The sequence below is a fragment of the Magallana gigas genome, chromosome 8 (genome assembly GCF_963853765.1).
Source record: "Magallana gigas chromosome 8, xbMagGiga1.1, whole genome shotgun sequence".
Taxonomy (NCBI): domain Eukaryota; kingdom Metazoa; phylum Mollusca; class Bivalvia; order Ostreida; family Ostreidae; genus Magallana; species Magallana gigas.
Genome location: NC_088860.1, coordinates 30,772,008 through 30,916,186, shown reverse-complemented (window position 1 = coordinate 30,916,186; position 144,179 = coordinate 30,772,008). Strand labels below are relative to the sequence as shown.

The following is a 144,179-nucleotide window of genomic DNA, read 5'->3' as shown; positions in this document are numbered from 1 at the left end:
CTACAGGTACTGATCTCTCCCACACAAGCTGCCTTAACTTTCTGATTTTAATTTCGCCATATTTTTTGAAAGATGAATAAAAAGTTTGCACAGCTTCATCGATGTGAACCTCCAAAGCAGATGTTTGATTGCTTTGTTGTAGCTTTTCTACGACAGAATGGAGTTCGGGAACAATTTTCTCCATTCGCTTTAATTCTAAAAACAGCGATCCTTTGTGTATTTGAGTTGATTTCTGTAGAATTTGAATAAATTGTTCTACTTTCTGTTTGATGTCCAAATATGTATCTAAAGTCTTTCCCAGACGACCTGCTTGTTCTTTCTCCGTTTTTCTTAGGTTATCAAGAAAGTTTTGCTCTTCATCCTTTAACAATTTGATGATTTTCTCAGTCGTACTTTTAACAACGTGTTCTCCATCTTTTGATTCCCTTTTTAGACGCTCAATGTCACTTGTGACTCGGGCTATCTCCGTTTCGCATGTTCTCTTGAACGTTACCATTTCAACGCATCTAATACCAGTATCTGCAGTGCATGTTTGAGCACATTCATCCAAACTTCTGACGTTTTCACATTTTCTATGGGAAACTGTGGCGCACATTAGACAACAAGACTCTTCGTGATCAAAACAATAAATTTCTAGTCTTCTGCTGGAATGTTTCTGGCAAAACATGTCAATTTTGAGGCTACACATTTCGTCTTTCTCTGCGATATCACACACTTTGTGATCCATAGTTAGTCTGTTCACATGGTGAAAATTGACACAGTTTGCGCATAGTCTGTCACAACATTCCGGACACCAAGATATTGCCGGTTGTGATTTATTCTGCCTTTTGCAATAATCACATGTTTGTACCTTGTTTTCCATTTTCTCTCCATAGGTTGAACTGAAGACTGGTAAGTTGTTTATCCAGTCGTCAGGATTTGTTACATGATAACAATTTCGACACACAGGACAATTGAAATCAGTTTTGTTCCGTGATTTACCTTTTACGGAAGACAATAGATAAGATTTGATACAAGACTTACAGAATGTATGCATACATTGCGGCAATGACTTAGGATCCTGAAATATCTCAAAACAAATAGGACATACTATCAACTCATTTTCAAGTGTTTTCGCCGTCGCCATTCTGATCAGTTTTGATGGTGCCCTGTAGGGTACAAAATTGAATAATTTTTATTCGAAATTGCAAGGAGGATAATAGATAGATTTTACATCTTGCTAATGTTATTTAATTAAAATACGCCATCTTTATCTTTAAATTTTGGTCAGTTTAAATTACATGTATATTACTCAAAAGAAATACTCAGTAATTAAATCAATGGCTAACTTCTGGCTGAAGTTATCCATTCTACAGAGATGGGTTAAGCCATTTATCTATCTAGTGATTAAACATGGGTTCTGGCTTGTTGTTTGATATAAATCTTGGCAAACGATACACGAAACACCGATATTATAGGTATAAGTCAATTGTTTCTAGAAACATACGAGAAGTTTTATAAGCACACCCTTAAAGGTACTTTTACCTACAAAAGGCCCTCCACTACTGAGGACCCGTAAATGCTGCCAATTTTGAAAGATTTTTCAAGCGACTGTTGGTTTTCTCGCCGTCAGCATGCTTTCGTTGTCATATGTGTTCATAAAGTAGCCCTAGTCGAGCTCGAAATGGTATGTATCAATCGAAAATACTTCCATTCGGTCTCTTCAAAGACAGTACACAGTCTTAGATATAAAGACAAATGAGTAATGTTTTAAAGTAGCCCTAGTCGAGCTCGAAATGGTATGTATCAATCGAAAATACTTCCATTCGGTCTCTTCAAAGACAGTACACAGTCTTAGATAAAAAGACAAATGAGTAATGTTTTAAAGTTTTGTCATGTTTACTGCCGCCCTGTAAATCCAAAGTTTACAATATGAAAGTATATTCTAGTCATTTACATTTTAGTAATGAATAACAATGTCAAATTATTGCCTTTTTTCTTTAGTTGTCATTAATATCACAGACAAACTACCTTAAAATTGCCATTTTTTTAACTGAAGAAAGTTTTGGATATTAATACTATTTTTTTTCAGAAGGAATTTTCAGTATTGATAGTTATTTTTGTTCAAATTCATATGAAAGAAAAACTCTGATAATGATTATACACTAAAGCAATTTTAGAATGCTTATATAAATCAAGATCTCAGCAAAAGTACAACACAGCTCATACACGCACAAGAACAACATTTGAGCACTCGTACAGATGGTGGAAAAGACACTTGCATGTAGAAATCAAGGTCACTTCTTTTCATTGCGGCCATATTTGATGGACTAACAAAGTAATCTCTAGGCTCTTCATTGTCGGATACTAACTCTGGTAGTCATCGACGTAATTCACGTATATAATTTAAACAAAACCTTGACCACTGTTTATAAAGCTAGTGGATTTTAACCTGTGGTTAAAATATGTTAGCAAGAGTTTTGAGCAAATCGGTTTAGCAGAATATAAACTGTAAACACACGTTTTTTCTGCGCTCATTAGATAGCTGAAGCATTTTTGATGAATTTATAGGATTAAGATAAAACCAACAATCATATCTGTTTTAAATAGTATTTTTCGAATATGTTAGGAAATTATTTTTAATAAAAATTGCATGGAAAATTCTACAAACTTCTTAACAGACGTTTCATGAATACATTATTATTTTAATGTCCATCATTTTGCCTGCAAACTAAAAATAATCAAATAATCTAAGGCATCAATTATTATCACAGACCATAAACCAGGAATTCTCCTTTTTAAAGGAGGTGTGATGCTTATGGTATATATATATATATATATATATATATATATATATATATATATATATATATATATATATATATATATATATATATACACACACACACACACACACACACACACACACACACACACACCCCGGTATACACCAGACCCATCACACCTCCTTTAAAAAGGGGAATTCCTGGTCTAAAGCCTACCAAAGCAAAAGAAGGAACAACACATAAACTAAAACATGATTTAATTATATGAAAGAAATTTGGGACATAGAAGCTTACCGAAGATAATTTTTTCATCAATAGGAAATAATCTTAACTATAAACCATATAGTCTATTAAGGCTATATATTTTAAAACTCAAATTAATCTAACATATTAATTCCTTTAAGACCTTTCGTGATTTTCAGTCACTGATTGAATCGATAAATCAACAATTTGTCCATCGTTGTAACAATCAGTTTTATATTGTCACCTAATCCTTTAACACGTATTCCATATGGGTTTTGAAGTGATAAATCTTTGTGAAGAATCTCTCTGAGAAATTTCCCATTTCCATTAAACTGGAGAATACTATTGGAACCGAAACAGGCGACATAGATATTTTCTTCTGGATCGCAAGTCAAGCCTATTGGATATTTCATATTATTTCCACTATACAGTTTGGTAGCTCCTTCGGAATTGTCAGGGTCAACTGAAAAGATAGAATTTCCGCTTGGATGAGTAAATAATATACACTTGCTTGTCGTAGCATGCAAGGTACCGCATTGGGATTCCCCTTGTGCTATTTTGTGTTCATCAGAGTAATTACCCTCGTGGTCATAAAATCTGAACACTTGACCGTGGCCTTGAGTTTCGATAGAAGCAACAATTTTGTCTTCAACAGCACAAATACCCCATACATTTTGAGGCATTTTCAACTCTTTGAGAGTCGTAATGGAAAGATTTTTTTGCATTTCTAATATACATATGCAGCCAGGATCTCTCAGAGATACACAGAAACATTGATTTTGCAAAACTGCAATTGACCAAGGACATCCACGCAGTTTTAATGACGACAACTGTCTCCCATTTACATCCAGAATATATAACATCTTACTTTCTTCACATGTAGTAACGATATAGCGACCATCAATAACATCGGCGTCAGAAAGGTAGGAACTCCCTTCTACAGTCACTGACCTTTCCAACTCAAGCTGCCCCGACCGATAATCTATTTTGTGCTTAGTCTTTAATTTGATTTCTCCGAATGGATTGGAAGACGAGTGCACTGATGTAAAGGCATCATCAAAATGCACATCTACAACAAATGTTTGATAGTTTTTTTGTAGTTCCTCGATGTATATATGAATCTCGGGAACAGTTTTGCCAATTCGCATTAACTCCAATAAGAATGCAATGTTAGGCAGTCGGTCATTTTTCTTCAAAATTCGAATACTGTCTTCTACCGTTTTTCTAATATCCAAATATTCATCAAGGGTTTTTACCAAAATAAATTCCCGTTCTAATTTCGTTTTTTCAAGGTTTTCAAGAAGTACTCGTTCTTTTTCCTTTAAAGCAATGATCGTCTTTGCGGTCATAGTTTTAATTCTGTGCTCTACATCTTTAGATTCGTTCTTGAAACATTCCATGTCGCATCTTACTCGGGCTATCTCTGCAACGCTTGCTTTTCGAAGTTTCTCCATTTCGGCACAAATACTTGGGATATTTTTTGCATATTTTTGAGAGCAGTCATTTAAGGTGCCTACTTTTTCACAGTTTCTATGAATAATTGTTGCACACATAAGACAGCATGGTTCTTCATGGTCAAAACAATAAACCTCTAGTTTATTGCTGGAATGCTGCTTGCAAAATAAGTCAATTTTGACGCTGCTTATCTGGTTTTCCTCAGCAGTATTGTACACACTGTGTTCCATAGTAAGTCTGTTGACTTGGTGAAACTTGACACAGTTTTTACACAATCGATCGTCGCATTCTGGACACCAGGAAGTTGCCATCTTTACATTTCCCTGTCTATTGCAATAATCGCAAAATTTGCCGTTATTTTCCATGTTCTCTTCGTTAGAAACTGATTGTTTGGTATTTATCCACTGATCTTCATGATACGTCACGTGGTAGCTGTTTGACAAAAGCAATGCAAAATATATTCATTGGTTCAATAGTCAGTTTTGTTTTATTTATATAGGTCGATGTATATTATAAAAAAGACACTTACTGCCTAATGAATCTCAAACCACTGATTCTGGGTTCTTAATGAAGGATCATGTATATTCAGTTAAATGGAGGACACATTTGTTTACTTCAAGATCCATTGGAGTATCGACGGCGTCCTGTTAGGTACATTAAATCAAGATTTGGATATTCGTTCAGTAATAAATATTTTAGTTATTTAATGTGAAATGATGTGCAACTTTAAAATTGTGAGCCTCGCTCTACACTGGCACTGATAGTTGCTCTAAAGATGGTTCATCGGAAAGTGGATATATATAGATGAAAAAGCGATAAATATAAGGTTATATTTACATTCCAAATATTTTTTGCATGTAAAGTGTGTGAAAAGACACTGCAGTTATTTAAAAGACCATATTTACATTCCACATATATTTTGCCTGTAAAGCTACTGCAGATATTTAAGAAATAAAGTACGAGTTTTCGTGAATGTTGCAGAATAACCTCCGAGGTTGAGAAATGTTGTTTTGAAATATAAAAGCCGAGGCGTTAGCCGAGGCTTTTATATTTTAAACAACATTTCGAGACCGAGGAGGTTATCCTACAACATTCACGATAACAAGAACTTTATTTCTATTCTACTAACAGCCCAGTATTTCTTCAGATCGTTTCTCTTATAGAGAGTCGATCTAGGTCATTTTGACGGCTGTTCCGGGTAACCCCAACGGTTATGTTAGTAATGTTTACATGTGTATCGATCAAAGGAATCGGATGCAGACGACAGAATTTTTCTTTCGATTTTTAATACTCTTCACTTATTTATAAAATATCTTTGAATCATATTCCTTATATTTTAAGGGCAATTTAATACGATTATTACTACTATATGTTATAAATTTTAAGTAAAAACACGCAGGGAAAATGTGCTAGGGAGGTCCTAGGAACAGCCGCATTGATCTCTTAAAAATAAACATTTGAGGCAATACACATTGTTTTGACTGGAACTTACACGTGAAATTGACATGGTTATAAAACATTTTACGGTTTGAAGTTGTACTTTCATGATCAGTACGAAACAAATAGGTATTTCTGATCTGATAATTTACTGATGACGTTCGTGGTATATTGGAGAATAATGTCCGCGTCATCTCTTTGATCTCGGCAATAACTGTAGTAGAAATCACCATAACACAGACAGGGTACTAAAAATTTAAATCACAAGTTTTAATTATGACGTCACAAACGTTGAACGCTGTTAAGTGCAACGTCACAGATGAAAATCAAAGATCACGCTTGTGGCTGTTACTGTGGCTCTTCCATTAAATTGAACTTGCCCATAGGCTAATACAGTAATTTTTAGGTATAATTCGCATTTGCGTACAAGGCAAGAAGGTAAAAAATGTAAATATAAGCATTAAATCATTATTTTTTGAAAGATATAGTCTCAAAACTGCAACGGTGTGTGCAAACACATTTTCATAACGCGCTAATGCGCGTTATTCAATTTATATGCACACACCGCTGCAGTTATGAGGCATCAGAGAGGTTAAGCATTTGAACGTCTACGTCTACGTGTACGTGTGTTTACACGTACACGTTCCAAAATTTGGTGTACGTTTGATAAACTGTACGTGTAAGCGAACGTGTAAAATAATTAGATTTAACATTTCCAACATGTTCAGTTTACTCTTATTGTTTATGAAATAATACTATGAATGCACAGTCGACGTTTGAGATCAACAACGTCTGTATTTCAAAAATGCTACAAGTATTCATCTCCGTGTACTTTTGATTCTACACGTTTTGCACAACTTGTAGAATTACGCAGTATAAAAAACTTAGGGAATTCCTCTAGTCACACGTACTCGAACACATACACGTTCAAATGCTTAACCTCTCTTATATCTTTCAAAAAATGATTCAATGCTTAACTACATGTTGTTTATATGTAATTTACGCATACAAGAACAGAACAATGCAATTGTAATTTTTTCCCCAGTTTTAGAAGTAGAATATAAATTTGATATTCTTTTTAGAAGAAGGGTAGGAGTTCAAAAATTAATTGTCTTAGATAAAAAAATGTACAAATATTTTTTGGAATAAATAAATCTTTATTGTTCTCCCATAGACTTGTGCGAATTTGTGTTTTTTTTAACCTATTCTAAGAATAGGGTACCCTCTTTTGAGACAAAAATACAACTTAAATATGCAAATTTAGACCGTTTTTCATCAAATGGTCGTAGAGTGGATACTTATGACCTCCTTTCATATCTATACTTATTAATTAGGCATTTTGCAAATAAATTATGCAAAGTGCCTGCACCAGAGTACTTGCTTACACCTTTGGTATTGCAACACACGTGAGATGATGTCCGTAAGCTATTACTGAATTTAATCTGAGAAGTTATTATTGTAAAATTAATCAAACACCTACTTGCATTCTCGATAAACAAGCCCGAATTAGCAAAAATGAGAGTAAGGCATACATTTTGCAAATAAACTACAAAGTGCATGCACCAGAGTACTTGCTTACACCTTTGGTATTGCAACACATGTGAGATGATGTCCGTAAGCTACAATTAAATTTTATCTGACAAGTTATTATTGTGAAATTAATCAAAAACCTACTTTCATTCTAGATAAACAAGCCCGAATTAGCAATAATGAGAGTAAGGTGGTGGACACGCTTTGGCAGATCCAAGTCGGGGATAGTCTCGATCAAAATATATACTTTCAATGAAATAATATTGAATGATTACGTATAGAGTGAATATATTTACTGTGAGCCTATTTAGAGAATATTTAAAAGTTAAGATGAATGCTGGAGAAAACATACCCAAGAGAAAACATACCCAAGAGAAAACGTACCCAGGAGAAAACGTACCCATTTACTAGAGTACGTTTTCTCCAAGAGAGAACGTAACCAGGTACGTTTTCTCTTGGAGAAAACGTACCCTGTGAAAATTATAAATAACAGCTTTAATAAATATTCTGGGATGCAATAAAATAAATTATATACAATAAACATTTGTATCATTTGTTGCTTTTGTTCTTGACAAAACTAAGTTGTTGTTGCTTTTGTTTTTATATACTGAACATATCCAAGTACATTAATTAATTAGACAATAATTGTGTATAATATACAAATGCACAGACTTCGCCTAAGCAGTTTAATTAGTCGGCAATTAAGCCATCAATATAAATGAAAACGATAAAAAATAATTGATCGACATAATAGTTTTGATTGCAATATAATTTGGAGAACTTAATTATCAGTATCTCTAAAGTCGATAGCGCGTGTTTTTTTTTTATAATCATAAGTTTACTGTTATCTATATGAATAGTTTTTCTTTTCATTGCTAAAATGTCCCTAGAATATGACCAAACTTTGAAAGTCTCAAAGGTTTAATAACATTGAAATTACTAAAACATGTACCTGAAGCAGAATACTTATAACAAACATGGTAAATTTATCAACTATTTAAAAATCAATTATGAAAATAAAGTCGAAAATTTTGAATTTAAATCATGTCCAAGTCTTTTCAATATTCAAACGATACAAATAAAAGTAAGGGATATATATATATATATATATATATATATATATATATATATATATATATATATATATATATATATATTCATTAAATTAGTATTTAAAATAATTGTAGATTTCATAAGCACACGTAGTGTGTGCAATGGAATCCTAATTTCATGAATAACCTGAGATAAGATATGAAAGTGTTCTCTCCGCTTGACTCGCCGCTAGGTGACGTAACCAATAGCCATATAAAAAGTTTCCTATTGAAAAATCAATCATTCTTCGAATTGGTGAGGGAGTAGACCTTATCCTTACAATTGTAAGGAAAACTAAAACAAAGTAAATTCTATATGAAATCTACCATTTATTTATCTAATATTTAACAGAAATTTCTTTTTCTTCTTTCAGTAAGACTCTTCCATTCATGATCTGAAAAGATATATCAGATGAAGATGTAAATACATCAACTGCAATAATCAATGCAATGTAATACAAAATGTAATGGGAAGGGAGGGTGGGAACACTTTCATATCTTATCTCAGGTTATTCATGAAATTAGGATTCCATTGCACACACTACGTGTGCTTATGAAATCTACAATTTCATTTCATAACCCTCGATAAGATACTCAGTGTTCTTTCAAAGCCCAAGTACCTTTTTAATACTGATTGTTGGAAAGCTGACTTGTGTATAGGTTTACAATAAAACCTAGCAAAAGTACTCTCTTTAGCCCAGTGGGCTTGTTGCATAATATCTGATACTGACACCCCTGCAAAGTATGCTTTTGAAACTGAAGCCGACCTTGTAGAATGAGCTTTAAATTGATTTGTATTAATGCCAGCTTCAGCCATTATAGTTTTCAACCATCTTGAAACAGAGCTAGTTGTTATTGGGTGATGTGGTTTAACAAAACTCAGTAACAACCAAGATCTGTCGATGTTGTCTGAAATTTCTCTAAAGCTACTTGTTCTTTCTAAGTATGATCTAATGCATTTAACAACACACAAAGAATCTGTGTCAAATGCATTAAACACAATTGATTGTAAAGGATTCCCTGGTTTGCAAGTCTCTGTAGGTTTAGACATCTTAAATGAAAAGCAAGTTTCAGAGTTTGACATAAACTTCACATTCAATTGATTAAGTTCTGAGGCTCTACCAGCAGAAGTCAAAGCTAGCAAAGCAACTAATTTACAGGATAACATTTTTAAACTAATATTGTTGTTATCACCCATCTTTTCAATGAACTTTAGCAAAATGTCTACATCCCATGACTCCTGATATCTAGGTTTAGGAGTCCTCATATTGAAAATTGCTCTCATGTGGGTCACAATCATAGGATGTTGTCCAACTCTCTGACCGTCAATCAGTGCATGATTCTTTGATATTGCAGATCGGTAAGTATTAATAGTTCTGTACTGCTTGTTACAAAACTGTCAAGAACTCTACTATAGGTTCCAGAGGGGAATGAACTGGATCAACCGACTGTGTACCACACCAGCTAACCCACTTTCCCCAGGCACTCTAGTAAGCTGCTCTAGTTCCTGGTCTCCATGCTTGGGAGTGTAAAGAGGAAGCCTCTTTTGAAAGAGAATTTGTTTTTGCGGATTCCCCGAAATTTTCCATGCAGCTAAATATAGGGAGTTGTTTGCTGTTAGGGGATGAATTAAACCTATTGGTGATGTTAACAGATTGGGATATGGTGGAAGAAGAACTGGGTCGTGAATCAACATCTCTAACAGAAGAGGATACCAAGTCTGAGCTTGCCAAACTGGTGCGATCAGTACTACACATTCTATTTGTTCTTCTCTTATTTTTGATAGACATTTGCCTATCTGAGTGAATGGAGGAAACATGTAAGCTTTCATTCCTTTCCAGGAGTGATGAAATGCATTTATCTCCATTGCCCCTGGGTCTGCTCTCCAACTGAAATACTGAGGAAGCTGATGGTTTAGACGAGAGGCAAACAGGTCTACCTTGAACCCCCCCCCAGAAGGTTCATGATCTGACTGAAAACTGATTTGTCTAACATCCAATCCCCTGAATCTTGTTGATTCCTTGATTCCCAGTCTGCTCTTGTGTTTAGAGCCCCTGGTATAAAACTCTGCTACCAATGAAATTTGATGTATTCGACACCAATCCCAAATTTGTTTTACTAGATGATTTAGCAATTTCGATTTTGTTCCCCCCATTCTGTTTATGTGAGCTACTGCTGTTACATTGTCTAATTTTATCAAAATTTGAATATTTCTTTTTGATTTTGCGAATGACTGAAGTGCTAGAAAAGCTGCCAAAAGCTCTTTGGCATTTATGTGATATGACTGCTCTACTGGGGACCAGCACCCTCCTGTGCTTTGTGTATCCCATGTGGCCCCCCATACTACGTCCGAAGCATCTGACGTTAGAATCATTGATGGGTTTGAACTTATGATTGATTTCCCATTTGAAACTTCTAATTGATTTATCCACCATCTTAATTCTGTCTTTACCTCCACTGATATAGGAATCATTGCTTCGTTTGTTTTCGAGTAAACCTTTGATCTGGGTCATCTGCATAAAGCGACATTGTAATTTTGCTGGAATCACAGCCTGCATTGTTGAAATTAATTTTCCTATCAGTTGAGACATTTCTCTGACAGATAAACTTTCTTCTTTCAGAATTTGCTTGCATTCGTCTTTTATTTTTTGCACTTTGCCTTCTGGCAATTTGAAGAGCATGTTTACGGAGTCTATTTCGAATCCTAGAAACGAAATGACTTGAACAGCATCTAACATGGATTTTTTCCAGTTTATCATGAAACCAAGCATCTGTAAGAGAAATAGGGTCGTGTTTCGACATTGAACCAATTTCTCTTTGCTCCTTGATAGGATAAGAATGTCGTCTAAGTAGATTATGAGTTTTACTCCTAACCTTCTTAGAAGACCTACTTCTGGTTTCATAAGTTTTGTAAAGATTCTTGGAGCAGAGGCCAGACCGAATGGAAGTGTCTGAAATTGATACAGCTCCTGTCTCCATAGAAACCTTAAAAACTTTTGATCCTTTATGATGATTGGGACTGTTAGATATGCATCTTTTAGATCTATTTTGCACATGTAACAGTTCCTTTCTATTAGATCTTGGACCATGAACAGTCCTTCCATCTTGAAATGTTGATATAGAAGGAATCTGTTTAACGGTTTCAGGTTTATAATGGGCCGATACCCCCCGTCCTTTTTTGGAACTGTAAACATATGGCTGATAAATTGATTTTGATTGGGAGCAACTCTTACAACTGCCTCTTTTTGTACCAAACTTGTTATTTCCTCTTGCAAAATTTTTTCTTGCTCTGAATTCAACTTTGGAGGATGAGGAATTTTCTCTTGAACTGGATAACTTGTCCAATCCAAGGAAACCCCTTGAACTGTGCTTAAAATTATCGCATCTTTTGTTATTCTTTGCCAATTCTTTATGAAATACTTTATTCTCCCCCCTATAGGGATCACATTTTTTGGATCTATTACTTGCAGATTCAAATTTAGAATCTCTGCGCTTATTTCTGATTTTTGTAACTCTGTTACAGAAAATGAATTTAACTTTTCTTCTGCAGATGTAAGAGTTCCTCCCCTCTCTATGATTTGAGGTATTGTGCTTGTACCTGTCAGATTTCTTCTTGAAGTATTGGTTGTTTCTATTGAACTTGTACCCAGGTCTTCGGCCCTCTGTAAATCTACCAGAGGGCCCCTCCTGAAAGGGCTGTCTGAATCTAGACTTGGTACCATATGGGCGATTGTAGTAGGACTTTCTCCTCTTCTTCTTGTTTGGCTGAAAAGCATCAGCAATTTCACTCGCCTCCTTACGCCTTTTCCCTGTCTTCTTCAAAATCTTGATAAACTTTTCCCCAAAAAGTTTGCTGCCACTCTTTTCCAACACATCAGCATTTTCGTCTAGAATTGCTTTCGCTTTTTTGTAGTCTCCAGTAATTTTAACTGTAGTATTTACTCTTCTATGGTGATCAACTGCCACACTGGCTTGACCAAGCAAACAAACCGTCTGCTCGATAAGGGAACACATGTGCACAACATCTACATTATCCACTTCATGTGAATCTCTTGAAGCAGCACGCAATCCCCCTAAAATACTCCATAATTTTGAAAGTGGTCCCATGACCTTCATAACTCGAGACTGTATATTTTGTGCGCCTTTGTCAGCTCCTTTGTCGAATTGCTTGTTTCTCTTCTCCAATAAAGGACTAATGAAGCTGTCTAGTGACTTGACAGCGAAAAGGTCCCCTGCATCTGGCACAGGATACTTATCCAGTATTTTAGTTTTCAGCGTCTCATCACTAAAAAACTTTGTGAAAAAGGGACGACAAAATGCCCTTAGATCTTCTTCTAATTTCTCACCCTTTGTGTCATTTTCGATATCAAATCTTTCATAAACAGTTTCTGAAGATACACTGCGTACAGGTTTGTTACTGCTACTACTTTCGTTTTCGATACTTCCTGTTTTTGAATTTATGGACCCCGAACCCGACTTCTGGGAAATTCGGGAAGATGACTTGGAATTACTACTAGAACTTGAATAATCCGAACTGGGGCTAGAACTCGAACTAGAGTGCCTCCTTTTTCCTGCTCTACTCTTACTATGAGCTTGAGCTTTGGTGTGCCCACTACTAGGGGTTTCACCGAAATCAATATGGCGACCATCACGTCTAGAAACACGTCCTCTGGAACTTGGTGGCGAATTGGACCTCGAACGTCTAGTTTGGTCCCTCGACCAGTTGGAAAATGACATAGAGCTGTCTGGGATGCTCAAAATATCCGAAGAACTCAACATAAATTTAAAATTGTACAATAACCAAGAAATGTACTCAAACACGAGGCACTCACGACGTGCAGTGGACCGTGCCAATTTAAAGGTAAAGTGTTACTCGCGAGCCAAATCGAAGAATGATTGATTTTTCAATAGGAAACTTTTTATATGGCTATTGGTTACGTCACCTAGCGGCGAGTCAAGCGGAGAGAACACTGAGTATCTTATCGAGGGTTATGAAAGGAAATTGACATGTTCAAATTCTTTACATATTCAACCGATACATGTAAAAAATTACAATTCTATAATTCATATATCTAACGTGTTATCTACTGAGTTCTTTTCAAGGGAATAGGGTATTATATATATATATATATATATATATATATATATATATATATATATATATATATATATATATATATATATATATATATATGTATGTATTAATAATTTTCCTTTACTCTGCCTGAGCATGAATAATTGAATTTAAAACAAAACAATCAATGTAAGGCGAGGTGTGTGTACGTGTCCTAGAGCCGGGCACCCTGCACCGTGTTACTTGTCAGAGTTCTTATTGTGTTCGTGGAGTACCAGGTTTTTTCACCCTTATTCAGGATTACTTCTGAAGCGGGCAGCTTCTTAATGTATTTTATAGCAAGAGTTATTCCCCTTTGATTTGTTGATTGATTTTTGATGATTTAATTAATATTCCTAATAATGACCAATGAGTTTGCTAATTATTTGTGGTACAATAATAAATATTCTTTATAAATAAGTTGTTTGGCATAAGTAGTTTTGGGTTAGGTTGGATTAGTTTGTTTATTTTTAATTTCTAATTTTTAGATACTATGAATTATTTTAGGCCGGCACATATATAGGGACAGTGTCAATTACGTTACGAAAACGACTGTTTGGGGTTAAACTTGAACAGGTACGGCTAGATTGAGTGTGCGGACATCCCTGCTCTATCTAATCTTCGTGTTATCTAATCTACGATACAGAGTGTGCGGTCATCCATGTCTGTGTCGCATCAATACAAGTGTGCGGTCATCCCTGCTTGTATTGGTGGTGGTTGCGGCGGAGCACTAGTGTGTGGTCATCCCTGCTGGTGTTCTGGCCTTTCTAGCGCAAGTGTGCGGCACTCCCTGCTTGCGTTAGGTTGCGTTGTTGGCGCAAGTGTGCGGTCATCCCTGCTTGCGTTAACGTTGGTACCTGTTCAGTTGCGTAGGTGTATGGTCATCCCTGCCTGCGTAACGTTGAGTCCCTATATATGTGCAGGAGCGTGATTAAAGTCTGCACTTGTAAATATTGGCAGCAATCAGGGCTATCCGATTCTATTTCGGGTACGGGCCCGCGGGGATCACAGGCAGTGACCCCCTTGCACGTTACATAAAATTTGGTGGCAGCGGTGGGATACCCTGCAATTTCTGCGGAAAGAATGGAAGACGTCGACAAAGAAATATCGTTCTTGGAGGAGAAGATCGCAGAGATGCGTGAGCGCAGCGACATCCTGAAGACCTCAACGCCAAGACCCGCTGCAAGCAGAGATTCTGGGGTAGACACTATGCGCAGAGCTTCGGATACTTCTCAGAAGAAAGGAGAGCTGTCTTTGCGCACTGGTCACACGACAGTTTTACATCTTGAAGATGCTGCTGCTGCGTATGAGACGGGGGCTTATTCCGGACTTCGCTCTAACAAGAGAACAGAAGCGCACCCGCGCAGCAACGACCAGTTCTCTGATTCCTATGAGCTCTACGAAGAGTCAGAGAGGAAAGTAGAAAGCAGCATCGGACATAGGCCATTTGCTAGCGGCTCTGGTGCCGCGCACAAGCCAGATCTGAATTGGCAGGCCGAATCGCTCCTACCCAGCGTGACGCGCAGACGATCTCGCGTGAGATTTGAAAGCCCTGCAAGAGTGAATGAGACAGACAATGCCATTGCCAAGCAATCTATCAAGCCAGCTACATATGATGGAAGCGGCCCTTGGCTTGATTACCATGCGCATTTTGAAGCCTGCGCCGACATCAACGGCTGGAGTTATGCCACTAAAGGTTTATACCTGGCAGTTTCCTTACGTGGCAATGCGCAGGGAGTCTTGGGAAATATGCAAAGAGGTACAAAACCTGATTTTGATTCCCTCGTTCAAGCTTTGGAGGATCGGTTTGCGCCGCCAAGCCAAACCGAGCTCTATAGAGTCCAGATGCGAGAAAGACGTCAAAGAGCCAGTGAGACTCTTCCCGAGCTAGGCCAAGCCATTCAGCGGCTCGCCTATTTGGCATACCCTACTGCCTCTGCGGAGATTAGGGAAACGTTGGCCAAAGACCAATTCGTAGACGCACTGGTAGACTCGGAGATGCGCATTCGCATAAAACAGTCCCGCCCCAGACATCTGAATGATGCAATTCAACTGGCCGTGGGGCTAGAGGCATACAATAAAGCTGAGAGAAAAGGCTATGCTCGTCCCACTGCCCCAGATCCAGAAAATGATACATTGGCCAAGACGATAGATGCTCTCAACGCAAAGATAGACTCGCTACAGTTAGAGGTGAAGTCTTTAAAGAGACAAGGTGGGGGCGATGCGCAGTTAAGGCCCAGAGCGCAGGAGCAGCAGAAATTGTGCTATTATTGCAGAAAGCCAGGTCATATTCGGAAAGACTGTAAGGGCTACAGAGATAACAGACTGAGAGAGAATTCTACCATTAGTAGTGAAAGCGGGAATCGAAGATATGGAAGGAGAGCTGAGGCAAATTCTAATCAGATGCAGAACAAGACTAATGGGACAGCCTCCATTGGCGCAAACACCGTGGGTTCAGACGCTGGCCTGTTTTTAAAGATGGAGATATGCGGTGTAGTGGCCAAACTTTTGGTAGATACTGGAGCTACCCTGACCCTTATATCTACGGACTTGCTGTCTAAGGTTTCAGATAATGACAAACCAGTGTTAAAGGACATGAAGCGACAGATTCTTGATGCAGGTGGTAACTGCCTTCGCATTCGTGGTAGAGGCAACTTCCCAGCCAAATGCAGTGCACTCAACACAAGTATTGAAGCTGTCGTAGCTGATTTAGGTCTAGATGGGATCTTAGGCCTCGACTTTTTTGAGCGACACAGCTGTTGCATAGATATACAGCGAAGCATCTTGACCATTGATGGTTTTCCCCACACTCTCTTGAAGGAGGGAATATTTGGATGTTATCACGTTGTTGCAGTGAACACAGTAACCATTCCGGCAAACCAAGAGGTGCTCATTGGTGGAAAGGTATGCATTGAGGAAGGCCAAAACATTGGGAGTCAAGACTACTTGGTTGAGCCTAACGAGAAATTTGTTGCCTCAGGTACCCTAGTTGGAAGAACCTTAGTGAAAGGAAACAGCATTGTGCCAATCCGCGTATTAAACATTGGACCAGAGCAGCGCACCATATACAGTGGAACGCATGTGGCTGAATTGTCCTTCTGTCGTCCTGTGCAGAGTGTAAGGGAACAGGCGCATAATACCAAACTCGACGAAAAATTGGAGGAACTCCTGAGAAGGTGTAGTGTTGATCTGACGGATGACCAGCGGTTACTAGTGCGTAAATTTCTCTGTCAATACACGCACGCATTTGCTTTAACAGACTCGGATCTTGGGACAACCAGCATCGTTGAGCATGAAATTGATGTTGGCGGCGCTCACCCTATCAAAGAACCATTACGACGGGTTCCCTTCCATGCAGCTGAAGAAATGAACAAACATGTAGAGGGAATGCTTCAGGACGGAGTGATAGAACCCTCTTCTAGTCCATGGGCAGCGGGAGTAGTGCTCGTGAAGAAAAAGGACGGGAGCACTCGCTTTTGTGTCGACTACAGGAAACTTAACGGCGTGACAATCAAAGATGCATACCCTCTGCCACGCATCGACGAGTCCCTCGACAATCTCTCTGGGAATGCTTGGTTTTCAACCTTAGACCTGTGCTCCGGGTACTGGCAAGTATCCGTTAAAGAAGAGGACCGTCCAAAGACTGCCTTCGTTACCCGCAAAGGTCTTTTTCAATTCCGGAAGATGCCATTTGGGCTCAGCTGCGCGCCAGCAACTTTCCAACGATTAATGGAGACCGTTATGGCAGGACTACAATGGGAGATATGTTTGATATACTTGGACGATGTCATAGTAGTTGGGAAAACGTTTGAACACATGATAGAAAACCTTACAAGGGTATTCGACCGCATCGTAGCTGCAGGCCTGAAGCTCAAGCCGAAAAAATGTGTTCTGTTTTCGCGCAGGGTCCTATACCTTGGGCATGTTATAACGGAGCATGGCATCTCCACTGATCCAGAGAAGGTGCAAGCAGTCAAAGACTGGCCAGAACCCTGTAACGTGACGGAGGTCCGTTCGTTTCTCGGCATCTGCGGATATTACCGGAGATTTATAGACAAGTTCGCAGAAAAGGCAAAGCCATTGACGAAATTAACGGAAAAGGGCAACGCGTTCGTGTGGACTAAAGAATGCCAGGAAGCTTTCGCCGAGTTGAAGGGTCGATTATGCAACGCACCAAATCTAGCTATGCCAGACTTTACCAAACCATTTAGCCTGGATACAGATGCCAGCAACTTTGCCATTGGTGCCGTGCTTTCACAGGTTATTGATGGCAAAGAACGTCCAATTGCCTATGCCAGCCGGACTCTTTCGAAGGCCGAAAAGCAATATTGTGTAACAAGGAAGGAACTTCTGGCAGTGGTGCATTTTTGTAAATACTTTAAGCACTATCTGTATGGCAAGAGATTTACAGTGCGCACAGACCATGGATCCCTACGCTGGCTGATGCGATTCAAAAATCCGGAGGGGCAACTCGCGCGCTGGCTAGAAGTGTTGAGTGTGTTTGACATGAAGATTGAGCATCGACCTGGAAGCCAGCATCGAAACGCAGATGCGCTTAGCCGTATTCCGTGCAAGCAGTGTGGTTTTACCAGCGATTGGGAGCGCTCCACTGACATCGCCCATGTAAAGGCCGAATCGGGAGGTGACACTCTGCGTAGCTTACAAGACCAAGACCCGCAAATCAAACAAGTCAAAGACTGGGTGACCAATCTCGCCAAGCCTGACTTTGACGTAGTCAGCGGAGAGGGCAGGTTTTTGAAGTCTCTGTGGTCACAGTTCTTGTCCTTAGAAGTGCAAGACGGCATTTTGTACCGAAGGTGGAGGAATTCTGACAAAACGTCCACAATGCAAGCAATACTTCCCTACTCGGAGAGGAGAAATGCCCTGTTCCTGAGTCATGATAACCGGTCTTCGGGACATTTAGGAGTGCGTAAAACACTAGCAAAACTTCGACAGAGGTACTACTGGCCTGGGTTGCAGGAGGATGTGAGAACGTACATAGCCGGATGCGACCAATGCACCCGAACTAAGGGACCATTGAAGCATAAAAGAGCGCCAATGCAGATTGCCAAAGCTGGAGCTCCTATGGAACGCATTGCTACTGATATCCTTGGAGAGTTGCCAATGACAGCCAAGGGTAACAAGTATATACTTGTCATCTCTGATTATTTCTCCAAGTGGACGGAATGTTTTCCTATGCGTAACATGGAGGCAGAGACAGTGGCGCGCATCATCGTGGAACAAGTCATCACTCACTTTGGGGTTCCATATGTAATTCACTCAGACCAGGGTGCCCAGTATGAGAGTCAGCTTTTCAGCGAGATGTGCAAACTCTTGGGTATCAAGAAGACGCGCACGACGCCATACCACCCCCAGTCGGATGGCATGGTGGAAAGATTCAATAAGACACTGGCCAGCATGCTGCGCGCATATGTTGACGATCATCAGCGGGATTGGGATACTCACCTCCCGTACCTGATGATGGCATATCGATCTGCCGAACATGAGACAACTGGATGTACGCCGAACCTACTAATGCTAGGACGTGAAGTTGCGACTCCGTTAGACATTATGTACGAAACGCCAAGCACTATCACAGACATTCCTCAGCATAAATGGGCATGGGAATTAAAGGAAAGGATGCAGGAGGCACATGCTGCAGTACGAGATCATGTAGACGGGGAAATGCGGCGTCAGAAACGCTACCATGATACCAAGCTACATTGGCAGAAATTTGCAAACGGCGACGCTGTGTATGTCTATTTTCCCCAGCGCAAAGTGGGTCACTCCTCGAAGCTGACTACGTACTGGAGAGGGCCTTATTCAATCTTAAAACCAATATCCGATCTCCTGTATGAAGTAAATTGTGGAAGGCGGGGAAGAACACAAGTGATACATACAGATAGAATTCGCCTAAAGCTTCCCCAGAATTTATATGATGAAGCCGATGACACACATTCATTGTCAGAGAATATGTACATGCCGTTAGATGCAGAAAGTCTTGAGACAAAGCTTGAATCGGCAGATGATCTGAATGATCAGGATGAGAAGTATCCCGTTACCGACAAAGAAGAAAGTCTTGTCACAACACGGAAACGCCGCGCGCCGCGCTGGCATGACGATTATGTACTATAAGCTTGCAAGAACTTGCGCATACTGCTGCGCCACAAACAATGCAGTGTCAGTGATGATGGACCTTTTACGTGTCGATGTGTATATACGTAGTTGGGCTGTGTGAACCTGGTCCGGTAGAAAAAGACTGGAGATTTTTTTTTATGATTTTATTTCAGGGTAATTTTTATTTTGGATGCAACTTCACCTTTTTGTGAAGAAGGGGTCATAGTTTTAGTTTTTAGTTTTGCGAGGACGCAAAATTCTGAGGTGGGGGTAGTGAAGCGGGCAGCTTCTTAATGTATTTTATAGCAAGAGTTATTCCCCTTTGATTTGTTGATTGATTTTTGATGATTTAATTAATATTCCTAATAATGACCAATGAGTTTGCTAATTATTTGTGGTACAATAATAAATATTCTTTATAAATAAGTTGTTTGGCATAAGTAGTTTTGGGTTAGGTTGGATTAGTTTGTTTATTTTTAATTTCTAATTTTTAGATACTATGAATTATTTTAGGCCGGCACATATATAGGGACAGTGTCAATTACGTTACGAAAACGACTGTTTGGGGTTAAACTTGAACAGATACGGCTAGATTGAGTGTGCGGACATCCCTGCTCTATCTAATCTTCGTGTTATCTAACCTACGATACAGAGTGTGCGGTCATCCCTGCTCTGTGTCGCATCAATACAAGTGTGCGGTCATCCCTGCTTGTATTGGTGGTGGTTGCGGCGGAGCACTAGTGTGTGGTCATCCCTGCTGGTGTTCTGGCCTTTCTAGCGCAAGTGTGCGGCACTCCCTGCTTGCGTTAGGTTGCGTTGTTGGCGCAAGTGTGCGGTCATCCCTGCTTGCGTTAACGTTGGTACCTGTTCAGTTGCGTAGGTGTATGGTCATCCCTGCCTGCGTAACGTTGAGTCCCTATATATGTGCAGGAGCGTGATTAAAGTCTGCACTTGTAAATATTGGCAGCAATCAGGGCTATCCGATTCTATCTCGGGTACGGGCCCGCGGGGATCACAGGCAGTGACCCCCTTGCACGTTACACTTCTCCTGGTACCCCTCCACAATTCCTCTCGACTTCTCTACCCACTGGTGCTACTCACTTCGACCCTTGCTCTTTTTCTCTCTTTCGCTTCTTCTTCTTCTTCTTGGACGTCTTGTCTCTTCTGCTGCTAGACGAGTTCTCCCTGAGAAACTCTCAGCGCGTCCTTATATAAGATTGGGTCGTTCCACCCGTCAAAGGGGTAACCAGCATTCTGGGAGATTCCACTCTAGTCTCCTTAGTTACATCCCTTTGAAGTTACCGAACGTCCAATCTTTCACCGTTACACATCTATCAAATTCATATACTCCTTCATATTCATGCAGTAAAATAGTATTCAAAACTATTTAAAATTATGTTTATTATTTGTATAGGGTACGTTTTCTCCAAGAGAAAACGTACCTGGCTACGTTCTCTTTTCGAGAAAACGTACCCTAGGAAATGGGTACGTTTTCTCTTGGGTACGTTTCCTCCTGATCCCTTTAAGATTTGACAAATGTTTAAATATTTATAAGTCTATTCGTTTCTTTAGTGGGAGATTTTAGTTTTGATATACTCATTCGCTTGCGAAGCACGACCTCTGGTGAGAAAAAAGGGATAGAACTTTCCAGAATGGGGTAACCAGGAATTGACTATAGAATTAACGAAACGTGTAGGACGAGTTCATCATGTATCGCAGGCAGATACCTTGGATCGGACTTCGATTAATACAAAAAGTTAATAAATAAAATGGAACAATTAATACGATTTTAGTATTTATGGAAAGAACTTCCCAGAACGGGGTGCCTAGAAACGGGTTGACTAATTGACACCATGGCAAAGAGTAGGGCAAGTTATAACCATCGGCTTTGATTAGCTACTTTGACTCTAAGAACTCTGGATTTAAATATGCATGCAAAGAACGCGAATTGACTAATTAACGAAAAGTGTAGAATTCATCATGTATCGGGGGCAGATACCTTGGATCGGACTTCGATTAATACAAAAAGTTAATAAGTAAAATGGAACAGTTAATACGATTTTAGTATTAATGGAAAGAACTTTCCAGAACGGGGTGCCTAGAAACGGGTTGACTAATTGACACCATGGCAAAGAGTAGGGCAAGTTATAACCATCGGCTTTGACCAGCTCCTTTGAATCTTACAACTCAGCTGGATTTAAATATGCATGCAAATGGATAATAATGCATATCCTAGCGCGTGTTTTAATTTGAATTCATACATTTTCATACCACGACATATTGTTTGTAGACCTTAAACATTAATGAACAGATTAATGTATTCCACGTCTATATATTGCCAATTGCAACTTCTCGGGAAGTTGCGATTGCTATACTGTATGGATAAACGATAAATGCATAAAACGGGAAAGTTTAATGGGGATGCCCTCCTCCAGATTGTTTTTCTTTTATCTGAAATTCTTATTTTCGACAGTTATAGAAATTATATTGAAAATTGACAAAATTACAGAGAGATACACTAAATACATATTACTGGTTTTAAATAAATACATGTAAATAAAAGAGTTTATTTTTTTTTCAAGTCAGCTGCAACAAACCGGAGTAAGGCCACGTTCATGTTCATGTGTACATTATCCATTTCAGTTTAGATTTTTCATCCCGGCGCTCTCCTCTAAATATCCAACAATGCAGGGTTTTTTTTTAATTTAAAATTTAAACGATAACAATAAGGAAAAATTTGGACAAAGTGTATGCAAAAATGAAAAAAAATATGGTTCAACATATTAAGGATTACATTATAATAATGTGTAAAGTGTTATAATTTCCGCGCTGGTATCTTCTAGTTCTTCAGAATTTAAAATCTTGAATATTAGTTTGTAGCTGTGCAGCTGTTGCTAAGCGACTAAAAAGGTATTGTTCTGCTCTTGTATGCGTAATTTGCATATAAAACAATATGTAGAACCTCTTTTTTATCTTTTGACAACAGTTTTAATCAGTTTTGGCAAAAACAATCCAGTTCAATGAATGGTTACATTTTTATCCTCAAATGAACAAGTTAGCCCCACATCCCCCAGGTGGCAGGTCTTTCGGACTTTCGGGAAAAAATATGAGTTCCTTTATCATTATAAGTAGAGCACAATGAATTATCCTAAGTGCAGATGGTGCTCATGACATATAAAAGTATGGTATTTCATACCTAATGCCAGTGGTACAATTTCAGATTGCATGAAGCACAACTAGCTTGACCTATTGCTATCCACGGTTATCTCCTTTCATTCCATTTATCAGGGAATATACATGTAAGTACATGTATAGTTTAAGATGAACATAAAATCCAACGTGAAAAATGTGAATTTTAAGGCCCTTAGTAAAAGGTTTTTGGTGTTTAAAGTGCCACTCTTTTGATGAATTAATTTTAAGAACAGGTATTCTTCACTGCAAGGCATCTGTGTCTATGGACCTTTTATACAAGTATATTGATGTTCTAAATGAATAAATGTACGACTCTTTGATGGCGTATGCATAGGTAATATATACATTAATTTATTTATTTTGCAAATAGTTTCATTAAAAACGCTTCACAACGTAAATACAGTACAGCCATTCAGTTAACTAAATAATAACTCAAATGTCTTAAAGGTGCCTGAATGGCAGAACTATGATAAGATTCTGGAATGTTTCACTGTTAGGTGTGTTACAAATCATATAAATTCTTGATAATTAAATGTTAGTAAAAGTTTGTACTTTTTTGCATGATGATCAGTTGTGTTAAGCAATTTGATTATCATTAAACAAGCAAATAAACGCTATATTGACATAAATTGAATATGTAACATACTATTATGATTATGATGACAATGAAGTATCATAAAGATATAAAGAATCCAAAATCACGAGGACATATTACCGGGTATTCATTCGGTATTTTGCATACTTTAAAGAGCTTTCCAAACAAAAATCGTGCACAGTTTTTGGGCTGATAGGGATACTACAAGGCTTATATGGGTTTTACTACAGTATTTCGGTCGTACTTATACGTTACATTATCGCATTTATTTTGTTGGAAAATAATATTTTTAAGATAGTGATGAAGGTAAAGCTGTAGCTGTGTTTAAATTTACTGCTGTTATTTAAACAATACATGTAAAATGCTTTCTTTGGTGATGCATTCGGGATATGGATAGCGACATCGCAGAAAAAATTCATAACCCACGTTAGCGGGTTATGTAAATTTTTTCTGCAATGATCGCTACCTTCATAACCCGTATGAATCATCAAAAATGCATTCTATTGTTTACATTAACATCTTTCTTTTAACTAATTCATCAATTGATTATAAAAAGTTAGTAAAATTCACTTAATATTGTTAATGTACAAAAGTACATTAGCAAAAAGAAACAGCCAAATCGTCTCTTGTGAGACTTTGAGTCTGACATCATCATGATTATTTCGTGCAGTCCGTAATTTTCAATCAATAAACAGGGCGTGTCAATTTCACCCCTGTCAGTTTCTGCCGCTGTAGATTTCGACCAATCGATAAATGAGGTGGGTGTGTAGATTCCAGTCTGGCTGTTTCTATAGAGCATTGAATTACTAGTAACTATAAGTTTCCGTAAGAAATAGAGGAAATAATACTTGGTAGATGTAACTATTATTATTTGAATTTTTGAGCTAAGCCAATTATAGTGTATCATGCCTATTTATCTGCCATTTTTTGTTTTCAGAAATCATTGTTGTTTTGATGACAGTGTTACATATATAATATTTTAAATACTGTCTTGTACATCTTATATGGAGAAAATGTATTAAAAAAACAATATATCAGTCACTTCATAAAATGGTAAACAAGCAGTTTTGCCTGTGTTGTAAGAATCAATTTGACGTCATCTCCCAGTCTTTTGACCCGTATCCCATACGGATTCTGAACAGCCGAATTCTTTTGTATTATTTCTCTGATAAAGTTTCCATTTTTATCGAATTGAAGAACATTACTTGATACATGACAGGCGACGTAAACATTCCCATTCGGATCACAGGTTACGCCTATTGGATGATGCATATTATTCCCTTTGTACACTGTAGAAGCTGATTTTGATTTGCTAATGTCAACAGAAAAAAGAGAATTCCCACATTGGTGTGTATAAAGTAAATCCTTCCTTGTAGTAGCTAGTACTCCACTAGCATATGAAGCCCCTTGGGGTATTTCATGTTCTTCACATTTATTGCCTTCTTGATCATAAAATCTGAATACCGGGCCATCTGAAAAATTTCCGATCGAAACGACGATTCTATCTTTAGTAGCACAAATACCCCATGCATTTTGGGGCATTTCTAACTCTTTCACAATTGAAACTGAAAGATCGTCATGTACTTTAAACATACAGACACGACCAAGATTTTGATCTCGCTGGGTTACACAGAAAGTTTTGTTTTGCAATGCTGCAACAGCCCAAGGAGTTTCAGTCAGTTTAGATTTCGACAGCTGTTTCCCATTCTCATCCAAAATATACACCATTTTTGTAGTCTGGCAAATAGTTACAATATATCGTTCATCAATAACGTCTACGTCAGTAAGGCACGAACTCCCCTCTACAGTGACTGATTTCTCCAACACAAGCTGTCCCGACTGATAATTTACTTTGTTCTTGTTTTTGATTTCTCCAAAAGTACCAAAAGAAGAATGAAACTTTTGTACAATTTCGTCAATATGTACCTCTAAATTAGATGTTTGATACCCTTTCTGGAGCTTATTAAAGTCTGTTTTAGCTTCGGAAACTGTTTTTCCGATTCGTTTTAATTCTAAAAATAAAGCAATTTTAGGTAGTTTGTCCGAATTCTTCAGAATGTTAACATCATATTCTATCTTCTTTTTAAAATCTGAAAACTCATCTAGAGTATTTTGTAAGATCAATGACTGTTCTTTTTCCGTTTTCTTTAAGTTTCCTATTAGAATTTGTTCTTTATCCCGTACAGCATTGATGATTTCTTCAGCCATGGTTGAAACCTTGTGTTCAATGTCTTTTGATTCTTTCTCCAGACTTTTCAAGTCGCTTGTAACTCGTGTTATTTCAGTGTCGCACGCTTTCTGCATATCCTCTATTTCATAGCAAATGTTTGGTATGTCTGCACTGCAATTCTGGGCACAATCTTCCAGACTATTGACTTTTTCACATTTTCTATGGGACACCGTAGCACACATTAGACAGCATGCCTCTTCGTGGTCAAAACAATAAACTTCTAATCTTCTACTGGTGTGCTGCTTGCAAAATAAATCAACGCTAAGACTGATCTTCTGGGTTTGATCCCCGATATTGCACAGTTTGTGTTCCATAGTTAGTCGACCGACCTGATGAAATTTGACACAAGTTTCACACAATTGATCGCAACATTCCTGACACCAAGAAATTGCCGGTTGAAAATTGCTTAGCCTATTGCAGATATCACACGGAAGTTCCTTGCTTTCCATTTTCTCTTGGTCGGTTAAACTGACGATTAAATGGTTGTGTGGTAAGGTATCTACCCACTCCTTAGGATTTGTCACGTGATAACATTTCCGACACACAGGACAGTGAAAATCAGTCTTGTTCAGTGATTTATCTGTTACAGAAGACGATATATAAGATTTGATACAAGACTTACAGAATGTATGCAGACACTGTGGCAATGACTTGGGATCCTGAAAAATCTCATAACAAATGGGACATACGATCAAATCATTCACAGATGTTTTCGTTGCCATTCCATAAAAATTTGATGGTGTCCTGTAAAGCACATAAAATAATAAAAAAAAAAAAAACCCTTTCAACGGCTGCCTTGTAAATCCAACGAAATATATCACAAACCGGCTTACCCTCTCACCTCAAGTTGAAAATGCTTCTTCAATGAAATATTGTAAAGGACTCGATAAGTATAGCTTTAGCAACCTGTACCAGTTGTCAATTTGGTTACGTTAAGAATTCTTATGGTTTATGAATTAAGATCTGAGATATATTATTTGTTTTCACAAAAATTTGTCTCATAGGATTATTATTCAACCCTTATACTGTCACTTGCTTCTTAAATATTCACCTGCTTCTTTAATATTTGTGAATGGTTTGAACAAGAAAAGCACTAGTAGTAATACAAAAGATTTGTCGCCAAAACCTAACTATATGTAGGATTCGACAATTTAAGAAAAATCCGTTTTGCCCTCAAGAAAAAAACTCAAATCTAGGGTTACAGATATTTCCACCCTAAAAAATTCGAAACAAAAACATTAAACAACTTTCGGGTTTTATCATACTAAAATATACGTTTCTAATCGATCCGTGATTTTTCTTTTTCTTACAACCATGCACAATTACTTATAAAAGGAATAAGGAATCATTCTTTGAGTATTATGAGGTGATAATTTCGGTCGGGGCGTTATCAAATCCAATAAAGCCCAAAGGGCTTTATGATAGATTTGATCACGCCCCGACCGAAATTATTTATTGGTAGGACGTAACTAATATTTTTTGCGTCAAAATAATCTAAAATTGACACTGGTCATGAGTGAAATATCCATATATTGCGTAATTTTAGTTCAAAAGCCAGACAAATCTCGTTAATTTCAAAGAGGCAAGGCTGTATGGCCAACAAAAACAGACGGGTCTACGTCAAATTGCTGTTTGATATAACTACCAAAAGTCAAAGCACTTGTTTAAAAGGGTTTACCTAATACACTTATTCGTCCGTGTTATTTACATATCAAAAGAGCCCAGCTTTCATTTATTTTAGTACTTTGATTAAATATAAACTACTGTAAACGTGAAATATTAATTGTCGCTTGAAATACTACATATCAAATTGTTAGAGACAAACCAAAATTATGTCAGTAATTGATGAGTTGTATAAAATATGTTACAAATGTTAAAGAAAGTCGTTTGAAAGATTATTAATGAATCGAGTATTGGGGTTATTCATGGCAAGAGGAAGAGTTAAAGTCACTAAAAATTACCTAAAAGACTCTGATCGCGAAAAATCATGACAGTCCAGCGGGATACTTCATAAATACATATCTTTACCTCATTTGTTTTTAATTAAAGAGTTTTTGAATGGTGTATGGCTTTCAAAAAGTTGTTTTCATTTACATCGATGTGCACTCCAAAACATTCATGTGGTGGATGTATTAAACCCGTCTATCAAATCGAAAAATAAATCATTATGATTTATGACTGATGAACTTAAAGGTTCTGAATCTTTCATTTTTTTTTGTCTCAATGTGACGTAATAACACAAGTCATTATCTTCAAAAGGTAAAATTTCTTATATATGAAAGGGTACATGAACATTGTTGAGCGGTGTATTATCAAATAGATATGTCTCAACTATAATTTGAGTCAGGGAATGAAAAAAAAACCTCAATAGGGCTACATATAAATTTATTGATATAAATATTTAGCTCAACAACAGATTAATATTTATACACACAAACCTTTGTTTGCAGTCAATTTCACATTATGCAAGTACACAAAATCACAGGTGGAAGTATTCTGATTTTCACACAATTATACAGGTAATCAAACCATACTTGAACTTTTTCTATACAAAAAAAGATCACTCTAGCACACACTTTTAAAATCTTGAAATGTACCTTTATTTCATATCTAAACCTAAATTGACCTTCAATACACTGGAATTAATTATAGTTTCACCATCTTAGGTATGATAAAAGAATGCATCAATTGTTAAAATCACAAATAAAGTTGATAAAAATATCACACCATATGGCTACATTACTTGTGGTAGACAGATGGCCATATGCCGCTAAATTTTACACCATTAAGTTGATATCATAGTGTGTTGTAGAAATCCATGGTAAAATCTTTTTATCTCTCAGACAGAAATATATGAATGTACAGTTACATTACATTTTTCGTAAGGTTCTAGCACTAACAAATAGCACATTACTTTAAATTAAAAACCCAAAATGTCACAAATAAAACAACATTCATGCAATCAACGCCACACAAACACACACACACATACTGTACAAATAGTCTGTTAAAGAACTCTCACACTCATTAAAACACAAACCTCATGGAATTCTTAAAGTGTATGCATGAAAACAGAGCTTGCGATGATCAATCTCATTAATTTCATAATAGTCATGTTTCGTTTTTGAAGCTGCATGGAACAATCAGATTGTAGTAGGAATTGCAGTATATTTCATTTTCGTACAGTATTTCAACCATTTCATCAATTCATATAACATCTGAATATTAAAACTTCCATCATTATAATCATGATTATTTAAACAATAGGAGTCTGATCTATTCGCAAATCTAGGGGTACAAACAAAATTGTCATTTTGACAAAATATAAAAATCAATTTGTCAACCTAACTGAATTCGATGTACTACAAAAACTAGAAAAGCAAATGTTTATCTTGGAAAATAAAAATACTGTTGATTTAATTCAGCAGTTTTTGAATCCCCCCAAAATTCTGTACAGATTCTACGAAACTTGAATTGCTTATGCATTATACTGTCATCTTTTGAAAAGACCCTGAAAACATGTTTATTGCAGACATACATGTATTAGCATTTGTGTATTACAGATTACACTTATTACAGAACAGTATTAGTGTAAGAATTTTCATAGCTTACATGTAATTTTGTTGCCTATACCACAGAAGATATGACAATAATTTCAAAACAAATTCATAAAGGAGAAGATCTGTGCAAGGATGTCACTTATAAGGTAAATTTTTAGTAATTTAACTGAGTTAAGGCGAGCCTGGACCCCTAACATTTCTCATCTCTAGATTCATAGATGTACGACTGAAGATTTTTTTTTTAATTTTCGTCTACCTTCACATCTGATCAAGTATATTACATGTAATGTGCAAGTTTCTTTTTATATTAAAAAAATATTGTTCTGCATTTTAAATATTGCTTTGGTTTCAATGACAGATCAATATAAGTCTGTTTTATTTCTAACCTAACACTTAAAATGATATGATAAATCTTAAAGACCATTAGCTTTGAAATATATTAAAATATTACTACCGCTGAAAATGTTCTATTTTCAGCTTGCCATGAACATTACCCAATCATAACAATCAAGTAACTGAATTAAAATCAATCACTGGTAAATAAAGCAGGGAAGCCCCTAATGGCTTTGTGTCAATTTTTGGTTTTTTTTGTTGTGCAATATTGAGACACTGACTTTGAGAATGTAAAAATGTACATCACAGTTACTGCTGTATTTGATAATATAGATATAAAAAGGTTTATTTGATGGCTTTTTTAAAGCAGTTGATTCTCGCTGTAGTAAGTCTGTTGACTTGATTTTTACACAATCGATCGTCGCATTCTGGACACCAGGAAGTTGCCATCTACACATTTCCCTGTCTTTTGCAATAATCACAAAATTTGCCGTTCTTTTCCATGTTATTTTGGCCAGAAACTGATTATTTGGTATTTATCCACTGATCGTCATGATCCGTCACGTGATAGCTGTTTGACAAAGGCAATGCAAAATACTTTGGTTCAATTGTCTGTTTTATTTTATTTAGGTCGATGTATAATCTGAAAAAGATACTGCTGTATGAATGTCAAACCACTGATTCTAATTTCTTAATGAAGGGTAATGTATATTCATTAAAATGAACGACGACACATCTGTTTACTTCAAGAGCCATTGGAGTGTCGACGGCGTCCTGTTAAGTACATTAAATCAAGATTTAGATATTCTTAAAATAGTGATTATTTTAGTTAATAAATGTGAAATGATGTGCAACTTGAAAATTGTGAGTCTCGCGCTACATTGGCATTGACAGTTAGTCTAAAGAACAAGTACCGGGATGGTTCATCGGAAAGTGGATACTGACGTTAAGTGGGATGTGCGGCCATCGTGTACATTTCAGGAAAAAAATGTAAACGTTTCTTAGAATGGCTTCTGCCAAAAAACTGGTCAAAACTGTTTTTATAGATGAAAAAGCAATAAATATGAGGTTTTACATGTTGTTTTATATGCAATTCACGCATACAAGAACAGAATGATGAAATTTGATTTTTTTTCCCCAGTTTTAGAAGTAGAATATTAATTTGATATTCTTTTTAAAAGTAGGGTAGGAGTTGAAAAATTAAATGTCTTAAATGAAAAATATACAAATAGTTTTGGGGAAAATAAAACTTTATTGTTCTCCCTTAAATACGGAAGCGTATTCGTGCCACCCTATATATATATATATATATATATATATATATATATATATATATATATATATATATATATATATATATATATATATATATATATATATATATATATATATATATATTAAATTCTAACTTCAAAGTTCCAACTTTAAAGTTAATTTATCCAAGTTTAAATATGGAAATTCCAAGATTAAAGTTAGAAATTTTAAAGTTTAGAAATTAAAGTTAGAAGATTAAAGTTGGAAATTCCAACTTTAAAGTTGGAAAAATCAACTTTTAAGTTGAAAATTTCAACTTTAAAGTTGGAATTTTAAAGAACAAAAAAATGCAAAGTGGCACTAATACGCTTCTGTGCTTAAACTTGTGCGAATTGGTGGTTTTTGAGACCTATTCTAAGAATAGAGTACCCTCTTTTGAGACAAAAATACAACTTAAATATGCAAATTTGGACCGTTTTTTTCACCAAATGGTCGTTGAGTGGATACTCATGACTTCCTTTCATATCTATACTTATAAATTAAGACATTTTGCAAATAAACTACAATGTGCCTGAACTAGAGTACTTGCTTACACCTTTGGTATTGCAACACATGTGAGATGATTTCCGTAAGCTGTTACTGATTTTTATCTGAGAAGTTAATATTGTAAAATTAATCAAACACCTACTTTCATTCTCGATAAACGAGCCCGAATTAGCAATAATGAGAGTAAGGCGGTGGACACGCTTTGACAGATCCAAGTCGGGGATAGTCTCGATCAAAATATGTACTTGCAATGAAATAATATTGAAAGATTACGATAGAGTGAATATATTTACTGTGAGCCTATTTAGAGAATATTTAAAAGTTAAGATTTGACAAATGTTGAATAAATATTTATAAGTCAATTCGTTTTTTTAGTGGGCGATTTTAGTTTTGATATGCTTATTCGCTTGCGAAGCACGACCTCTGGTGAGAAAAAGGATAGAACTTTCCAGAACGGGGTAACAAAGAACGCGAATTGACTAATTAACGAAACGTGTAGGACGAGTTCATCATGTATCGGGGGCAGATACCTTGGATCGGACTTCGATTAATACAAAAAGTTAATAAGTAAAATGGAACAGTTAATACGATTTTAGTATTAATGGAAAGAACTGTCCAGAACGGGGTGCCTAGAAACGGCAAGTTATAACCATCGGCTTTGACCAGCTACTTTGAATCTGACAACTCTGGATTTAAATATGCATGCAAATGGATAATAATGCATAACCTAGCGCGTGTTTTATTTTGAATTTATACATTTTCATACCACGACAGATTGGTTGTAGACCTTAAACATTAATGAACAGATTAATATATTCCACGTCTATATACTGTCAATCGCAACTTCTCGGGAAGTTGCGATTGCTATCCTGTATGGATAAATGATGTATGCATAAAACGGGAAAATTTAATGGAGATGCCCCCCCCCCCCTCCAGATTTTTTTTCTTTTATCTGAAATTCTTATTTTCCACAGTTATAGAAAATATATTGAAAATTGACTTCAAGAACCAAATTACACAGAGATACACTAAATGCATATTTACTGGTTTTAAATAAATTCATGTAGAATAATAAAGTTTTTTTTTCAAGTCAGCTGCAACAAACGAGTAAGGCATCGTACATGTACATGTGTATATTATCCATTTCAGTTTAGATTTTTCATCCCGGCGCTCTCCTCTAAATATCCAACAATGCAGGGTTTTATTTATTTCAATTTTAAACGATTAAGATAAGAAAAATTCGGACAAAGTTTATGCAAAAATGAAATAAAATATATGGTTCAACATTTTAAGCATTCTATTATAATAATGTGTAAAGTGTTATAATTCCCGCGCTTGCACGGGGTATAATCTAGTTCTTCAGAATTTAAAATCTTAAATATAAGTCTGTAGCTGTGCAGCTGTAGCTAAGCGACTAAAAAGGTATTGTTCTGCTCTTAATTGTATGCGTAATTTTCATATAAAACAACATCGCAGCAATGTTAAGGCGTCCCGATGCTAAAATACGGCTGGAAAACGATATTATTTGATTCATCGCAACAATACTTTGACCGGGAGTATTTCTAAAAATCTATGTTACATTGATTGACACCGATGTTTAACATTATATTTGATGCATTTTTGTGACGTCATAAGTACTTTGTAATCACGTGACGGGCAAATCCTAATATTGCAAATGATTTATTTCAATCGCATCGGCGCAGGTGATTAATGACATTAATTCATAAATATTTTAAAGAAAAATGCTTTGTTAAGTCATATACTTTGAAGTTCTTGCTTGGAAAAGAAATAGATATTTCGTTTATTGAAGATAATGTTGAAACATTCCATAAAATCATCTAAATAATGCACATTTTTACTAATCAAATGCGATTTACAAAAATTGGGTTAAATCCGTAAGTTTCCCAATCACGATTCACACTGGTACTTATATTCTCTACCAATTTTACGTAAAATATTCTAAAATTGTGTTGATCTTTCACCTGCGCCAAGCTGGTTTTACATGCATTAAAATTTCTTCATTCAGTTGAAAAATCCATCGGGAAGCCTTAACATGCCTGCGAAGTAGAACCTCATATTGTTTGCTTTTTTATCTTTTGACAACAGTTTAAGTCAGTTTTGGACAAAAACAAACCAGTTCAATAAATGGTTACATTTTTATCCTCAAATGAACAAGTTAGCCCCACATCCCCCAGGTTTCAGGTCTTTTGTACTTTCGGGAAAAATCTGAGTTCCTTTATTATTATAAGCAGAGCACAATTAATTATCCTAAGTGCAGATGGTGCTCATGACATAAAAAAGGATGGTATTCCATACCTAATGCCAGTGGCCCAATTTCAGATTGCATGAACCATTACTAGCTTGACCTATTGCTATCCACGGTTATCTTCTTTCATTCATTGTGCGTAGTTAGAAAAAAAACTCAACTCTTCTTAACTACAAAGCCATTTATCAGGGAATATAAGTACATGTATAGTTCAAGATGAACATAAAATCCAATGTGAAAAAATGTGAATTTAAGGCCCTTGGTAAAAGGTTTTTGGTGTTTAGAGTGCCACTCTTTTGATACATTAATTTAAGAACAGAGTATTCTTCTTCACTGCAAGGCGTCTGTGTCTATGGACCTTTTTTTTACAAGTATATTGGTGTTCTAAATGAATAAATGTACGACCCTTTGATGGCGTATGCATAGGTTATATATAGATTAATTTATTTATTTTGTTTATGGTTTCCTTAAAAACAATTCACAACGTAAATATAGTACAGCCATTCAGTTAACTAAATAATAAATCAAATGTCTAAAAGGTGCCTGAATGGCATAACTATGATAAGATTCTGGAATGTTTTACTGTTAGGTGTGTTACAAATCATATAAATTCTTGATAATTAAATGCTAGTATAAGTTTGTACTTTTTTGCATGATGATCAGTTGTGTACAACAATTTGAGTATCATCAACAAGCAAATAAACGGTATATCGACATACATTGAATATGTAACATAATATAATGATTATGATGACAATGAAGTATCATAACAACATAAAGAATGCCAAATCACGAGGACATTTTATTCACTTGGTATTTTTGCATACTTTAAAGAGCTTTCCGAACAAACTCGTACACAGTTTTGGGCTCATAAGGATCTTACAGGGCTTATACGGTTTTTACTACAGTATTTCGGTCGTAGTTAAGTAAACACTTAATACATTATATAGCATTGAATCATGATTTTTTGAAGTATACACTCTCATAACTGCAGCGGTGTGTGCATACAAATTGAGTAACGCGCGTAATGCTTATATTTACATTTTTTAACTTCTTGCCTTGTCTGCAATTGTGATTCATACCTTAAAATTCCTATCTTATCCTAAGGGTAAGTTAATATTAATGGAAGAGCCACAGTAACAGCCACAAGCGTGAACTTTGATTTTCGCTTGTGACGTTGCAGCTTACAGCGTTCAACGTTTGTGACGTCATAATTAAACTCGTCAATTTGACCTTTGACTACTTGTTGCATTTAGAGGCATTTGAAGATCACAGAATTTAATGGAAAAACACAGTAGAATGTAAATATTTACATTTATATAAAATATGGCGGCTGATTGTTTACATTCGTTGCTATTTTATGATGTCAGTAGAGCTTTAAGTAAACAGTTAATACATCAAATTATTGCATTTATTTTGTTGGAAAATAATATTCTTAAAATAGTGATAAAGGTAAAACAGTAGGTGTGTTTAATTTTACTGCAGTTATTTAAACAATAAAATGCTTTCTTTGGTGATTCATCCGGGATATGAAGGTAGCGACATTGCAGAAAATATTCATAACCCACGTTAGCGGGTTATGTAAATTTTTTCTGCAATGATCGCTACCTTCATAACCCGTATGAATCATCAAACAAAGCATTTTATTGTTTATATTTATACATCTTTCTTTTAACTAATTCATTAATTGATTATCGAAAGTTAGTTAAATTCACTTTATTCTGTTAATAAGTACATTAGCAAAAAGAAACAGCCAAATCGTCTCTTGTGAGACTTTGAGTCAGACATCATCATGATTATTTCGTGCAGTCCGTGATTTTTCAACCGATAAACAGGGCGTGTCAATTTCACCCGTCAGTTTCTGTCGCGGTAGATTTCGACCAATCGATAAATGGGGTGGGTGTAGATTTCAGTCTGGCTGTTTCTATAGAGCATTGAATAACTAGTAACTATAAGTTTCCGTAAGAAATAGAGGAAATAATACTTGGTAGATGTAACTATTATTATTTAAATTTTTGAGTTAAGCCAATTATAGGGTATCTTCCCTATTTATCTGCCATTTTTGTTTTCAGATATCATTGTTGTTTTGATGACAGTGCTACACTGGATTGTGCATCATCTTGGGCATTTTCTCTCTGATCTTAATTTTTGAATCGTGCATATGGAAATTATTTTGGTCATTTAAACTGACAATTAAACATGTCCATGAAGCCTCTCCTGATGACCTGTCGCATGATATAATTTCCGACACGCAGTATAATGAAAATTAACTTTGTTCAATGATTTGTGTATTGAAGATCTCGATATATAAGATTTGAAATAAGACTTACAGAGTGTATTTAGACAATGCGGTAACACTTTTGTATCATGAAAAAATATCATACATTAAACAAATAGGACATGAAATCAGATGATGATTAAATACAAATAAAGTAGTTTTGAAGTACCAGTGCGCAGTCTTAATTTATTCGTTTTGTCTTTAACTAGTACGTACTAGTATTTAGATAAGCATTTGTAATAGGCTTTACTAGTATAACATTTTAAAACTCCGACCAGATTAATTTATAGCTAAGAAAATTCCAATGGTATTTTTAGCAACCTATATATATATATATATATATATATATATATATATATATATATATATATATATATATATATATATATATATATAATATTTTAAATACTGTCTTGTACATCTTAGATTGAGAAAATGTAACAAACCAACAATATTTCAGTCACTTCATAAAATGGTAAACAAGCAGTTTTCCCTGTGATGTAAGAATCAATTTAACGTCATTTCCCAGTCTTTTGACCCGTATCCCATACATCTCCTGAACCGCTGAAGTTTGTTGTATAATCTCTCTTATAAATTTCCCGTTTTTATCGAATTGAAGAACATTTTTTGATCCATTACAGGCGACGTAAACATTTCCATTCGGATCACAGGTCACGCCTATTGGTCGTTCCATATTATTCCCTTGGTACACCGGGGAAGCTGATTTTGATTTGCTAATGTCAACAGAAAAAAGTGAATCCCCACTGTGGTGTGTATAAAGTAAATCCTTCCTTGTGGTAGCTAGTACTCCACTAGCATATGAAGCCCCTTGGGGTATTTCATGTTCTTCACATTTATTGCCTTCTTTGTCATAAAATCTGAATACCTGACCATTGGACTGATTTCCGATCGAAACAACAATTCTAGCTTCAATAGCACAAATACCCCATGCATTTTGGGGCATCTTTAACTCTTTCACAATTGAAACTGAGAGATCGTCATGTACTTTAAACATACAGACACGACCAAGATTTTGATATCGCTGGGTTACATAGAAAGTTTTGTTTTCCAATACTGCAACAGCCCAAGGAGTTCCAGTCAGTTTGGATGACGACAACTGTTTTCCATTCTCATCCAAAATATACACCATTTTTTGTATCTGACAAGTAGTTACGAGATAGCGGCCATCAATAACGTCTACGTCTGTAAGGCACGAACTCCCCTCTACAATGACTGATTTCTCCAACACAATCTGTCCTGACTGATAATTTACTTCTTTCTGTCCCTTGACTTTGATTTCTCCAAAAGTATCAAAAGAAGAATGAAACTTTTGAACAGTTTCATCAATATGTACTGCTAAATTAGATGTTTGATACCCTTTCTGGAGCTTATTAAAGTTTGTTTTAGCTTCGGAAACTGTTTTTCCGATTCGTTTTAATTCTAAAAATAACGCGTTTTTGTGTAGCTTGTCCGATTTCTTCAGAATGTTAACATCATGTTCTATCTTCTTTTTAAAATCTGAAAACTCAGTTAGAATATTTTGTAAGAGCATTGATTGTTCTTTTTCCGTTTTCTTTAAGTTTCCTATAAGAATTTGTTCTTTATCCCGTACAGCATTGATGATTTCTTCAGCCATGGTTGAAACCTTGTGTTCAATGTCTTTTGATTCTTTCTCCATACTTTTCAAGTCGTTTGTAACTCGTGTTATTTCAGTGTCGCACACTTTCTGCATATCCTCTATTTCAGAGCAAATGTTTGGTATGTCTGCACTGCAATTCTGGGCACAATCTTCCAGACTATTGACTTTCTCACATTTTCTATGGGACACCGTAGCACACATTAGACAGCATGCCTCTTCGTGGTCAAAACAATAAACTTCTAATCTTCTACTGGTATGCTGCTTGCAAAATAAATCAACGCTAAAATTTTGGTCTCTTTCCGCGATATTACCCAGTTTGTGTTCCATAGTGAGTCGACTAATTTTATGAAAATTGACACAACTTTCGCACAATTGATCACAACACTCCGGACACCATGAAACTGCCGGCTGTGATTGCTCCAGCCTGCTGCAACAATCACATAAAGGTTCCTTGTTTTCCATTTTCCCTTGGTCGGTTAAACTGACGATTAAATGGTTGTGTGGTAAGGTATCCACCCACTCCTCAGGATTTGTCACGTGATAACATTTCCGACACACAGGACAGTGAAAATCAGTTTTGTTAAATGATTTATCTGTTACGGAAGATGATATATAAGATTTAATACAAGACTTACAGAATGTATGCAGACATTGTGGCAATGACTTGGGATCCTGAAAAATTTCATAACAAATAGGACATACGATCAAATCATTCACAGATGTTTTCGTTGCCATTCCATAAAAAATTGATGGTGTCCTGTAAAGCACATAAAATAATAATAAAAAAAAACACCTTTCAACGGCTGCCTTGTAAATCCAACGAAATATATCACAAACCGGCTTCCCCTCTCACCTCAAGTTGAAAATGCTTCTTCGATGAAATATTGTAAAGGACTCAGTGTAGCAAATAGCTTTAGCAACCTGTACCAGTTGTCAATTTGGTTACGTTAAAAATTCTTCTGGTTAATGAATTAAGATCTGAGATATATTATTTGTTTTCCCAAAAATTTGTCTCATTGGATTATCATTCAACCCTTATACACTTGCTTCTTTAATATTTGTGAATGGTTTGAACAAGAAAAGCACTAGTAGTTATATATACAAAAGATTTGTCGCCAAAACCTAACTATATGTAGGATTCGACAATTTAAAAAAAATCCGTTTTGCCCTCAAGAAAAAAACTCAAATCTAGGGTTACAGATATTTCCACCCTAAAAAATTCGAAACAAAAACATTAAACAACTTTCGGGTTTTATTATACTAAAAAATACGTTTCTAGTCCGTGATTTTTCTTTTTCTTACAACAATGCACAATTACTTATAAAAGGAATAAGGAATCATTCTTTGAGTATTATGAGGTGATAATTTCGGTCGGGTGTTATCAAATCCAATAAAGCCCAAAGGGCTTTATGATAGATTTGATCACGCCCCGACCGAAATTATTTATTGGTAGGACGTAACTAATATTTTTTGCGTCAAAATAATCTAAAATTGACACTGGTTTTGAGTGAAATATGCATATATTGCGTAATTTTAGTTCAAAAGCCAGACAAATCTCGTTAATTTCAAAGAGGCAAGGCTGTATGGCCAACAGAAGCAGACAGGTCTACGTCAAGTTGCTGTTTGATACAACTACCAAAAGTCCAAGCACTATTTAAAAGTGTCTACCTAATACACTTATTCGTCCGTGTTATTTACACATCAAAAGAGTCCAGCTTTCAGTTATTTTAGTACTTTGATTGAATATAAACTACTGTAAACGTGAAATATTAATTGTCGCTTGAAACACTACATATCAAATTGTTAGAGACAAACCAAAATTATGTCAGTATGATGAGTTGTATAAAATATGTTACAAATGTTAAGGAAAGTCGTTTGAAAGATTATTCATGAATTGAGTACTGGGGTTATTCATGGCAAGAGGAAGAGTTAAGTCACTAAAAATTACCTAAAAAACTCTGATCGCGAAAAATCATGACAGTTCAGCGAGATATTTCATAAATACATATATGTACCTCATTTGTTTTTTATTAAAGAGTTTTTGAATGGTGTATGGCTTTCAAAAAGTTGTTTTCATTTACATCGATGTGCACTCCAAAACATTCATGTGGTGGATGTATTAAACCCGTCCATCAAATCGAAAGATAAATCATTATGATCTATGACTGATGAACTTAAAGGTTCTGAATCTTTCATTTTTTTTGTCTCAATGTGACGTAATAACACAAGTCATTATCTTCAAAATGTAAAATTTCTTATATATGAAAGGGTACATGAACATTGTTGAGCGGTGTATTATCAAATACTAGTAGATATGTCTCAACTATAATTTGAGTCAGGGAATGAAAAATAAACCCTCAATAGGGCTACATATAAATTTATTGATATAAATATTTAACTCAACAACAGATTAATATTGAATATGCACACAAACCTTTGTTTGCAATCAATTTCACATTATGCAAGTACACAAAATCACAGGTGGAAGTTTTCTGATTTTCACACAATTATACAGGTAATCAAACCATACTTAAACTTTTTCTTTACAAAAAAGATCACTCTAGCACACACCTATTAAATCTTGAAATGTACTTAAAACTTCCATATCTAAACCTTAAATGACCTTCAATACACTGAAATTAAATAAAGTTTCATTATTTTAGAAATGATAAAAGAGTATCCAAAAGTGCATCAATAGTAAAAATCACAAAAAAACGTTGATAAAAATATTACATCATATGGCAACATTACTTGTGGTAGACAGATAGCCATATGCTGCTAAATTTTACACCATTAAGTTGATATCATAGTGTGTTGTAGAAGTCCATGGTGAAAACTATTTATCTCCCAGACAGAAAAATACGAATGTACAGTTACATTACATATTTCGTAAGGTTCTAGCACTATAAACAAATAGCACATTACTTGAAATTAAAAAACCAAAATGTCACAATTAAAACAACATTCATGCAATCATCGCCACACTCACACTCTGTACAAATAGTCTGTTAAAGAACTCTCACACTCATTAAAACACAAACCTCATGGAATTCTTAAAGTGTATGCATGAAAACAGAGCTTGCGATGATCAATCTCATAATAATTTCATAATAGTCATGTTTCGTTTTTGAAGCTGCATGGAACAATCAGATTGTAGTAGGAATTGCAGTATATTTCATTTTCGTACAGTATTTCAACCATTTCATCAATTCATATAACATCTGAATATTAAAACTTCCATCATTATAATCATGATTATTAAAAACAAAATGATTCTGATCTATTCGCAAATCTAGGGGTACAAACAAAATTGTCAATTTGACAAAATATAAAAATCAATATGTCAACCTAACTGAATTCAATGTACTACAAAAACTACAAAAGCAAATGTTTATCTTGGAAAATAAAAAATACTGTTGATTTAATTCAGCAGTTTTTGAATCCCCCCAAAATTCTGTACAGATTCTACAATACTTGAATTGCTTATGCATTATACTGTCATCTTTTGAAAAGACCCTGAAAAACATGTTTATTGCAGACATATTAGCGTTTGTGTATTACAGATTACACTTATTACAGAACAGTATTAGTGTAAGAATTTTCATAGCTTACATGTAATTTTGTTGCTTATACCACAGAAGATATGACAATAATTTCAAAACAAATTCATAAAGGAGAAGATTTGTGCAAGGATGTCACTTATAAGGTTAATTTTTAGTAATTTAACTGAGTTAAGGGGAGCCTGGACCCCTAACATTTCTCATCTCTAGATCCATACATGTACGACTGAATTTTTTTTTTTTTTAATTTTCGTTTACCTGCACATCTGATCAAGTAAATTTCATGTAATATGTAAGTTTCTTTTTACATAAAGAAAATATTGTTCTGCATTTTGAATATTGTTTTTGTCTCAATGACAAATCGGTATAAGTCTGTTCTTTTTTTAACCTAACACTTGAATGATATGATAAATCTTAAAGATCATTAGCTTTCAAAAATACCAAATATTACTACCGATATAAATGTCCTATTTTCGGCTTGCCATGAACATTACCCAATCAAAACAATCAAATAACTAAATTAAAAGCAATCACTGGTAAATAAAGCAGGGAAGCCCCACATGGCTTTGTGTCAATTTTTGTTGTTGGAGTGCAATACTGAGACACTGACTTTGTGAGAATGTAAAAATGTACATCACAGTTACTGCTGTATTTGATAACATAGATATACAAAGGTTTATTTGATGGGTTTTTTTTTTAGAGCAGTTGATTCTCGCTGTAGGACTATAGAAGCACTGAGCAACTCTTGCTCTATGAATTAGTCCACTGATCAAGTAACTGCTGACCATCAATGCTATGTACCGGTAATGCTACACTCAGATATCGGACCATAACACAGTTTTCCGTTGCTTCTCGCAGCTCAATACGTAGGATCCGACTGGATGCCAAGAACAGGCTATCACAGAATGCCTAAAATAAGAAATAGCATCAAGTAATGTTACTATGATTTATATCAGTATCAGCTTTTCAGTAAAATAAAATTCAATCTCAGTCGTTGATTTGACAGACCAGTTAACAAAATATTAATACAAGATAATAATAGATTGCAGGATATACATGTAGAAAGGTTAGCTGAAAATCACTGACTGGAGCCATATTAAGCACAAACCAATTGCCAAGAAATAGTTGACTGGAACTATCAATAAAGTCAGTTTAAACAAATGACATATTGAGACTGTTTCAACTAATAACATGTAAACAATGGATTTTTATTAAATACATAATTCTATCACAGCTTTTTGTTAAGTGCTGTTAAACTGAATACTCGTATGATCTTAAATAACATAATTTTTTATTAGAACATGCACTTCCAACTTTATACTTACGCATGTTCTTTAAGGATTTTTTCAACTTTTCCTTTTTTGATATTCCAGATATATATTGCACCATCACTTGACCCTGCTACTGCATAGGAAGTATCTGGACTGTAAAAAGACACTAAAATATTAGGATAATGTATAGGAAATAATGGACTGTAAAATGGGACAAAACAAGATATCTGTGAGCCAATGCTCACTTGTGATACCCCCGCTCTGATGTAAATTTAAAAAATAAGCAAAGTCAACATTTAACAGACAGTTCACACCAAATTTGTTTAATGATAAATCCCACCATATGGCATGCCTAAAAAAAGATTGTGATAAAATTTCAATCATCTGCAATTAATAGTTGCTGAGAAATCTGTGATGAAAATTTGTTTCAAAATTTAGGCTAAAGATAAACAAAGGTGTCATTAAACAGGAAGTTGATGTTTGATTTGTTCAAAAATGAATCCCATCATATGGCATACCTAAACAAAGAGTGTGCTAAATTTCAAGCCTCTGCATTTAATAGTTGCTGAGAAATCTGTGACAAAAATTTGTTAGGACAGACAAACAGACACACATACATGGGTAAAATAGTAAACCCCCTCTCCTTTGGAACAGGGATATAAAAATACCAGAGTAATGCATAGAAAGTATCTAGACTGTACAAAAAAAAAAACTATTATCACAATGCAAAGAACTATCTCGGCTGAACAAAGAGAAAAGGAACACTGTAAGGATCTGGACTGTAAGAAGAGACAAAACTAGTACGATAATTCAATAGATATATTTGGAGTCTAATTATGCGTCCAGGTAACTAGAACTTACCTAAAAACAGCTCTTGACCAATCACAGCCAACCTTAAAATCGTCGTGACTGAAAAAAAAAAATGGGCACATCTATGATCAATACCGTATGTAGAAATAATTTAACATATTTATGAAAAACTGTGTTTTACTGTAAACATGTACATATATTAAATATATTTTGTGAGATATCTGTGAATGTTACTTATGTATCTTGTTGATCTCAATCTGACTTTTACACATAGTTATGCTGCATTGATTTTCATTAGACTGTCAGATACGACTCGCTGACTGTAGTTATAGTATACTCACGCTAGTGTCGTAGATATTTGGTTCATTCTCAAGTCCAACACCTTTAAGGTATCGTCTCGTGTACAGCATAGTAAACTCATTTTATCTAAAAACAAATTGCATTAGAATTACAACCATTATCTGCATTTATCATTTTAATATGCATCCATAATACTCTTTGAAGATTTTCTTAATATCATTTAAGAATAATTGAAATTGATAAAGGGAAAAAAATCAAAGATTTCATCATGACGTGTCCTCTCTTTGTTGTGGATAATATAAACACAAGAAAGAAACAAATTTCTTACAGAAATTTATGATGGAAAAGTCTGACATCTTTTGTCCATATAGATGTTCTCAGAACACTTCAAAGTACTGTTGAACTTTGATATCTCAAACACTGATATCTTGAATACAATGGATATGTCGAAGCGATTTGTAAATCCCAACCTCTTATTTGTTAAGTATTTTACCCTTAATATCTTTAATACTTGGATATCTCAAAGTTTAAAAATAGTCCAATCTAATTTGAGATAACAAAGTTAAACTGTAATATGTTGTACAAGGTATTTATTATATATGTTTTTTTTTGTGAGAGTGTAAGGGTGTGTAAATTAAAATTATAACTCTAAGAGACAGAAGTGAAAATCTGCAACAGCTAGAGTATAGAACAAAGATTCAACCAACTTAAATGATATACATGAAGCAAGCCAATCGTACCAGGAGAGAGATCTAGAGATGTAAGTCGTCCCTGGAGCAGTATTTCATTGGTGTTGCTGTCCACACGGCTGTCCCAGAACCGGACTCTTTTGTCAAAATGACCACTGACTATGTTGGTTCCATGAATAGTCACAAGATCGTTACAACTTGAACCAGCAAATATAGTTTTTACACCTACAAAAGGAAAACAATTAATCCATGAATGGGCATTATAATTATACATACCGGTAATAAATCTGTTAATTTTACATTGGTTGGTAAAGATGTACCAAAATATTGCAATAATATTTGCTTTCCATATCTTATTTTTCAGATTAATTGAATTCTATCTTTTTTTTCTTTCTTTTGATGTTTTTTTTCTAAACCAATGCACTATTTATTATACTATCAACATATCACATGATTGTATATTCCACGTACAGCTTTTAACGGAGAAGCATTTTTGCAATGACTTAGCAAAGATTTGAATTAGTGCACCTTTGAGAGTATGTTTGTATAACTGTATGTTTCTGTATGACATTCGCCATTGGTTTTTTTTTCACATTTACATAGTGAAAGCTGTTTTTTTGCCAAATGTAATATGTTTACAGCAAGACACTTGTAAATTTAAACCTGAACTTAATTTAAGTGACCTTCAACTTCAAATCTGACAAAATGTTTATGACTTAGATTTAAAAAAAAAATCATTTATGACTTAGATCAAATAAAAAACCGAATTAATATATATATATCAACTATAGGGTTTCTTCTTGTAGTTTTATCCTGATTATACCCTTGAATCACTTACAGGATCTGCTGTGCAGGTCCCAGATTTTGAGGGTCCTGTCATGGCTTCCTGAGACCACTTTAAAGCTGTCACCCAGGAACTTGGCTGCCAGGACTTTCCCACTGTGACCAGTCAGTGTATGCTGTAGTTTACAAATTGGAAATTAATGAAAGCTGTCATACCATTCTTTTCATTTAAACAAGGCATCACCTTTATGAGACCACCTTTATAATATTTGTTGAAATCATAGTTTATAATCTTTATTAAAAAACTAGTATGGCATATTTTAGTGCAGTTTAACTTAATATCATACCATATGATAAAATATTGTATCATAATGTATGTGAATTTCATACTGTATTGTATGATACAATATTTATCAATACACTACTATACAATACAATATTGTTCATGTGATAAAATATAACATAGTGTCATATGATATATTTTACAGTATAATATTGTATAATATCATGATACAATATCATATTGTATTATATGATATGACAATAAGTTAAAATTGTTTTAAGAAATTAATCATTTCAATGGAAATATTGAAGACTTGAATAGTCAAGTACGTTGACATGCACAAAGTTGCAAATGCTCATTACTTTGAACTGACTCTCACAAGAACAGTTGTTAGGGTTTTATAAAAACAATTACGAATGATCTGAAAGCTATGGATCAAATTCAGCATTTAAGCCTGTGCAGTACATAAGTATCATAAGATGCATTATTCATGAAAGTTTAGTGAATATAGGGCCAGTAGTAACTTAGATACGGCTATCAGAGGCACCAGCTCCAAAAACCTTAATCTTAACTTTATCCAGCAGCTGAAATTCATGGCCCCGATTCAGCATCCAAGTCTTTAAAGTTCATAAGTAGGTCCAGATGCATCATCCATGCAAGTTTGGTGAAGATAGGACAAGTAATAACTTAGATACAGGACCTGCTCCAAAAACTTTAACTAGGTCTGGACACCGACGCTGGGGGTATGGCATAAACTCCCCCGACTTTATCTTGGCAAGCTAAAAATTGTTTTCAGTGATAAATAGTTTGTAGATTTCACTGAGTAAACAAGTCATCTTGGTACCTACCCTGACTCTGTGGTCGGTAAGAGACCATACCCTGCTGGCAAAATCATTTGAAGCTCCTAGAATTGTATTTTCCTGAAAAACACAAAAAAATAATCAAAACTGCACCCCAGTGCACAATATACTCTACCATGGTTTACATGCATTCATCAATTATGTGAGATGATGGTGATTTTTTTTTTTTAAGGCATCTTGTGTTCAGAAAACTTTGTTGTAATATTTCATCATCCATCCCCTTTAGAAAATTAATGTTTACTAATATTTAACATGTCAGAACCTTCCTTAATTAACCATTCAGTAATGTTTGGGAACTTTTATTAAGCCAGTAAACAGCAAAGGATCTTTTTATTAAACAGTATCAATACAGATCCTGAAAAATCTTCTTGGATGTACAAGATTAACCTCTTTTAGATATATGTAGATTCACACATTTTCTTGATTATATAATGTCTATATATATTTACATCAATATTTTGTTATATGGCCAATTAAAAGTATGATCCCTACCTGTAGTTGAAACCTTACCTCTAGATCAAAGTCCAGAGCCATAATGCCGGCATTGCTGCCTGTCAAGATTCCTTTACACTCACATTTACCTAAAAAAAAATAAATGATTTCTTTCGATAAACTCGACTAACAGAACCAGTCATGAAATTGTTAGCATAAGTTCTTGGAAAAAAGCTCCAGAAATTAAGCCTCAAATGATATACTGGTACATTGTAAACTAGCTCACATGATATATGAATGAAATTCAAACAGATTTCATATTTTGATTTTATTGTGTGACAATTAAGATCATGGTAATAAATGCCTGCACACATGCAACAAAAGTGTACCTACCATTGATAACTTCCCAGAGTTTGATCTTTCTGTCAGCTCCTCCTGTGGCAAACAAAGACCCTGAAGGACTCCATCGCACTGCATTCACATCACCATCATGGGCATCCTACCGTGTAACAATCAAATGAATACATGCAGATACATATGTACATGTTCATGTTATACCTGGATTTCAGCCTTTTAATTAACCCATTCAAAATCAAATCTAAATTGCCTCTTATATGAAAATCAATATTTTCAAAATTCAAAGCAAATCATCTGCATTAAAAATAACAATGAATGAGTTTTTGAACTTCAAATCTTCATCTATATGTACAACACATTTGCAGGTGTGTACATGTTTTCCAGGTATATCTCTGGATAAGTTATGCAGAAAATTTTCTTGCATTATGTGAATCTTAAATCAACTTACGAATTTGTACTGGGCTTTGGTAGGAAGGGAGGCACTTAAACAGATAGGAATTGACGTAGGAACATACACTCCTGCCTGGCTGTAACAAGTGAAATCAAAAATGTTAATAATATTTATCCCTGTTGATATTTGCTGTATTGTTTCCATGATCAAAAATATCTTAGTTTTATCTTTCAATATCAGAGCAGTAGCTTTCATCAAAGTATATAGGTATGTATACAAGTGAAGACATATGATCATTTCATGATGAGCTAGTCCAATATGTAACTACAGTACATATGAATGAGTTTCTATTCATACTTTTCAGGTAAAATTTGAATATTTTCTCTTGCTGCATCTTCTAAATCCTGTCTTAGTTTCTGTTGCCGAACTCTGAAAAGACAAAGAAAGTCAACCATCAATAAACTCATACTTATACAGCAAGAATTCATAGAGTCAATCACTAAACAACAGTTACAAGCAAGATGCACAAATCTATATGTAACAAATCTGAAGTACATATACAACACAAGTTATCATCTTACTAGATATCATAACACAAGAATTTAACATTTCATTCAATAAAACGAGCACAGAATGTGTTTATGATGATCCTGACTTACGCCATGAACTGGTCATTCTCGGCGTTCAGCTGGTCGGCCATCTTGGCCTGTTGCTTGATCCAGCGCTCCAGCAGCTGTTGATTGTCCTGTTCCACTTTCCTGTACTTCTCCTCCAGACCCGTGTACGTCAGCTGTAGGGCCTGGTGCTCATCCTTCAACATCTACAAACAAAGGGAGAAAACAATATCACAGTCAAATGGAAAAAAAATATTAACATTTAGCTCAAAAAGGATAATTTAATTGACAGGAGAAAACAACAGCAACAAACAGAAAAAGAAAACAACTGATTCAGTCCACATTCTGTCTGAGACATCTTGCTGGATTGAGGGTCATCAAACTTAGAAAAGCTCACCCTTGATCTCAATCCCCCACTACAAAAGGAGCATGATGGGGAAAAGGGGAACCCAAATCAGAAGTGAGCATATCTATTCAGTTTTATGGCCCTGCAGTCTGTTGTCATGAAAGTAAAATAGAAACCTAGCTCTTTTTGCCAGGACTTTCTTCACAGTCCATACCAAATGTTAATTTAATCTTGAATTGGTTGAGCATAAAAAAATCTATTTTGAACTTTTTATATAAATATATTGAATATTGGTACCTGATTTGTGGCTTCCAACTCCATAATGGTACTTTCTAGATTTTTAATTTCCATTTTCAAAGCCAGTTCATTGGCAAGTAAATCATTCAGTCTGTAAAATAAGAACATACAAATATAAATGAATACGACTATACCTGTATACATAAAACAATTGAGTTTGAAAAAAAAATTGCTGCGGATCACTAATTACCTGGCATCCCTTCCCTGTAATTCTTTTTCTTTGTCTTGCAGTGCATTGTTCAAGTCAATTATTTGCTGTGTGTTCTACAGAGAAAACAAAATCACCTTTTCATAATAATGTAAAGGAAACTCCTTTTTACAAAACCTTTCTAACATCAACATTGAAAAGGATAACAAAGTTGTTGATCAGTATACAGATTACAAATACGTGCAGATATGCTAATAATTGCTTAACTAATGGGTTACCTCCCCTCTCCTCCGGTGGAGTTCTGTAACCTCCTCTTGGAGCTTGAAGAGTTTCTGTTCCAGAGCCTGACTGTTTCCACTGCCTCCACTGAAACACAACATAAATGTTAAAAATATATTTAATGCCATATTTTTAGCAAGCTCATTCTACAATGGACAAGCTCCTGTTTAGATGTATAGAATATCTTTCATAAATTAACAATTTATAGTTAGAGTTTGAGTAACTGGGTTGAGCATATGGCTCAGTGAATGCAGTCACTAGGCCAGTAACCCAAAGGTCGCTGGTTTAAGCCCTTCTGTGGTCACTTGAATGACTTGATGTTGTATTGTCTCAGTCTACTCAGATTACTGGCTGCCGGGATTAACCTCAATGGACTCGTGTCCCATCCAGGGGGAGTCAATGACTCTCATCCACTTAGCACCATGGAAACCAGGGGTATGAACTGGCCTGATCCACCCCCGTGGCTCAGAGAAGGAAAAAAATTTCACTTGTTTTATTTATAATTGTTATACTAACAGTAAATGTCAAATGCCACTATAAGAAAGATTGACTTATAAATGTAAAAAAATTACCTTTTCAATATCTTAATTTATATATAAGGTATTTTGAAAGTCTAACACAATTTTGAGAAAATTAAACTCCTGATCCTGCATAAATAATAATGTCAAGCTAAAAATGTTTTCAAATGTAGAAGCGAGATCCAATACTTTAGTATATTTTGCATATCATTAATATTTCCCATGTGTTAATTATATTAGTATTTCAGTTCTAAGGCAATTGCTTTCATTTTACATTTGTGGCAGAAGACCTTTTCTTGCCAAGGACCATTTCTCGCCAGTATATTGTTTTGCCATTTTTCGTATGTAGTTTTATATGCTGATAAAATGACGTAACAATGCACTTGGGAGAAATGGTATTTGGCAAGAATTATAGTTGCACGTCAGTATCGTTTTAAATTCAAAGTTACAGTACCGAACAGACCCAACCTAACAGAAAGTAAACCCAGAGTAAACCCCAAGTAAACCAAGAGTAAACCCAGAGAGTAAACCAGATCAGAAGTATACCCCTGAGGTAGACGCTACATGTGTAATTGTAATATTCAAGGAGTGGGAATTACAGGCAGTTAGATAATTAGATAAAAGACAGGTCCGCCTCACATTTAATGTTTAAAGAGGATCCCAAAAGCAAACACCCAGTAAACCAAAGTAAAACCTGAGTTGATCCAAAGTAAACCCTAACTGGACACAAATTTATTCAAACGTATTTTGCTATTTTATTTTTGTTTTGAAATAATCACATTGACCAAAGACATAAATAACAGAGATTGGTTACTCCGCTATCAGCGTGTTTTGTTGTTGAAAAATGTTACAGTACCAACCTTGCTTTGAGAACTATATAAATTGATATATTGATCTTAAAGCAAAAGTTTATTGTTTTTATGAAACATGTGCTTAGGATTTAGACGTTTTTGAAACAAAAAACTGTAAAATTAGATAAATATATAGAAAATATATTGGCCACCTATAAATCATCAACGAAATCTCATATAACAGGTAGCCAACTACCTCCTAAAACTCCTCTTTTAATATTCTTTGTAAGACATAAACTCATGAAAATATAATATCTTGAATGTTTTGGTAATAGCTAGATTTAGCTGTTTATATTTCAATATATTTGTTTATTAGAAAGATATACTGATTTAAACTGGGAATACTTTACAATAGGGACTTCGAGATTTCGATCAGTTGTCAATCTCTATTATTTATGTCTCTGCTTTGACTTACCCTTGCTCAACTTTGATTTGCAAACCAAGATTTTCTTCCTTAAGTTTTTCTGCTTCCCATGTGAGTTGTGTATTTTTTGACTTCAGTGACTGTGAAGCTTCAAAATGTTTCCAGTCTGTAATGTAACACCCAGTTTATTGTAGCAAGATTCAAAATCATATACATACTTTATGTTTATTTACTTGATATGCCTTCTTCTGTTACATGAATTAAGGAAGAGGAAATTCGGAAGAAGCAATGAAAAATGCTCAAATTCGTGTTTTCTTAACTTGGCATTCACTGACACGTTTTTGTAACATATGTAAAAATGGAGTTGGCTGTGCTGCAAACCAGAAAATCTCCAAATATTGAAATTTCACAATGATGCAGGCATTTTCACAATTAATATTTAGATTAAGTATCTTGAAAAGGAAAACATACGTGAAGATATCAATGACTCAAACGGCTCCTTTTCCTTCTTGTCCCGCTGTCTAAGCTGCTCTAACAGCGAGTGTTTCCAATGAAGATCCTTTGGATCCATCCTGCTACAGGATCCAAAGGGAAAATAATATTGGTAAAGCCACTGTTTCGTATCTAAATATTTTTTTCTGTACTGCCTCAAAAAATACGACATTAATATTTAAAAACACTTAAATACTCTTTTTTGTCTACTTTTTTCGATGTCTCAAAATTTCAATGCATAATGATGCGCTTTTATGACAAACTCCAACAAAAGTACAAACCGAAAGTGAAAGTAAAAATAAGATATTTATACATCCCATAACATACTACCGACTATGGATATCTGTTCTACTTCCTTATTGGTGAGGACGCCTTCATGAATAACAAAGAACAATCGCTTATTTAAACAGAAAGTTCCAAAAGCACGTAAGTACAAACAAGTGGACTGAAAGCAACTTTTGTTTTCCTCACTCTGACAACTTCTTGCGAAATCTCCTTCACATGATTGTGACAGTTTCCTTTCAGATTCTGTAAAGCAACAAAAGTAGGCCTACTTGTAAAGGCTTTAAAAGTTTGTTTTTAAATAGAACAGTCATATCAAATTATTCTTCTTACCGATCTTGTAAATATATGCTTCTTATTATTTTGTAAACCTAGTTAATTACCGCTTCCTTGTTTTTCATATTTAAACGTTATTTGAATTAATTGGTGCCAATAAGTATGACTTATCATGTAAATGGATCAGGACATGAGGTCAAAAATAAATGATCAATCGAATTCTTTGAGTCTCTTGAGTCTCTTAAGGCTGCTAACATGATTGCATGGCCTTATTTAGTTAGTTGTCTGTTGCCTATTTAATTGGTACACTCATTTTACCTACCATTATATACATAAATTTAAGGTGGAGTAAAATTTTATTATTCAATTCACTTTATCCTTTTTACGAGAAAAACTGCATTAAATCAACCAAGGGACAGGTGCTTTAATTGGCATATGTGTAGTACTTCATATTAAGAGTATTTTTAAAATTGTTTGACTTTTTACTCGATCTCAAATATCATCAGGGCACACAAGGCTTGTATTTAAAAAAAATTTTAAATTGGAAACTGTCAAAGAATTTATAGGAAACAATTGAAGTACATATTTTTGTCTCAAAAGATTCTTGTTAATTTTATTTTAAAAAAAAAAACAAACAATGGCCCTGCTTTTAGGTTTTAGCAAATTAAAAACATTGAAAGTCATTGTAAGATTTTCTTTTGGATAATTTTTTTTTTAACCCTTTTTATCATAATCTCCCCAAAATACTCAACAGTTCTAAACATTATGTATTATTTTGTCTATATATGATTGTGAACTTCTAATGGTTGTTTGACAATTAATTAAGTCAAGGTCATGTAAAGTTATATCATTGTTCCTAAGTACTAGGTATATGGAGGTATTATGTGTAGATGGTTACCTGGTATTTTATGCTCTTTGATGTCTGTTTGTTTGATTAATGCACACTTTTCTTTAAAGCATAGATCATTTAGAATGTTGTTAGATCAACTTTGAACTTTACAACAATATTATCCTTTTGTGTGTATCCTGCAAATGCATGTATCTATTCATTGATGCAACTACATGTAATTAATAAGCATAATTTAGAAACACATTCACATTTTCTGTACTAGATACACACTTTTTCCCATATAAAACACAATTATTCACAGTTACCTCAGCAAATACACTTGAATACAAAACACTTTCACATTTGAATGGCATTGTTGTTGCTTCGACACGAGATTATTAAACAGCCTAACGCTTATTATATATACCTACAATACATGTATGTAATTTGCTTCCTAGACTTGCATACAGGCTATATAAGACTATCTAAACCAGGAAGATGCTAGGACATAAAAACCAGCTGTTTATTTAAAGTCAGACAGACGGGACCCCCAGTGACACTGTGTATATATACATACACTGCATTGACGTGTATTGAGCGTATAAAGTCTAGAAAGACAATTGTGTGTATCCGCATTATCTCAAGGCTGTAAATGGTAAGATCAGATTTATGTGCAAACTTTAAAATGCAAATGCCATTTTGTTTAGTTGGGTTTTTTTCTGCTTTTTTTTTTTTTAGAGGGAGAGATGTTAATTGTTTGTTAATGTATTGTTTTTTTTCCTTTTGTTTTGTTTTTTATTTTGGTACATGTATGCAGTTTTTGGAAAAATTACTTTATTTCCCTGTTGGAGTTTACTGGTGAAAATAATATAAACAAAAACCATAAGAAAATAATAAAATTGAATTGTTGAAAAAATACTTAAGTTTTTTTTAAAAGGAGTATTTTTAATTCCTTTCAAAAGCAATAATTATTAGTGAATCCATAGAAGTCAGACAGTTTGGATTGCCTTAAATTTATACCCATCAGATTAATTTGTTCCCCCCATTTCAATTAGATTTGCGAAGCATAAAAGGGCACTATTAAATGTTGGGGAAAAAAAATCATTTAGATGTCCTCTTTATATTTATGTGCGCAGCTCTTGAGTATAGGGGAGACATATTTGCTCCAAACAATTAAAGCAAGCCTTGATGAATTTTGAATGATTAATGCAAGTTAATGTTAATGTGGTTATATATGGTGTTTGCAATTGATGATATTTCACTAATTGCAATATGTAAATTTTTTTCGAAAGGGAAATCAATTATGATGTTAAGTAATATCAACACTCTAAGAGTTGCCTGATGTATTTGAAACAAAATGGTTTTGTTTTTTTATGGCCAATAAGCCATAATTGTTAACTCGTGAAATATTTTGAAGGGTTTTTTATTTTTACACAAGTGAGTACAATAGAGAGTATTATACTGTTAAGTTTATATTTAGTACAAGTACCGTATATGAATAATGGAACCCCTGTAATAGAACCATTTTAACCAGAGCTTGGATTTTGGGTCGTTGTGTCAAACAGCATTGTGACATAGGCCTGTCTATTTTATTGCTGGCCATTCAACCATATTGCTTTATTTGAAATCAACACAATTTGCTTTGCTTTTGAGCTAAGACTATGCAATCGGCCTGTATGTATCGCTTTAAATCAGCATCATTTTAACTAAATAGATAGTTACGTCCTACTGAAAGTCCAAGGCCTTGTTGAAAGGGTTCTAGTCTGCATATTTTAATAACACATACAGAAACCAGGCCGATCATGGGTTATTTATAATATCGATCATTATAATAACATTTTATCCAATCCATATATTCAGCCCAGCTGCCTGTATAAATTTTGTATGTGCAAACATGAGTTACATCAGCTGGCTATATACCGGGTATTAGATGTCAATTTAATTAAAAAAAAAGAGCTGACTGAGATACAATCATATACATGTATTTCTAATGAAATTGAGCCAGCTAATCTGGGTTTTTTTAAAACAGTACTAGTGATGCATTCAATTAAGATTTTTTCAGAGTAAAACCAACCTGTCAACAATCTTATATATTACAATAATAGATGGGCGACTATGTTTAAATCAGTTTGATATGCCAAATTTATGACAGCAATAGTGAAGACATCAAAAATATAGCGCTACTATTAAGTACCGTAAATACTGTACACATCAAACACCACACCGACGTTCCGTTTTATTACACTTTATAGTAGATACCGTACTACAAACAGCTTGGTATTAATTAGTACGTTCAGTGGGTCCTAGCTAAATGCACACCTGGCATGATCAATTGATCCATGTCACACTGTATAATTATGTAGGACATTGTGTATAAATTCTAATTGTTCCCCTGTATCCTCTTCCTCTCTCTGATGCCATTTATAGAGCCCAGAACTATCATATGACAGATCTAACAGTGCTGGCTATGGGTCAAAAGGATGAGTTTTCTAAATTTGTTCGGCATAAAATTTCCTTTTGCATTTCCTAAGTACGGTATACTGACAAATATAAACTAGGAGCATTTTTTGACTCATACCATGTAGTATATATCACATATAGATTCGATAAGATACTAGGGAAACGAACCTAATGGTGATCAAGTCTGGTTTAATAATTGCTTTGAGAACGCGGAGGCTGCTTTATCTCAGATCAAGAACTTATTTACCTGTATTTTTTAAGCCAGTGTAAATATTTGCGCTTTGTTTTCCAAAACAGGTACATTATATACTAAATTTGTTATTTAAAGGGGCATTTGGTCAAATTCTACTTTTCTGTTTTTATTATCTACAATGCTTTAGAAATGCATTTCTAATAATAAAATGAAATTTGAGAGTCAGTCATTAAGTAATATGCAAAAAACAGAGCTCACAATTCTTTATTATGTAAACAAGGCTCATGCCCTGTTTTTGCTTACATAGGTTTAATATACCAGTAAAAAAATCTTTTTCAAGCTGGTTTTTCTATCTTCTTATTCATTTTAAGCAAAAATAAACAGTTCCTAAACACATTCATTTAAGGTCTAAAATTGGACTATTCACTTCAACATTCAAAATGTAAACAAAAGCTTTATTTACAATTAGCAAAGAATTGTAAGCTCTGTAACTAATTGCTAAAATATACCTCAACGAATGACACTCAAATTTGGGTTGCATATTAAAAATTCCTTACTTATATAAGCATTTAAAACATTTAAATTGGAAAAAAAAATGTTTGAGCAAAATCGTGACCATGCCCCTTTAAAGTTTTTGCCATTTCTGAACTGATGACTACAATTCAAACATCACTTATTTGTCCTTTAGATCGTTTTCCAAAACATGATATAAACGTCAAGTAGAAGAAAAAAATCTACAACAAAATGATGAGCTATGATTTTCTGATGCTATTTTGGTTTCATTTTATGTGTCAATCTGGAAAAAGGTCTAATTTTATATATGCAGCTGTTTGTTTGTTTTTTGCAGCTAAATTATAATCTAATATTTTTTTGCATGCAGATGCAAAAAGTTTCATACTGTGAAGAGGGAGTTTCCTGATAATCAATTTTCAAATCACATATGCGTGCTGACTTATATGGATGTTTGAACACCGGGAAATACTTTGCTATCTATTTTTACATAGGGGAAGTCATGCCTTGAGGATCATCACTCTTACTAAAAAATTTCCTTGGACTTGCACATATAATCACAAATTGATTTGTCAAATGAGAAGGAATAAATTCTTAATGCTGACCATAAATTCAGGTAACAATTATTGTTCATTCATATCCATTTCATTGTTTATATCACAGAGTAGAAAGGATGATTAAGTAATGATTTTATGTGAAAAAAGGACTTTTATTCATTCCTGCCTTCAACTTTATCATATGGTGTCTGTTATAGTCTGTCCCAAGTTATTGCTTCCATCACTTTTTGATGATTTTTAAAAAAAAATACACATACCTTTGAAAGAAATACAGTTGAAATCGATCAAAGGGAATATATCCAAGATATCTTCATTGAACAATTAAAATTTTTCACTCATAAAGGTTTGCAGGAACGAAAACAAATTTACAGGGATTTATAATGGGAAATGTTTACATCTTTTCTCCATTTGGAAGTACTCGGGATACCTTGCGCAATTTTTCAACGTTATCATCTTGGCCTATTAATGGCAGATGCAATGCAAAATCCCCTTAGACTTTCTATTTTTGAATGTGTATTGAAACTTGAAGTGATAGAGGGGGCATTTCAAAACAGATAATCTGGACATTTTTTATATTAGTGGATAAACGTAGTTTGAGCTCAAAGGTATTTATACAAGAGTGGTGGAAGCAAAAACTCGGGACAGAGTATAGTGAAATTTATAAACAAAGTTACTTATATCTTTAATTGGATTCTTTATTTTGATCGCTTGCTGTGATTGTATAACAGGGAAGTTATTTATTGAATTGTTGATTTGTGGCAAATTATTGACTTTTTTATGTGCAAATTTTGAAGTTAAGAAATGTATATAGTTATTGTTGGCAGAAGAAGCCTTTTGCTGCCTTTATTCAGCACTGAAGATAGTTCAGTCGATCTATTAAGGCTGTCTTAAATGCAAGACAGTGATTTTAAATATAACACATTAACCATTAATGTCCTACTTCAAAAATAAATTTAAATATATAGGAAAACTAATCAAACTTTCCAAATTAAGATTAAAGTAGATGTGATTTTTTTTTCTCCAAAGTATTTGATATACAGTAAAAATGTATAAATTAGTACATTTACATACTTTCAGTACTTTGATTATTTCTGTAGTAGAAAAGTTTAATCCAGCATCTTACTGCAGTGTGAGCTAGTATATGGTATAGGGAGAGGGAAGAGTTAGGGAATAAAAAATAAAACAAGTTTGCTTGCATGTTTATAAAGTTTTAATATACTTTTGTATTTACTTGACTAAGATATACTTATATTATATATTCATGGTTTTATGATTTAATATATTTCAAAAGTTAGAATAAAAAGCTCTCTGGGAGGCTAACTTATTGACATATACATGCAACCAGTCAACAGCATACTGTGTGTATTTGCTCCATATCATTCTTAATGCTTGGTTGAGCTGATCACTTTTCTCAGTTTCCTATAAACAAAAGCATATATTTCACAAGTAATATTTGTTCTTCTATAGTATGCAGAATGACATATTACAAGACATATTTTTTTCTCTCTCATTGATATAAATGATGTAAACATTGCACAAACTTAAAGATGCTATGAGTGTAATGGTATATGTATTTATATACTTATACTTGTACCAATACAGGCATACAATGTACTCGTCAATGAGTGGACTACTTCTTCATGGTACTGCATGGGTACCGGTAGATTGTATGTATAACTGATGCTTGTAGGCAGCCATTCTTTTGAGTTTTAACTAAGCCACATATGTCTGAAATAAATGTTCCCTGTTTTATCATCATATAATTTTAAAACCAAAAAATTTAATGTGCACATTTTTTGTCTGCAATCGGGATATTATGAATTTCTGAAAACTTTAATTGCATTAATTGCATTTTTTTTTTATGAATGTGTATAAATACTACCCAATCTATACAAAAAAAATTATTTACAGTAGTTAGAAGAAGTAATTTATGTTGCCCATAATATGTACTTCCTAATATAAAAAAAAAAAACAACAACAGGATTTACCTCCCTTTGCCCCTGCCAACAAAAAAAACATCAAATGATCTTTATATTATTTTATGTACTACATATACCCCAGCTCCTCTTAATTTAAAGGTAATTTCCAAATTCTTCACAGCAATTGTTTAATAAAAGCAGGGATCGAATGATATTTCGAATTGACCTTGATCTTTTGCTATATAAATAATTTGTTTAGAAATTAATCCGGGGAGGCACAGCTAATAAAACATGAATTGTATCTCGATGAATAGAATAATGTTAAGAAGGTAGGATATTTCTCCACAATTATATTTTGAATGGCCTTTTTTTTGTGACTGAAAAACTTGAAATGTGAGAGGATCCAAAATTTTCCTGACACAAATTGTGAAACCTTTAAGTAAATGTACGGTATATTGGTATTTAAGACTTGTTATTTAATTAAACCACCCTCCCAACAATTCAATATGCTCCCAAATTCATTCTTATATATGCCAATCTGAAAATTTTAAATTCTTTTTCTTGCACAGCTAGCTCAAAAGATCTAAAAGTGAATGAGAGAGCTTTCATTTCCAAATTTGCATATAATTAAGTCAATCTCTGTGAATTTATAAAAGGCTTTTAAACCCCCTTCCCACCTTTCCATTCTCTGCTTCTGTATAACTTTTAAACGAGAGTTAAATGAAGCTGAGTGTGTTACTGTTTGTGTAAAAATTTATCATATTTTGATTTTTAAAAAGTTCTAAAAGAAGTGTGTCTATAGAAATAGATGCATTTTCTTGTTATCAGCATAAAACAGTCATCCGCATTCACTTAGTCAAACATGTACGTTAGAATGACTTTGATATCGTATAAGGGAAATATATCACAGCTAAAAATTCGATTCCATGATAATGACCATCTGGAGTCAAAGAAAGGTATAATATACATGTATCACCAAAAGAAAAGAATAAAAGGTGGGGGTTCTATGAAAATGTTTGACCACCATCACATGATGAGTGAAAACCCAGAGGTTGACATATTTCTTTAAGTACTTCATCCCCATGCCACTTCCTTTTCTGCTTATTACAATCAACAGGAAGGAAGGCACACACACACATATTCAGATTAAGACTCAATGTGAATTTGTCATGGACCACAACAAATATATATGTTTACACACCAATGAAGTACGCACTTCATCTGTTATATTACCGGGGAAATATTAGTATCTGTCAAATCACAAGATTTTACATTCGGAGGTATACAATGATCGATGTACATTGACAGTCTTTAGTATCATCTGCTAATGTTTCTGCAGTAGAGTGAAAGTAAATTTCGTAGTAAACTGGATTTTCTGTGACTTTAAAATACCGCGGTAATATTAGTACATTGTACCGCAATTATGGTTTTACAAGGATGGAGATTAAGTCAAATAACTCTGTGATTCATTAAATCTGTGGTGTACGTAACCTGTGAAACAGTTTTCCAAGGATAGGTGTCCATTAAGAGATGTTTTACCCCGTTTTTGCCGGAGCTGCTCCGAGGGGGAAGCCCAAGTCCCCTGATGTCCGGAGCTCGAGGAAGTAAGCATTAATTATTTCACTGAGTATAGGAAAATTTTAAGATGAATGCAGATCAATACAAATAGAGAAAAATGTGTGTAACATCTCTAGTATTTTGGATCTGTAATAATAATAATGTAATTGATATGACATGATGCAAGCTATTAATCTCAGTAGTGATAGCTGCATATTTATTATGTAATGTTTTAGACAAGGTGCATTAATTCACATTAGAACCCCCTCCTGATGGTTGAAAGATGACACAATTGATTTAACATTTAAACCCTGCAGTGTGTTCAATGGTGCTCATGCAACCTGTTTGAAATAACCATAAAACTGCTTCATTTTCATGAATACTTAATACATATGTACCTTATAATTGTAGATAATCATACAGCCCTGTGTTTTCATCTTACTCCCCATGACGTTCATGTCTCAATGTTTATATATCAATCTGTATTATATGTTCATAGAAAAACAAGAGAGACGTTGGTTAAGATTTTATCATCACATTAGAAATCTCATTAAGAGTACTAATAGAACTCATCTGTTAGTGATTTACTGACCATTGCTGTGTGGAGGTGGATCTGGATGGGCAATGTTTGACAGGTTCCCATGTGTAGGAGGCCGGGGTTCCTCGTGTTTTCTGGAGATAGCCCATGTTTACTTGTACACAGAAATTAGAAATGAGTTTGTAGCAATGATTGACAAATGGTATTCATTTTTTTTTCTCTGAATCTGTGAACCATCACCTGTGAAAAGAATTTAATGATTAAGGAAGTTCTCTAACGGAAGATGTCAGATCTTCTGAATGTTGTTTTTCTGGAGTGTGTGGAAATCCCCTCTTATTTATCAATCTGCTTGCTTTAAAATTTTCATTTTAATACACGAAATGAAAACATGGTGCATTTTGTACTTGGCACGATAATTAGATTGAAGTAGAAACTAAGTTTTATTAATTTTCCTTCAATGTGTAAATACATGCATGAGCTTCTTTGCAATAACCTCTGTCCCATATATTCCTTGCCATTTTATAGTGTTGTTTCAAAAAGGTTCCATGTCAATTTGAATTGCCTATTTTCTTTAACACCCCCCCCCCCCCTAATAAAACAGTTCTTATTATTTCACATTTAATACTATAAACTTAATTTACAGTGTACATCACGAACCCAAATGCAAATGCTTTTGTTGATCTGTAGAATGCTAAAATTAAAAACAATATTTTTTTCATAATGGTTTCAGTACAACTGTAAGAAGATGATTTTATCCTAGAACAAAGGAGACACGCTCTCTCTTTCACTTGGGAAATTTCCAGTTTTGCAGCGAACGGCAGTATAATTTCCCTGAATCGTGTAGAAAGAATCATAACATTTTCTTGAAGGAAACTTTTAGGTCTTATCATGACTTACAGTACGAGGCAAAAAAATTGCCAAGCTTTGAACTCTATAGATTAATAGCTAAGATTTAAGTTGAAAACAGGCTTTATATATATCGTTTATATTCATTTTATTGAAATTCTCATCTATTTTGAAAAAAATCACATATTTATTTATGGAAGATGCTTGCAATTTGCCAAACATTTTCTTTAACATTTCTGTAAAGTGTTAATTAGTTAAAAAATTTGTTTATTGGTAACTACAAATTATTTCCTTATTCTTTAACCATTTCCATTCCTCCAAGATTTACAATGCAGTTACTGCATGATCTTGAAGGATGTACGTAAAACAAGGTAATGGTACGTACCAGCCAGGGATTGGGGTAATGCAATTAGATAAGGCAACAATTTTGACAGCTAGAATATATAGCATTACATTTTAAATTTTGGGTTGATATTTTAAATGTTAAGATTATTGCTGACTTAAAAAACAAGTATTAACCAACGAATGAAAAAGTTAGCAACAAATGAAAGAGGTTTATATATAGTAGCTATAGGTCTTTTAAAACCCCTTAGATTTATTGACCTTAAAAAACTATATATGGATCTTGCTGCTTCTGTAAAAAAAACTTTCATTCTATTCTAGACTATATTTTATCAAATTAAAATGCGACATTTGTCAAATCAAATGGCCCCAATAACAAGGTTATGATGTATAAATTGTGTACATTTCAATCATAATTCATATTTTTTAAATCACAAAAAAAAAATCATCATTCAAGAATTTACAAAGTGACAGATGCAATGTCCACTTACAAAGAATTGATGAGTTTTAAGCACAATCAACCATATATAGTAAGATCATTATATAGAAAACAAATGAAACAGCACAATATTATTTGAGGCTCCAATCTTCAGGAGAAGTCAGACTCGCTGGACATTATAAAGACTTGTTTATCTCATTCACAATACAATCTACCTACACCTGCAACTGCATGTAACCAATGCAAAGGTTGATAGAAAAACTTTTGTCATTAGAGCAAGGCTTTGGTATATCCAGGTTATTGTCAAGTCAAAATGGATGTATGAATCATCAATGTTTCATCCCAATTTGCAATTGAATTGATGGAAAACCCATAATATCAATTGAGTGGATGAGTGTTAAGGAGACCATTTAAAACCCTTAATATTGGAAAGTATGTGTGTGTGAGAGTGTGTGTCGGATTGCTGCTTTCAATATATTAAAAACAATATGTACTGTTCAATTATATCACCCACTGCATATGAATCAGTGATAAGTTCTTTATTATCATATTTAGTGCATTGCGTGATTCAATATGGGTTTTTCTTGGGTCGTAATTATTCATACTTTTCAACTTTAATACTGATGTTTATTAAATAATCATTAGGTATTTTGATGGTATGATATATGTGTACAATTAAAGCAAATTAAGGTTTTGAATCCATCAATTATCTTTTCCTTTTCTGCTTCCTGTGTGCTGACCAAGCAAAATGAAATGGTGATTTATACCTGTTATCAGACATTCCATTAAAAGTCACAAGTCAATATTGAAGCAGTTAAACGACTGTCAATATCAGAAGATAAACTAGTACCCTAGCTTCCCAGTTTGCGAGGATTTTAATCGTAAATTTTCTGCTAACAAACCTAGAACCAATTAAGAGGAGAGTAGAAATAACTTTTTATACAGAAAAATATCACAAATTTTGTGATTTTTGAAACTTTCTCTGCAGATGAAAAATACATCAAACGATAATAAATGGTGTCTGTTATCTTAATTGCTAATGATAAACAGGGTAACTTTACTCTCTCTCCTTTGCCAGTAAATCAGAGTCTGTATGAAGGGGTGAATACTTCAGCAGGTTTAGTCATGGTCTATGACAATAAACACAAGCTGAGAAATCACTTGCATTGATTTAATGCTAAGCAAACATTAATTCCTGCAAATCATTCTCACCACTGACTGCAACTTCAAAGAAATTCAAACGAGAGACTGATTGCTCTTGCAAGGCAAGGCATTAAGGATAAATTTGTAACAATGTCATGCCTCCTGAATTGCGAAGAATTTGATTCATTTGAATTTTGGATCAGCTGAGTATGCAGCTTTCTTCGTTCTTTATCCGATTTAGTGATCAAGAGTGAATTAAAGACCGTTAATCCAGACTCTGACTCAAAATGTTCACCCATCATGATCGAAGAAAAAAAAATGATATTGGATTTCTGTCGTCTTCTTAATTGTTCCAACTGCCTTCTTCGTTTTCTTTGGATCTGCACAATGATATGATTTTACAGCTCACTGCCAAAAGGAAAAGAAAACGTTTGACATGTGTGACTTTTGGAATCCTGTGTTTTAATGGTTTTGCCCTCTGTCCAGTGTTTCTGAGAGATAATACAACTGTTAGCCATGTGTGTGCTACTGATTTGAAGATTTCACAGTTGTGAGTGTTATTGGCCCTGAGGTTTATTATATACTGGGTCATGCAGTATGTGACAGTTATTCCTGTATATAAGGCTCGCTATTGAGACAAGGACGGTCCCCCTTCCCCTCCCCACTCTATATATTTTGCTGATGGTCGAGAAGGCCAGGAGAATTTTGGGAGTTGTGTCAGCTCGTCTCTGATTAGCCAGTGTGATAACCCTGGATACTTTAATTATGTTTATCTGTCTAACACTGATTACAAAGGTTACGGCATTGAGAGAAATGTAGCCTGGAAAATGTTTATACCGTAACTTCGCATTGATTTTCATACCTTGATATTGAAGGAATAATTCCAAAACTGAAGTAATTTTGATGAATGCAGTGTATTATTTTCTGGTAGCAATGTTTTTGTGTGGATTTGCAGACAATATTTGGCCATGGGATAACAGGTATATAAATTGTTCTCATATATTTATTTACCTTCAATGATTGATATTGTCATAAAAATGTGTTTATTGCCAGATGTTTGGATAATCATTCTCCTAAGGCATGGCAATTTGTACTGCAGAAATGCTTCTTTATTGTTGTTTAATGTAAGCAGTGGGGTATATTATACTTCTGGTTTCTTTGTTTATATGTTTTGTAATTAGACAAACCTATAATAAAGCTACTTGGAACTGCCATTTAGTATTACCATGTGGCTAGAGCTATCTCGACAACTATCTGTTAAACAATTCAACCGATTAGGTTTTGCTGTTTTTAATTAAAAATAAAACTATGTAGGTGGTACTAGAATATTAGAATATAGAATTCGATGTTATTCTAATTCTAATTCAAATCTAATTGATTTGGTAATCATATGCACTCGTATAAATGGGTCTGTAAGTGAATTTTTAAAGCTTCACTCAATCCGATAATTGTTAAGTTGAAAGACACATTTAATTCTCTCAGTATTTTTGTAAAGTATAAAGTCAAATAAGTCAATTATCTACACACCATATTTATTTTGCAATGTTACTGTATAACCTTTACAAAAATATTGACGGTGATTAATGTTTAAAAACTACTATCATTATGATAATTGCATTAATTTTGTCTAATTGATTAACCAAAAGTAATGAGTACTTTGAGTGCAATAAATATATTTCCCCTCATTGACTACTTAGTGTAGAAAATTTAATTTAATACTGTCAATTGTCATCAATTTTTTTTTAAAATTTTGATTAACCATGAATTAAGGTCAAAGTTAATCAAGAACAGAAAGGTCAAGGTCAGGTTTTAAAAAAAATGGATTAGATTAATAAAATGTACACAAAAACATATTTAAATTTAATCATAGGTTTTGCTAATTGCTAATGTTCTATAATTGAGTTGAATAATAATAGTTTTAATTTTAAGAGATTTTATAAGAATTGGAGCAAAACTTTGGATCATATAATTTTCAGTGCATCGGGTTGGTGCACGTATTGCACTAAAGAAGAGAAGATCTGGAGGCTAAAAGATTTTTATGTTTCTAAAAAATTTTATCATTGAAAGATCATATGGAAGAAAACAGGATTTTCAATTTTTGGTTGAAGTGTTTTTAAGAAGAAGGAAAAATAACTAGCTGAAAATATGAGCTTTATCCTCGATCTATAAAATATACAAGACATGATAAGCTCTGGTAACTTTTACCTTCAAATGCATGATAAGACCTAGAAATTGGATGAAAAGAATGCATGCTGCATGTTAAGATAAAGATAATGTGTTAGAATATTTGGATATGCAAAATTGATGATGTGTATAAGCCCACAACTTGATGTATTTTTATTGTCCTTTCGTTGTTAGATAGGAACTAGACTGTCTGTAGACAAGTTCTGTATTTGCTTTGGGTCAGGATTGGGGTGTCTGCATGGTCAGAATTACTCTCTATGTCTGTAGATTATAGACCTACAGGCTGGTCCAGAAAGCAAAAGTACATGCATCATCATACTATGTTGGATGAATTATTGTGGATCGAGTCAACATCCTTTTTAAATATGATAATAAGAATCACAGAGGCTGGTTATATATGATGCTTCATTTTGCCTTATTTAGGCCCTTTATTTACATATGACATTCATTTGGTGCATCTATATGTGTAATATGAGCAATATATGCATGGATCCTACAAAAATCTAGCTTCATGTATATTGTTAAATAATAAAGAATATGAGCAGTCAGTCTTTAAAACACCTTTTAATCTGTATCTAAGATTAATTCAAAAGAAAGATTTATCTTTTATTTGGAATTCATATATAGATTACAAATTAACAAGTTGTGAATTGTAGGATGATTATGGTTATCCTTAATTAATTGGAAAATATCAAAATATTCGATCCTTTTCAAACTCTTAAACTCTATCAGTCAATTAATTTGATATGCTTGTCAAGTATGCATCTTTAAAAATGTACAGTTGCACTGTACAGTGTATTTGCGTATTATAAGTGGTATCTTATCAGGAGATCTTATCCTAAGAACATCATTGTTTTGTCTGAAAAGAAAAGTAGGAAGTGAAGAATTATATGTGAGATAGGATCACCGGTCTAAGAGTATAGACCCAGTGTAGGAGCTACACCCCCTGATGGCAAACAGATGCAAGAGATGTTCCAACATCTATAAATCACATTAAAAAAATACCAAGTTGACTATCTATCTTGATCTATACCTAACAGTAAATACTACCAGAGGTTTGAGATCCTGAGTTTCACATTCTGAATCATTGGCTCCTTCTAAATCTATAATGAGCTCTTTTAATTGTAATACATGGGGTCATGTTTTGAGGGTTTTTTTTTTTTTTTTTGGCTTTGCTGGTGTCTATAATCTGCTCGCGCCTACATGGAGTGTGGCTTTGATGAAAACATCCTATCATACTGTGATATGAATGAATTTGAAAATACTTGAAGGCTGTTCGGCTTGTTGAACAAAATTAAGCAATAATCAATGTGCTTGAATCTCATGGGTTGCATTTTTAAAAAATAATAATAAAGATCCAAGGTTATATCTTATTTGTTTTGGGAAATACTCTTGTTTGGATAAAATTTTTCAATCTTGTTTTTTCAATTACACCTTTTCAAATATGCCTGAGTGAAACCTTTCCCTATGGACAAAAGTATATATGTTTCGTTAAATATGTGGGTCATAGAACATAATATTTTATTTCCTAATGGTCTCAGTTTAACAAAAGGGAAATAGCATCTATATTAAAGTTTCAAATGTTTCAACTAAATACGCAAATGAATCTAAAAATGTCCTGTTTTTTGGTGGCAGGTAACAATGTTATTGTTTATTTATATCAAAATTTTCTGTTCAACATATCTTCTCACACAAGGAATTTCTCAGGTACTCTACCTGATAATATTTGAACAAGTTATCATCAAATTTTTATATGTAATACGCATTGATTTTTTATTTTTATTTTAAGGTGGTCCCGAGCCAACAAGCCTACACTGAGACAAATCCACACCAAGATGTCTGGAAACTACTTCCATCGGGGAATTTCCCGCCTAAGAGCCGAGGAGCTGCTTTTGTCAGCCGGAGAAGATGGATGTTTTCTTGTCCGAGACAGCGAGACATTGCAGGGGGCATATGTCTTATGTTTGTTGTAAGTACTACACATGTGTTATCGTCACAGGTTACTCATAGTCATGTGATAAGACACACCATATATATGCTTTATAAACATGTAAATCTTTGTGCTCACACATGAACATTGAACAATATATTTAGACTTAGCCTACATGTGTAAACACATGCTGCTGTAGTTGTTTTTTGTGTTTAAAATTTAAGTAGCAAATGAGGAAGTATAATAAAATTTTGATTTATTCAAAACACGTACAAAAAAAAAAACACCAACAAGACAAAAACATATAAATAACCACACAGCCAAAAAATAATGCAATGTACACCAATGACTACCACTTTTTAAAACTGGGGAAGAGGGTGCTGTAGCATTGATACATTTTATCAGACAATTCAAAGTGGACAGGCACCCTTGGTTTAAAACCTACGAGAGTTTGTATTTTGGTACATTTGGTACATTAAACATCCACACACACTCCAGCATAAGTATGCTTGGCATTTGATGTAAGAGTACTATACTGATGAATTGTGTGACTAAGTATAAGTATTTGCGTGAATTAATTAGCAGGCCTATAAGTTCTTGATTCACGTTAGTCCATTTTTGGGGTTTACATATTTATAAAATTTTCATCGTAAGCCATGTTTAAAATATTGTTAGTTTGCAATCTCCTCAGATTTAGTGTTTAAACTTTGGGTCTGTGAGGTGGGGAGGGGAATTTTTTTTCAATGTTGCAAATAATTTGATAAGAGAGAAAAATATCTGCAAACAACACCATTCGAAAGAAATGCATGCTCCGATTGCTCAGACTGCTGGTGAAATATAGAGAGTTGGGTACTTTTCTGACAGTCAGAATAGGATGAGCAAACATGTACAGGTTCTTTTAAAGAGTGAACTTTAGTCTTTTATCCTGTTAAAGTAAAATGAAAATGTTTTCCAACTTACAAATCATATTTTTTATTAAGAAAAGTAGCTAGGAAACACACATTTCATTTATCTAGGCCTTACAATTATAGCAGAATGTCAACACATTCAACAGTTAGACTTGTGACCAAAATCATGAATGAATTTTAAGTGCAGCATTTGAAATATTTAGAGATTATCTAAAGTGCTGGTAATTTTAGACTCTCTCTCTCTCTCTCTCTCTCTCTCTCTCTCTCTCTCTCTCTCTCTCTCAACATAGCTAGCTGACATGAATTTAAAATGAAGCCTTAATATATTTCCTACAATCTCTAGCAAAAGAAGTTCTGGTACCTTTTAACGTTGAATATGTCTGTTGTAACACCTTTAAACTTTTTAAGGGGTTATCAAATCAAAAAACGAAGATATGATTTTAAGAAAAAAAGTTGCACCCATCAATGTAATGAAATAAATGCCACAAGATAGTGTTCTCTGTAGATTTGGTAGTTAGTTCTGTCTGTGTGGTTATCAAATATTATATCAAAATGTGTCATCTCTTTTCCGTATCCTTTCTTGTAAGAAACAAGATGTGGAATCAATAAATGTCTACATTTCATGGGAGAAATAGAAAGTACAGGGGAGATAATCAGAGATTTATTCAGTTTTGTGTGAAATTGTCTCCCTTGGAGCTTTTAGTTCCGATAAATAGGTTTTTTTATCCGGATGCGGAAGGGGAGATAAGCAAGTGAGGATGTTCAACCACTGCTATATCTAGATCAGCTGATGTTGAAACAGCTGTTTTACATGTTGGTGTTTTTGATAAGATGGTGAATTGGAAAGGTTTTTTATCCTGGATCTTTTATGTTTATCATGGCATCTTTGACTCTTGAACTGTGGTGCCTTGTTCCTGTTTAAGTTCTGGATACAAAAACAAATTCATTTATTGACTTTGAAATCCACCCTTATTCTCTCAACTGAAAAAAAGGGGAATTTGTGATTTCAGAACATTTATTAGCAAGATGAACTAACTTATTATAGAACAAATGATTAGTGTTAATGTATGTATTATGTATCTATACTGAACTGTCATAATGTACCATATTGTGTGGGGGTTTTTTTAGTGGCAGAAGTTTTTCGGCATTTTGCTCATATATGCCAATCATTTTTTGCGGAACTTTATGGAAACAGATCAAATTATCTCTCTCACGTGTTCAGGACTGAACTTATAACACATATAAAGTTTCAAAGTGATTAAAATTTTAGGAGGCTACTCTAAAATTTCTTAAAACATTACAATTAGTACATATGTGTGTACATGTATGAACCCAGTTTGTAGAAGTAGGTTCTATCTAGAGTACAAAATAAAGGGGCAGCGAGTGTAAACACTTTGAACTGTGTATAATGTGTAATGCAGCAGATTGGTTTGACATTTTGTAATTCCTGATGAAGTGTTGTATGGGTGTAAAGTAATTTGTGTATTAAAGCCTAATGATGCAGACATAAAGCAGAAAACTGAAGCTGCCACTTGTCAGTAATGTGTATCCCAGAAATTTGTTAATGTCTTCCAAATCATGGATATATCTATACTGGGTGGGACCGAGGAGATCCAAAGATAAAACATTTAGCACTAATCAACTGTCTTCCTTGATAATGTCTTTAATTATCTAGCAATCATTTACTGAACATATCATTTTTGCTTTCTTATTTGTTTTAAGACTGCAATTGATGGTTTCAGTAAACTGCTAGCTAAAAGAAAGCGAGAGGGGTGGTGGGGGGGGGGGGGGGGTTCCCATCATATCTGATGATGGTTAAATTTAAGCCATGAGTTTGAATCATTATTGCAAAAATTTTGTGCTAATTGTAGCTAACAAACTGAAATTATTTTAAAAAATTATGAGAATTTTTATTGAGTAATTTTTGTTGATCAACAAATGGTATTATTTGTTTAAAAATAGTTTCAACCAAACAATTGTAATCAACATTCTAGCAATATTTCTCTCCTAACTTTTTTTTGTCTATAACCTAATTAGCCTGCTGAATTATCTCGTTGGGAGATGATACATGTATTATTGGGAGTGCACATTTTTTTCTCTTCTTCTGTTGTCAATTATCATACCTAACTGTGTCAGGTTGTTTAAAATACTATGCACATCCTGAAATGTAATACACATGTAGTCATGAACTTAGCAATTTGATATCGGTAACAACTTTTGATATATTTATATTTGAATGCAATTTAATAGTCCAAATTCAAGTTCAAATTCCACATAACTCAGTTGTGAATTTTTGAAAAGGTAAATAAATATAACTAATGACTGATATAATGAAAAATGTATATTAAGAACTCTTACAGAGAAATAATTTTTATTTCTCCAAGTCTTAAATCTTATGACATGTATAATCTTTGCAGATATAACAAATAACATCAATTATATTTTTTCTTCCATGGAATGTTGCCCCTTACCCCTAAATAGATACCCTACTACCGTAGTCAATTTCAGTTCCAGCTATTATGATATGGATGTTAGGTTTTCATTGTGCCTAATTGCACAGGTGCCATACAGTTTTCATGAATTCATGTATGGTAGGTGTGTGGCAACAAGATATATTTATGGACATGGAATCAATTTAATGTTGCAAATATTTCTGCTCATTGAAACAGGTACCAGTCCAGGGTGCACCAGTACAGAGTACTCCCCGGTCACGACAACCAATTGTCCATTCAGGTAAATTTTAAAAAAAATCAGCGATTCAAAGAATTCTTCCCATTTTTTCAAGAGTTCTACGTAGATCATTTTATGAAGACTGAACTGTGTATACTGAATACATAATTTATGATATCTATGTCTTAATTCTTTTGGTGCCCTTAGTCAAGCTGGTGTATACTGTAAACATGTTATTATAGTGTTAATAATATTGTGGAAATTATAATTCTTTATCAAACATGGGTTTAAATTTATTTAGCGTATTTCTGAATGTGCAGATTAATTCTTACACATATGAATAGCATTTAGCAATGTACTTGATTTAGGGGAACCGGCTTTCCGCAAAAAAAAATGCTGAAAAGAATACAAAGCCAAATGTATGAAGTTTACAGTATTTCATTGAATTAATCTCATACACACATTCAGTGAAATTTACCATGTGAGACAAGAATGTCTTAACATTGATATGGAGAATATTGTGAATATGTTTAAAGTGAATTCATAGTTCATAATCACTGGGTTTTTTTAATGTATTTTATCCTGTATTTCTTAAATCGATCCTCTGACGTCTTGAAGTTGGTCTGGTCAAGTTGGAGATAAAGAGGTGTTGTTGTATTATATCCTGTTGATGAATTATCTGTTTCCCATTGCAGGCAGAAGGCGGGGCTCCAGAGCCAAAATATTCAGATCTGAATTCCCTGGTGGCAGACTACATGAAAAAGGGAGATAAAAATGGGCTAGCATTTGGACTGAAGTTTCCTGTTCCCCCAGACAGAGGGGAAGAAGTGGACTCAGGTGTGTATATGTGAGCCAAATAAAGCAATCTACAGCAGCATTAATTCCTGCAGCAAAAGTATACAAGTATATAATGTACTGTAATACTGTAAAGCAGATTTTATTTATTTTCATGGAAAGTCAAAATTACTTCTTGCCCAAAATCCAGCCCTTGAATGACTCTGTATTAAAGTTATAATACAAGAGGTTCTTTATAGAAAAAAATTAGTTACAGGGAAGTTTATTACAATACTTATTAAATCATGAAATAAAGACATTGCTAATGAAAGTACTTTTACAATCTCAACAGAAAATCAGTATAACAATGAAAAAGAATAATTTTTAGATAGCATGAAATTATATACATTTGTATGTTATAGTTTTCAAACATTGTTACTCATGCATGTGCATACCGTAGAATCAATGGACCAGCTTGTTTATAAGATTGTTGAGGCAGTCCAGAATTTCATTGATAGATTTGTTTGATTGTATTGAATATTTAAGTATGTGCATGAATACAGTTTGTTAGTATTTGTAAGGACTTAAATTTTAGGGTAAAGGGTTTCGTATGAAATCCACAATTTCTATTCTGATGTGCTATATTGTATTAGAATTTGATGGAAGTGTATTTTGATATTCATAACAGAAATATTATAATAACATACATCATGATTGCGATGTGTAAATATCTAATAGCTGTAATCAGTTAATACAGTTGCAAAAACACAAACTTTCAGCTGCAGGTGATTGATTGATCAAATAAATCAATCAATCATTGATTGATTGTGGAAATGATAAATATGAATTTTCAATTCCTGAAAATTGTCATGCCTTCTATTAAAAACAATTTAAATAATCACATTGAAATACCACATACAGTCTATAGCCATGTAGTGTAAACTAAAGTCATCTATTTCGAGTCTCTTTGATGTTAGATCAAAAGACGAGTTTGATCCTACATCAAAGAGACTCAAAATAGGATAGAGGATGAGGGAAGCTCTTTGTAATGTGTGTTAACAGCATTTTACTGACATGCATGTTATGAACATAATGTCAGCCAGTTCTGGCAGTGATTTAGTTTATAAATTCAAATATATATCTAATATATATCTAAAACCATTGTACATGTACTTATGTACCTAACAGTATGCAATTACTATTTAACATTGCTATCTAGTACAGTATTATGTGATTTCAAATTCCAAATTATTTTCTTAAATAACTTGTCATTAGAATGCATATATTTATAATATCTGAAAAAGAAATAAAGACAAGCATGACTTATGTATGTAACTCTCTCTGGATTAACCAATAGAGCCGGAGAGTTCCCCAGTCTGGATATATTGCGGCGACGAGTCCCCATTACTGTCTAACCAACACTCCCAGTTTCCGCTGTTTCGAGGTGACATAATCCACGTCAACAAACCTTTTTCTTTGACTCTCTAATTCAGCAGATTTCATTAACATATCCTATATTATACTGGTCTCCCGTGCATGTTTTATTACTAATTTGCATGGTATTGCATCTCTTGTTGTTTATTTACTTCCTGTGTATTTCCCTTGAGAGTTCACCAAATCGATAACATTTAAAACTCAAAGGAGCTTGTCATGCATGATTTCCTGGATACAGGCTTTTAATTATTACTAGGAAAAAGGAGAAAAATTTGAATTTTAGAAACCTGGTGTATGGTACAACTATATGCCCTGTAAATCTTGAACACCTACATATATGTACTGGTTTTTGGAAGCATTTACATGTATTTATATAATTTTCTATCATCAATCAGTTTACCATTTTCCAATTTCTTTTTTTTTGGGGTTAAAATTATGGTGATGAAAATATTCCTTTACACGCTTGAAATTTCCAATTATTGATTGAATTTGGTATGATGAATATTGTATATTTGACCAAGAAGTAAAGACTATTTAGTCATATTATATTTCTCAACCATTGTTGTTATATGCATTGCCCATATATGTATAGAATAAACAAATTAAAGCTGCAAATACCGTCACATCACAAGGGACGTTTTTCTTCTTTATGTAGATGATGACGATTACCAGGACAACCCGAATGTCGTCCCACCCCCTCCACAAAATTTCGGCAGTAATGGCTTCGACCCCAATCCAGAGGAACAAAAGATCAAAACTACGCTGCTGAATAACTTTACCAAAATCGACAGAAACAGGTATAATTTGTAGCATTGATGTCTAGCGTAACGTCTCTGTCTCTGATGTATTGCAATCACATAATTAAGACAAAATTGAATGCCAGTTTGAACTAAATTTCTACTATAAATTGAACTGATAGTTCTACAAACCAAGTTCTTACGTTTTGCATTTTTGAAATTGTTGACACATGTATTAGATTATTCTATTATTTCCTTCTTTTAAATCTTTTTTTCCACGAGTGTAAGGTTGATTGGAACATATACCGTTAATATATAAATGCAAATACTCAGATTGCAGAGTTGAGATAACATTCATCATACAAACATGTACAATGTACTTGTGTAAAAGTGTTTTATTCGAAATTTGCACCAATGATTAATCTGGCTTGGGCATATAAACCATCATTAAGGAAACATGCATTGATCCTGCACCACACTGATAAAACCAATCCAAACCATTAGAGTGATACTGATAGACGTTAACGATAAAATCATGTCTTCTCCTTACAGCATTGATTCAGATTTCTTCGATACCTTGAGGAATTACTTTGAGAAGGGTATTGAAACAGATGTAACGGCTGTGAAAGCAGGGGACTCAAATCTTCCAGAATTTCAAAAACTTCTGGAGTTTGCAGCCAAAAATTTACAGAAGTATGTAGATGTGAAGGCAATCAGTTTACTTATGCACATAATTTGCTTCTTCAAAGAATTTTAAAGTTACATGTCTTATTGAATCCTTATTTTAATCTCTTGCCAAATTTGGCAAAATTTTTTGGAGTAGTGGCAAGGTTGTGATAGCAATAGAGTTGTGTGTTTTAATTATAATGGACAATTTGTCCCATTATTGTGGTAGCTGTTCTGTGAATGTATTGTTTCTTATTCCCGAACTTAAGCATTAATGACGTATCCCATTGTGTCATAACAGGGAGTTGGACAAGTTCATCAAGAAGGTGCGGACAATTAACGACCTCCTGACCGTCCCGGAAACATCTTCCTTGTCCCGCTCACCCTCCATGGTAGATAAGGTATCAGACGAGTGAATATATTAATTAATACATATGTGTATATTTGTATAGCGCTGACTCTTATATAGGGAGTGGGGAATTGTTGTTTACTAATTGAAATTTAATTGGCTTTTGATATGACTTCCTTTTTTTTTTCTTTTTTTTTTATCATTAGAGTGGATCCAGTATTCCATCCATGTTGGAAAAAATGAACAAATGTAGAAGCAATCTTGTGTCTTTGGATAATAAAGTAAGTAATCTTGTTTCTTTGGATAATATAGTATTAAGTGATCTTGTGTCTTTGGATAATAAAGTAAGCAATCTTGTGTCTTTGGATAATAAAGTAAGTGATCTTGTTTCTAATGATAATAAAGTAAGTAATTTTGTTTCTTTGGATTTTAAAGTAAGTAAATATGAAGGGATGTATTAACTTAGGCAAGTAAATTCAAAGAGACGTATGTGTATTGAATACAGGGACTAAATAAGGATAAAATCTTGGAAATTGATCTCTACAACCAAGTTGTCTTTAAGGAGGCTAGATGATTGTGGCCATTTAATAGTATTTCAATACCTCTTGACAAAGAAGATTAAGTTTATCGAAATATAACTATGTGTGATATGTGATATAAAATCAATAATTAGACAAGATGAAAGTGATTTACATATATTTTACTGTGCCAAAATCTCAGCTGTGATTGCTTAATAAATTTTGGTACCTTAGGTTCGCAGACAATTGAATGGACTGATTGTTGACCATGCACCCTACCACCTTTAAGTTCCACCTTTACCACCTTTAAGTTCCGGTACTTATTATTATCACAAATCATATTCTTTCTGTACAGGTCCAGGAGACGCTGCGTTATTTCTCCGTCTCTCTGTACGACAGTCTGCCCTTTGAGACCCAGGAATCTGACCCACTGCCTGAGTCGTGCACGCCCCTTCTCTCCTCCCTCGGAAAACCACACATTCCCAGAAGTGATTTTGAGGTATGCTGACTATTAGGCTATTTATTATCACATTGTATTTTTCTAGGGTTGTGGCATGCAAATGTTTTCAGGGAAAGTTGCTTAAATACTAGTATTTAGATGATACTGTGGTTTCATAAGATTTTTGGGCTTCAGTTCTTATGGATTTAGGGTAATTTAAATCACAGTTTGAAGTAAACGTAAATTCCTGGTCAGTTGTCCTATAAATACAATATGTTGTAAGAAATTGCACTTCAGTAAACATTAATTTAGTCTGGCAACTCAACATTTAAATACTTGAAATTAGGTTTTTTTAACAAATATTAATGAGACCACTGTAAATGAAAATAAAAATAATGACTGTCAGAAAAAAAAAGTGTCTGAATATATTGTTGCAAAGGATGTGTCATACACATTAGAATCGTGCAGGAAGAGGGAAATGAAAGTGCTCAGGACCTTTATACTCAAAACAACAAAGCTTTCATCAACGCTTTCCATGCTTGAGTCCAAAACAGTCATGCTACAAAAGTCTGTCGAGACTTTGTAGGACAATTAGTACTATATGATTTCCTAATTGCACTTTGACAGTTTCTGTTTCGTACACAATGTACTGATTATTGTTGAACCCAGACAACACGGCACAATATATACCACACACAACTTTTACTCCACTCAAACTATATTTTGGGAAGAATAAAAAAATCAAGGAAACAAGGAAATACATAAGACTTTATAATCAGTTTCATTGATGCTCTTAAAAAATTCCAATTATATGATGTAATTTGGTCATCAGAGATCTCTTCACATGGATTGAACACCTCTCAAAGTACTCTACTTGAGTGAAGACCCGTAAATTGATAATAAAATATTTTAGTTTGTTTTTTCAGATTTATCATTATAGTTACACTCAGTTCTTGTGTGGAACAATCCAGAAAATTTTCCAAAGAGGTGTCCAAGGGGCAAGGGATAATCTATTTTTGGTTATATTTTTTGGTCCTGATGCGGACCCCTCTCTAAATCGATTTTTTTTATGAAACGTTTCCCTTTTGTTTGCATTGCAGAAATGTGACATCCATAATACACATAAAATATTTATCAGTCCAATAAGTGCACAACCTTGCATGTTATAGAACTAATATGATATCCAACAAAAATAAAAAATATGTAGAATTCAGTGACAAAATGGAATCAATATGAGTAGCTGCAGAATGCAAAATCAGGTAGTGTGCACCTTGATGCATTGCTGTCCAAAGTTGTTTGAAAATACAGGTGATACATGTAATGTCCATTGCAAGTTACCATTGCCTTGCAAAACACTTTTTTATTACCTGTTCAGATGACAAACAATGTACGTATAAATTGATGTTTGAAAACTAACTAAGATTGTGATGTTGTTACCAAACAATGTCAGGCATATTCCTGTTACCTTTGCAGGGAATCTGTTTGAAATTAACAGCTGACATCATCAGGTGTATGGATTATGAATAAACATGAACCACATTGGTGTTCAAATGATTTTCTTTTTTTCTGCTCAAAGGTCAAGGTGATACGCACAGGGAAGCAGTCCAAAATGACGCTCTCTGTCGATATACCCCATGGTCGGCTGTATGCTGTGAAGCCATCCAAGGAATCCCTGGATAGCAATAACATCTTCACTCATGAGAGAAGTATGACATATACAGCATTGTTATACTTAAAGACACACAACCATCCTTAGTATCCTAAGTATCAATACAGACACATGGTTTCATCCCTAGTATCCATAAAGACACACATCATAAGGATCCAAATAAACATGTAAAAAAAACTTCCTTAGTATTCCTACAGACACAAACACCCTTAGTATCCATTCAAACAAATACATCCTTTAGTTAGTATCCATACAGGCACAGAAAACCTAAGCATTCATACAGACACACAACCATCCTTAGTATCCATACAGACACACAACCATCCTTAGTATCCAGACAGACACACAACCGGTTTTAGTATCTATATAGACACATACATCCTTAGTATCCTTGCAGACACACTCCCAGCTGTAGTAACCATACAGATATACACCCATCCTTAGTATCCATACAGACACACACACCTATAGTATCCATACAGACACATACATCCTTAGAATCCATACAGACACATACATTCTTAGTATCCATATAAACACATACATCCTTAGTATCTATACAGACACATACATCCTTAGTATCCAGACAGACACATTCATAGTTAGTAACCATACAGACACACACACACATCAATAGTATCCATACAGACACATGCATCCTTAGTATCCTTACAGACACCCCCATCCTTAGTATCCAGACAGACACATTCATCCTTAGTATCCTTACAGACACACACTCATCCTTAGTATCCAGACAGACACATGCATCCTTAGTATCCTTACAGACACACTCCCAGCCGTTGTATCTATACAGACACATTCATCCTTAGTATCTATACAGACATTACAAAAGGATTTTTGAGTACATTCATTTAAGTGATCCTTTTTAGATTAATTTCCTGGTCAATTTTCCCTGGAAAATCTCTGCATTTCCAGCTGTTAAAGTATCAAATTTGGATTTTTTTAAAAATCTGTTTCCTTGCTTTCTGACCTTAAATCAAGTGGATATGACAGAAATTGCCATCGATGTTAGAATTGCTTCCTAATTGTAATGACAACAAGTGGCATGGTTTAATGACTGAACAATTGCTATACAGCCCATGCCATTGCTATTAACCTCTTGTTATATATTTTTTTGCTATCATCACTTGAACATATCTAAAGTTGGTGTATTTTATACTTATCCAGGATCAAATTCCAACATAGAGTAAATTTGTTCCTTAAATATTGTGACACATGAAGTATAATTGATACAACATTTATTTAATCCAGTTTTTAACTGACGTCTTTTTAATCATTGTTTGCATGCATGAAAGTAAGAACATGTCTGTCTACTTGTATTTTACACCAAAATATTATTTAACACCAATATTGAACATTGAGGAAAAAACCCCCGCCCTATCATATTCATCTTTGTGTGTTGTTTGTATGTAGTAGAACATAATCTTCAAATGGATTATCAAACATTTGGAGACTTTTCTTTATAAAAGAAATGATCACTGACAAATTGAACTGTTACATACAGCTTAATGGATGCACTGTCTGCACTGTATAGTACTCTATGTAAAAACCTTATTTTAAACGAGGATGTTTACCTTTCCAGTTACCCAGCTTGTGAAGAGTACCAAAGATAATACAAGGCTTGACATGCTGGTTCTGGACGAGGAGAAAAAGAAAAAACAGACCAAGTTCACATTCGCCTTCACATCTGTCCACGTACGCGAGACGTTCTGTCAGCAGATCATGCAGATGAAGAACATGCACTCATCTGCGGTTGACGTCGATCAAATTTCTGTGTTCGTCGGGACCTGGAATATGGGTAAAAAAATATCACTTGAAATTGATACAATATAAGAACATGTAACGTTTTCTTAAATTATCCCACAACATATACATATTATATTATTAAATTGTTGACTAGTGTTTTCTTCATGCAGGTGACAGTCAACCTATGTCGTCAATCAATAGCTGGTTACGATGTAATGGGACGGGTAAATTAAGAGACCCCCAGGTACTGGGTGTAATCCCACATGACATGTACGTCATCGGTACACAAGAGAGTGCACTGACAGAGAAAGACTGGGTCAACTTTGTCAAAAACCACATCAAATCCTGTCTCAGGGCAGACGTGGAAATGGTAAGGGGAGATAATTCAAACTGACAGAGAATTTCTTCTTCTTTTTTTTATAATTTTGGAACGAAATAATTTAAAACTAAAAATCTGTGAGAGCATGTGGGGGAAATTTGGTTTAAAATCAACTCATAATTTTTTTTTTTTTTTTTTTTGGAAGTTAATTTGACACTTTTTAACTGTGCATGATTGAAATTGGGTCTGAGGAAATTTTTGATTGAAAAGTCTTTCCTAAAACATAAATTTTGTTTTGGTAATGTTAGGTGGAGGTGTGTACATTGTGGGGAATTCGGTTAGTGGTGCTGGTCAAGAAACAATTACACCAGTATATCAACAGAATACAACATTCCACAGTTAGGACTGGCATTGCTAACACATTAGGTAAAAACCAAAATGGAGGGCAATGGCATGCATGATTAACATGCAGGATAAGAGCAAAGAAGTTGGAAAATAAATGTATCTTTGCTGAATTTATTAAACGTAGTCTGATACAATGTATTATTTATCAATTTATCATATGAATTGAATGTATCTACATGTATAACCAACCAATTAGCACGACACCACTGTCTTATTTGTAGGCAATAAAGGAGCAGTGGGGATCTCATTTTATTTCAAAGGAACTTCATTTTGTTTTGTCAATTGTCACCTAACATCAGGAGATGAGAGAAATGAAAGGTAAGCATTTTCCTCATATTCTTATCCATTCTGAAATGTATTCTCTAATTAGTGAGATTTTTATAGATAAAACACAAATCATGAAATAATGAAACAATTTTAAGTACAACATTCTTAAGGTCTCACACAAGGAATTAATTTCACTATATGTTACTATATAGCTTTAATTCAGTTAATCAATTAACTATACTCTCAGCCTATAATTCATGAAAAAGAAATTTTAGTAATATGCTTCAAGAAAAAATCAGAAAAATAAGTCTTATGCGGCTTCTGATTGAGAGTAAACATACCTACCCCCAAGTACACATGGGTTCCACATGATGACAAACAGGCTCAGCACCATCCAGGAAGTTGCATCATGCGCATCTTAAAAAATAGTTCCATTGAAATTAGTGTGACAATTCCACTAAAGTAATAATTCTCCTAGCCACTGAGTCTAAAATCAATACTATAGGCCTAAAATAAGGTGCCAAAAAAGGAAGAAAGAAAAGAAATTGTCTCTATATATATGGAACTACTAAGTTCAGTTTGATTTTACTATTTCCTTGCGTAAGACCTAAAAGAAACATTACAAAGCCATGAAGAACCACAGTTACCATACATTTTTGTAATGAAGGAAAAAGTGGAAATGGTATTTGAAGAAAATTATCTTATGTAAAATTTCTACCGCATTTTAGGAGAAACCAGAACTACCGAGACATAATAAAGGGCCTGTCCCTGGGCCAGAAACACTTGGGGCTGTTTGACGTTCTCAACCAGTTCAACCACCTGTTCTGGCTCGGCGATCTCAACTACCGCGTGGAGGACAACATTGGTGTAAGTGTCTCAGAATCTCAAGGATTGTCTCAGATACAGAATTACAATGTAAACCATGGCACTGCTGTATCTTAGAGATAGAATCAAAGTTAACAATGTCTGACCATCCTAAATACAAAGTGAAGGATACTGGATAGTATTATTTTCATTATTTAAGATGGTGAGAAAAGTGTAGGAGATCTCTAAGTATCTCATAGACTGAGACAATAAGTATCTCAGAGCAGGAATCAATAATTACATATCAGAAACTGAGACATTTAGTTTCTCAAAAAATGAGAAATAACTATCTTAGAGTCTGAGTCAAAATACCTCAGAGAATTATGAGTCACTAAGTATCTCAGACTGAGACAATAATTATCGCATAGAATGAGTCCACAAGTATTTCAGAGACTGAGACAATAATTATCTCATAGAATGAGTCACTAAGTATCTCAGAGACTGAGAGAATGTTATCTCATAGAATGAGTCACTAAGTATCTCAGAGACTGAGACAATAACCATTTAGACTGAGACAATAAGTATCATAGAGACTAAGCCATGCAAGTATTTGAAAGTGGTTATTTAGGAGTGGGGGAAATTTACATTAGCTATGTGGAAACTAAAATAGATTTAATACCCACCTGTATTGTTCGATGATAAAAAACACAAACTTAACCACTAAATTGAATGTAAATAACCACTTTTACTGTATACTTTTACAATTACATGTATTTTCATATATTTGTCAACAACAGTGTTACAATGTAGAAGGAAATATTCTATAGGTATGTTTCCAAAGATTTGGATTAGATTAGAGGTACAGTTTGTCTGAAGCTTATTTTCTATTTCTTTCGAAAAGGTGAACGTTTTTGTTTTCATTGAGATACTAATGATTTTAAATGCTTAACACTCATCATTTCAGACAATCCTTGAAAAGTTGGAGAACAGGGACATTGATTATCTACTGACAAAGGACCAATTAAAGAAATCTCAGCGAGAAAAGAAGGGCTTCTGTGGCTTCAGTAAGCTCAAGGAGTAGATCAAAATAAACCTAAACTTAAGATAAAAAATCCTAGATTTTTGTTGAATACTTACTCTCACCCAAAACCATTTTAACTTTCAACTTTTACTTTAATTTCCATTTCCAGCACTTTCTAAAAAATGGTTTTTTTTTATAAAGTTTGCATGTTTTTTTTTTTTAAACAGGTGAGGAAGAGATTTCATTTATGCCAACCTACAGGTTACCTCGATCTCAGATAGAGTATAAGTACGACTGGAGAAAACAGAAGAAAACAGGGGTATGTATCCAGCCAGACACATGCTTAAACTATTCATAACCTTGTAGATGTACATTAGCAATGTTTTTAATTATGGTAGTATGCACAATTAGGACCTCGCTCTGCAGGCGCCCAATGGTGATCAGTCTGTCCATCTGTTTGTCTTTCCGTCCATCTATCCATTCAAGATCACTTGTCTGGAGCATAGCTTCTCTCCCCTTGGCCCAATCTGGCTCATACCTCACCCACAGAGTTCCTTTGGGAAAAGGTTGTGCAGTGTTCTAGGTCTAAGGTTAAGGTCATAGCAGATTTATATATAAAATCCTTGTCCGGGGAATATTTTCTCTTCCCTTGATTCAATCTGGCCCTTACTTCATTCACAGAGTGTCTATCGTCAAAGGGTGTGCTGTGACCTTGAATGAAGTTTGTAGGTAAAGATTCAAGGTCAAGGTAATATTGGACCATGTAAAAATCCTATTCACAGAGCATTTTATACATTCAACTTAGCCCTATTTGGCTAATACTACACATAAACAGAGTTTTTGAGTAAGGGGTGTGTAGTGACCTTGAACCACTTTTCAAAGTCAACTGTGAAGGTCATAGCAGAATTATATGAAAAATCCTTTTCCAAATAACATCTTTTCTCCCTTTGATCCAATCTGGCTCATACTTCACTCACATGGTGCATTTGATCATTTGATCAAAGGATATGACGTGGCATGGAATGATGTTTTTAGGTCAAGGTCATATCAGATCACACAGAAATCCATGATAAAAGCATATATACATACTCTCCACTTAGCCCTTTTTGGCAAATACTGTACCTTAACAGAGCTTTTTGGTTAATGGGATGCAGTGACCTTGAACCAAGTCAATGTGAAGGTCATAGCAGATCTCTTTATAATAAGTTTTAGACCATAGATTAGTTTCCAGTTGCTTAATCTTGGTCAGATTGAACAAAAATGTCTGTATGTAAGGAGTTATAAGGTTTAAGTAGAAGTTCTATGCTAGCTGGAAATATTTCTAAGTTATTGGTCAAGGTCAAAGCAAAATTCTCTGAAATTCTTTTTATCCTATTGTCCATTTTTTAAGTGGGGTCCCTTGAGATGGTCATTATCTCAATGTTGTTTAGTTAAGTCTATTACTGACAGAATTCAAGTGGCTATCATGAATTTAGATGGATGAGAAATTAATTTCAGGAATTAATATTTTGTCTAACCAAAACCATAAAAAAATCACATCCAATTCTTTGGCCAGAACATAATTTGAAGGGTGAAAAAAAGTGCTCTATGTAGTGAAAATAAACCTTTTTTTATGATTTCAGGAGAGGATTAATGCCCCCTCTTGGTGTGACAGAGTCTTATGGAGATCTTACCCAGGGACCTACATAGAAAATCTAGCTTATGGTAAGTGTTGTCCGAGTCAGATCTTACTCTGGGACATTCACACAAATTCTAGCTTATATTAAGTGTAGTCTATAAGGTCAGATTTTACCCTGGGACCTACATAGAAAATCTAGCTTATGGTAAAGTATAGTCTTTCTCACCTACAGAGTCAAGAATGTTTAAAGATAACGGGGTTAACATAACTGAAATAACCATGAAATAAAGGGGTTTTTTAAAGGCAAAAATCATTTGCGTAATTTTCAATTAAGTAATTAGAGTCTAACTTTAGGGTAGATTAATCATTTTCCTATGCATGCAATTATTTGCACAAGCAGTGTTCTGTTTTTTTCCTATTGTGCGGATTGATAAATTGTCAAATTCAAACCCACTTAAAAGTTCCTGAGTTTTCATTATGACAAAGAATGATTGTGCTGTGTGTCTAAACAAGCTGGTATTCATCAATGTGACCATACCTTGCTGTATAGTAGTGACAAGGAGCTTGTACAGAAGTGACCATGTCATTACAAGCTGGTACGGTATTCACTGTGATGGTATCTTTCTCTGTATCCAGGTTGTGCTGACAAGGAGCTTGTAGAGAAGTTTTATTCCTTTTTATTACAAGCTGGTATTTACTGATTCTATGTAATCTTGCTCTGTAGGTTGTGCAGACAAGGTGCTTGGAAGTGATCACAGGCCTGTGTTCTCCTCCTTCAATGTGGGGGTCACTTCTGATTTTGTTATGAACAGAAATTCCCTGTCCAGTGAATCTCTGATCAAGATCGTCTTCTACCAGGTTGTTGCTCAGGTACGAATTGATGCAACATTGACTGAAATTGCTGAGATTGATTTAAGAAAAACATGTAGTTTTAAAAATAGTGGATCACTCACCACAACTCACTAGATTTTTCATTTAAATATGCATACAAATGAAATGGTTATTTATGGAGCTCTCTTTCTCTCTCTCTCTCTCTCTCTCTCTCTCTCTCTCTCTCTCTCTCTCTATCTCTCATTTATTTTCAAAGATAACATAAATTTATTATGGTTTTTTCTTTACAGGTTAAGACATGTTGTAAGCAGTATTTTTATCTTGAATTCCATTCCACATGTTTGGCAGGTAACTATTTTATATACTCAAGTCCAAGAATGTAATGGTTCATGAAGCTAAACTCTATTTTTTGAATTTTCAATGATTTTAATTTCTGCAGAAGTGTCAAATATCAAATTCATATGATTTTGAGTCATAATTGCTAGTATAGGATGAGTTAACCATGCATGGGACACATATCTTGGATCGGACAACTTTGGTTATAAATATACAAATAAATGTGCATGCACTCATGTGTTGTTTCGTATATTCCTGAATTAGAACTAATGAACTTTATCATTATTAAGAAACTGACAGACATATTGTCAAAGAAATAGCAATATAGGCATCGTAAAATGACTTCAAATACGCAATCATTGAAAATTTAGTTTTGAAGATTTTACACTAAAGCATTATTTGAATGTTGTGCATTTGATTGGGATTGAACAGCAGGCAGTTGTTGACTGGGGTCGAGGGCAACAGTTGATCTGTCGGACCGGCTCGCAAACTGTTGCCCAAGGCCGAAGCATGGTTTCTTCTAATAATAAGGAGATTATGTGTTGATTCCTTGTAATATACTTTAAATGTGAAGTAAAATAAATATTTAAAAAATATTTGATACAAACATTTTTCTCAGACCACTTAAAATTCTAGTTTTACAGACACAGCCTTTTTAGTCCAAAGTTCCTGTAGGAGCTGGCACGATAAAGAACCCTTCATGATAAATATTCCTTAGAACAGAAACACTTATCTAAATTCCTATATGTAGATTTGAGGATTTACAATAAAATGTTAAAAGTAATCTGAATAGCAATTGAATGAATTTATTTTTTTTTGACCTTTGTATTTTTGCATTAAAACCAGAACATTTTGTTTTTTTTAATCTCTACTGATAGTCGTCCGATGCTTGGTAAATATTGTCTGATCCATGGTGAAATAGTTCAACACTTCATTAACTTGCTTCATTTTTTACATTTTTAACAATTTCACAATTATTTCTCCAGTAATTAAGCAAGGTGAAAACCTGTTACTTTTAAAACAAGTTTTATTTATATTTGGACGATATTTGATGCGTGAACAAAGGGAAAAACTCATAGGTGTCCGATGCATGGTTAACTCACCCTACTATTGTGTTTTCATTATTTGTTGTACACGAGTTTTTCCATGGATATTTGAAAAGTGATATTGATTGTATAGGATGGACTCTTATATCCTCAAAACTGAAAATTTAACAAAATCCATGGAAACTTGAGCCCACGAATATTAACAAAAAAATACAGTGCATGAACACCAGTAGTATCCATAACCTATCTGTTTTGTATCATTTTCAGATGTTGTTTCCAGTCAAGCAAACACATCATTCCAGCAGCACAAAACAGGTTTCTATACATGTCCAGTGTGGGACAAGAAGCAAATTCCAGAGGCAGGTTTATTTCTTCCTTTTAGAATTCCAATTTACTACATTAATAGCTTTTTTTCACATTTTGTATTTTATTTCCCCAAACATGACAAGAGATAGACATGCATACTTTAACATAGATTTGCCTCCTCACTTGTAGCTGAGGCCTCTGTTTGGGGATGAAGAATACTTAGGAGAACAACACATTCTGATTGCTGTTCGGTCCAGAGATAGCGACAACGAGTGCTATGGTGAGACTTTAATTTTATTTTGCAACTGCACCTTAATTTGACTAAATAAAGAGAACCCAGTTTACCCAAAATTCTGTCAATGCCCTGATGTATCAATGTCATTGTTAATTAAAGGGTCTTGTTTGAAATACATGTATCTTTAAAATAAGAAATTTTGAATGTTGAATTCTTGATGTTTTTAAGGGGAGTGTGTGGTGGAACTGAAGGGAAAAATCAATGTAAACAAACCCCAGTTGTTTGAGATTCAGCTGCTTCATCAAGGGGAAGTCACTGGGAAACTCAGGTCAGGAAGCCATATATTTTAGCAGTGTTGCATTGACTGTCAAATGATATCATATAAGTAAGGTCATACTTATTTGGAAAAATGCAAGCTGTTTTATGCAAAACATTATATTATAGAGAAACCTTGCAGTATCATGCAAAGCATTTAGATATTTTGAAGATTTGTTTTCATCATAACTTACTCATTATTAACATTCAGTGTTCAACTTTCAGTGGCCAAGTACATGCTCTAACAGGAACATTTGCTCCTAGAAGTTCAAAGAAGTCCTATGGTACTATATTTCAGAATTTATCAATAAATGCATTGAGGAAATACTTTTAAACAGTACAGTTTTTCCAGTACAAGTAGATGTTTGATATTGGGAAATAATTTTTTGTAGAATTGGTTGCCTTGGATACAGAGTATATAGATCCAGAACTGATGCATGCAGATTCTCCCAACATTCCACCTCCGGATTGCCAGCCTCCTGTCCCAACCGGGACTCTGATCAGCAACCCACATGCAACCCTCACCCATGTCCAGAGCATGCCCACAGTGATGTCAGAGAGACAAGGCATTCCGATATCTCGGCCCGCCGCTGACGATTTACCGGTAAGAACATGTTTTGAATTTATATATGCTCACAAGAGTTCTGTGGACTCATGGAAAGAGTTCTGTGGAGTCATTAATATTTGTGGAATGTGGAAACTCAGTTTACTAAAACTGCACATTTCTTATTATCAATGCATTATTTGTGTATATTAGGATATACAAAAAATTCATGATGTAGATATAAATATATACATGTACATTGAGATAGATGTAGTTACTGTTACATAATTGTCAGTAGTTTCATGAACACTTAATATATAAATACTTGCAATGTTATGCTTTTTATAAATACCATATGCATAAATCAAAGGTATGGCTCTTATGGATGTCAATCAAATTCAATAATCAAATTATATTTTTTTGACATGACACACTTGGACGTTAACATGTACTTGAAGTTTAAGGTTTGTAAATATTTTGACAGTACAAGTATGGAGATGTTGCTTCAAGTCATATGTTTATGAAACAAATAGAGCATTGTGATTTGTTTAAAAAACAAATGGAGCAGTGTGATTTGTTTGAAAAACAAACGGAACAATGTGATTTGGTATGATCTGAAACCATTTTCCGCTCTGCTAGTTTGGTGTATGTTTCTTACGCCTTATCACAGCCATATGCCATACAACTTCTATAACGATCAGCTTATTTTTTTGGAAATACTGAATAATTTCAACCAAAAAATTTTTACGATGAAAACTAAAAAAAATATGCTTTATTTACCCGACTTGAAGCCATTTGCAAAGCTACATATTTTAGAAAATCTATTTTTGCTTACTTGCTGATGGTTTCCTTTTCCCATGGTGAAAGAACTTGATAATTATTAATGCTGAGAAATGGTAAAGCCTCCATTCTCTAGCCACGCTTTCATCCCGTTTACAGCTGGCCGTTTACTAACAATTTACTTCTGTTTTTTTCCCTTAGTGTTTTTTTTTCACACTTGTACACTTGCAAACAGTTCTGCCCTGTCTTGAATTTACTCAGACTTAGTTACCAGTAAATATGGAAATAATGACAATAAGGGTGCAAGGGGGCGAATCAAAACAGGCAAATATTTCCCTGTATACAGTATGTAAATATAAACAATACCTGAATTTTTTGTTCTTTATTTTCACAATTATCATCTATTTCTTAGTTGTTGAATTTCAGTTACTAGTAATATACATGTGTTAATTTTACCAAATAAATGTCAGCTGAAAGTTCCCAACTTTGCTTTTGCTATTTCTGAACAGTATTTCTTAAATATCAATGATTGGATTGCTTTAACAAAAAAATCCACCCACAAAAACAACCAACAAGCAAAGGCATTTTGCATTAGATTATTTGAAGGACAAATGCACACAATTTTCGTTTAATATTTAAATGATTAAGCTTTTTTGTAATACCTTATGTAAGAATATATCTATTTTGGATAAAGTTGCAATACTACGTTGTAAAAAAAGAATAAAATGGAAATTGATGAATATCATTCTGTCATAGTGCAAGTCACCATGAAGATTCAGTGGAATTCAAATCAAGATAAATGTACAGATTTTAAAAAAAACTAATAAGTACTGCAAATATTTTGTCGTTGTTGAAACTGAAGTGAACTAATATTAATTAAGTACTATGTTTGTCTTTTTTATACCAGTTTGGAATGTGAATCTAATTCAGATCTTATTTCTTTAGAATACCTCTCGCATGAAGAGTCACCCTCTGCCTGGGATGCAGAGCTCCATCAGGGTGGGGCCCTCAGGGGGCACGGTCACAGAGCCCCCCAACAAACCCCCACCACCCCTCCCCAAGAAACAGCCCAGCTATGTCAACATAACTAAAGTGAGTATACTCAGTATCAATATTAACTTACAGTTGTCAGTAGAACTCAATGATGGCAAACAAGCTTTTATCGAATTCAAATTTACAGCAAACTCAGTTTCATTTCCCTAATCTTAGAATTGTATTAGAAACTTATTGGATGAAATGAATTGCGTTTAAAACGGATCGATATAGCTCATTACTTGTGCTTCGCTGTATAACTTTGTTACATGTATATAGTACCAAAACCTGACATGGATTATGTATTTTTTTTACAACATTCACCTGCATTAACTCCCATTAAAAGTTATTTTTTGTTTAAGTGAATTTGGTATTTTCGTATTTTTCGTATACTAAAATATTTAACAGAAATATTTTATTTATTTTCATTCTTTTATTCATTCGTTTTATTTTTGATATTCACTAACAGGCACATCCCGTTGGAGAATGGCTGAAAAGTATAAACCTGCCTCAGTATCAAGATAACTTCCTCAAAAACGGATTTGATGTTTTACTGAATCTCAAGAACATGTCAAAGCGAGACCTAAAGGAGATCGGCATCAGCAATGTGATTCATATAGACATGATGTTGGAAAGTCTCAAACGAATCAGTCAGTGATTCAGACTTGATCCCGCTAGGTGTGATTCATTTAGACACATGATGTTGAACTTGACCATCAAAGTTTAATATAGGCATCAGCAAACTATATATATTGTTGATAAAGGCAAGAGCATGTGATTTTTATAGACACTTGATGATGGAATCTGTCAGTGATTCGGACGTAATGGAATTTGGCGTTTCCGATGTGATTTATAGATAAATACAAATGGTAATGAATCGGTCAATGACGTAGACTTAATGAAATTAAGCATCAGCAATTATGTTGAAGAGGATTGATCTGCAAATAAAACAACAAAGTCACGGAATGGATTCTAAATTAAATCAACAAGACTTGCTCAGTTTAAATCCTCGGATAATATTGTATATGATTGAATTTTTTATAGAATTGCCTTGGACATTGTGATTTTCTGCTGCAATTTCATTCAAAAGGAGAAGTTCCTTGAAGGTTTTGAAGAAAACCTTTCTCACTTTTAATGTTTTGTTACACGAAATAAGTGCATGACGATTATCGTGCATGAAATGTGCCAAATAGGGTGGTATCAAACAAAGGACGCATTTTGTATTAAGTGCTGTTCCAAGTTTATGGAACTTTTCTATACACTGTAGAAACATTATTTAAAAATGAATAGTAATTTGTGGAGCAAATATCTATGCAATCCTAACAGACCAAACTGTGTTTTGACTGACTAGTTTTATCGAATTTTCGTGTTATGTCTCCCTGTCTGGCCGAGTGTTGAATGTGATAAAAAGGATCGATCTATTATTTTTTTTATCACGTTTATCAATTTTTACGTCAATGCATGAAATTCTCTTTCATAAAGTCGATCCTTATACTTCAGTCAGGCTGGTATTTTGGTGCTTATTTCATTGTTTTTTATGAACAACACACATTAAACTTACATTGTAACTCTTTTATATACTTGGGAATATTTAAGTATCTGTTGTACAGAAAAGTATTCAGCATACATCATTTCATGTATGGTATTTTCTTTGTCTACTGTTTCCTGTTCATTTCAATTCATTACTGGGGTTTTTTTTTTTTCAATATTATGTCAATATTTAGGTAAAATGTACCTACTTGTCACTTGTGTGGCCTTTTGTTATGCATGTGCAGTACATATATATGTCGTATAAGTACAGCAGGATCTGTGCCCCTTACTTTTTTTTGTTTACTTGTACAAATTAAGGTTTCATGCAACAATTAAAAATACTTGTACAAGTCATTATGTCATTTAAAATTATGTGTACTTGCTCATGTAATATCAGTTGATGCTACCAAAAACATGTAATGATGACAGTTGTTTCGTAATTACATATACAACCATGTACATGTAATGATGTCAGTTGATTCATAATTACATATACAACCATGTACATGTAATGATGTCAGTTGATTCGTAATTACATATACAACCATGTACATGTAATGATGTCAGTTGTTTCGTAATTACATATACAACCATGTACATGTAATGATGTCAGTTGTTTCGTTATTACATACACAGCCATGTACATATAATCTTGCATCTGATTCTTAATTGTTCATCACACATTAATTCATTAAACTTTACAAATTAAAAGAAACATAAGGGGAGGATGATGAGCTGTCTTTTTCCATTCCGGGTCCTAGCTATCAAATATACATGCATGAACACTGCTGAATTTTTTTTTTGTTTTACATATTTGTTCATTTCTGTAAGTTTTAATAGTTCAGTCAGAATCTGAGATTACTAATTAGTATTTGACCCTTGTTTAAAACTGTCTCCGATGGACTTGGAGTTTTAGGATGTGACTCACTTTTTCATTTTTCTTTGGTTTTTATTTTATTATGCCACACATTTTTTACAATGTCACCAATATACTGTGATATGTAGACATTTAGAAATTCCTGTACGTATTCATTATGCTGTGTTATTTCTTTTCTTATCAAATTATCATCAACAAATACTCCCCTCTTTTTAGGAAGTGAAATTTATTTTATAGTAGGTAGTTAGGGAAATATCATTTTATGTGTCTAAGTTTTTATGACTGGAAATGGAAATCCAAACCCTTGCCAAAGTATCAAACTTAGTTTTTATGCATTATTATACCCCCGCTCCGAAGGAGAGGGGGTATACTGTTTTACCCTTGTGTCTGTCTGTCTGTCTGTCCGTCCGTAACAAAAATTTCTGTCACATTTATCTCAGCAACTATTTATCGCAGATGCTTGTAATTTTTACACAGTGTTTGTTAAGGCATGCCATATGGTGGGATATATTTTTGTACCAATCGGACGTCAACTTCCTGTTAAATGATGACTTTGCTTATTTTTTAACCAAAATTTTCAAACAAATTTTCGTCAAAGAATTCTCAGCAACTATTTATCGCAGATGCTTGAAATTTTTACACAATATTTGTATAGGCATGCCATATCGTGGGATATATTTTTGTACCAATCAAACGTCAACTTCCTGTAAATGACGACTTTGTTTATTTTTAGCAAAAATTTTCAAACAAATTTGTTACACAATATTTATTGCAGATGCTTGAAATTTTTACACAGTGTTTGTTAAGGCATGCCATATCGTTGGATATATTTTTGTACCAATCGGACGTCAACTTCCTGTTAAATGAGTACTTTGTTTATTTTAGCCAAAATTTTCAAACCAATTTTCCTCAAAGATTTCTCAGCAGCTATTTATCGCAGATGCTTGAAATTTTAACACAGTATTTGTATAGGCATGCCATATCGTGGGGTATATTTCTGTACCAATCGGATGCCAGCTTTCTGTTAAATGACGACTTTGCTTATTTTGCATATTCACATCAGAGCGGGGGTATCACTAGTGAGCATTGGCTCACAGATATCTTGTTTTATCTAATTTCTTAGAAATGTGCTCCATATAGTTCTTACTGAACCTAATAAACCCCGTAATATCTTCTTTTTTAAATATATCTTTGTATAAGTGTAAATTCAAAGGTACTGCAGTTTTATTGACATTCACATGGGATCCATTTCAATTATATAATAATATAAATGGATGTGTAAATTTATGGACAATGGTTCTAACATATGCAACCATAATGTTTCTAATTAGACTTCGATGAACATCCTTGACACCGAAGAAATTCATGAAAACTGGTGTTCATTTGATATTGATGAAGCTACCGTAAGCCGCAGGCGGTCATCCACCAAATCTACTATATAATTACTGAGACAGTATTCGTATGATTAAATTTATTTGATTAATGCTGCATGCACTAGCTGTTAAGAACACTGAGCCATCATGAACAAAGATGGCTGTATTCGATCAATCATTATGATGAATTTTACTGTTTTGTTTTGTTTGAGGGGGAAGGGGGGTCATTAATATGATTTCACATATGTACTTATATTGCATTAGTACATATGTGAAATCATAAGTTTTCTATATCTGTTTATCAGCATGTATCCACATGCAGTCTACCTATAAGGGTAAAAAAGGGGGGGGGGAGATAGTATATTATTTTTCATCTGATTGGAAATCACCAAATGAATACTGACTGCAATACATGTTGTCTGTATAAATGGACATGTATTTCAAGAAGACACTTGATTCTTTTATTATTAAATCAGTTATATCCTAATGTAAGAACATGTAATTTTGCTACACATCATTTGTTTTGTTATGTCTTTTGACCAAGACTTGATTTTTTTTTTATTGTTTTGACATGAAATAACAGGTACTTTACTTTTGTTTGTATCTTCACTTTGTTATGAAATTCACTAGTAGCACTACATGTGAATATTTGTGAAACTTTTGTATTATTTGCAGTAAAAACTTGCACTCGAAAATAAAGAATGAGTTTAATTACAAACAAGTTGTTTGATATTTTTACCATTAGGAAATATTTTCCAACCCTACCATATGATATGATACAATATCATACAATAAAGTTTTGTATCACATCATTCAAAATTGTATAAAAAATATATTATCGTATTGTATAGTATGATACAATATTGTATCATTTGATACGATATCATGATAAATGATACCATTTCATATTATCTTACAATATGATATGATACAATATATCTTTTAATGATGTATGATATTGTATAATATGATATTTTATCATACGATAGGATACAATATTGTATGGAATGATACGATATTGTAATATCTTTTACAATATCACAATTTATTTGGTATAAAATAAAGGTTTATTGCACCCCTGATATGAATAGTGGCACGCACCTTTATTATTCCCCCTTTATCACCCTTTATTTCTACCTTTATTACTGAACAGTAATGAAAAATAAACGAAATATTTAGTCACTAAGGGGGGTGTGTGGCCATATTGTACATTTGTGAATAAAAATTAATCACTTAGAACATCTGTAGAACTGCGCAGCTGCCATCATCGGATCCCACGGGTTGCTTTCAAAGCAGCGTACGTAACGGATAGAAAACCCGTGGATTCCGAAGATGCGCATATGCAGACGTAATTTGAATGTCTAAAAACCTGGAAAAAATAGAAAGGGGTTTATTGGTGTCCTCTCTACAACCATTTGTTGATGAGAAAAAGGTTGAATCTTGCACATTATTGCATAACAGCATACCCTTTTTTTATCAGTCGGCATGGGATCTATTTTTAGAACAAGAAAAATCCAGACAATACTTTGAGCTCCTGTGTCTATGGAGACACATTGACTTAACATATTTTTAGAAAAAAAAAATAAATGTCAGTTCAACACAATCGGTGTTGAATGTGACATACATCTCTACATCAGTTCCAGTGGGGTTTTTTTCAGTTTGATAAGTATGAATAAAATTTAATTCTCTTTAGAAGTAGTGTCTTAAGTAAAAAAAAAAATATACATATATTTTTCAATAAATATATAACTTCAATCTACTCCCATAGACACAGACAAAATATCTAGTAGGAATTGATGGTTTTCGAGACCCATTTTAAAAATAGGGTACCCTCTTTTGAGACATAGTTACAACTTAAATAATCAAGTTAAGACCTTTTTCTCAACAAATGGTTGTCACTTATGACATCCTTTCATGGTTTTTAAGATTTTTAAATCTTGAATTTAAGGCTGAAGCTGCGCAGTTCTATGTGATAAAAAAGGTATTGTTCTGCTCTTGTATGCATAATTTGCTTATACAACAACATGGAGAACCTCATATTTATTGCTTTTCATCTTTTGGCAACAGTTTTAGACAGACAGCTTGGACAGAAACAAGCCAGTTCAAGAAATGATTACATTTTTATCCTCAAATGTACAAATGCAAATTATGCATACAAGAACATGACAAGGCCTATTTAATCCCTATAAACAACTGCTTAACTGCGCTGCTACAGACCTATTTTAATGATCCAGAAATCTAAAAAAAATATGAAGAGGGTTCATTGCAGTAGAAAGGTCTATTTCTGCATGAACTTTGGCGTACCCCTTCAAAAGATATTTTGATGTTTTAATTTAAACAAGAATAAATTAAGATAAGATTTATTTAGACGCAACTCTGCATTGCAGATTTTCTTCCTTTAATGCACATTGCTCTTTAAAATGAAGTCATGTATGAAAAAGTTTGTACTGAACTGAAAGCAAGCAACCGTAGCTGTACCTTGTGTAAGCACCCTTTGTTTGAGGACATGTAAGAATCATTCAATCTGTGTTACTCGAAACCAGGTGCCGCGTGAAAAATTCATGGCGAGCAAAAACTGTTGCGTTTGTCTTTCCAGAACATCTGTAGAAAATAGTACAATTGTGAGAGAAGCACTGCAAAGAAGATGCAGTTCGTTTTGTTTTGTTTTGTTTTTGTTTTTTGTTTTTGCAAAGAACGTGTGCATTTGTAACTTTTTAGGCCAAAAAATGCAGGAGGAAGGTTTATAGATTATATATTTATGAAAACTGAATTCTGTACCTTTTTCAACAACATTGCAATAACGTAAGGTGCCTGTGGTTTTGTTTCATGTTATAAATATAAAGGGGTTTAGATTAGAAGAACAGAAATATTCACCAATCAAAAAGAAGGGATACTCCAAATATTGTAAACTTTCTTTAGCAGTTTTTAGAAAATCAGAAGCAGAATGTAGAGAGATTTTTATTTTTAAATGAGGTATTATTTTTTTTAGTTGAATCGGTAGTAAGCTAAGGTGTTGGGTGATCAATAGAACGCGGGCAATAAGCACAAAAAAATACGGCTTATTTATAAGCAACAATCCAGGCCAAATTGATTGTGTTCAATAAATAAAATATAGCAGCGATGGGTACATTGCTTTTTTAAGTAGATGTTATTTTTATTATGAGAAACATATATAACATCAGGAGCTTGTGAACAAAACAGGAGACCCAACAAGCGATACTAATTTTAAAATTATTAACTGACAATTAATATTCTATAATTTGATTCTGTTTTCAAGATGTAGGACTACATTTCAGCATCGAAACAACTGCTTAAATTTCATTTTTTTTAAAAATAATTTGCATTTCTTACACCAATGACACTTTTCGAAATCAAATGTATCATCTCCAAAGAAATTAGTTGTAAAAGGACGTATATACACTGACGGAATGATCAACGTCTTTACCATATTATGGTTCACATAGCGTAAAACATCCGTACCATCGATAGACATTATTATTACCTAATCAAAGGGATTTTGTTGTTTTATTACAGATTAAATATTTTTGTCTATTTTGTATAATTATGTATTCAGGTTTGAGAGTGATCTGTTGAACAGCCGGTCAATAGACTGCGATCTAATGGACTGGCAACGTATTTTGGAAAAAGTTTAATTGCTACAAGATTAAAAGATAACTTTATTATGTTTATTTTACTATATTGTTCTTAAAATTTGTCTTTTAGATCGTCTTGGTATTGATTAACAATGACCTGAATGCATAATGGTATAACCTTCTGTAATTTAGAATTGTAAGCACTAAATACTATAAACGGAATTAGGTATTAAAACAATTATCAAATTCCTGAACAGTCAATGGACCCGAATTTTTTTCCATTGGTGCAGGGAACAGCTCAGTATGATCTATAGCCCTCGGCCGTTGGCTTGGGCAATAGATCATACTGAGCTGCTCCCCGCAACTCGGGGAAAAATATTCGGATCTATTGACTTCTCAAGCATTAAATAATTGTATAATATATTAAGAACTTGCTTGTCAATCGTTTTGAAATAAATAAGTTCACATAAAAAATATTGCAAAAACATTGCTTCTGATTAAAGCAAATGAATGTGTTCTTCTTGTTGATACAGATTTGTTTCATAAATTTTAAAGTATCATGTTTACACCGAATGAGCTTTTAGGAAAATAATACCCGCTTTGATTTTAATGCATTGTCAGCAGAGGATTCTCACTCCTCCTATAGGCACCTGATGCTACCTCTATCTACCTAGAGGTCCGTGTTGCTCTGCTTTGAATTTGTATTTCGTTTCGTTTTATATTTTTGTTATTGTCATTTTTTCATTGTGGACACGGCTTTTGTGAAAATTGAATCATCAGAATTATGATCCTATATGAAAATGATGTAAAATAACACATTCTTTATCTTTTAAAGGAGGTTGTGTGAATGTTTTCAATAGGATGAAAACTAAATTGATGCATAAAACGACCTTTGAAATCGCGTCATGCGGGAATTTCGATAGTTACTCAATTATCTTTGGTTGTAAATAATCGCATATAAAGTATATGCTCATAGTAATCTCTTCATAATTCAACCTTGACGTTGAATGAGACGTTCACATGGATACATTCGGCTGTGAGACATTTACGCTTCACAAATCACCAAACACACTAAACTGTAGAATTGATACGACGGTTGGTCCACAAGCAGTTTTACATTTGCAATAAGATAATAAAAACTCACACTGTAAAATATTTACATATATTTATTAAGATCTGAAAATTTTTATGCAAAACGATATTGACTTCTGAAGACAACATATTACACTGTACATGGAGCTTGAGGTAAGGACAGCCGCTGCACGCCTGCGACGTTATTTATATATTCATACTTCTATGCATTACAAAGAATTGGTCAGGATGCTTTCTCACACTTTATTATCCCCTCGCGCAACTTGTTGCGAAGGGGATATAGCATCGCTGCTGTGCGTGTGTGTATGTGTGTGTGCATGTTCAGTTTGGAAGCAAGTTTAAAGGAAAACCCTTACACGTATATTTATCAAACTTTGTACACTTCTTTGGCATTGTAAAAGGACAAAGCCAGGTAATTTTCAAGTTAATTAGTTGAGTACTTTTTAATATATCGTTAAAATAACACAATTTTGAACAGAAATTTTATGTACGACTTGACAATAACTATAAGTCTTTGCCGCACATTTCGTAGTAGTTACCCCATATGATATTGTTGTATATGTACATATAACCCACACTTTTAACAAAAGAAAACTCGCCAAGCTATGGTACAATTATTATAGTAATATCGGGTGTGCACTTGGCTCTAAACAATACGGAGCCAATGCGTTGGTCTTTATATATGCACATTGTACTGCGTGAATTTCTAAAATGACTTTCTATCCCCGACAAAGATTAATTATTCTTCATTTAAAAAAAAATATAGCCCTAATGAATAGATCGACTTTTCATTGTCATATTTTTATTTCACATTCATTCATTTTCCGACTTATAGTATCGATATTTGCTTCTAAGAAATAAACTTATTAACACTATTTCATATGTACAAACCCTATATTGTGCCGAACCCTAAATTGTGCATTGCTTCTGTTTAAACAATTAAAATTAAATTTAAATTGATGAAGGTAATTAGTTTTTAAAATCTTATTTGATACTCTGTATTAATAATATACATGCATGTTTTTTAAAAGTGGCTGAAAAAACATGTACATAGATATGTATGTATTGAACAAAATCAATCAATAAGCAAATAAAAATATTATTTAAGAAATGCATGTCGCGAAGCCTTGAATTGTTATTGTCAAATTCGATTGGCTACCGCTAATCACTCTGTCCACAAAACAAGTTTTCTATCACGTGATTGAATTTCTATAAACCCTTCAAACAGGATACCCCTATTTCATTTAACAGGAGTTTCTCTACTTGTCCGCACACATGGAGAGGAATATTAATATAGAGTCTTTCTGACAAAGCCATTGCCGATGTTGTTTTGTCTCGAGTTAAAAATGAGATTTATTCGAAGAACTAAGTTAGTCGAGTCATCTATCCGTGTTGAGTTTTGGCAATTTTGATCTGGAGGAAGCTCTTACTGTGGAGTATTATGGAAGCGCTAAAAACAACTTTGTTGATGTTGTTTTTTACTCGAGTAAGTGGGCGGAGTCAAAAAAAAAAGTGTGGGGTATACATGTACGTATAACCCACACTTTTAACAATAGAAAACTCGCCAAGCTATGGTACAACTTACATTATTCGATAATTATGAATACCCCTTGGTTCAGACGATGTTCTCAGTTGCTATTATTATATTTCACAGAATAATACTGAAAAATGTAATATTTCTATACTAGTATCCAAATTATGTACTTGTAAGGAGGGATTACAATTAATACATACACTGTTTATTACAGTACATGTATTTTGAAATATACAAGTAATTCCAATTGAAATGAACCTGATAGTTGTCTTTAGTTTCATTTCTTCCCTGGTTAATATTGATGGAACAGGCCGAGGAGCAAGGGGGTTCAGCATTATTCTGTAAAATATAATAATACCAACTGAGAATGTATGAAAAAAATTACCATTATATTATTGATTGACAAACAAGATGTCAGTGAAGACTTTATATGTAACAGTTATTGGTGACTTACTGGCAAGGAGAGGTAATCATGGTCTTCATATAGACTTGACCGTATAGGGATACCACCAACCGATGTTGGGATTACCAGGTTGAGAAGAACCTAATGAAATGAATCACATTATAAAATGAAAAAAAAAATATTTCCAATGATTTCATTCATATCTTAATAAAACCACATATTTTTTCTCAATACAATACATTTCAAGTAAGTAGGGACTTTGGTGGATTAATAAAAAATGATGTAATTGTAGAAGTACTAGTACTTTATGCAACATATATTTATCAACTGTTTGTATTTTGTATGTGCTTAGTTGTACAATGGGCAATGGTCATTAAGTATACCAAAATACTCTAATATCAAATTGATGTGTACGAATTTTGAATGATTTCAATTTTATATACACCAAAACGAATATTCTCATTCACAATACCTAATAAGTGAAGTATAGATTGAAGCTACCCCCCCCCCCCCCCCCCGCTTGGCAGATTATAATTTGATGAAAAAATATTAATTACTTTTACAAAAGCAGTATGATATAATAAAAATATTATATTTTGTTTGGAAAATTCACTTCTAATGAAACGAATCGAGTTCAAATCATAAATAGACACAGTTATAACATTTGTAAACACGACTTATATTACTGTGCAGAGAGAATTGTAACGTTATATATGGTTTGCGTATGTTTCTTGAGTATTAAACATGATTTTGCGGCTAATTTTGTAAGAAAATTATAAACAATAACATGTTAAACACCCCCTTGTAAATCACAGTTATAAACACATGCTATAACGCTTAAATTTGTAAGAATATAGAGTGAGGCATTTGAAAACACCGCTGTAAATCTATTAGGATGATGTTTTTACATTGATTGCTTATATTTTGGATGTTGTCGGTATAGCGCGGTATTGTCTGCATCGCGCTGGCGTATCACAGCACGGACGACAGCCTAAAATGAGCATTCAATGCTTATATTTATATTCATAAGGATGTTTTTTGTATGAAATATATGTGTATCATCGCTGTAAAGGCTTTATATAAACTCTCAGTCAGGGATATGAAACATACATGGAACAGCCTCATTAACATGTTATTTAGTGAAGGAGTAAATATAAGTTAATGATTATTTTTCAAAAGTATCAAATTGGTTATGTAAGGTTGAACGTTTCATTTAATCTTTAAAAAAAAATAAATATGCTCAAAACACGAGGTGACGTTTATATTTGTACTTATGGCGCACGAATTAGCAAAGTGTAATAATAGAAAATTGAACGTCGCAGATTTCCAATACAAACTTATGGTGAAATATACACTTAATGTAAATATGATTGTACATGTATAAAGAAAAGTAGAGGATAAAATTAAAGAATCTGTCATTGTAAAGATTTTATAGCAAGAATTTTTGATAACAATCATTCGTACGAACAATTCAAAAAAAATCATTCAAACGATTTTCTATATCGTGCTAATTAAGGTCTTCCGCTTCCTACTATTATTCTGAAAAATTTCCAGATTTCTTCCAATTTCTTGTTTTCTTCTAGACCCCAACTTTGATCCTAATATCTCGTTCGTTTGTTCACCGATTGTTTTGAAATTTTCAGGTCTGATCAAATGCCGCGCAATGTTGTCGTTTCATATTTTACTTGATAAAAATCCAAATCCGGTTTTGAATTATTCCCCTTTTAGTAAAATTTAACGACTTCTTTTGTCAGGTGGGTTTAGCTTTAACGACTGGCAGAGTCTCAAAGAAAGGCTGGTTTGAAAGCTAATACATTGAACTTGTGCACGACTTATTTCATTCGTTATTTAAATGCAAATAAAAGGAGTGGTATAGGTGTTGAAACAAAGGTTAAAAAAAAATGCAAAAAATTTCACGTATTTTCCGTTTTAGTTTCCTACCTGATAATAGTTATAAAAGTTTTTGGTCTTACCGAGACCCTTCATTCGGTATACAGAAAAAGGGTCTGGCCCCTATAATTAGGAAGTTAGAGGCGTCAAAAGTTTTTTGTTCAATAACTTGTAAAGGAATGAAAAGTTTTAATGCATTGTTGAAGCAAATTTGTAAAGAAATTATTTCCAAATTCTTCAATTTGATGGTTTCGTATTTATAGTCAGTATTTACAGAAACAATTTTTGTCAGTTCGGTCCATTTTTGTGGGTGTGTGCACGTTTAGGAAGTCTTGCAATGCACTAACTGATACATGCAGCGCGTAAAGATGGTTCCATATGAAATTCCTAAATGTTTTTATTAATGAACCTCTTTGACCTTATTTTTGTTGTTTGTTTGAAAACTGTGCCCCTCTCTATATTTAGATGCATTAAGAGACTCAGGTAATCGATCAATAGCAGAGTCGCTAGCTGTATTCAGGCCGTCGCCCAGACGACGGTGCAAGTGCTTGTAGAGCTGGACGTACACATGTTTAACGCTCCACTGTTTTACTGTAACGAAGACATCTGGAATTGTTTCAGTACTGGGGGATGTGTCAATAAAATGGTTCCAATGCATGGTAATTGAACTCTACTTTTCTAAAATACACGGTCGTCATGTAACGCATAATGTATATTACTGACATGAAAAATGGACGCTGGCAATTTAAACGAACACGGGATTGCTTCCGATAGAGCAAAACAAAATACTCATTTACGATGAAGATGATATTATCTTCGTGGAGATGATTTCAAAAAGGAAACTTAATATTCGTATACGATAATATTTGAATCGAAAGCCGCTTATTTTAAGTTACGGTTATTAGGGATATTAATTATGACTTGCCCCGCGTTTTGCGTGTTTTATTATTTTGCAAAACATATACAAACGAAAATATCAAACAACGTTAGCAGCAATTTGTAAATTAATAATTACATACATAATTTTAAAGAGGTAATGAAATAAATTGTGCCTTATAATTGTACTCGCTATCTTCCGTGGAAAAAATTGCATGGAAAAAATGTTGTTCAATGTTCATCAAATACGCTGTAGCCTTAGCAATCCAAAATAATTAAACAAAATGTATATTGATAGATTGACACATTAACAAACATTCAGACACACAATGTGTTTTTTTGCAAATTCTATAAGATGTACGTAGACTCAATGACTGAATTTTTTACCGTTTTCCGTTTGGGGTATTTTGAATCACGTGAGTACGGAATGTGTACATATAGATTAATAGCCATATAGATAAACATTCAAGTGTTGAATTTTTAAAAGATATTGTGTACATGCAAAGCAATGCAATGCAAGGGCTATTAAATTCGTACAATGTATATGGTGAGGATCGGACTGGTACTGGTTCTGCTTGTTCTACAAATAACGAATGTAAGACGAAGTATTGGGGTGTTATTTTTTAAACAAATAAGTATTGTTTTCTTAAAAGCTTGCATTACTAAACAAAGTATTTTATCGGAAGCATTATTAGTTACCTTAGCTGCATATATGTAGCTTTTGGTCTGCAAAATTGACTACCATCCGAAATTTTTTATACAAGGTCTACAGACTTGCAGCTAACATTCCTTTTCAAATTACATTTGAGAATTTGCCGCTGTTCATAAATTCATTAAAAAGACGCGCAGATTCAAGTGGGTAATATGTCGTTTGATATAGGATATATGACGTCTATTTATATTTTTTTTTCATTTCAAGCCTGTGGGTGGAATGAAACAGCTTCACATGTTATATGACATAAAGATAACAATATTCAAGGCCTTTTTGTCATTTTCAAGCAATGATAAAAAGGACTCTCAAAAAAGAAAATAGACGCAAAGTAAACTGCATTCACGGTACGTGTTCACATTGTATGATGTGTCTCAAAAGTTCCTATTTTTGACTCGTCCACTATAACTGCGAAAAAATTAATGAATGAAACATTCTGGCGCGGAGTCTCGTGAATGAAATTTCCATTAGTCCGAATGGATTCTTCCGTGAGGGTCCGGGTAGGTATAAAAACCAATTTAATCGTTCAAAACAACTATATATCAGATCGAATGTTTTAGAACGATTTATAAATCCAAATTACAGTCATTTTTAATCGGTTGACGTGTTAGCATGTGTATTACACCCTATTGATTTAAGAGGAATTAAATCGTCCAGCAGATAGAGAAAGCAAACCTCCCTGGCATTTTAGTTCTTCCTCTTAACTTTCCAGACTGCATGTTATAATTTTTTTTTTTTGATTTTGTTTGTTAATAATAATTCAACATCAATTATTAATTAACAATGTACACTCTAGTACGCTAGTACACAAGTACACACTTGTTGCGATGACACCCCCCCCCCCCGGCCATGATACCTTTTTTTAAAATCAGGACTACACACGTGCTTGCATGTGGCAGAAGACAAGCTGGAACTTAACTGTTAACTATAAGTTACCGATATCATCTCTTTGGATATGTATTTCTCCGTAAGTAAGTACGTGTAGTAGCTGATACATGTAATTGTGAAAACCATTGAGGAATGCATTATCTGCGCATAATAACTGCTTGATACAATATTTCTTTTTTTCAACATGCTTTAAGTCAATGTTAATATGAAAATATATGCTGGACTTCATATCGGAAATTACTCATTTTCTTTATTCCCTTTTTCAATATACAAAACAAACCAACAAACAAAATTGATCCAGATAATCAATTATCAAAAATAAACTCAAATATCATCCTCAACCCACAATATTGCCTTTTCGATATTTGTCATCGTTGTACATATGTGTAACAATCTATTATGTAAGTGCTTGCACGACATAGAACCCCTTGCTGATCAACGTTTTCATTAACGCATATAAAGAAAAAATTTTTTATTTTTTTTTGAATTTCTTTTGATGTAAAAAAAGAAGAAATTAGTTCTCAGTCTCTCTTTATGCTTGTTTGTTAGCGGTTAATCTAAGTTCATTTTTCATATCCTTTTGTAATTTAAAAATGCGATGTAAATCTTTTTTCCATGCAATATGTCGGATAAAGCAATGAAAAGTAGTATCTGGAAACTTCATACCAATTTTATTAGACCATTAAATTGTAAAATGCTAACATTGAAAATTGTGCCCGATTTCTTTCTTTCTTTTTAAGGTAAAACTTTATTGATTAAAAAAAAACCTAATTCTTTGAGACAAAATAGATTGACATAATCAGTATAAGTTAGACAATCTCTAACAGCAGGTCTGTAGCTCTTAGTCTGAAAAAGAATCGGATGGATGACCTGGGACCCAGATCGTCCATCCGAATTTCCTTAAATATTGCCATTCCTTTCGTACGCGGACGCATGTTGGCCGAGTACTCACCGAGACTAAATGGTTCGTATTTTAAGTTTTAAGGTAATATTGGCATTCCAAAATTTTGAAAATGATTTATATAATAAAAATGGTTAAGATTACCGTAAAATTACCTGCATCGGGCTTCCCCATGCGCGGATCTAGAAGGGAAGGGGTAGGGTTCCGGACCCCCCTCCCCCCCCCCGAACATTTCTTTCAATTACATGGACATTATAAAATTACCAAAAATATGCCTTGGACATCCCCTGGCAAACTCAAATAACCGTCAGACCCTCAATCCCCACCCGCGGAAAAATTTTCTGATCCGTGCATGCTCCCTCTCCTTAAAAAAAAGAATTAAAATTCAAAACCCCCTGTAAAATTTTCAGGATCTCCGCATATATACTAAAAGATTCCTTGGCGCTTGCGTTAGATAAAAAATTCGTGTAAAATGTATGGTCTTTTCACCTTCATACCGGGCATACCCACTGTGTAAATATAATCGTCGTCCATATTCTGTCTATATTTAGTCAATTATGATGATTTAATAAGTTTCTCAAAATAATATGCACATGCAAAAAACAACACGCGGCGAATCAAACTATAGACAACTTTTAAAGATCTGTATTTGTTTATATACATGTAGTATAGTACTTTGTTTCTCTTACTAAGTGTTTACACATCTAAAATTAAATATTGTACCATGGTGAGGTATCAATATTTTGCATTACGTCACAAGGTTGACGCAGCTACGACAGAAGACCTAATCGTTGCTTGCAACGAGCTCGTCTCTAGTTCATTGATATCTTTCTTTTCTGATTTTGTACGCACGAGATCTTAAAAACAGCAAGTGATTGAGCTACCAAACTTTGCTTTATCAAAGACCTTATCATGAATTTGCGCAGAATACGTATCAATAATTTTTCTGTCACTTCTGATCGTAATCGGAAGCAAACAAAATGTTACTTTTTACTTTTATAATTTTCGATAAATTTTTTATACTTTTTCAAAAATCTTCAGCACATAATTGTCGAACCCACGGGTAGAAAGTCCGTTACAATGCTCCCAGCTGTTACCGGGTTGAAGGTAGTGTAGCGGGTAGCAGAGTCGAGGGTTCCGACGATGCAAGAAAATGAGTTTAACATTTTATGAGTATATACTGTAAATGTAATATCAGTTCCTTGTAAAAAGTATCTGATTTTCATGTTACAGAGTTCGGGTGGGCTCTCTTTAAAGGGAGAACTGTTCAAAACTTCAATCAACATTCAAATATCTTTTAATCAAAATCTATACGAGTGGTCGTTTAATGAAAGGAAAATATTAATTTTAAAATGTTTTCTTCAGTCAGAGCAAACATTCAAATTCTCAAAAGCAGAAGGTTCTTTACCCCCAGCTGATGACGTTATAGCTTATAATGATAGAGTGAAATATTCGTAAAATATGTTAAACAGAATAATATATTTTCAGACTGATCATATGGAGAAATCACGTACACTTTATTCATGAGCTAAATGCCACGTGACACTGTTCTCATTAATATTAATGTCTTCAAATTGTCTCCCTTACGAATGAAAATTACATACCTTTATTGTATGAAATTTGTGAAATTACCTCAAAACTTTCATTTTTTTGAATGAGAACATGAGTTGAGGCAATGCATAAGATTATCTGTGTATGTTTTTGTCACCACAATCAGTGATTCACACGTCGATTCACTTTGAATGCCTCTCTATCCAACAATTATAGATAATCTAAAAAGATGGGGCTGGTCCTCTCTAGGACTACGGAGACAACTACAGTGTGTGCGAGTCTCGGACTGTACGCCTGTATGTACTTGTATGTTAAGCTTCACAAGGGAAAATGTCACAGCAAGAAAAATCTGGAAGGAAAAACGATCATCGTTACTGGCGCAAACTCAGGTAATCAATAGCTTTGATATTTACATTTGCTACATATTTTTATGAATTTTTTTGTCTTAGTTCCCGCAAATATAAGACTACAGTGAAATACATTTGCCATATGATACAAACCATACAGTTACAATATTTTTTTTTTTAAATTTAGTGATGAACATTGTATAATCCAAGACTCCTCTGACCTCCATCACCGTTTTTATAATATGGCGAACTTGAGAAAGAGGATGATATAGCTGAACCAATAAAAAAGTCAAATTTTGTGCACAATTTAGGACCATATTTTTCATTTTTTAGGCATTGGCTTTGAAACGGCCTTAGATCTCGCCAAAAGAAACGGAAGGGTAATTCTTGCATGTCGAAATTTGGAGAGAGGCGAGGCAGCTAGGAACAAGATTGTCCAGTTGTCAGGGAATACCGATGTTGTATGCAGACGGGTGGACCTTAGTGTAATGTCATCAATTAGAAAGTTTGTTGACGTCATCAAAGAAGAAGAAGGAAATGTTGACATTCTGATCAACAACGCAGGAGTTTTGAGTACGTATAACAGTATTTGTTTTTGATTTATTACAAATGAATGATAATAAATGATATGCAAACAACTTTTTTGCGTGCAAAGGTGTTTCGCACAAAATCGCAGGAGTGTCGTTTCGCGAATATTAATTACGGACTTATTAATTTGAAATGTCTTTCCTGATATATCTATATTACCAAATAATGCTTATTCACTGCAATAAAGTTTAAATAAAGTCGTCAAAAAATAAAAATTGATTTACAGAATGGACGGCTTATATTTTGTATAAAGAAGATGAAGTGGATTAAGTAAACAATATATGGAGTTATCACACAGTACTTTAAGATTTTATTTTTATCATGTTGATACACTGAATAATCAAGTATAAAAAAGTTAACAAAAATTGTTTTTGTAATGTTTAATTGCAATGTTTACCTCCAAATCTTAGTTTTATTTCGTAATTTTGATTAGCCTTTGAGAAGATATTCACGGAAGAGGGACTTGAATTGACTTTCGCAACAAACCATTTTGGCCCATTTCTTCTGACAACTCTACTATTAGGTAGGCTTTGTTCCTTGTATAATCAAAGGAGCATGCGGAGGGTATACAGGGCTTTCCTTACATTGCTGTTTAATACCACTTCGAAAAAAAATTAAGTTATCGAAATTATAAAAAGAGAAATATTCGCTATTTTACGCAAAAAAAAAAAAAATCTACAAAAAGTTTCGTTTCGACTCAAACGTAAAGCAAAATTAAAAAAAAAACAACCCACTGAAAATAAATTCAAAAGCGGGTGAATGATTATGACTATTTAATTATAAGTTAAAAACTATTGCGTCTGGGTACTTAGTTACGATTTTTGTTTACATTGTTTTTTGTGTGTTTATTCTTGTTTTATTTTTTTATTCACTGATCCCCGTTTATTAATTGTACTCTATTTATTAGTCCTACTACACGTCACCGAGTAAAGATTAAATCAAACGTCGATGATACAAGCGGCATTAAGGTCAAGATCTAGTAAATCAAAGATGCCTACATGTTTATGAAATACAAGATATCAATTCTTTTAATGATGCTTCATAACAATATATCTGTTTCATAGGCTGTACCGGGGCTTACATTTTTGGTAGACACAATGAAAACTCATGTTTTAAACAACCATTTTCTATGAAATATAAAGGATAAAAGTAACAAATCTCAGAGTTTTGTTCATTTTTGAATAATGAAATATATCTAGAATGCCTACAGGCCCTCCAAAAACGGTATTTAACAAGCTCTTGACCTCCTCTTTAAAATGATGTCAAATTAAATATACATACCGGGATTACTTTTCCCATGATTAGATATAGAGGGTCAAAATATTGTTATATTTTCTACATAATTTCTTTAAAGCCGTAAAATACGGGAAAAGATTCATCAAATCAATTATGACGTCATAATGGTTCTAGCACCAAATAGACAGTCTGGCCCCGGGGCCATAAAACTTAGACGAGCTCACTTTTGATCTCAGTCTCACTTTAACAAAAGGAATATATAGCAGAAAAGTGAGACCAAGATCAAAAGTGAGCTTGTCTAAGTTTTATGGTCCCGGGGCCTGGAATCATTTACTAGATCTTGACCTTAATGCTTATAGATAACAAATTCTTGATTATATTCTATATCTATATTTTACATTCACACAAATTTTTTTTTATTTCATTTCAGAAAAATGTTTAAAAAGTTGGATATTTTATCAGAGATTCAATTTTAACGTTAACGTCACTGTTAAGAAACAAAGTTCATTTGATATTTTCTACTGTGCGTATTTTTAAATTTTTCGAATGTTCATTTAGAACTAAGCATATTGCACTTGTTTTTCTTAAATTAACCTTCAAAGTTGGCTGAAATATCATTTTTGCAATAAAACTGTCTATTTCTGCATAAATTTTGGCCTTAAAATCCATCAGGATCCATCTACCCCTAGAAAACCACCCAAAAAAAACTAAAAAAAAAATTATAAATCTTATTTGTATAATACTGGTTTGTATTTACGTGGTATACCTGAAGGTTTGAATAGCGCAGATGGTTTCACCGCTGTCACTTACCGCATATCTGAAGGGTTTTTTTGTATACTGATTCGATTCCCCCTGTTGGCATGTATTTTTCTCTTTGAAAAAATAATCCGTTAGTATTGAACTGAAAGCGATCAATTGTAACTATACCTTAGTGTAAGTACCCTTTGTTCAAGGACAAGAATCATTCACTCTGTGTTACTCGAAACAAGTGCCACGAAAAAAAGAATCATGTTGGTCAAAAACTGCTGCGTTTGCCTGTCGAGAACATCCATAGAAAATGGTACAATTGTGGAGGAAGTTCTGCAAAGAATATGCAATTCGTTATTTGCAAAGGACGTGGGCATTGGTGAAATGTTATTCCAAAAATGCAGGAGGAAGGTTTATAGATAAGAAAAAAAAGGGGTGGGTCACTTAAATTTTTTCCGTCCCTTGCCATCCCGGCATCAAGTATGTCCCCTTATACAAAGAATACAGCTGTTAATACGGGAAAAAGTTCAGTTTAATATTACTCATACTGCTCAGACAACAACTGTTAAACTTCTTTTTTTTTTAATCGCTATACAATATGAGAACTAGAACCTAAGAGTTTACTGTGTATGTACTACAATCAAGAAGTGGCACTGAAATCGATATGCTTTTTGTAAAGACAGAAACCAATCTTTATTTTGTGCTGATTTGCTGTTGAACGGTTTCAATATCAAAATTCAACGGTGCGGGTCAATTTTCAACGGACCAGGGTCATTATTCAACACCTTTAAAGGGGTCAATAACCAACGTTGACCCCGGGTCAATTTTCAGCTTAAGTCAAAATTCTTTGTTACACCGGCAGCCTGCCGGTTTACAGAACTTTCACTTTACTGTATTTCTACAGATTTGTTAAAGAGGTCTAGAGGTCGAGTCGTTGACGTGGGCTCCAGCGCCAGCGTGATAGGAAAAGTTGACTGTGATAATCTGAGGGCGGAGAAAGAATTCAGCCAGCTCCAGTACCACAGCTCAAAGACAGCAAACTTACTGTTTACCAAGGAGCTGGCCAGAAGGGAACCAGGCGGTGAATTTTGTTCATTTGTTTAATATCCCTTCTTCCTGCATGTACCCAACCGTTCGGAATGTTAATTACCATTTGATTATTGCACGATGTGAAATCATATTTGTTCGGCTACCGAGAATTGAGATAATGATAATTTTGAGTTTTTTCTACTGTAAATTTTTTTTCATTGCGTACATTTAAGCTTTTTTGATGATCCTTAACATTGGCATGAAGCATTTTAAGCTGCGTTTACAATTTTCGTTATGGAAGCAACTGAATAAGTGCATATGACTACAGTGAGCATAATCAAATTGTTTTATAAATTCAAGCAATTCTAGATACATAAACTGGATGCTTAAGTTATAGAAGAATAATCAATGATGACTGTTTATCTTTATTTGTTTTGATATTGTAGATGTGTTAGTTTGTTATGTACATCCGGGTGTCGTCAGGACAGACGCTTTTCGCAACATGCCACTGCTATTCAAAATCCTTGCCTACACAGTGTTTAGAGTACTGACTAAAGTATGGGCCATACGTCACCAAAAAGTTCTTGATGTTATAAAACCTCTTATCAAGCTTGACTGTATTGCAAACTATTTGATGTTCCATTTCACTTTTTTCGTAGTTTTTGACAATAATGCACGCTTGCTTTCGATTATTTCCTATCAGTTTTGCTGTCTTATATTTGCATTGCGCCGTTTTAATCAAGTTTGTACTTTCTTTTTTTTTTTTTTTGCAACCGCATAAGCAACTTTTTAGTATCCAATATTGCTGAAAGGGTCAATTAAATTGACTACTAAATGAAATAACAAACAGGAACAAACTAAAAACAGACTATGGATTTTTTAAAACATAGATCTATTACAGAAGTTACTTAAAAATCAGTTTGTTCAATTAGTTAATCAATATATCATCTTGTTGCGCTGCCTTTTTATCTTTATCTAATCTCTTTATATCTCTTCTACCGTTCATACACGTAAATAGTCCCCAGGGAACACAATTGTAAGAGAATTTCCCCACAATATGACAGTGCATAACTGTATAATGCGTGGAAAGACAAATCCAAAGTTTTATCTCTATTTGATATAAACTAAGTAGGTTTTTTTTAAATTATTTATTTCAGTCACCGCAAGAGGGCGCCCAGCCTGTCTTGTTTTGTGCCCTGGATGACTCTGTCCAGACGGGGAGCTACTACATGGACTGTGCTCTGTATGATCATACCATGTGGGTCCCAAAATGTGCGTATGACACAGGACTGGCCAAAAAACTGTGGGAAACAACGGAACGAATCCTGAGCGAATGTGGATAACGAAATACTAGACTAAAGTGTTTGCTCATCGCGTAACAATAAATATTCATTATCATCTGATACAGTGTTATTGTTATTTATCTCCGGTGTTACATCTTTCAGATTTTTGTTTTACCAAATCATTGTTAACATTGAATCACTGTTCCGTCTTTGTCCACGTGACGTAATTTACCTCTTCCCTCTTGAACCACTTCGCCCAGTTTATTTCTGTTTAACCAAGTCCTTTTACTTCTGCTGGTTTCACTTGAACGTCTGTCAAATGTTTTAAAGTTTAAATTAAAGCTTTAGGTAGCATTTCAACCTCGTCTACTAATGTAAGTTGTTTATGGGAAATATTGGCACATACATCCTGCGAGTACGTTCAAGTTGTTGACAATGGAAAATCCCTGTGTTTTTTTCCCTTATATTCAGCATCCTCCTTAATATAAAGGGTGTTTCAAAGTACATAAAAATCTTGAGATTTTTTTATACATTTGAATGATTATCGTTTTAATAATGAGATATTTGCAAATATAGAAATATTAAGCAGAATGTGATGCGAATTTTACATTGGAACTTCGATAAAGATTACGTTTTATATCCCCATATAGGTCCTGGCCTTTGAGGCTTGAGTTGCACCTCAGTCCATGTTCTTTGTCTCTCTGTGTCTCTGATGTTGCAAACTGTCTTTGAGCGTCTTGTTTCCCATTCTCTATCTCTCGCTCCAATAATTAATCTTTATATACAAACAAGAGATTGATTCTGTGCAACCAGTATAGGGCGCACGGGGGGGGGGGGGGGGGGGGGGGGGAGAGGATAGTTTATTGTTTTTTACCGACTGCAAATTGAATATTGACTGCAATTACAATTTGTCAATAGGTATGTATTTTTAAAAAGTAGAGTCATTTGATGCTATTATTTTATTCTGCAGTTATATCCTTTTGTAACTTAATTTTGTTATAGCAGTATTTTGACCAAGACTTGTTTACTTTCCATTGTGTTTGACATTAGATACCAGACACTGTATGTTTTATTGTCTGCATGTCTCTTCACTTTGTAATAATTTACTAGTAGCAATACATGTGAACATTTCTCAAACTTTGTCTTTTTTGTATTTTTCAGCAGTAAAATTACAAACAAGTTTTTTTTTTATATTCTAAGCCATTGACAAATATTTCCAAACCTACCATTTGATAAGATACGATATTAAATGATACAGTATTGTTTCACATCATACAACATCATATCAAAAATAATCTATATCGGGGGGGGGGTGTTCGCGAGTTTCTTAAAGCAAACAAAACAGGATGTTATTTTTGCGTATTGAATATTTGGCGATGTGAAAGTGATCCAGAAAGAAGCCAAAATAAGATCATCATTATCGGTACCGTATCATGAGTATTGTATCAACTGATACACTATCGTATCAAATGATACATTATCATACGATACAATATGATTTTAAACGATACATTATTATATGATATGCAATTGTATGATATGATATTGTAACATGCTGCGCTATTGTATCATGTGATACTATATCGTATACTAGTAATATATGAAGCAATATTGTTTCATGTCACATGATACAATTCTGTGTGTAATGATATGATATTGCAACATATAATAAAACAATATTGTATCATATCATTATGATAATATAATATATATTAATATATAATAAAATATTTTTATATCGATCATTACATACGGTAATCTTGTAAAGGCGATCTTTGTCTCGGTAAGCTTCATTTGTACATTATGATTACTCATGGTTTTTAATTTTTTTATTCATTTTATTTGGTGGGAGTAGCGCATTAGAGTTGGGGTCAATTTTAACTGTTAAGCCATGTAAAACACAATAAACAGAAATCTAAGGTGGAAGTTATCTCTCTTAACTTAAAAATAATGTACCATAAACCTGCTAGATTTATCTCTCTTATCCAATGAACCTTTAATCTTCTGATGAAAGGAGCGGATCAGCAACCATTGACTAAGAAAGATTATCAAACCTGCTAGTTATATTTCTCTCTGTTATAAAACAACACAATAAAAAATGGATAGTCAACAAACAACATCGCTTGTTCATTACTCAAAAATGTAAAAAAGGACAACTTGGCGTAAAGGTATGTATACAATAACTTGTATGATTCTGTGTTTTAGATTGACCTATTTATAGTTGGTAAATAAATTACATAACCCATAAATTCAATGCTGATTGAAGATAACAAGCTCAATCTATTGTTGATACATACAGATTTTCTCTCGGTTCAGAATTTTATCTAATATTACCGGAAGGCACAGGAAATAAAGAACACAGATAAGGGTTAAATAGGTCATAGTCCAACGATTTGGCCGCTTATAGCTCAAGAGGATTAAAACGTGTATCAAATTTTAACCAGCCCTTTGTTAATGCTACAAAAATGGTCATTTAGGAAGAATATAGAAAAGCCTATTTGTATCATGATGTATACATATGTGATAGATCTAGAAGTAGGAAAACGATTTAACGATATTAACGTAAGTTCAAAGCTTAGCACAGCAATGCATAATATTATATCACAGTAATACTTTACAAGAAAAAATACACGTTAAAATGTATAAACACAGTTCGAGTGGGTTTTGAACAGCGGAAACTGTTCAAAACTTTAATCAACATTCAACTACTTTTAAATTAAAACAAACTCTATTCGAGTGGTCGGATAATGAATGGAAAATATTAATTTTAAAATGTTTTCTTCAATCAAAACGAATAGAAACCATTCAAATCCCTAAAGGAGAAGGGTTTGTACCTCAGTGGTATTGCTTATAGCTTAAAATGATCAAATGAAATTTTCTCGAATGACGTTAAACAACACACTATTTTCAGACTGATTAGACCTAGGCAGAGATGGGACTGGTCCTCTCTAGGACTACGGAGACAACCGCACTGTGTGTGGGTCTCGGACTGTACGCCTGTATGTACTTGTATGTTAAGCTCCACAAGGGAAAATGTCACAGCAAGAAAACTCTGGAAGGAAAAACGATCATCGTTACCGGCGCAAACTCAGGTAATTTATAGCTTTGATATTTACATTTGCTACATATTTCTATGGGATTTGTTAAGTCTTTAGATAGTTTTCACACAAGATTATACTGAAATACATTTGCCACATTATACAAACCACACAGTTACACGGCATTTTTAATTAAAAATATTGATGAACATTCAATAACAACAAATAATCCGAGACTCCTCTGACACCCCCCCCCCCTGTTTTTATGATCTTGGGAACTTAAGAAAGAGGATGGTAGATAAACAAACAAAAAGAATTTAATTTTTGATCCGCATCGCTTCTCACTATAAGGAAAAAACCAATGAAAAGGTAAACATTTGTTGCACAATTTAGGACCATATTTTTCATTTTTTCAGGAATTGGGTTTGAAACGGCTTTAAATCTTGCCAAGAGAAACGGAAGGGTAATTCTTGCATGTCGAAAATTGGAGAGAGGCGAGGCAGCTAGGAACAAGATTGTCCAATTGACAGGAAATACTGAAGTTGTATGCAGACAGGTTGACCTTAGTGTAATGTCATCAATTAGAAAGTTTGTTGACGTCATCAAAAAAGATGAAGGAACAGTCGACATTCTGATCAACAATGCAGGAGTCGTGAGTACGTATAATAATGTCCATAGTTGATTTTATACACATTAAAGGAAAGTGTCCTATCATTTTTTTAAATTATTTTAAAAAAAAAATTATTGGTTCTTAAACACATTGTATACAAGAAGTGTAAAGATGATGGGGAATAAGATAGCGCAAATGCACATTTGGTAAGTCGTACAGTCGTAAAATACAAATTTAAATTTATTTTTTTCATCAGTTAAAATTGTTATATAAATGATATCATACAATTTTGTAAAAGCAATAACTATATTCAGCTTTGAATATTTTAACAACAAGAAAAATATTCCTTTAGTTTTGGTGGTATGTTGCCCACAACCTAAAACGCCTACTTCTTTAAGGGAACCAAATGTCTGGTTCTATAACAAAAGCTATTTCGGTAACAAAGTGTGTGATTTTAAAGGCTACATACGACTTTCGACACGAATTCACGGACTTGCATAAATTTTCTAAAAAGTTCAATTGTTGAGATACAACATGTTATTTTTAATGTATTGTGGGTCACCTCTCCATTTTTTTTTATTGTTTTGTTATTTGTAATCAGTTTGTTAACCATCACACCTGATTTAGACTATGACAAATATATAGAGCACAGACCCACTTTATAAAAGTAAAGCCATTGAAGTTCTAAAAATAATTTGGAGGTTTTGATACGAAAGTTTTTATCAACATATTCTAAGTATATTAAAACATATTTAAAGATTCCAAATCGTCAGTGTATGTTTTATAGATAAGAAGATAAACTGGATAAAACAATTTCCAGAGCTATCACACTCTACTTTGAATTATATTTTTTACATGTTGATACACTTTCTACTTTGTAATTTTGATTAGCCTTAGAAAGGATATTTACGGAAGAGGGACTTGAGTTGACTTTCGCAACAAACCATTTTGGACCTTTTCTTCTGGCGACTCTACTAATAGGTAGGCTGTGTTCCTTGTATATTCAAAGGAGGATGATACACATGTATTGCTTTCCTTAGGGCGCCGTTAATTTCTCTGGAAACAAAATAAAGGAATCATAATGATTAAAAGTGAAATATTGGCTTTTTTTCGTAAAAAAAATTACAAAGAAACGGGTTTTAACACAAATGTAAGGTAAAATCAAAAAATAAAAATAAACTAGCGCAAGCTACAGATTAAGACAAAATATTCATGATTATAGAATTATAAACTATTATCAACTATTGCATCTGGGTTCTTCGACTTTTGGTTACGTTGTTGTCATGTAAACGTTTCTTGGACGTTTTGATATTTAAACAGTGTTACTTAAAACAATCAACTTGCATGTTAAAATTACAAGTTGAACTTGATAAGTTATTTTATTTTTGTATTCATTGGTTAATGTTTCATACTATTTCTACAGATATGATAAAGAGGTCTAGAGGACGGATTGTTAATGTAGGCTCTGCTGCCAGCGTGATAGGAAAAGTTGACTGTGATAATCTGAGGGCGGAGAAAGAATTCAGCCAGCTCCAGTACCACAACTCAAAGGCAGCAAACTTACTGTTTACCAAGGAGTTGGCCAGGAGGGAACCAGGTGGTTAATTTTTCGTTACTTTAATATCCCTTCTTTCAGCATGTACTCAACCATTCGGAAATGTTACTGATGACGCAAGATGTCAAATCATCTGTGTTTTGCGTCCTGGAATTGGTAAAATGATTATTTTGAATTTTCCTACATTCAAATTTATGGTTAAACATGCACCCATTTGGGCTCTTTGGAATCATAAACACTGGTATTAATTATAGATAACCGAATAGATACATGGCCTAAAATGGGCTTATTGAAATTATTAGGCGTTACTGTGTTGTAATTCAAGCAATTTGTAATAAATTAAGCGGATGCTTTCGTTATATAATCAATACTATCCTTGATGACTTTTTATTTTGAAGTTGCTTAAATTTGACCTTGTAGATGTGTTGGTTTGTTGTGTGCACCCGGGCACCGTCAGGACAGACGTGTTTCGTCACATGCCACTGCCAGTCAAAATTCTTGTCTCCACAGTGTTTAGAGTACTGACTAAAGTATGAACTCTACTACACCAGAACGTTCTTTATATAAAAAGCCTCTTATCAAGCTTGACTGTTTTGCAAAATATTTGTTAATGTTCCGTTGGGTCATTCCCTCTCTTTTTTTCTCGTCACGTATTACGATAACGCACGCTTGCATTCGATTCGTGTCAATTTTGTTGCTGCATCTATGCATCACGTCGCTTTTTCCAATCTTTGCACTTTTTCTTTGTCACAACCGCATAAGCAACTTTTTAGTATCCAATCAGTATTGCTGCAAGATTCAGTTAGTTTGATTGCTAATGAAATCACACGCAGGAGCAAAAGACAAGGTTTTTTTTTTTTTTTTTTTTTTGTTTTTAACAAAAGTCTATTACAGAATTTTTTTTGTGACAAACAGTTGTTTCAGTTAGTTCTTAAACTTTCTGCACTTTCATCACACATGTAAATATGTTGATGGAACACCAAAGTAAGCGAATTTCCCATAATTATGGCACGCCAAATTCACAAAAAACTAACCGCAGTGCCACAGTCGATAGGCTGGGTTGCACGGTTGTAAACTATTGTTTACTAACAGAAACTACAGTTTATAACGTTAATCTATATTTCAAATAATATTAAAACGGGCATCTAAGTTTCAAAAGTGTTAAACTATAATTAGGACTGTAAACAACCATTCGCGATTGCAAAGCCTAATTCATCAGATAAATATAGTTTAATGATTAACAACTCTTAATTATAGTTAACGAATGTAAATTATGGTTAACAGGTAGTATTTATCATCTAAATATATTGTTAACGTTATTTGTTGGCAGATAAATTTAGATATCTATTCGACTAAAGTATACAACCGTTATATATGGTTTTACAGATGAAAACTTTAGTTAACGAATCAATAACTATGGTTTACGCCTCGTAAACTATATTTTACAGTCGATAAACAACATCTATCAACCGGGAAACTATGTTTGGCTCAATTTTGTGAATTTGGAGTGCCATACATAAAGTGATAGTGCATAACTGAAGGGCTAGGAAAGTGTTTTTGACAAGTTGTGCGTGGAAATACAAAACTTATGTTTTATCTACATTTGAAACACATTACCTTAAAACAATTCTATTTATTATAGTCACCGGCAGAGGGCGCCCAGCCTGTCTTGTTTTGTGCCCTGGATGACTCTGTCCAGACGGGGGGCTACTACATGGACTGTACTCTGTATGATCATACCATGTGGGTCCCAAAATGTGCATATGACACAGGGTTGGCCAAAAAACTGTGGGAAACAACAGAACGAATCCTGAGCGAATGTGGATAACTAAATTACTAGTGTTTGCACAGCACGTGGCAATAAATATTCATAATTTTCATCTGATACTGTGTTATTGTTATATTTTCTGATGTTTCTGATTTTTGATGGTCTTTCTGATTTTTTTTCCAACCCCAAGCCTTGTGTACATTCTACCTCATTTACCCTTACCGTCTTTTACCACTTCGCCCAGTTTATTTCTACTCTAATCGAATCCTTTTACTTCTGCTAGTTTTACCCCATCGTCTGTCAAATGTTTTAAATTTTAAATTAAAGTCCTCGATAGTATTTCAACCTCGTCTACTGCTGTAAGTTGTTGAATGGGATCATTGCATGGCACGAACACTTTTCAACGATATTCTTCGAGTATGTTCAAGATGCAATGCATAATTCCCGTGCATTTTGATTTTTTCAGCATCCTCCAACCTCAATCTAAAGAGTGTTTCAAAGAAGCTTAGTATATAAAATCTTGAGATTTTTTTGTACATTTCTACAATAATTATTAAGCAAAATGTGATACGATTTTACATTGTAACTTTAGTAAAGATGACATTCTAAATCCTCATATAGCTCGCATGCGTGGATCCCCCAAAAAATTCCATGGGGGGGGGGGGGTGGTGGTGGGGGGGGGGGGGGTTCCGACAGTTATTTGAGTTTGTTAAGGGGGATCGAGGCACATTTTTGGTAATTTAATAATGTAATTTAAAGAAATTTTAATTTTGCAAGGGGGGGGGGTCCTAGTACCGCGCATGGCCCTGGTTTTGGAAGGCTTGAGTTGCACATTAGTTCATGTTATTTGTTTGCTGGTTGTCTCTGATGTTGCGCATGCAAGCAATGTACTGTATAAGAGCCTCTTGTTTCTCTTTCTCTCGCTCCTATAATTTGTCTTTATTACAAACAAGATACTGATATTGTGCAACCAATAAAATTGATTTTCTCGGGATGTCATGATATCTCTTGTTGTAATCCACAGCTGTATCTCCTAATTCTATCCTAATCCTAATTCTATTCGTTTCACCTGTTGCCTTAAAAATTATCTACACGTAACTGTAGTTCTCCAATGTTGTTTACTTTCAAAGATGTTACATGTAAAATGTTCACCATGATTGTGTACGGTGTGATCATCTTACCATATCCGATACTCTGATCAGATTTTAAATTCACAAAACAAGAAATATGTTGATAAAAATGTAATTTCATGGGAAAGGATTAGGCTAAGTCATAGTGTATAGCTATTTCGTAAATCAGACATCATTCTTCAACATTTAATTTCTATACTTATAAATTAAGACATTTTGCCGGTAAACTACGAAATGCCTACACCAGAATAACTGGTTACACCTTTAGTATTTCATCACGTGTGAGTTGATGTCCGTAAGCTACCATTAACTTTGATTTGGTAAGTAATTATTGAGAAATAAATTAAAAACCTACTTTCTTTTTCGATAAATCACCCCGAAATAGCAATCAAAGTACTGAAAGTACCAAAAGACGGGGTCTTGAAAGTTTGAATTTGTAACTGTCCAGTTTTTCCTCGAATATGAATCTATGTTAAAATTCGGCTTTTTGCAATTGCCTGATACTTTGTCAAAGTTTTACTGAATCCCGGTCGGGACTATCCTTCATAATTTAAGAAAATTGACACAACGGTATTTCATTTGAAATAAGACCCCAACGAAATTAAAAAAAAAACTACAACTAACCGGGAAAATTAAAACAACTATATCAAGGTAGATAATTTAAATCACAAGATTTATTTAATTTCCAATCGCAACTTCTCGGGCCTTTCCGGCGGGCTCGGAAAAACACTTCGAATGTATTACCTAGGCGTCCATGACAACCCCCTTTTTATAAAACTTGATATAAATACAACGCATTTTACGATCTGTTGAGATGTAAGCTAGACTTCAATAAAGTAAATGATTTACCCTAAAATATAACACAGAAGCGACTTATAGGGCTTTCTAGCCGATACTTATTTTAATGGGAAGCGACTCTATTTTGTTTAAAATTCTAACATCCGGTAATGTTAATAAATTCGAAGTGTTTTTCCGAGCCTGCCGGAAAGGCCCAAGAAGTTGCGATTGATTTAATTTTGTGATCGAAGGGAAAATCCTCAAGTCGGACGGTATCCGTTTATGAAAACTCCAATACTCTCAAACTGCTGAATTACCGAACAAAGTTAACATTTATATACCGATAACAAATACAGGCACCTGACGTTAGAAGTATTAATATTTTCTTTTTACACTAAGATTATTCCAAGTACTATAACAATAACAAGGTTCGTCGAAGGAGAGAACTTCAAGATGTCTTGCCTAAGAAACATATCCACACGGCGGTAATATGTTTTATCGACAATTGATAAAGCAATTATGTTTATTGTATGATGATTGTAAATTGTTAATTTTAGCTATTAATTCAGAATTATTTGATTTTAAAATTTCTAATGTATGCAAAGTTGACGCTTTTAACAGAGAAATTAACAAATGTTGTAGGAGATAACTGAATTTGTCCGTTATAAAGTATAGGGGAAAAAATGTAAACTTATATCTTATAACATTAAAAAAAATACATATATATTCCAACTAAGCCAACATGAACATTAACATTTAACTTGGTTCTTCAAACGATAAGATTCTATGTATTGTTTGATGTATTGGTCACCCAAAATGTATAACCTATAGACTGAGATTTATACAATGCATTGTTCAAAATCTAAATTCAGTTTAATTAAGTAAAAGGTCAATGAACGAGAGGGCAAATTCTGGCTTGTTTTTATTTTCTATGTACAAAATTCCTTTAGAGACGAACAGCAGTCATACAGCAAGTAGACTGGAAGCCAATGAAACACCTATTTGTAAGACAATATGTAATTCCTGATATGCAAGACACCCGTCCAGATTATAACTTCGGCTCTTGCATGAAGTTCGGTAGTATTCAGGGGATATACAATGTATTATTAAAATGAAATTCACAACTTTTAAAAAATGGCATATTGCGTTTGGGAACTTTACTTTTGATTCAACCTTAAACCTCTCCTATTTATTAATGAGCCAACTAAAACGTCAACGGCGTTGTGCATTCAGTTATGTAACTCATTTCACAACTATTGAATCCGAGCAAGAATATTTTGATCAATAAAACTATTTGTGTATTTTCTTTATAGAATTTGATTTATACATAGAGGACTTAAAAAGATTTAATGCGTGTTTTCATAATATATATTTACTGAAATGCATGACAACTTTCTGCACCATTTTCTTACGCGTAGACTCAATTCATGTGTTCTGTGCGTGCCTTCCGTTTTGAGACTTCGGCTGACAGTAAACTAATAGACGGGGTCACGTGACCCCGTCTAAAAATGACAGTAAGGCGTTGGACACGCTTTGGCGGATCCAAGTCAGTGGGAATTTGCATCAAAGTATATGCTTGCAATGAAATAATATTGAATGATTCTGTAAAGAGTGATTGAATTTATTAGGAACTTATGTAGGGTATACATAGGAATTACGATATGACAAATGATGAATAAATCAAATGAGCGAAATTGTTTCTTGAAGGCACGATTTCAGTTTTGGTGAATAGAACTTTCCAGAACGGGGCAACCAAGAACGCGGGTTGACTAATAAACGTTATGGTGAAAAGTGTGGGGTGAGTTAATCACATTGGATCTGGCATCATTGGTTTGGCAAAATATATATATTCCATCGATTATAAAATATTTTATGCATTAATGTGTGAACTATGAGCAGATTATTTAACAATCTACGTCTAACGTCTAAGTTTAACAACTCTATGTCTGTGTCAATAGATGATGTAAGCAATAAAACGGGTAAATTGCATTTGGGTGTGAGCTGACAGTATTATATCGGAAATTCTTATATTTGGTACAGTGATAAAAGTTATATTTAAACAAAGTTTAGAAAAAGAAACGACGCAGTGTACACTCACTCCATGATTTGCAATAAAATTAAAAAGTTTCTAATTTTTCCCAGTCAGCAGCAACAAAAAGAAAATGTCTAGGCATGAAGCATTCATTTGTCTCAATTTCCGCGCTTGCGTGGGATATCATTTAGTATTCCAGGCACGTAGCGTCGTTTTTGAAAGGGGAGGGCAGACTCATCCAAAATAAATCTTGACAAGCAAAAAAGAAAAAAAAAGGGAAAATGTTACGTCACAAAATACTGACCGGGGGGGGGGGGGCTGGGGGGATGGGGCGGGGGGCAAGTATACCTTTTTTTTCAATTTAATTTTTTAAATGGTCACATGAATGTGGAGGGGGGACCAACTCCATTTTAATTTAATTTTTGGGATGTAAATTTAAGAAAATAGGGGGGGGGGGCATGCCCCTGCCCTCCCCCCCCCCCCCCCGATACTACGTGCCTGCAATACTTTTTTAAAAAACCCAATGATTTATCACTGTAGCAGCTTGTACAGTGGGTCACGGAATGTAGATTCCTGGATAAACAAGTCGACATATGAGTAAGCTTTATTTAGCACATTTTTCTTGACCCTTGCGCCAAATAAGAATATCAGCTGTTGTCGTCACTAGAATAGGGCCACTGAAAGTCCGAAATAACTACAGTATAATTTTTAAAAAAAAATAGTCGATATATGAGTTAGCATACTTCAGCACAATTATTCTTGAACTTTGCAATATATACAGAATTCAGCTGTTGTCATCGTTAGAATAGAGACGCATATTCTCCAGTTGTGTTTAATTCGAAGATGGCGCAAGTTTATGAGCTGTCGTTAGGTGGACCTGGCAAAGAATCACTGGCAGGTTGTAAAGACATCATCTTACATGCAACACAGGCTCTTCTTGTAAGTAAACTATAAACTTGTAATGATATTATCATTACTAAATATAAAATCAATTGATTTAGTCATGCTCCTGTACATTGCAATGTTTTAAAAAGATGCTTGGTATATCGACGACGTATTGTTATTTCCATACTTACGTCGACTCGATATATTCCAGTGAACTTGAAATAGAAGATAACACAGAGTCTGCATCATCTGTTTCATATTAGGATATTTTTCTGGAAATGGACATTGATGGTAACCTAACAACAAAACTCTATGATAAACACGATGACTTCAATTTTTCTATTGTCAACTTTCCTTACTTATGTAGCAATATATCTTCATCACCTGCATATGGTGTTTTTGTCTTTAGGTTGATTCAATACGCATTTAAGGGCATACTCTTCGTATGAACAGTTTCTAAGACGAAGCAAGCCAACAAGCTTGACAAACAAGTTAATAAAACAGGAATGTCAACAGTCTCGTTTAAAGTCATCTTTTCGTATGTTCTATTGTATGTTCTATACAACAACCTTGTCAGCTAATACAATCTTCCACTGGGTCGCATGTTGACTGACGTGTTTTATACTAATTGTTAGACCATAATTAATCACCTAATTGTCTACGGACTTCTCCGGTTTATTCCCCCGATTACGACAAAGAGAACAAGGTTGGTGTGACCGGTCAGCAGAGGATGCTCACTCTTTCTAGGCACCTGATCCTACCTCTATTTGGAGGTCGATCCGTGTTGCTCTGCTTTGAATTTGTATTTCAGTTTATGGATCTTTTTAGATGGTTCACGGTTTGTTATTGTCATTTTTTAATTGAAGCAAGTAGTTACACACATTCTTTAGTTTTTGTTGTTGTTTTTTTAATCCTAAAATTGGTTTACTTTTAAGACGAACGATGTCGACGAACATGCGCTGTTTGATTATGGGCCTAGAGTGGGGGATCCTGAGGTCAGGCACCAGTTGGCAGAATTTTTAAAAATTGAGTATAAAGATAATGTAGAAAGGTGAGTTAATGCGACTAATCAAACGGTTGAGCGGCCAGTTGAACAAAGTGTAGGGCCAATGCTTAAAGAATTGCTCTTTTATTTAATACGATCTATATTTAAATCTCAGCGATAATTTGTTCATCACCGCCGCCGCCACACAAGGAATACACCTAGCAACGACGGTACTTATGAGCAAAGATACACCTATATTTGTGGAGGATCCAACATATTTCATTGCTCATGGGATGTTTCAAAGGGACTATGAACACCGAGTTATCCCTGGTTAGTACCACTCAAATATCATAAACATGCATACTACTAAAATTTTACAAAATTTAAAAAAGAATTAAAGAGGAAAATGAATGAATAAAAAAATTCAATTTTTTTTTTAGAAATCTTGTTTATTTTCCTTTTAAAATCATAATTAGTGACTTTATCTTTTTTTTTTAAATATTTACACACCTTCTTAATATATTTGGATTATAAATATAAAGAATACAATTAAATGCATGATATTGCTGGCCTCTTTTGCTTGTATATATTTCTATGAATAGTTTGACGGTCATCCTCCTTTTTACGAGTTGATGTATATCAACTCAGTATAGTCACTGCAAAGGGGTTTCCCATCACTGGGTTAAATCACATTTTCCGAAATTCGTATTGATGGTCAAACTAATACATCAATTATCAAAATGCAATGATATGAATCATGAAAGAATGACTTCTTTTATCGGAGGTAAAATTTGTTATCAACGTATTTTAATCAACAGAAAATCATGATTTTCTTTTTGTTAATTAATAGGCAATAAATGTCTGATTCTAAAGCATCAACTCGTGTCAGTACTTTCAGTACTTTGATTATATATTGGGATTAGCTTCACAGCCACAGTGACTTATCCATCGTATACTTCTATCTTTAAGTCTGTTGAAGTTGTTTCCTTTGTCAGTTCAGACGGATGACGATGGAATCGACCCTGATGTTTTCGAGAGGCTGTTACAGGAAACCCCCGCGCCTACAGAAACTAAATACCCCTTCCGGCGGATGTTGTTTGTGATGACCGTCCACCACAATCCCATGGGGTCTTGTCTCCCGCCAGGTGAGGATAGAAGAGTATACAGTCATATCACGTTTATGCATTTACCCAAAAGTTACTTAAATAAATGATTTCAGTGTAGAGAAGGATTCCTTACAGTTGCACACGTAAAATCGTCAAATGCTGTTATACCTTGTTGGGTTTAACTACAAATCTATGTAGACAGTACATTTCAGCAAAAACAAATTTAAAATAATGAGTTCTTCCCATATAACTTCATTTTGTCACATTTCCCTTCATAGTATGTGCAGGAACTGAAAACGGGTCAGTTAAGTTTAAAACAATATATATTATTATATTTTCCTGTTAAATACTGAAATCTGATTGGTTTAGACGCATTTTATAATCCGTGCTATTGCCCTCAGCGATAGCAACACACTTGGTAACTGATAACACTATATAAAAAGTGCCTGTTTAAGAGGGTAACAGTTGAAATTAACACCCCGAGAAAACCATTGTCAAACGACACGAAGCGGAGGTTGGCAATGTTTTTCGAGGGGCGTCAATTTCAACTGTTATCCTTCCAAACAGGCACAATTTTTTTTTATTATAATGAATGTCTTTATTTTAGGGAAATTATTACTTCTTTTATATACAAATGACGTGAATTCTACGGCGAACCGAAGGCGCATAATTTACGCGCATGTAACAACTCGTTGTGTTACCCGTTGCCAAGTGTGTTGCTAACGCTGAGGGTAATAGAACAGATTATCAATTGCGTATAAACCAATCAGATTTCAGTATTTAACATGAAAGTACAATCAAACTAATTGTTACATGCGCGTACGGTTCGCCGTAGAATTCACGTCATTCCTATATAAAAGCAGTAAAGTTTTTTTAATTAAGACATTCAGTATAATAAAAGAAAATGTGCCTTTTATAGAGGGTTAAAATTATAACTGTCGCAATTCATTGACAGGTGGTTTATTGCGACAAAAAAAACATTGGCAAAAATAAAAGTGTACGCAGTTTGACATTTAAAAAATGTTACTGTAAACAGTCTAACGTAATTCTAGAGAAATGTCGGCGCCTCGTGTCCCTAGCCCGGAAGTACGATGTGCTTCTGTTTGCGGAGGATGTGTACAATCTACTGACCTACACAGAGGACGGGGTCCCGCCACCCAGGCTCTTGGCCTACGACAACAAGTAATATTGATATGGGAGAATAAAAATAAGAACTAGGTTTTTTATGAGGCGCCTACGACAACAAGTTATATAAATAAGAGGGGAATATGAATGGACTTTCAAAATGGCCAATTCTTTTTTCTTTTTTATAAAATTGAGAAATCAATATAGATGATCAACTTTCAGCATATAGGATGATTTAATACTCTTAATATTTTTAATTCATGAAATATTTATATGTGATTAGGTTCGACATATGGATAAAGTTTTATTGAGGGTTGCTTTTATGACAAAGTTTATTTTGGGTTATTCGCTCCCATTAAGACAGCGTTTTCAAAAATGAATATTTAGTTCTCAGAAGCCATTTAACATTTTTAAGTAAATATTTTTGCAATTGATATGTACGAAAGCACGCAAATCATAAGGACTCACTTGATATTTCTGTTATAGAGAGGATCCGGATTACAGAGGTCACACAATATCTAACTGCACGTTCTCCAAGATCTTTTCTCCGGGGATGCGGTTGGGTTGGATTGAAACATCACCGCGAATTATACAAATGCTGAGAGACTGGTTTGATATGAAAATTTATATTGTGATATTGTAACTCTTTCGTTTACTGGTTTGGTATTGATACAAAATTTCGGATATTCTAATTTCAAAATCTACAACGTGATAATATTAAGGATGTTTCCTCACACTGCTCTTATAATACTTCATTTCAAAGATGCCTTCTCTTGATGGTCTATAATGAGCAATTAATGTGTCTATTCACTCAGTTATACGACGGTGAGCGGGTTTTGCTATAACCATTTCGTGTCTCGTTTGGTCGGAAAAGCATTGGAACTAGGCCTTGTGCAGACCAATCTAGCTAGGCTGCGGAAGTTGTACGGGGTAGGATAGTAGATCAATTAGCAACTTGCTCTCAGTCTGAGAATTTAGAATTTCTACCAAACTTTGATATTCTATCAGCAAGTCTCTTTACTCTTTTTTTCCTGGCACTATACTGCATTCATATTGGTCCATGTATCACGGTACGTAAGATGTATGTAAGTGTTGTCGCCAGGCGGATTTTAAAATTAAAAGATGTTATGATCACTGTATCATATAATTCTAGGACAGAATCCGAGCAGCCTGTCGCCGACTTCGAGAAAATCAGACCCCTGTTTGTTTCGTGGAGCCCAAGGTGTATTTGATTGTTTTTTCCCCGTCATCATCTTGACATAATAAATCGACAATGGACGGGTTCTTTTTTAATCTAGCCTTTGTTCTATTTACAGGGTGGTTTGTTTTTATGGTTAAAACTCCCTGAAATCATCAGCGGGGAAGAATTCCAAGAGAATGCTAAAGCAAAGAATTTGTTGGTTATGAACGGTTCACGGTAAGTGGTGCAAAATAAGCGGGGATCCAGAATTTTCTTTAAGGGGGAGGGTGAAAATCTAAAATACTGTATTCAGGGGAAAATTCGTCCCTGTTTTATTTTCGCCTCTTTCGTTTTCATTGTCAGCGGGCGAATTTAAGACTGGGCGAATTCTAATGTATTATATTGTCTCTTTAAAAACAACTATGTCTGGGCAAATTTAAGACGGGGCCAAAGCGTTTGCGAGTAAAGGAAAGCGAAAATAAGTAAGGGTGGAAATAACCCTGTTTACAGTAATAGGGAGGAGGTACAGACCCTTACTCCACATTGCTCATGTGGATTATGTTCAGTTGTTTCTTCAGAGTTCATATATTTTATAAACTTTTCACATTTTTTTTCTAGGGCGTCGATGAGTGGAAACTACAAGAATTTTATACGTGTCTCCATCAGTGTCATTCCTCGCGATAAAATTGAACAAGGAATGGATAAACTGTCCGAACTCATTCGATCGTACGATGCATAATCATTTTGTGAGGGGAAATACAAGGATATTTAAAAAAAATATAAGTAATCTTAGGTTACAAAGATCATCAAGACAATCTTTACGAGGCATCTCTTTTATGAGACCACCTTTATCATATTATATGGGAAATTATAGTAAATGATCTTGGATATTCATGAATACTGAAAATCATGGTTAATGATCTTGGATATTCATGGATACTGAAAATCATGGTTTATGATCTTGGATATTTATGGATACTGAAAATCATGGTTTATGATCTTGGATATTCATGGATACTGCAGTGTGGTTTGACCCAATATCGTATATCATATGATATAAAGTTGCATAATAATCATATTATATGTAAATTCCATATGGTATTGTATGATACAATGTTTATAAATACTTTACTTTAGAATACAACATATCATCCTCTACTATATAATATTATGTCATATGAAATAGTATCATATGATATTATACGGTTTTGTATCGTGTTATACATAATATGTCACATAATAAAATTTATATCATAACACAGTATATGATATAATATACTATGATTGATATATTTCCTCTATCATATTATACAGTATTGTAACTTATAATATTTGCATATCCATTGTCTGTTCCTACTATAAGACCACACCAAAGAGCTACATTTATTTTTCTACTATACATGTAGCAATTGCTTTGTCTATATCTGAAACTGCATGTACATTACAGACTTTAAGGTAGCGAATTATCTTTAACTGTATTTTGATTTTTTGCTAGTTTATATATTGAATATTTTTAATAACAAATACATGTATATTCATATAAATCATCTGAAGTTTAAAATTAAATACAAGGTGTTTTAGTTTTATTCATATTTATTTTTACTCAGTTATGTTGTTTATTGTTGTATGTAAAAAATATACCAAAATAAAACAAAACTGTTTGATTTTAATATTTATTTCTACAAAATTCAATTGTCAAGGATAATAACGAATCTAAACTAGAAAGAAAACTGTTCCTAAACAGGAAAGCGTAGTAATATTTCGAACTGGCACTACTTTTAGGGGAATTTTGCAGTCTATTTATGTTTCATCAACATCCTTGGAAATGCACAAGAAAAATAAACACTAAACAAATAAAAACGTGTAGACATTTTATCTTATTAAATAAATTTAAAAAAATAAACAAAATAATTCATGATTTTCCTTGTCAAATATGAAATAGTCCTATACTGTAAACATAATACAAACACGTGAAATATACTTCTCTATTTCATATTTAAAAGATTTCTTGTATTAGAATTTTAAAAGAAATTACTGATTCAACATATCATTTATTCTGTTAACAAATACAGTCTTGAAAATCTATGCAAAATTAAAAAAAATACATTACAGTTGGAACTTTATTTTTGGATGCAATATATATCTGAAGTAAGGGGTAAAGGGGTAAAACGCAAATACTGTGGTTTCATTTATATTCGTTGAATACCAATTTTCGAAGATTTCGTTTATAAGTTGATCCACAAAATTAAATGTTCATTGAAATGCCATTTCTATATACATTTTGTATTGTTAGGATCATTGGCCACGAATTTACGTATCCTTGAAACTGTGATTTTCACTTTATCCATGATAATTGTTGCCCTTCAATATTAATGAAATCACAGTATAAGTAATTGCATGATATAATAAATTATGATATTGTATCATATGCTATTGTATTGATTGATATGATATTGTAGCATGTATTATGTACGATATGAAATTGTATCATATGTTACAATATAATTTGATACAACATTATATCATCATTTGATACAATATATCATATGATACAATATCGATTGATACAATGATATCTTGTATAATACAATATCATATTGTACAATACCATGTCATATGATACAATATCATACGTAGAACATATGCAGTGATACTATAGTGTATCATAATGTACAAAACAATGTATCATATAGCATCTTACAATGTAATGTTATACGATACGATATAGTATAATATGATATTGTTTTACACAATATATTATTTTCTCGCATTATCAGCGGTGTGGAATCTGTTTGTCCAGTGTGAGACAGCAGTGTGAGATTTTTCAGTCATACTTTGTGTGTTACTAAGCCTCTTTAGAACGTAAAGAAACGTTGTCTGCTGTAGTGAAATGCAAAATGATGGATTGCGACTATCCATTAAGTAATTGGTTTGCTTAATCAATTATGATTTACCATATTTTTATTGAAAAAAACCCCTGTTGTACGCTCTTTTTTGACTTGCACTAGTTATTTGAAGCACGCGGAGGGATAAACCGAGAGTAACCGTTTGAACGTCATAACAGAAAGTTGTCATATATTGTTTTATAATGTAAAATAATGCGAGAAAAATAATCATTCATTATATACTCGTGTGTGATAGTAAAATTCCACCTCGGGGCTAAGATTCACCGTCTAGGACTCGGCAGAGCTACGTCCTAGCCGGTGAATCTTGTTTCTTCGGTGGAATTTCACTATCCCCCACTCGTCATAAAGAATGCATCATTAGTATCGCATGGTATTGTTTCATATGATTTTGTATCTTATTATATGATACAATGTTGTGTCAAATCATATTATTATACAATACAATGTCATAGGAATCATGTTATATTGTTCAAGAACAAACACATCCATCGAGCAAGTTTGAGTGAGATGGGAGTTTTTAAGCATCCTTGATAGTTTAAATCAAGCTCTGTATCTGAAGCTAGTCTTAAGTTTCAAATTCAAAATTACACGACCAATGGAAGTTATTAAGGACAGCTTTTTTCCAACAAACTACTTAAGGACGTTAGATCCTACGACCAAAAGTCAAAAATCAAAGAAACATGCGGGAGGTACACAACGACTTCCTTAGGTCACTGTTAATCACTCTGGAAAAATAAAGGAATCAAAATTAGGAAAAATGAAATATTTGCTATTTCACGCTAAGATTTTACTAGGACAAGACATACGTTTTTCGTCACATGGCACTGCCAGTCAAAATCCTTGTCTCCATAGTGTTTAGAGTATTGACTAAGGAATAAACTACACTTCAACAGAAAGTTCTCGACATAAAAAAGTTTCTTATCAAGTTTTACTGTATTGCAAACTATTTGATGTTCCGTTGGGTCATTCTCTCGCTTTTTCTCGTCACTTATTACAATAACGCATGCCCGCATTCGATTCGTATCAATTTTGCTGCCGCATCTATGCATCACGTCGCTTTTCCCATCTTTGCAAATTTTTGTTTGAAATAGCATAAGCAATTTTTAGTAACAAATATTGCTGAAAGGCTCAATTAGTTTGATTGCTTACTGAAATAACATGTAGGAACAGAAACAGTGTATGTTGTGAATTTTTGATTTTATTTTTTACGTTATTCTATTACAGAATTCACTTCAACAAGCAGTTGTTCCTTTTAGATAAATGTCAATATTTTATAAAGATAAACGTTTTTTTCTAATCTAATTAAAATCAGATCCTTGATCCGCTCCTAGCTACAATAAAAAAGGGAGCGGATCAAGGATCTGATTTCGTTTTCTTTTCACTATGACCTTCACTTACAAATGTAAACTCTCTTCCGTCATACATGTATAATCCCAACGGAGCACCATAGTAAGAGAATGTGATAGTGCATAACTGAATTACAAGTAATGTATTTTTATAACAAGTTTGATGCATTATGCATGGAAAGACAAAGTGCATATTTTATATGCTTTCAAAATACATTAAGATGTTTTGGGGTTTGTGTTTTTAGTATAGTCACTGGCAGAGGGCACCCAACCTGTGCTAGGCCTGTTCTGTGCCCTGGATGGCTTTGTGCAGACCGGGGGCTACTACATGGAAGGAATAAATAAACTGAAACTGAAACATGGACTGTGCTCTGTATTACCATACCATGCGAGTCCCATAATGTGCGTATGACCTAGGGCTGGCCAAAAAACTGGGGGAAACAACGGAACGAATTCTGAGCCGAATGTGGATAACGAAATATACTAGAATAAAGTGTTTGCTCAACGCGTGGCAATAAATATTCATTGTTTTCATCTGTGATATGTTATTGTTACATGTATTTATTTTCGATGTTGATCTACATGATACACGATACTCTCTACATCTTTTTTGGAGTAAGGGCCCGGGGGGGGGGGGGGGTTAAGTAATTCATTCTGAGTCCATGCTCTTTGTTTGCATGGTGCAAATTGTCTTAGAACCATCTTGTTACTTTTTCTCTATCTCTTGCTCCTTTAGTTTTTCTTCGTTACAAACAAAACGAGATTGATATTGTGCAACAATAATATACGATCCGCCCCTCTCGGAAGAGTGGATCGTTTATCGCTAAAAGCGTGTCGTACAGTGGGTCACGGAACGTCCTATATGTATATATATGTAGTATCATGAATAGGTCGACATGCATTAGCACACTTTTTTTATCTTTTCACCAAATACAGAAATCAGCTGTTCTCGTCGATAAATACACTTATATAAAAAATATTCTCCTATTTGATTCGAAGATGGCGGAAGTTTATGATCTGTTGTTTGGTGGACCTGGCAAAGAATCGCTGGCAGGTTGTAAAGACATCATCTTACAGGCAACACAGGCTCTTCTTGTAGGTAAACTACGCTACGAACTTTCAATGACATTATCGTTTCTAAATTAAAAAAAAAAATCAATTGATTGTAAGTTATGCTTCTGTACATTACAATGTATGGAAGCATGTAATTACACATATTCTTTAGTTTTCGTTGCTTTTTTTTAATTCTAAAATTGGTTACTTTTCAGACGAACGATGTCGACGAACATGCGTTGTTTGATTATGGACCTGCAGTGGGGGATCCTGAGGTCAGGCACCAGTTGGCAGAATTTTTGAAAATTCAGTATAATGATAATGTAGAGAGGTGAGTTAATGCAACTAATCAAACGGTTGAGCGGCTAGTTGAACAAAGTGTAGAACCAATGCTTAGAGATTTGTTCTTTTATTTAATACGATCTATATTTAAATCTCAGCGATAATTTGTTCATCACCGCCGCCGCCACACAAGGAATACACCTAGCAACCACGGTACTTATGAGCAAAGATGCACCTATATTTGTGGAGGATCCAACATTTTTCATTGCTCATGGGATGTTTCAAAGGGACTATGAACACCGAGTTATCCCTGGTTAGTACAACTCAATCATCATGTTCATTTATACCCCTGAAATGAAATAAAAGGATCCCTTTGGTCTTTTAAATATAACTGCACTTTCCTTTTATATTTGAAGAATACAATTGCAAGAAAATGCTTTATAGTTTTGTTATCTTTTTCTTGTGTTTTTATGAATAATCATCCTCCCTTTTATTATTGGGACGAACTCCGTTTCCTGTTTAAGTTTGTTCAAGTTCTTTTTTTTCAGTTCAGACGGATGACGATGGAATCGACCTTGATGTTTTTGAGAGGCTGTTACAAGAAACTCCCGCGCCTACAGAAACTAAATACCCCTTCCGTCGGATGTTGTATGTGATGACCGTCCACCACAATCCCAAGGGGTCTTGTCTCCCACCAGGTGAGGATAGATTAAAACTCAGCCTCATGTTATCACTTTTATTGTATACATACATCCAGTGACTTAAACCAATATTGTCATGATATTGAGAAGGATATTCTATGGTCAAATCATACAAAATCGTCAAAAATTTGTTATACTTTGTTGTGTTCAAGTGCATAAATATATTAACAAATCATTTCAATTAATATTATTTTTTTTAATATCGAAGCAAATCATTAATGTGTGGCTTTTTGAGACAACAATAACACAGTGGGGAAAATAAAACTACGAAAGACGAATAGGGCCACATCAAAAAAATATTTTTATCTCGTAATTACAAGAAAAGATCTCGTTATTACAGTTATTCATGTAAATTATCTCGTTATAACGAGAAAAGATCTCATAATAACGAGAAAAGATCTCGTTATTATGAGTTTTCTCATAATTACGAAAAAAATCTTGTTATAATAAAATACATATAGTATTTATTATTTGATTTTTTTATTGTGAAAAAAATACATATATATGATAAGTGTTCCTCGTTCATCAGATTCAGAGCTCCCAGACGATTGGTTCACCTTTTCAGTCTATATGTTTTCTTTTCAGAATCGTTAATTCAATTTTGATTATTTAATAAACGGATAAGCGGATTATAAAAAAGCGTAAATTGCCCCAAACAAGGTTATACTCGTATAACTTGGGTAGACATTGAGTTCATTTCTTAAATAATTTAATTTTCTGTAATTTGCTGTTCAAATTGAGTCCGTTTTACTATTAAAAATGATATTAATCTGTTCAAAATTCAAATCAGATTAGTACATTTTTGGCGTTGGTGCATTGTGATGTTTTTTGTGACGTGCAAACCAGGTTATACAAATTTTACTAAATTTTTTTTCCAATCAAATGCCGCGTTACAACCAGAATTCAATTATTTAAAGGGACTTGGACACGCTTTGAGATCAAAAATTTTATTTTCATTTTTTATGTATAAAATGGTTTACTGGTGCATTTTATATGATTGACCAAAATATTAAATGTTAAAGTCAAGTTACATTCGAGATACAGAGGTAAGAATTGATTGTTATGTAAACAAAGCTCAAGTCTTATAGTTGTTGACAAAAAATGTATTGTAGAGAATTGCAATTTCTTAGACAAAATGACATTTAAAAAACAATTTAAACTAATTCAATATCTTCATAAATACTATTATCAAAAAAAAGAAAGATACATTTTATCAAAACTTGCACCAATACAACACATATGTAAAAATGGCAATATTTGAACTTTGTTTACAAAACAAAGAATTATGAATTATGTATCTTGCTTATAACTTGATATTTGACTTTCAAATTTTGACATAGCATTATAAACTTCTATATTTATCATCATAAACATTGAAAATGGGAAAATAAAATTGAAAAATTTTAAGTCAAATCGTGTCTAAGTCCCTTTAAAGATAACTATACAGTTTCAATCATGGATTTACGGGATTTACCTTGGATTATGTTTTATATATTCATACACTACCTACATGTATATTGAAAATAATTGTTTTGTACATTAGCATTTTGGAGTCTGACAAAAATTTATCCTTCATTTTAATAAATTGGTCGATTGATTTATTAATAAATCTGCTTTGCTCCTTTTTCTGAAATTTCTTTGAAATTTTGAAATTTCTTCTGAAATTTTGAAATTTCTTTTGAAATTTCTTTTACTAATTAAATGAATGAATGAATGAATGAATGAATTAAATGAATAATTAAATGAACATTATATATGTTAATCCTTTTACATAAAAAGACTCAAAGAGTACAAGTAGAACAATGAAACGCGCCATTTTATGTAGGTCTTTCCTCGTTATTACGAGATCTTTTCTCGTAATAACGGGATAAATTACTCGTAATAACGAGATCTTTCCTCGTATTAACGAGATCTTTTCTCGTTATGAAGATATCTTTTTTCGTAATAACGAGAAAATTAATTCGTAATAGCGATATCTTTTCTCATTATTAGGAGATTTTTTCTCGTAATGACGAGATCTTTTCTCGTAATAACGAGATAAATAACTCGTAATAATGAGATTTTTTTCTCGTTATTACGAGATAAATATATTTTTCGTGTGGCCCTATTCGTCTTTCGTATAAAACTGTACGCAGATTGATTTTCCAAAACAGTCCTATCAATGTTCTGTCTAATGTAATTCCAGAGAAATGTCGGCGCCTCGTGTATCTGGCCCGGAAGTACGATGTACTTCTGTTTGGGGAGGATGTATACGATCTACTGACCTACACAGAGGATGGGGTCCCTCCCCTCAGGCTCCTAGCCTACGACAACAAGTAATATTCAAGGAATAATGAATCATTCTTTGAGTATCATGAGGTGATAATTTCGGTCGGGGCGTGATCAAATCAAATAAAGCCAGAAGGGCTTTTACGACAAAGTTAATTAAGGGTTGCTCGCTCTCAAGACAATTATCAACGTTTTTTTCTATTGGAATTGTTCTTTAAAGTACATAAAAACCTTTTGATTAACGAGTTGCGAAAGTGATATGAATTCAGAACTGTATATATTTACAAGGAAATAAGACCACGCGAAACATATATATTTGACATATATACAGCATTTCATAAAAATTTCTGTAGCTATTTTATACATGATGGAAAACTGAGTAAAATATTATAAGGTGATTGTCATTTTGTTACCTTTGCGTTTTCAAAATAGGCATTTGGTAGTAAGGAGCAGTTTAAAAATATTTTTCACCAATGTTCAGTGGCTTTTGGAGTGAGGACTTTTGTGCTATAGATTTGTACAAGAGGCGCATGCCATAAGGGACAAAATTTTACATTTATTTTTATATTTATTGATTTTTTTCTACCTTGTTTCATCTATTTATTCACTTGATATTTCTGTTATAGAGAGGATCCGGATTACAGAGGTCACACAATATCTAACTGCACGTTCTCCAAGATCTTTTCTCCGGGGCTGCGATTAGGTTGGATTGAAACATCACCGCGAATCATACAAATGTTGAGAGATTGGTTAGTAATTATACATTTTATGTGATATTGTAACTTTTGATTTTACTGGTTTAATGTTAATACAAAATTCCTCATATTTTTAATCTCAAAATTTACAACGTGAAAATATAAAGGATTTTTCCTCACACTGCTCCTATGATACATCATTTCATTATTTCAAAGATACTCTCTCTTGATGGTCATGCAATAACGACCAATTAATGCGTCCATTTCACACAGTTATACGACCGCAAGCGGATTTTGCTTTAACCATTACGTGTCCCGTGTGGTCGGGAAAGCATTAGAACTAGGCCTTGTGCAGACCAATCTAGCCAGGCTGCGGAAGTTGTACGGGGTATGATAGTAGATTATTTACTTAGAGGCAACTTATACTCAGTCTGAGAATTTAGAATTTCTGACAAACTTTGATATTCTACCAGCATGTCTCTTTACTCCTACATGTATACATTTGTGTCTTCCCCCCCCCCCCCCCCCCCCCCAGCTGTGTATCTGTACATTTAAAAATCATATTCAATGTTTTCTGTATGTAAATAATGCATGAATATGTATTTTTCGGTACTCAGTAGATGGAAAAGGGTAAACTCATTGCATCCGATTTTCTCTAAATTTTATTATACGAGTTCGAATACCGTGTAGTTTATGAAATTAGACGTTCACCTATATATATATACGTCCTGGCATTCTACTGCATGGGCTGACGTAACACGTACTTAGATGCATGTACCAGCTAAGTGCTGTGCCTGTGGGCAGGCGGGTTAAAAGGGGTGTTATAATTACTGCATCATATAATTTTCAGGAAAAAATCCGAGCAGCCTGTCGCCGACTTCGAGAAAATCAGACCCCTGTTTCTTTCATAGAGCCCAAGGTGGGTTATTGTTTCTCTTCATCAATATGACATAATAAATCGATCATGGGCGTTTTTCTTTTATCTAGCGTAAATTTGTTCTATTTACAGGGTGGTTTCTTTTTATGGTTAAAACTTCCAGAAAATATCAACGGGGAGGAATTCCAAGAAAAGGCCAAAGCAGAGAATGTGTTGGTTATGGCCGGTTCACAGTAAGTGACGCAGAACACGTGCGGATCCAGAATTTTCTTTGAGGGAGGGGGTGAAACTTTATAAAAAGTCTAAATTTTTAGGGGAGGAGGTACTGAACTGTACTCTAGATTTGCGCATGCGGGTTGTGTTCTGTTGTTTCTTCATAGTTAAAATGGACTCGTACATTTCATAAAATTTTTATATTTTAATTTCTAGAGCGTCGATGAGTGGAAACTACAAGAATTTTATCCGCGTCTCCATCAGTGTCATTCCTCGCGATAAAATTGAACAAGGAATGGATAAACTGTCCGAACTCCTTCGATCGTACGATGTTTAATCATTTTGTGAGGGAAATACATGGATAATAAAAATGAAAATAAAAAATACTTGGTGTTGTTGTTTTTTTTTTCTCTCTCAGCATTAATTGATGAGGTTTAGCAGACCAATGGGCACGTGTACTTGTACGTGTAGGTTACAAGTGAGAACTACGCGTACCAGCTCAATTACTTTTCATGTTTAGCAGTTGTAATAGTACCTGTACGTGTAAATGTTCTAATGTAATTCTAGATATCCTCTCCAACTAAGCTGATAATTTTAGTCACAATCGAAAACTGAGAATTCTGCATGTGTTTATTTTATTATTCATCATCGTTTCTGAATGTATATTTTTATTTATCACAGATGAATAAAATAACAGAGCCATTGCATGTTTTGGAGGAAGAGCTCAATAACATATTAAATTTTAATGAAAATTTATGTTTGTTGATATCAGTATTCGCATTAAATATTCAGGCTTATTAAGGAAAAAACCATTTTTGTTAATTTAAGTAACCAACAGGGAAACAGAAGCTACAAGTTCGATCTTACGGATACTTTGCAATTTACACGTATGTTCATTCGGGTACATACGTGTAGAAATTCGTCATTACACAAACTGATGGCGTATATTGCACATATTTTCCTTTCTACACGTACACGTACGCGTATACACGTTAGTTTGCTAAACCTCTCTATTAAGTATTAATTAGTGTTCCTTATCTGTATCGATCTGTTCTATCACTTCACTTCGAAGAGAGTGTGGTCCTCTTCGCTAGCCAGAGGTGACCATCCGCTCTTCTTCTAGAGGAGCGGATCGTCACCCTTGGCTAGCGAAGATGCTTGATTTGGGGAGTAATGCGTAAACAATCACTGAACTTGTAACAATATTTCTATCAATTTCAATATTTACACGTATAAATAAATCTCTCTCTCTCTCTCTCTCTCTCTCTCATGATTAACGTCTTAATTGTAGTTTATTTTTTCTCAAAGCATCAAACAACATTTAATATAACGTGAGACGAGCGTTAATTGATTTCTTCTCTAGATTTAAAGAAGTTATAATTTTTATAAACTTATATTTAGTGTAATGTATTAGCAGGACGAGTCCACATTTTTTACCCGGCTGCTGCCTTTACGATTAACTTTTTATTGCGTGGGTGGGGAGTGTTTCAGATTCATGCCCGATGACAACACCGATTACCTCAGACAGCGAGCACCTGCCTACAGGAGTTCGTATCACTACTGTATCACTACTGCAAACGCTAAACACGTGCCTGTACTGTGCTTCATTTATCACGACGACTTACTCGCGGGGATAGGCGATTAGGATCCGCACCTTTACACTCCGGGCCATTCATTCATGGCTCTTTGATCTCCCAGTTGCTGTGTTTTAATAGCGAAGACAAAAATGTCTCTACGTGCCGTATCTCCATTGTTTTTGTTCGGATTTGTTATATTCTTTCAATGTATTGGTAAGTTTGATTATAGCGATATTAAAGCTTTTGGCTGTCTTGTTTACGCTTAATAATGGAAAATTATTTATAGAGTCGGCAAGTGTAAACACACACAGCTAGCTCAGAAAAGCTGCCTATTTTCGGTCGCTTTCACGCACCACTGCATTTCTCAAATACCTTTGATACCAAGTTAACTTTCACAAATACCTATGGTTCGGTAATTCAACCGCGAAGAACTTTATAGTTCATGCTACTAAATCAAAACAATGTTTCTGTATTAACACATAGTTTCAAGATGACTCATAATCTCTGCTCGTTTTTAAAGATTTACGTCTCTGTAAAGATAGATTACGTGTTTCTGTGTATTTGTAGTTTCCCCGGTGGAGGGAGGGGAGTGCTGTAGGGCCCACTACACCGAGTCAGAGAGTCAAGAAGCAGTGTGGTGCAGCGACTACTGCTGTTTTGACAAACAACCATACTGCTGCAATGACCGTGCCAAGAGAGCAGGAGAGGGAAACAGATCCAGTTTCTGCAGACAATGGTTCTCAGCGCCAGAAAATGTGTACGTACACACACACTCGCAAATTAAGGGGCGGATTCAATTCCTTCTCTTACCTCCCACACCCTTTAAAAAGAATTCAGGCCCCAATTTTTCAACAAGACTTGTGGAAAGCACAAAATTGTCCTCAAAGGCGAAAACAATGTTGTATACATTACTAGTATGGAGGGCGAGGTCAGTTTATAAACTTTGCAGATACAACGGGGGCAGATACCACCGAAGCCCCCCCCCCCCCCCATTTCCCAGATCAAATGGCAGTAAAGAAAAAAGTACAAGCACTTAATTGTTTCAAAAATAACATTTCAGGATATAGTATAGGGTGATCTTTTATTATTACAAAAACAAGTATTGTGGGAAAATAGTGGGTGAACATGTTAACAGTGAAAATCGATTCTCGCCCACCCCTCCCTATCTCAATGTTAGCAAAGTTACTCCACCGGCTAACCCTGAATGTCGACTAAGAATGTTCTAGCTCATCTTCGCCAGCCAAGGGTTTTCGGTCCACTTTGCTCTCCATAAACCCTTGGCGGATTTCATTACGAAAACTCGGTGATGTGGTGGCGCTATCTAGCGAGCAACTTGAGTTGCGCCCCTTGCATATTTACATTTTAATCGAATTAAACAACGGGTTTATTATACACTACGGCATTAATACAACTTGAAAACATGTTGACTACCGAATATCAGAACATAATTAACGATGCTATTAAATACGAATAAAGTTATAACCATGGGAAAGCACGGAATGTTTTATTCGTAGTGTTTTGTAAGGATCTGTACCGGGAGTGAAAAAGTCGCCGATTTATACACGGGCCCTGGAAGTTATTGTAAATATATTGCATGTGCATGTATAAAAAAGTAAGGGTAGGACACTCTTTTTGGGGCGAAATCGGGTTTGACGAATTCTGGGCGTTGCTCAAACGAAATTTCGCGATAAATCGTTCAAGTATACTTTACTTACGACATATGTATACATTCGTTCCGCTCCAATGCTGTTACGTCGAAGAAAAAGGTGTTTTTATACATCCAAGTGCCTAAGAATTTCGCTAGACTGGTTTACATCCGGTTTAATCGCAGTGAATCGAAAGGTAAATTGAAAGGTAAGTTCTGATTGGTCAATAATGAAATAAATTCTTTAATTTCTTATCGATATTTGTCAATCTTCTTCATTATTCTTGCATTTCATTGTTGAAAGGCCAAACTACCCAGTATCTATATGCATAACTCCTTTCAAACATTTGATACATACTCACCATAAATTGTTATCAGTTTCGCCACCTTATTGACGAGCAGATTTATTTTATTATTAACCAATCAGAACTTATCTTTCGATTCACTGCGATTAAACCGGATGTAAACCAGTCTAGCGAAATTCTTAGGCACTTGGATGTATAAAAACACCTTTTTCTTCGACGTAACAGCATTGGAGCGGAACGAATGTATACATATGTCGTAAGTAAAGTATACTTGAACGATTTATCGCGAAATTTCGTTTGAGCAACGCCCAGAATTCGTCAAACCCGATTTCGCCCCAAAAAGAGTGTCCTACCCTTACTTTTTTATACATGCACATGCAATATATTTACAATAACTTCCAGGGCCCGTGGATTTATATGAAAGCTTTTATGCCATAAAACCAGGTATCGTTGTCGTGAATAATGTGAACCAAACAAATAAAATAAAACAGAGCTCATTGAACCTTTAAAAGCAATAACCATAAGCAAACGAATATACTAACAGGATAGGCAACTTCTACACATTCGCCATGTTTACTTCCCATGCATTTACGCGAGCCTTGACAAGTTTGCAGAATTGGTGTATGTATAATCCCAGTAAAATGTATAGGTTTTTAAAGCGATCTGGTAAGACCATCGTTGGGGAGGCACTGTACTCGAGAACTTGTGCCTCGACTTGTTAAAAGCACCGAATGTTTTTACGTTTTACCAAAGTTCTTTTAAAGTTTACATTTACAAGCACTGCGATTGGATCAGCTACTCGCAGCTGCAGCCAATCATAAAACGGAGCTTGTCACCGAGTTTTCGTAATGAAATCCGCCAAGGGTTTATGGGGAGCAAAGTGGACCGAAAACCCTTGGTTAGCGAAGCAAAGTGGACCGAAAACCCTTGGCTAGCGAAGATGGTTCAAGCTGTATTTATTTAGCTTTATTAAGGAATAGAAAGATATATGTGAATGGGCCCTCATCGTCGCAAACCACGGCCAGTTTGTACGATCCTCTCCCATCTATAGAAGAGAGCTGTGCAGACTCCGGACCATGACTTGAGACAATGATTGGTTCGGGGAGGAATTGCGCTTATTAATGTTAAATAAACATTATTTATATATACACATATAAATAAATCTTATTCCGAATACGTACAACGCCTGTGGAAAAAATAATTAAATCTGGAGTCTCCATTTGCTTCTTTTTTTAATCTTTTAAATTTCATTCTTTTTTTCCAGTTGGGCCCCGATACTGATCGCCATCGCGATCATCTTTGTGCTGACAGGTTGCGGCCTGTGCTGTTGCTGCTGCCGAGGTCCGTGCTGTGTGAAGGACGAGGACCGGAAACGGCTGATGAAGAAATACGCCATATAGAAGAAGCCCGAGTGTTCACGAGCGTCTGTGTTTGCTTAAACAATGTGTTGAACTATCTCATGTTTGTGTACATTATTTACAGAACATATGTAAAGTTGTACTCATTCTGGTAAAGACAGTATGCGCAATATGATAATGTTTCACGGCTTAGGACACGAAAATGTCTTTCAATTCTCGAAACTGTATTTAGGTATTTACATGTGTATTTACATGTGTATTTTATTCTTCCATTTTAGATTTAAGTTTTAATAATTAGTGTTCATACACCTGTACAATTTGAATTGTGTGCATGTAAATGTACTTCATGTACCGTCACGTTGACGGTTTGAGTGAAATAGATTGAATTATATTGGGTAGTTTTAATTTGAAGGAAATAACTGGCCATGGCGAGATGGAAGATGTTGTACTATAGTATTTATTATAGATTGTTCCTATTTATTATTATGTTGATCAATATTTCTTTATTTAATGGTAATTGTACTTGATAATTGATGAATATATTTATATAAAATGAAAAAAAACTCATCTCTATTTTTTTATTTTTTTAAGTGGAACGCAGGGACACCAATTTTATGGTGTAAAGGTGCGGTCCAGGCACGTAGCATCAGGGGGGGGGGGGGGGGGGGCAGGGGCGGCCTGGCCCCCACTTTTTCTCGCAGCAACAAATTTTTTAAAATTTACATATAAAAAAATTAATTATAATGGAGTTGGCTTCCCCCCCCCCCCCCACACACACACTTTTTTGGAAGTTAGAAAAAAATTGATATGAAAATTAGGAAATGAGTAGTGAAATTGAAGGTACCCCCCCCCTCCCACGGAATAGGAATTTCATGATTTGGAGGGAAAAAATTTTTGGTAGGGAAGAATTTTCTTTTGGAAGTATAGTTGAGTCTACACCCCCCCCCCCCCCACCCCACGGATTAGGATTTTGAAGAATTTTGGAAACTTTAAATTCCTTTTTTTATTTATTTTTTTGCTTGTCTAGATTTTTTGGATGGGTCTGCCCCCCCCCCACTTTCAAAAACGATGCTACGTGCCTGCGGTCAGACGATACGATTTTCCATCAGATTTTCCAACAGATTTTCTCATCCGATTAAAAATCGTACCATGTGACCACCTAAGTCAAAAGTCGAAAGCGCAGTCTGAAGTCGATTGAAAATCTGAAGTGCGTCCGATTTTCAATCCACGC

General features: G+C 34.1%; 10 protein-coding genes across 21 annotated transcripts; 6 read left to right on the top strand and 4 right to left on the bottom strand.

Moving 5' to 3' along the window:
* Positions 1–8,827: 8,827 nt before the first annotated feature.
* Positions 8,828–13,495, bottom strand: LOC105339080 (uncharacterized). The gene is made up of 2 exons (XM_011444483.4): positions 12,120–13,495; positions 8,828–8,916 (listed from the first exon to the last, which is right to left on the bottom strand). The coding sequence occupies exons 1-2, from the start codon at positions 13,298–13,300 to the stop codon at positions 8,910–8,912; spliced, it is 1,188 nt and encodes a 395-aa protein (XP_011442785.2). The 5' UTR covers positions 13,301–13,495; the 3' UTR covers positions 8,828–8,909.
* A 9,814-nt stretch (positions 13,496–23,309) lies between these two features.
* LOC136270486 (E3 ubiquitin-protein ligase Midline-1-like) lies at positions 23,310–26,517 on the bottom strand. The gene has a single exon (XM_066067935.1). The coding sequence runs from the start codon at positions 26,488–26,490 to the stop codon at positions 24,577–24,579; it is 1,914 nt and encodes a 637-aa protein (XP_065924007.1). The 5' UTR covers positions 26,491–26,517; the 3' UTR covers positions 23,310–24,576.
* Positions 26,518–36,391: 9,874 nt separating this feature from the next.
* LOC117690292 (E3 ubiquitin-protein ligase Midline-1-like) lies at positions 36,392–38,396 on the bottom strand. Its single transcript, XM_066069796.1, has one exon. The coding sequence runs from the start codon at positions 38,377–38,379 to the stop codon at positions 36,466–36,468; it is 1,914 nt and encodes a 637-aa protein (XP_065925868.1). The 5' UTR covers positions 38,380–38,396; the 3' UTR covers positions 36,392–36,465.
* A 1,609-nt stretch (positions 38,397–40,005) lies between these two features.
* Positions 40,006–51,672, bottom strand: LOC105320687 (autophagy-related protein 16-1). Of its 2 annotated transcripts, XM_011418727.4 has the most exons (18): positions 51,620–51,672; positions 51,269–51,372; positions 50,849–50,963; positions 49,064–49,151; positions 48,828–48,901; positions 48,638–48,728; positions 48,040–48,200; positions 47,738–47,809; positions 47,438–47,516; positions 47,026–47,131; positions 46,711–46,781; positions 46,189–46,260; positions 45,113–45,233; positions 44,326–44,499; positions 43,627–43,711; positions 43,337–43,384; positions 42,530–42,628; positions 40,006–42,113 (listed from the first exon to the last, which is right to left on the bottom strand). In XM_011418727.4, exons 2-18 carry the CDS (start codon positions 51,366–51,368, stop codon positions 42,020–42,022), a joined length of 1,650 nt encoding a protein of 549 aa, XP_011417029.3. In that variant the 5' UTR covers positions 51,369–51,372; positions 51,620–51,672; the 3' UTR covers positions 40,006–42,019. The 2 variants fall into 2 exon arrangements, with proteins under 2 accessions (XP_011417029.3, XP_065926299.1); XM_066070227.1 differs by lacking the exon at positions 51,620–51,672 and having other exon boundaries at positions 51,269–51,500.
* LOC105320686 (phosphatidylinositol 3,4,5-trisphosphate 5-phosphatase 2) lies at positions 51,576–90,844 on the top strand. Of its 7 annotated transcripts, none has more exons than XM_020064249.3 (30): positions 51,576–51,715; positions 56,334–56,455; positions 67,154–67,333; positions 70,872–70,935; positions 71,568–71,709; positions 73,004–73,090; positions 73,736–73,877; positions 74,370–74,510; positions 74,785–74,884; positions 75,039–75,113; positions 75,706–75,849; positions 77,366–77,495; positions 79,062–79,277; positions 79,396–79,595; positions 79,853–79,970; positions 80,171–80,267; positions 80,945–81,083; positions 81,985–82,084; positions 82,269–82,360; positions 83,664–83,745; positions 84,384–84,529; positions 84,781–84,838; positions 86,140–86,231; positions 86,368–86,458; positions 86,642–86,741; positions 86,954–87,012; positions 87,121–87,332; positions 87,757–87,879; positions 88,998–89,144; positions 89,554–90,844. In XM_020064249.3, exons 3-30 carry the CDS (start codon positions 67,200–67,202, stop codon positions 89,740–89,742), a joined length of 3,420 nt encoding a protein of 1,139 aa, XP_019919808.3. In that variant the 5' UTR covers positions 51,576–51,715; positions 56,334–56,455; positions 67,154–67,199; the 3' UTR covers positions 89,743–90,844. The 7 variants fall into 7 exon arrangements, with proteins under 7 accessions (XP_019919808.3, XP_034329857.2, XP_019919809.3 ...); XM_020064250.3 differs by lacking the exon at positions 51,576–51,715 and adding an exon at positions 53,193–53,331; XM_034473966.2 differs by lacking the exon at positions 56,334–56,455 and having other exon boundaries at positions 51,587–51,715.
* Positions 90,845–101,883: 11,039 nt separating this feature from the next.
* LOC105320689 (retinol dehydrogenase 11) lies at positions 101,884–112,191 on the top strand. Of its 3 annotated transcripts, none has more exons than XM_066068091.1 (7): positions 101,884–102,035; positions 106,518–106,690; positions 106,982–107,221; positions 107,670–107,759; positions 110,124–110,297; positions 110,695–110,804; positions 111,406–112,188. In XM_066068091.1, the coding sequence occupies exons 2-7, from the start codon at positions 106,531–106,533 to the stop codon at positions 111,589–111,591; spliced, it is 960 nt and encodes a 319-aa protein (XP_065924163.1). In that variant the 5' UTR covers positions 101,884–102,035; positions 106,518–106,530; the 3' UTR covers positions 111,592–112,188. The 3 variants fall into 3 exon arrangements, with proteins under 3 accessions (XP_065924163.1, XP_065924164.1, XP_065924162.1); XM_066068090.1 differs by having other exon boundaries at positions 101,886–102,035; positions 110,124–110,300; positions 111,406–112,177; XM_066068092.1 differs by lacking the exon at positions 107,670–107,759 and having other exon boundaries at positions 110,124–110,300; positions 111,406–112,191.
* Positions 112,192–113,529: 1,338 nt separating this feature from the next.
* On the top strand, positions 113,530–118,619 carry LOC117680392 (retinol dehydrogenase 11). 3 transcript variants are annotated; one of them, XM_034473969.2, is made up of 7 exons: positions 113,530–113,699; positions 114,443–114,623; positions 114,986–115,225; positions 116,071–116,160; positions 116,603–116,776; positions 117,155–117,264; positions 118,377–118,619. In XM_034473969.2, exons 2-7 carry the CDS (start codon positions 114,464–114,466, stop codon positions 118,560–118,562), a joined length of 960 nt encoding a protein of 319 aa, XP_034329860.2. In that variant the 5' UTR covers positions 113,530–113,699; positions 114,443–114,463; the 3' UTR covers positions 118,563–118,619. The 3 variants fall into 3 exon arrangements, with proteins under 3 accessions (XP_034329860.2, XP_034329861.2, XP_034329862.2); XM_034473970.2 differs by lacking the exon at positions 113,530–113,699 and adding an exon at positions 113,941–114,093; XM_034473971.2 differs by lacking the exon at positions 113,530–113,699 and adding an exon at positions 114,333–114,357.
* Positions 118,620–123,173: 4,554 nt separating this feature from the next.
* LOC105320690 (uncharacterized) lies at positions 123,174–129,311 on the top strand. The gene is made up of 10 exons (XM_034473973.2): positions 123,174–123,380; positions 124,262–124,377; positions 124,487–124,641; positions 125,307–125,456; positions 126,470–126,599; positions 127,029–127,151; positions 127,358–127,472; positions 127,696–127,764; positions 127,859–127,959; positions 128,341–129,311. The coding sequence occupies exons 1-10, from the start codon at positions 123,285–123,287 to the stop codon at positions 128,459–128,461; spliced, it is 1,176 nt and encodes a 391-aa protein (XP_034329864.2). The 5' UTR covers positions 123,174–123,284; the 3' UTR covers positions 128,462–129,311.
* A 3,628-nt stretch (positions 129,312–132,939) lies between these two features.
* LOC105325451 (uncharacterized) lies at positions 132,940–138,449 on the top strand. Its single transcript, XM_034473972.2, has 10 exons — positions 132,940–133,069; positions 133,243–133,358; positions 133,468–133,622; positions 133,858–134,007; positions 136,196–136,325; positions 136,905–137,027; positions 137,247–137,361; positions 137,824–137,892; positions 137,983–138,083; positions 138,280–138,449. The coding sequence occupies exons 1-10, from the start codon at positions 132,974–132,976 to the stop codon at positions 138,398–138,400; spliced, it is 1,176 nt and encodes a 391-aa protein (XP_034329863.2). The 5' UTR covers positions 132,940–132,973; the 3' UTR covers positions 138,401–138,449.
* Positions 138,450–139,653: 1,204 nt separating this feature from the next.
* On the top strand, positions 139,654–143,342 carry LOC105325453 (uncharacterized). Its single transcript, XM_011425025.4, has 3 exons — positions 139,654–139,853; positions 140,208–140,397; positions 142,855–143,342. The coding sequence occupies exons 1-3, from the start codon at positions 139,790–139,792 to the stop codon at positions 142,988–142,990; spliced, it is 390 nt and encodes a 129-aa protein (XP_011423327.2). The 5' UTR covers positions 139,654–139,789; the 3' UTR covers positions 142,991–143,342.
* The last annotated feature ends 837 nt before the right edge of the window (positions 143,343–144,179 follow it).

What these genes read in the sequence shown, in the direction of transcription:
- LOC105320690 (XM_034473973.2), top strand. Translation starts at nt 123,285, where the DNA reads ATGGCGCAAGTTTATGAGCTGTCGTTAGGTGGACCTGGCAAAGAATCA. An exon ending in TATAAAGATAATGTAGAAAG is followed by an intron (nt 124,378 to 124,486) that starts GTGAGTTAATGC and finishes TTTAAATCTCAG; the next exon opens with CGATAATTTGTTCATCACCG. An exon ending in TGAACACCGAGTTATCCCTG is followed by an intron (nt 124,642 to 125,306) that starts GTTAGTACCACT and finishes TTCCTTTGTCAG; the next exon opens with TTCAGACGGATGACGATGGA.
- LOC105339080 (XM_011444483.4), bottom strand. Translation starts at nt 13,300, where the DNA reads ATGTTGAGTTCTTCGGATATTTTGAGCATCCCAGACAGCTCTATGTCA.
- LOC117680392 (XM_034473969.2), top strand. Translation starts at nt 114,464, where the DNA reads ATGGGACTGGTCCTCTCTAGGACTACGGAGACAACCGCACTGTGTGTG. An exon ending in CGTTACCGGCGCAAACTCAG is followed by an intron (nt 114,624 to 114,985) that starts GTAATTTATAGC and finishes TCATTTTTTCAG; the next exon opens with GAATTGGGTTTGAAACGGCT. An exon ending in GTTGGCCAGGAGGGAACCAG is followed by an intron (nt 116,777 to 117,154) that starts GTGGTTAATTTT and finishes TTGACCTTGTAG; the next exon opens with ATGTGTTGGTTTGTTGTGTG.
- LOC105325451 (XM_034473972.2), top strand. Translation starts at nt 132,974, where the DNA reads ATGGCGGAAGTTTATGATCTGTTGTTTGGTGGACCTGGCAAAGAATCG. An exon ending in GGCTGCGGAAGTTGTACGGG is followed by an intron (nt 137,362 to 137,823) that starts GTATGATAGTAG and finishes TATAATTTTCAG; the next exon opens with GAAAAAATCCGAGCAGCCTG. An exon ending in TTTCTTTCATAGAGCCCAAG is followed by an intron (nt 137,893 to 137,982) that starts GTGGGTTATTGT and finishes TTCTATTTACAG; the next exon opens with GGTGGTTTCTTTTTATGGTT.
- LOC105320689 (XM_066068090.1), top strand. Translation starts at nt 106,531, where the DNA reads ATGGGGCTGGTCCTCTCTAGGACTACGGAGACAACTACAGTGTGTGCG. An exon ending in GGCCAGAAGGGAACCAGGCG is followed by an intron (nt 110,301 to 110,694) that starts GTGAATTTTGTT and finishes TTGATATTGTAG; the next exon opens with ATGTGTTAGTTTGTTATGTA. An exon ending in TGTTTAGAGTACTGACTAAA is followed by an intron (nt 110,805 to 111,405) that starts GTATGGGCCATA and finishes TATTTATTTCAG; the next exon opens with TCACCGCAAGAGGGCGCCCA.
- LOC105320686 (XM_020064247.3), top strand. Translation starts at nt 64,084, where the DNA reads ATGAATGCAGTGTATTATTTTCTGGTAGCAATGTTTTTGTGTGGATTT. An exon ending in GCATATGTCTTATGTTTGTT is followed by an intron (nt 67,334 to 70,871) that starts GTAAGTACTACA and finishes TCATTGAAACAG; the next exon opens with GTACCAGTCCAGGGTGCACC. An exon ending in AAGTTCAAAGAAGTCCTATG is followed by an intron (nt 87,013 to 87,120) that starts GTACTATATTTC and finishes AATTTTTTGTAG; the next exon opens with AATTGGTTGCCTTGGATACA.
- LOC105325453 (XM_011425025.4), top strand. Translation starts at nt 139,790, where the DNA reads ATGTCTCTACGTGCCGTATCTCCATTGTTTTTGTTCGGATTTGTTATA. An exon ending in TATATTCTTTCAATGTATTG is followed by an intron (nt 139,854 to 140,207) that starts GTAAGTTTGATT and finishes GTGTATTTGTAG; the next exon opens with TTTCCCCGGTGGAGGGAGGG. An exon ending in TTCTCAGCGCCAGAAAATGT is followed by an intron (nt 140,398 to 142,854) that starts GTACGTACACAC and finishes CTTTTTTTCCAG; the next exon opens with TTGGGCCCCGATACTGATCG.
- LOC136270486 (XM_066067935.1), bottom strand. Translation starts at nt 26,490, where the DNA reads ATGGCAACGAAAACATCTGTGAATGATTTGATCGTATGTCCCATTTGT.
- LOC117690292 (XM_066069796.1), bottom strand. Translation starts at nt 38,379, where the DNA reads ATGGCAACGAAAACATCTGTGAATGATTTGATCGTATGTCCTATTTGT.
- LOC105320687 (XM_066070227.1), bottom strand. Translation starts at nt 51,461, where the DNA reads ATGTCGTATTTTTTGAGGCAGTACAGAAAAAAATATTTAGATACGAAA. An exon ending in ACTCTGGGAAGTTATCAATG is followed by an intron (nt 46,782 to 47,025) that starts GTAGGTACACTT and finishes ATTTTTTTTTAG; the next exon opens with GTAAATGTGAGTGTAAAGGA. An exon ending in GGACCTGCACAGCAGATCCT is followed by an intron (nt 44,500 to 45,112) that starts GTAAGTGATTCA and finishes TTCCTTTTGTAG; the next exon opens with GTGTAAAAACTATATTTGCT.